Source organism: Plecotus auritus (assembly GCF_963455305.1).
Source record: "Plecotus auritus genome assembly, chromosome: 8".
In the NCBI taxonomy this organism is placed as follows: domain Eukaryota; kingdom Metazoa; phylum Chordata; class Mammalia; order Chiroptera; family Vespertilionidae; genus Plecotus; species Plecotus auritus.
In genome coordinates, this window is record NC_137782.1 from 133,712,735 (window position 1) to 133,856,913 (window position 144,179).

Genomic DNA, 144,179 nt, shown 5'->3' on the forward strand with positions numbered 1-144,179 from the left:
ACCTAATGGCAGAAAGACCAGTCAGAGGGGGGCGGGGCCGACGAGCAGGCAGTGCCAGGCCAGCCAAGGCGGGTGCCAGCAGGCAGAGGGAGGGGATGGTGATCTGGGGGCGGCAGTGACCATTGGTGGCAGAGGGGTGATGGAGGGTGGTGTCGGCCACTTGCCAGCCAGCACCATCCCCAATCACCCTGTGGGTCGCCTCCTGCAAAGAGAGGCCACCAGCAGTGGGGCAATGGGGGCGGGGCTAGCCACTAGCCGGCTGGTGCTGTCCCCCAATTGGCCTGCAGGTCGCCTCCTGTAGAGGGAGGCTAGACGTGGCTTAGGCCTGCTCCCCATGGGTAGCGGGCCTAAGCCATCAGTTGGACATTCCCTGAGGGCTCCTGGTCTGTGAGAGGGCACGGGCCAGGCTGAGGCCCCCTCACCCCGAGTACACAAATTTTTGTGCACCAGGCCTCTAGTGTCTACATAAAAAGAAAAGTATGTGTTTAGGTGTGAAGAGATCAATGCATAAGGAAATATAAGGGTATATTTAAAGATAGTATGAGTCTGTCTACTGAACTTACATGTTCCAGCAAAACTAAGGCAAATTCTGTTTTCCCATGAACTCTCATGTATGTTTCTATGGGGTATAAACATTAAATAATTTGGGTTAAAATAACGAAAGCAGGATATTTTGCATCATTGGTGCATACATGTAATGCTATCTATATATATAAAAGCCCAGTGACTGGAGTGGTGGAATGACCAGAACAACCGGAACAACTGGTGGCTATGACATGCACTGCAGCAGCCAACCTGCCTGATCCAGGCCTTTATCGGTCCCCCCCACCCCCCGGGCAGCCTGGCCCCTGATCGGCCCCCAACACCTTGATCAGGGGTGAGGCCTACCAGTCAACCACCCGCAGCCCCTTCCCCTGACTGGCCCCACCCCCGATCAGCTCCCAACACCCCGATTGGGGTCTGGGCCAGCTGACCCACTGCCCACGGCCTCTCCCCCCCACCGGCCCAGCCTGATGGGCCCCCATCAGGGCGGGCTGGCCAGACCCCACCCATGCACAAATTCATGCACTGGGCCTCTAGTAGAAGGTATAAAGACTGTTATAGCACTTTTCTGTTATAGCACTTTTTTTTGTTGGCCTTATAGGTGCTTTATACATCTCATTTAATCATCACAATAATCTTATAATATCTACATTATGATCTTCACTTAAATAAGCTTAAAAGCATGGTCTTTGATGTCAGTGTTACCTGGCTTCAACTCCAACTCCATTTGTTTACTAGCAGTGAGACGTCAAGCAAATTACTCAACTCTTCTAAACCTCAGGTTTGTTTTTTTTTTTAAGTATAAAAATGAGAAGAATAAGGTGCACCTTATGGGATTAAAAGTATTAAAATATAAAATACATGTAGACTGTTTAGCAAACCCCAAGTACATTGTAGGTGCTCAGTAACTGTTAGCAATTTAGTTTACAGATGAGAAAACTGAGTCTTAAAAAAGTTAAATAACTTGTCCAAGGCCACACAGCAAGTAAGTGGGTGAACTGAAATTTAAACGCAGATCTCTACAAGTTTCATTGTCTGGGAGAATATTGTGGGGGCTCATGAAATATGTGGAGAGTGAGCCAAGGCAGAGTAGATGAGGATGAAAAAGAATATATGTGTGTGAGACATATTATGAAGAAAAAGATGATTGACAAACTATAACATAGAGGGAGAGAGGTCATGAATGATCTCAGGTTTTAAACCTGGACTCATAGAAAATGGAGGGAGCTATTGGTCCTCTTGGACTGGAGCCCAGGAGCCTAGCCCTGCTGCTGCTGCCGCTGAAACTGCCAACGAGGAGTTTCCTTAGCTGTAACAAGAACCAAGAATTAGGGGCTCCCCATCCTGAGGCTCCAGAGGCTATAGTTCCTCTGCCACCAGAAACCCTATCAAAATTAGAAATGGAGAAAACTCACACTGCTTCTGTCTTTCTTCCACCTTCTAATTTCTAACAGTTCCTCTACCTGGCAGAACATAACAAGAAGCCAGATGATAAGGGTGTCTGGGAAATGTAGTTTGCAGGCTTCCCACCCCGGCAATACAGAGCTGAGTGAATAAGGGCAGGCTGTGTGCTGAGAAACAAAAGATAAATAACCAGCCCAGGAAGAAACATTACAAGAATTAGGAGCTTCAGGAGGAAGGAATGCTTTTAGAGAAAATAAGTTGTTTTCATTATGGATAGCTTCTATCACCAGAGAAAGGCAAATGCTTCTGCTCTTAGAAATGCATTAAAAATAGGATACATTATGTGATGGAAAAGACCTGTAAAAGTTAATTAAATTCCATTACCTATGATCATGTTTTAGCATTAAGAGAAAAGCTAGTTGAAGTAAAACATAATAAATATAGCAACTAGGTAATACGTATATATTGGCCTCTCCATATGTCTCCTGTTATCAGGTGCTATATAGCAGAATTACATTTTTATTCACCTGCAGACCTCTAATAATTGAGAAGTCACTTGAATGGGGAAGATCTGTAGGTGCATGAACTGCAAGTTTGTTCTGTTTCCTTTTTATAGCACACATATAGTGTCCCTAGGGAATGGAACACAGATGCTTTGTCAAGCTACCAGACTTTACCAAAACATGGTGGGAAAGTCCTTGACTTTTTTCTTTGTACCCTAGAAGAAAACATAGAAGAGCTATTGATCAGTTTCTAAGTATTTCTTTTTCTCTAGGTCCAGGCCTTTTCGCTTACTTTCCTACCCTTTCAGTGTTCTGTTAATACAGAAAACACCTGTATCATGAGACTCTCAGATCTGCAAGCAGAGTAGGGACTCTATTAGGCGATATTTTACATCACAACTCTCCCTTTTTCTGCAAATGTAGAGCCTGTACAATCAAGTTCAAAACTTATGGCTGAAAGAGCTAGCTTAAAAAAAATAATTTTCCTAGTGCGTTTTTAAATTGTCTTGAATAGAATATAGTCTTTTCTGTTTTTATCAATATGATTTTCACCCTATGATTGAAAATGTTAGTGACCTTTCCTTCTTTACTTTTCATTGTCTTTCTTGGTAATTATGGGGCAAATACAGCTAACAGCATATGGATTTTTTATCCTTGTGTCAATTGTCTATTTCATTGCCTATGTGAAAACATATATCAAATTCTTTACTTGCTTTGAAGACTTTTCTGACTATACCAACTTATAGTGATCTCTGCAGCCTTTGAAAAAGTGGCTTTACAAAGACCCAGGCTTCATGTCACAATTAGTTAGGATTGAACTAAGAAAAGGGTTCCCACTCTTATTTATCTAAGGAAGCAGAGGAGTGATGATGTGCAGAAGGACTGAAAAGGCTTTATTCATCGCCTTTCAGCTCCCTATCTACAAAGAAGTGTTCTCTTCATCTCCACTATAGCCCTTGGTTCTTCAGTTCATATCCTGATCTCAAGTGTTCAATATCCTTCATGCCCACTTTCGCAGATCTGCTGCCAATAGCTAGATGATCAGCCTCCACAGTGGCTAGGACAGATCATAGCAGTGCTCACAAATGTCTGTGTTCCTCCTTCTCTTCCTGAGCATATTCTCCAGCCTCATTAAATCTAGGTGGAGCTGTGGGGCTGTTTCTGTTCAATGGGGCATAAATAGATTCCTGGCCTCTGAAATATCTGCTCTCTTGTTTTTCTCCTTTCTTGGGCAGATGCAGAGGATTTAATGTGGCTCCAATCAGAACCACTTACTAGATAAAGCCTGAATTATGAGTCTTGCCTAGAGCAGAACTGGCTGACCTGTACCAAGAAGAAATGAACTGTTGTTGGGTTAAGTAGCTGATATGTTTATTCTTCTCCTTCTTATTGTTCTTCTTCCTCCTCCTCCTCCTCCTCCTCCTCCTCCTCCTCCTCCTCCTCCTCCTCCTCCTCCTCCCCTTCTTCTTCTTCTTCTTCTTCTTCTTCTTCTTCTTCTTCTTCTTCTTCTTCTTCTTCTTCTCAGCCAGTCTTACATATCTGACTAATAAAAATACATATATCTTGAAGAATATTTATTTGATAAATTAGGAAACATAGCCTTAAACAGATTAAGTAGTTTGTTTAAAGCCCTACAGCTAGCAAGTGGCAAATTCAGGTCTGCAATATTAGACTTAAGTTAATTTAACCAGCGATCTGATGGCCACCATGGCTCTGGCAGTAGGATACCTGGTGATTTTTCAGGTCCATTAGGAAGACCTACTAACTGCTTGATGAAAGACTGAGGAACAATATGTGATGAGATACACCTGGCAGGTATCAGGCAGAAGAGGAGGAAGCTTTATAAGTCTAGATTTTTTTAGCCTCCATGTAACACTTTTCAACTCTAATAACCCCCAATGAAATGTATCAACCACATCTTTATCACTTCCACCTGCACCTGCTTACTAAGACCAAGCACTGACTCTTATGCAGCCACAAAATGGGGATCCCAAGAATGTAGTCAAGGAAGCCCAGGGCCAGTTCTGAACTTGATGCACTGGATAGGTTCAGGAAGAAAGGCCAAAGGAGCCATCCTCCTACTGCAAGAATACTGAAATTGAGTCTGAATTTTTCACTTGTAAGTTTAGGAAGCCCTGTCATTCTATGAGATGAAAGAAACAAAGAGATGAGGCAATGTACATTTTCTCCTTTGTTCTGTAAATTTTATGGCTTACCTAAACATCTGTTTTAAACTGGTATATGAGAACAAGCAACAAAAAAATGGCAATTTTTTAGACTTTAGTCCACTGGTATTAGTTTGATCACTTTTGATCCAGCATGGTTTCAGCTTCTAGCTCTGGATTTCTACTTCCATTCCTGCTTCTGGCCCTCTTGACTTTAACCACTATTTCAAGGATTGCTTTGGGATCTTTAGATTTCATCTTAAAACCCACTCTGAACTTTACTCCACCTTTGCTTTTTGGAAGGAAATTTCTTCCTTCAGAATGGAGCAATGATATTCCCCACCTTCCCCATTTCATCTCCATAAACCATCCCAGAAAAGTGCAATGTTCTTGTCAGGGAGTGACAATTAAGACAACAGAGCATCACTAAACATAAGACACTGAGGCCTTAAAACAGGTTTAGATTTAAGTTCTTCCTTATCTGCCAGGACCTATACCATTTGTCACCAAGTTAGAGCAAATGACTACTCTTCAGTAATATGGAACCGGGGCTCAGCCAGAGGCTAGTGCCTTTATTCTCACACTCCAAGTTGAGCGCACTCTTTACTGATGATGATATTTGGAACTTGATGGGACACCAGATGTCCCAGCAGTCTTTCCTTAATGTGAAGCTTCTATGATCAGAAAGCTAAGTGGCTATATTTGCATATGAAACTGTTTTCTATGGCAGTGCTGGGAATATTAAGTGGTGATATTCCATGGAGCTCTGGAGGCTTGTGTCCTTAGCAATGATTTAGGAAGACCTGTTGCAAATGACAACAGTTAAATTGGCAAGCTGTGCAGCTGATGGCCTTGATGTGGTCCTTAGGAGTGTATCTCAAGCCAGCTAGAATTTATGGTCCTGAATTATTTGCAGTGCCTCAGAATGAATGAAAAGAATATAAAACCTTACCTGAAAGGAACTTCCAATCTAGTTATATAAGTAAGAGATACACACAGGAGGATTACAAGGTGACATATAAACAAGGTGAGAGTGTGGGACAGACTGATTATCTAAGCACTGAAGGCACTGAAGGTGAAGGCAAGGGCATTTTGTTTGAGTTCTATTCCACGTACTTAAAAATCTCCTAATAAAGTAAAAAAAAAAAAAAAAGAGAGAGAGAGAGAGAGAGAGAGAGAGAGAGACATCAGTATTTGACTTTATTATTTAGTTCCAATTTTCAGATGAGTTAATCATAATTTTCAAAGATAACAATAAACCAGAGGCAGTTGCTTCAAACATGCTGAGATGAAAAGTGAACTATGTCTTCTTTATTAGGGAATTTGAGTGGTACTTCAATAATATACACCCCTTAGAATGTCCTGTGTCTATTCCGCCTTAGAGTTTTGGACAGTTCCTAAATCTTTAGTGCTTGAAGGCATCAAATATCACCATTTATTTTATCTTCCTGCCTGTACTCACCTGCCCATATGTTAGCATTTACACTTGCCTTAGAAGTCTTTGTTTTTGTGGAGGAATCCAAAGTAGTTAAAAGGCTTATTCAGAATAAATTTTTATGATCAATTTGATTAGATCAACAAGCATCAGGCAACCTGGAAATATTAGCTTTAATGAAACTTTTGGCTGTATGTAATCCTTCGATAATCTTGGAAGCTGTTTCTTTCATACCCTAGCCATGCACGCTACAGAAAAAAACAAGAGGTATGCATGGGTCATAAGCCAGATGCAGACACAGAAGTGAGGGACAATGTAAAAACACTGCTCAGGTTTTAAAACAATGAGAAATTCTCTTGAGGGATTTTAGACAATGTGGAGAAACAGTTACCAAAGCCACAGGAACGCCAGGCCTAAAGCCCAGGCTACAGAATCTGAGTTTAAAAAGATGATGATGGATTACCTAATTCTTTCCTAAGTCCCTTCTCAGAATCCCATGGTGAAAGAAGCCCAGGTCAACACGTTTTCCATGAGGTTGTAGGAGTTAACTGAGAATGAGCAAAGAGAGGGAATGAAGTTGATACTACAACTAGAGAGAATGAACTATGAAGATGGGCTCAGTTCCTTAATCTTTTATAGATATTTTCCAGGCAGATCGACCGGGCTGTGCAACATTTCCAAATGTGTAGATAAATCTCCTCATCTATCATGATGTCACCAATGACCCTAAAAATCTGTGGTTCGTGGTTCATCATAAAAACATTTCATGGATGCTTTATTATTTTTCTTGAAGGTGGGTAAACTCAGGTTTTTGGAATTTGGGGCTCGCTCATTATAGAGGGCTCAGGCTGACATGCAAGTATGTTTGAATTCAACCTTCAGCAAGAGGATGTTTGAGTGTCAAACTACAAGGCCCTTTATTAAATTTAAAATCGTGGGTTACGTGTTGAATGGCCTGCATTCCATCCCATTGTTTAAATTCATCAAATAGTCACTCTGGAATTATTTCTTACAATTGGGATGACTTCATTTGTGTTTGTTTTCTCTTTCTATTAATCCGTGACAAACTGTGAAATTTGCCATTTTTACCATAACCAGGCCATGAAATTTGTCATCTCTCTCTGTAATTTACATGGAGCCTTGGCTATAGATACATTTCAGGCAGGATGATTGCTTTCCATCTGACACAGAACAAAGGAGGGATACACATAGAACAGAACACAAACAAATTCAGAGCAGATTTGAGGCAGGACTATTTTCTCTAAGGCTGTATAGTCTGCTAAAATGTTCTGACTGCCTCCTAGGGGAAAAGGTTGATGGGACAAACTATGGCACTATTGTCAAATCCAAGAAGCAATGAAGTGACACTCCAAGGAGAAAAGAGAAGTTAAAAGAGGGGATGACTTGATAAACTAGAATGAGTTGGAGGGATGTGATGGGAAATTGTATGAGTAATGTGGTCAGAAGGTATTTGGAAGTGGAGATTTAGAGGCAAGCCCCCATAACAGTACAAGAGGGTTTTTTTTGTGTGTGTGTGTGTTTGTTTGTTTTTTGTTAATCCTCATCTGAGGATATTTTTCCATTGATTTTTAGAGAGTGTGGAAGGGAAGGGGGAGAGACAGAGAGAGAGAGTAATATTGATGTGAGAGAGACACATCAATTGGTTGCCTCCCACATGCACCTCAGAGCTGGGGATCAAGCTTGCAATGGAGGTACTGCCCTTGAATTCAGAATCGAATCCAGGACCCTTCAGTCTGTGGGCTGACGCTCTATCCACTGAGCAAAACTGGCCAGGGTGATACAAGATTTTTAAAGCTTGTTCACAAGCTATTGTTCATGGATTAGTGAATTCCCTCTTCTCTTCCCACCCCCTCTTCTCCAAAATTGAACATAAATTAGTTTCTTCCATGTCAGATGGATGAAAAGTCCCCTGAACAATTTGCATTTAAAACTACTGGACATTTTGCAATAATATTCTTGTAACTGTTTCTAATGATCATCTTCTTGGTTGTGGAAAGAAGGAAATTAAAACAGTTTTCACGGTCCATTCATCTGATTTGCAAAATACAGCACCTTCCTTGAACCGTTGACTTTGGCAAGCTAGGTTATTAAAGCTGTGGCAATAGTTAACTGACTACTGCCAAGAAAGTCACTAAGCCAAGAAGATGTGCTATTTCTCCACTGTCAATATTACTTCGGTGTTGTGAACTTCTTCTGAAGGAGGAGAAATGTGGCTTTGTTTGAGGCTCAAAGTGAAGGGTTTGGGGGAAGAGGAGACATCTAAGCAATGGCTGGTTCCCCAGTGTTTCCGTCTCTTCCTGAGCAGAAGGGAAGTGGGAGAGCAGGTGGATATCACATAATCGCATGAGCCCCAGGAGACTGAAAGGGAATAATGCCTTGGTCAGGGTGCATTTAGGCATTTTTCTCTAGTGAGAGAACACTTTTGTTTTCTAGGATGCAGAATGATTTATTGAAAGTGAATTGTCCCTTCTTTCTATGGTTTAGATGTAAAGTGAGAGGCAGTTACAGAGAATGGAGTCGAGCCAGTTGCTTCAGCAAACTGTGTTTCTCTTTGCTCATGGTGAGTAAGGGTTCCATGGCGAGGAAATCTCAAAGGCACATTTAAGTATTTATCTTATTTCCTCTTTCTCTGTTACTTGGACATCACTGAGAAAATACGAGGTCTTAATTCCCCCAGGTCTGTCATTATCATATAAACCTCCTACCATGGCTCATTCTAAACTCTTTCCCACCTGTGGAAGAGGTAAAAATAAATAAATGTCTGATTTGAATGCTCCTTTTGGAAAATAGAAGAAAAAAGAAGAGTGCAAAGAATGTAAACATGAAAAATCTTCCTATATCCCAAGAATACTCACTGTTTAAATGTTGACATGCTTCCTTCCAGTTGTTTTTTATGCCCATATTGTTTATGTAGCAGAGTCCATATAGAAGTACAAATGATATTTATTAACTTAACATTTTACCATGTTTTTTCTGTAACATTACAATCTCTTCAAAAGTGTAATTTTTATAGCATTATCTTATCTCACTAAGTAAATGCATCAACATTTCCTTCAGATTTCCTTGAGATTGAACCTTTCTTTTTGGTTGCACCTATTTTTAATGATTATAAATACTATAATGATTACTTTCGTGCATACATCTTCGGATGCCTTTATAACTATTTCTGATAGATTTCTAAATAAGAAATGAGTAGATAAAAGCAAGTGGTTATTTTTAAAGACACATTTTTTACTAAATTGCATTCCAGTATGGGTGTACCAATCTATATTTATAACATCTTATCAGTAGCATTAATAATAGCTCACCAGAATTGAATATCCTCATTAAAACAAAACACCTCTTGCTTTGATAATTTTTTAAAAATGATATGCTATCCTGCATTGCACTTTTATGACTGCCAGTGAAGCCAAATTTTTTCTATCTCTTTTATTCAATCAATTATTTATTCAATTATCTATTATAGTACTGTGTCAGTCAGGAGAAGGTGCTTCCCAGACCTCCTACAACTTGGGCATCATTGACTGAGGGCCCTAGCTACAGCATTTGAAATGCATTGCTCTATTTACATTGAGGCCACGCCACTTATTGGCTGCTTCTAACCATGACTGTGGTGGGGATACTAAGGCAGACCCATTCTTGGGACACAGAATTCTTTGTCAACTGATTTTGTCTCAAGGACTCCCCTATGGATTTCCAACCCTTCCTTAGACTGTAAGGTGGTCTACAATGTCTCTCCCCACCTTTGATGGCCCTCCTAGCCTGTCCAGCTCTTTCCTTATTTCTTTTCACAGAGGCGTTTTCCTTAATGTTAAAGGTTGAATTACATGCCCCGCCCCCAGTTCATAGGTTGAAAACCAGCCTCCAGTACCTCAGAATATAATTTTATTTAGAAATAGGATTATTGCAATGTAACTATATAAGATGAGGCCATACTGGAGTAGGAGAGGCCCCTAATCCAGAATGACTGATGATATACATACAACAAGAACACCATATGCAGAGACAGATGCTTACAGAGGAAAGACGACTGAAGACACAGGGAGAATGCCATCTACAAGCCAAGGACCACCTGAGACCACCAGAAGCTAAAAGAAACATGTGGAACAGATCTTCCCTCACAGCCCTCAGAAAGGACCAGCCCAGCAGACACCTGGGTTTCTGACTTCTAGCCTCCAGATCTGTGAGACAATAAATTCCTGGTGGTTAAGCCACCTAGTTTGTGGTATTTTATTATGACAGCCCCAGGAAACTAATGCGCCTCATAAAATCCTCCAACTTTTAATTCTGTCTTATTGTCTGCTGCTTGGACACCCGGACTAAGAAAATCTTTTCATATATTGAATATTAAACCTCTGTCATATTCTTGTAAATTTTCTTCCAGCTTTGTATTTTACTTTCTGTTATATTTTTAAGTCAACAAATAATGTAAACTTTTATGTGTTTAAATGATCAACGCTCACATGGATTCTTTCCTTCTCTCTCTCTCTCTTTCCCTCCTTTCCTCCCTTCCTTCTTTCCTTTTTGCTCTCATGTGTGTGTTTTTTTGTGTGTGTTTTTTTGCTTTCAAGTCTTTAGACAATAGATAGATGTCAATTTGTTGTGGGGTGTTTTTCCCCTAGTGTTTAAAGTTTGAACTTGACATTTAGCTTTTGAATATATTGAGGATTTAGTTTGTACATGTAGTGAAATATACATTCTGTGGTATTGCAACCTTTTTTTTTCATTTCTTTTCTCTTTCAAAATATGTTTAGCTGTTTCTTACATAAATGCATTTTTTCATATGAATGTTTGAAACATTTTTTTTTCAAGCATGCTAAAAGAAAGAAAAGTGACATTGGGGATTTTATTGGATATGTTTTAAACAAACAACTCAGTTTCTCAATAATAAGATTAAAACATTTAGTTTTGCCATCTGAGAATGCTGTGTCTCCAGTGACGCAATAATTAGTTTATATTTTTCAGGAACTATTTGATGTTTTCTTTACATAGGTCTTTTGCATGTCTTGCTAACATTAGGTTTAAGTATTTTATGGATTTTTGTTTTTATAAATGGCATACTTTTCATTATATTTTCTAACTTGCATGAAGAAAACTTATTTCCACATGGTCATATTGGATTCAACCACTTTTATTTTTAAATATATTTTTATTGATTTCAGAGAGGAAGGGAGAGGGAGAGATAGAAACATCAATGATGAGAGAGAATCATTGATAGGCTGCCTCCTGCATGCCCCACACTGGGAATCAAGCTGGCAACCTGAGCATACGCCCTTAACTAGAATAGAACCCAGGACCCTTCAGTCCACAGGCTGACACTCAATCCATTGAGCCAAACCAGCTAGGGAGGATGCAACCACTTTTACAAAAATTTCTTATTAATTCCACTTTGGAGACTTAGCACATTTTTTTGGAATATTCTTCATGGCAGTAAATCTTATAGAAACTTTGGCTGTGAGAGCTGAATGGATCTAAAGGTCATCCTACTCTCTCATTTTATAGATGATCCATCAGGGAACCTCAGCACCAGGCTCTAAACATTATAAAAGGAATGCCTTGGAAAGGCCCTACCCCAACTACTTGGAGGTGAAATCAAAGATCAGACAGCTCAACATTTGTGAATAATTATAGTAATAAAATAACAGTTACCATTTATCCAAGTTCAGGTACTTGCTAGATGCTTCAGATAGATTCTCTAATTTTATTCTTACAATAATCAGTTGAAACACAATTGTTCAGACACACCAGCAGATGTGTCTAACTGGAATGTCTGTCCTGTTCTCATGCCATCTGGCTGTCTCTCTGTCCAGTCCTTTTTAAGGGCAGAAGGCTACCACCAAATGACTTCCTAGAGTTCTGTGTTGTCCTTGGTTACTCCAAGTCTTAGTCTATTATTAATAACTAGAGGTCGTGTGCACGAAATTCGTGCACGGGGGAGGGGGTGTCCCTCAGCCCACCCAGCCTGCACCCTCTCCAATCTGGGACCCCTCTCACAATCCAGGACTGCTGGCTCCCAACTGCTTGCTTGCTTGCCTTTCTGATTTCCCCTAACCGCTTCTGCCTGCCAGCCTGATCACCCTTAACCACTTCCCTGCCAGCCTGATTGCCCCTAACTGCCTTCCCCTGCAGGCCTGGCCATCCCTAACTGCCCTCCCCTGCAGGCCTGGTCCCCCACAACTGCCCTTCCCTGCAGACCCAGTCACCCCCAACTTCCCTCCTCTGCTGGCTGGGTCACCCCTAACTGCCCTCCCCAGCAGGCTTGATTGCCCCCAACTGCCCTCCCTTGCAGGCCTGGTTCCTCCCAACTGCCCTCCCCTGCTGGCCATCTTGTGGTGGCCATCTTGTGTCCACATGGGGGCAGGATCTTTGACCACATGGGGGCAGCCATCTTGTATGTTGGAGTGATGGTCAATCTGCATATTACTCTTTTATTAGATAGGATAGAGGCCTGGTGCATGGGTGGGGGCCAGCTGGTTTGCCCTGAAGGTTGTCCCAGATCAGGGTGGGGGTTCCCTTGGGGCATGGGGCAGCCTGGGTGAGGGGCCTGTGGTGGTTTGCAGGCCGGCCACACCCCCTGGCAACCCAAGTGGAGGACCTGGTGTCTGGGATTTATTTATCTTCTACAATTGAAACTTTGTAGCCTGGAGCGGAGCCAAGCCTTCTGCTCGCTCCGTGGGGGCAGCCATTTCTGTTGGGATTTATGTATCTTCTATAATTGAAACTTTGTAGCCTTACGCAGAGGCCAAAGCAGGCCAGGGCTACAGAAACTTGGCTTCCTCCATCGCCGCGGGCAACCCTAGCCTCCTGCTCTCTCCAGCTCCGTGGCTGCCGCCATTTCTGTTGGGATTTATTTATCTTCTATAATTGAAACTTTGTAGCATTGAGTGGAGGCCTGGGCCAGCAAGGGCAGGCAGAAAGCTTGGCTTCCTCCATTGCCAGGGAAACCCAAGCCTCCCTCCTGCTCTTGTGGCTATAGCCATCTTGGTTGGGTTTACTTGCATATTCCCTCCTGATTGGCTGGTGGGCGTGGCTGGTGGGTGTAGGGGAGGTATGGTCAATTTGCATATTACTCTTTTATTAGATAGGATTGAAAGAGCTGAACCAGGCTTTTTGTTGCAGAGAACAGATGTATCATCAATACCCCTATGCAAAAAACAAACAAACAAATAAAAAACACAACAACAAAAAACTATATTAAAGGTTTCATTGGTTAGATCTGAATGGCAAATCAAAAATAGTACATTTTAAAAATATATTTTGAGCCTCTTCTATGTACCCTATGCCGATTTTAAAACCCTATGATGGTTTCTAACTAGGGAGAGTTTACATCTTGGCAGTGACGTCAGAGGAATGGTGGTGTGAGAAATCGCCTTGGCTTCTTCCCCCTGAAATTTCAACAAGTTAACCAACTATAATTCAACAAAGAAGTCCTTGCTCAATACAGAGGCATGCCTGAGAGACCCGCACATTGAAACATCTAAAGGTGCCAACTGGGAATAAACAGGGAGATGAGAAGGGAGGAAGCACAGATGGCATGCAGACATAGCCCTGCAGCCAGGAGCTCTCCGATCTAGGGTCACAGAAACCTCATGATGGAAAGGACTTAGATATTACCTATTTCAGCCTACTATCTAATGTGCCCCATTGATAAATGCTTAGCCAGTCTCTTCTAGAACAGCTCTCTAATTGATAGAAAGCCCCTCCTTTCTGAAGTCTGTCTCCTTGTGTCTTCTAACCCATCTCTATTCAAGTGCCTTTTATAGTCACACAGAATAAGTTTAATTTCCTTAAATATTTGAAGACCACCACCATGTGCTGCATTCATCTTTCTCAGCAAAATCTTTTCTCTGGTCTCTAGTTTCCTCAAGCATTTGCCTTGTGAGCCCCTTCTCCTTCCTGGACTCTATCCTCTGAATGTGGGCCTCTTTGTTAATATCCCTCTTAAAAGGTAGGATCTAGTACTGAACAGAGTAGTCAATGTGTTTCAAACAGCACACATAAGAGGTGTTGCATCATTTGACCTATATTGATGCTACACTTCTATTAATGTAGTCAAAGGTCCCATTAGTTTTTTAGCAATTGCTTTACATAGTTAATAATCTCACTTCCCATGTAACTTTTTATTCTCTATCCTGCTTCCAATTCTGCTCCTTCACCAATCTTTTTCATCTTAGTAAACAACTCCAAGATTCACTCAATTTCTCCAACCAATACTTGGTTATCATCCTTGACTCCTTCCCTCAACCCACCCATTGGTAAGTCTCATCTGCAATTCCGTTAGGTGGATCAACACCTCTACCACTACCATGCCAGTCACCTTTATCTCTCTTCTGGGCTAATGGGATAGCCTGTTAATTTGTCTCAGGGCTTTCTCTCTGAGACCCTATTTAGTGTATTCTCCACACAACAAACAGAGCAATTTTCTTAAATTATAAATTATATAATGATACTTCCTACTCAAAACTCTTCAGGAGCCTCCAATTGACACTCAGACAAAATCCAGTCCTCTTTTCTGTGGCCTCCAAGATGCCCCATGATCTGCCTACCTATCCCACTTCATTCTTCATATTCCTCTGCTCTAGCCACCTGGGCCTTCTTTCTGTCTCTTGAATTCACCAAGCTGCTTCCTTACCCAAGACCCTTATACATGCTGTCTCCTATGCTGGGAATGTCCTTCAAGTCTCTAGATATTTTCTTGGCTCATTTCCTTAATTCATTTCTGCTCAAATGCCACCTACTCAGAAAGTCCATACTCCATCTGAAATAGATCTCCTCCATCCACAGTTACATTCTATTTCCTTACTCTGCTTTATTTTTCTTCCTGGCACTTATCACCAGCTGCCATTAAATGTTTATTTGCTCATTTGTTTAATTTCTGTCTCTACCACTAGCATGTCAGCTCTACCAGCACAGAAACTTTGTCTTATTTTTTTTGCATGAAGGTGCCTAGAATAATTCCAGACAGATCCATAAGATTAGTAGACTCCTGACACAAATTTGTTAATGAATGAATTATTGAACAAATGTACTGCATTGGTTTTTAGTCAGATAAGCTCTTTAGTTCTTTTTTCTAAGATATCCTCTATGCATTATAATTTTCCAAACAGTTCATTAATTTTATCTTGCATGCATAATTTTTTTCTGAGCTACCTGATTTAAATTCATTTCCTCTAGCTAGTCTATGCCTGGCTCTGGACTTAGGCTCTACTTTCTCCCACCTAATTTTGTCCATACTCTACTTTCTAATCTGAACATCTTCCTGTTTGACAGATAAAATGAAGTTGGGACATCTACTTCATTCTGATATACGTTAATGTATTACCAGCTAATCAACTCAGCAGGCTCTGTCTTCCTTCCTAATCTTGTTTGAAAATAGCAAATAAAACAAAATTACTTTTCTCCTAAGCATTTTTCCTAAGTTTTGCTTTTTTTCTGGGTTCACTTCATTTGGGAAAGCAGGCCTAATATAAAAGTGAAACAATGAGAGAATTGTATAAGATGTTATATGATTAGGTGATATGGCACATAAGAGTCTAAGATTTATAGAAAATGGAATGATCACAGAGGGTTTGCAGTTAGAAAAGGTTTTGGGTAAGATGTCTCCCAAGTTTTGAACATACTGGCATATGTTACAGAGTAAAATCATGGATTTTTAGAAACAGAGTGTTGTAGTTTTTAAAAAATTAGCAGGCCTTGGTGCTGATAATTCTGTCAGACTGCATGTCTTAGCTGTGCATGGCTTTTATCATCAGCCAAAAAGACATCAAGGACCAGGCAAGGTCAAGGGCAGAGTGGCAGAGTATTCAAACAGAGTGTTCAGGTTGGCAGACAGCCTCGGACGTACTCTTGGAGGGTGAGGTCACTAACATCACAGCAGCAAACATAAGCTAACCATCTTGAGAAATTAATCATTCACTGCTCTCCTAGTCCAGAGACACAGCAACAATTTTCTCAAAATAACTATCCTTACAAAGGACAGAAGCACTAAATGTGTGCATTTGTGCTTGTGTATGTATATGTGAGCTTGTGAATGTGTGCATACTATGAACATACATGTCTATGTGCGCCATAAGGGAAGGGGCTCAGTCTTTACTTATCACTAAATCCGTATTTGTACTTTTTTATTTTATATGTCAGTGAGGCCCTCCAGTCTTCAAAGGCCTTGCCCCTAAAGAGTAGGGAAAACATCCGCTTCTGCCAATGAAAGCATTTGTATGGAATGACCCTTTAGATCTAGTGTTAATGTTGATTTGGAGTGCAGGGAGGAATTTAAGGAGACTGTAGTGGGAAAGGGGTCTGATGGACACCCTTGAAGGATTTTCTTTTCCATAGTGACAACCTAACCTATCGGTAAAGTTGGCTGATTGGTGGTAAACATTATGGAGCATGAAAATTATACCACATGGCTAAGTTTTGCTTTTTCAGCAACTGTACAATTGGGCTGACCTAACTCTCATTTCCTGTTTCCATTATGGTTGTTAGTCTCAATTCCTCCCACATCTGCACCCAGACATATCTTATTCTACAGCCTGTCTACCCATCTGGGCTCTGGGGTGACCTCATTCTTGAGAAGAGGCCTGCAAGCTGTGTTCAAGATGGATGGCCCCTGATAAATGGGTGCGTGTGCCCTGAGCACACAGCTGCAGGGATGGTCTGGCCACCTTGGCTCGTTGTGCTGCGGTGGGCTTTGCAAAAAGGTTTTCAACATATGTTTGTCTGGATATTTTCAAGGCTCATGCACAGCTCCGTTTGAAATATTTAACCTTATATGAGATGTCTGAGGCTTCCTGAAGTTATTCCTATGATTTGTAAAAGAAAGGAAATGTGATCACACAAATCTGAATAGCATGATCAAAAGACCAAATGGCAACCCACTCATTTGCTGTCTTTTTTTGTTGTTGTTGTTCTCGGACTTTATATGTAGAGAACTTAGCTCTCAGCTTTTGCTTTCCTTGCCAATCAATCTGTCAATATGTATTACTGAACATTGTAAGGACTAAGCAGGAAAGTAGAGACAGAAAAACAAAAAAGTCTTAGAAACCTACCCTTTAGATGTATAGTCCAGTTGAGAGACTATAGACTATGAAGTGGCATTATATAACGTTAACAGCAAATAATTTTGTGAGTGCTTACTATGTGCCAAAACTTAGTGTTATCTTAAAATGTATCAACTCATTTAACTTTCATAGGGTAGGTACTATTTTTCTCCCCATTGTTAAGATAAGGATCCTGAAGTTGGTATGACTGAGGAACTTGACAAGACCACACTTCCAGGAGAGCCAAGATTCACACTAAATTCTTTCTGAGTTCACAGCTAGATGGGGCTCCAGAGCTCAACATCTTAAACACTTAACATAGATGCTGTGGCATCTCTCTAGTGCTAACATCTATAGCATGTACAGTCAACACGATTGGACTGAAGAGGACAAGAGCTGTGAGGGTCAGTGGACTTTCCCCACTTATACATGGGAGTAGAAGTTGGGCCTTCATTTAGAACATTTGGAGTGACCCCACACCAGGAGTACCTCACACTGGCCCAAGGTTAAAATCCTCAATCTGTTCCCAGTTCTTACTAAACCAACGTAATAATATTAGCACAAAGAAATATATAAAGAGATTAAGACTTTGGTCTTTTGTCCTTGTTGTTTTTAATCCTGAATCCTGCCACCAAATCTATAAATTATGTGGGCAATTTCTTTCCTTCAGTTTATGTTAAATCCAGATAAGAAATGCAAACTTTATAAGTAACTCTTCACATTCTTTGTTTCCTTTTGTACTTCTTTTATTATAGTGATTAGGAACAAGGAATTTGGAGTCACACTTCCTGTATTTAAATCCTAGCTTCTTCACTTACTGGTGGTGGGCATACCCTCTCTATTTCCTTACTTATATCTACCATATAGAATTGTTACAAGGATTACTAAGCTATATAAAATCATTGAAGAATGGCTGGGGCATAGAAAACATTAGTACTTACTGACATTAATGTTAAATCATAGTTGTCAATTATTGTTGGTAGAGATGATTGAACATATCTATTCTCTTGCAATGACTACTAACACAATAGATGTTGTCTAAATATCTGTTGAATAAGAGACACAAAGATGTTGTTTACAATGTGATTTGCCCTTTTCTGCCAAAGGCAATTATTAGAGAATGAGCCTGAATTCTGAGGATTATAGATTTACAGAATATCAGACCTACAAGAGTCCATAGAGATCTCTGGATTTACCTCTGCTGGGCTTACAGATGAGCAAACAGAGGGTAGAGATTCACACTACACCAGTGAAGCAGCCTGGGCAGAACTTTTATCCCCATTCGACAGAAGCCAATAATAGGGGTTCTCAGATTGGTGGTACTCCTGCTCCTCCAATTAGTTAATTAGATGGCATGTGAAATTCCCAAAGCTCATTTAAAGAACAATTCATCTTGCCCTAGCTGGTTTTGCTCAATGAAAAGAGCACCAGCCTATGAACTGAAAGATCCTGGGTTCAATTCCTGTCAAGGGCACATGCTCAGGTTGCGGGCTCGATCCCCAGTAGGGGGCATGCAGGAGACAGCCAATCAATGATTCTCTCTCATCATGGATGTTTCTACCTCTCTCTCCCTCTCCTTTCCTCTCTGAAGTCAATAAAAATTTTTTTGAAAAGAACAATTTATCTTGACTCTCTTTAGCTTAGAAGTAAATATCAACCATAGAGCATTTCTCAGGGGATGTTGATGTAAAACCAACCAGGACTGCCACACAAACTCTGGGGGCCATAATTCCCATCTTTGTCATCTATAAGATGGGCAACCCCTTGGAGTTGTGCCAGGTACAGTCTGACTCTGGACCTGATAAATCAACCAATCATAGATGGGGAGAATTGGGAATTGCTGGCAAAGGATGAATCCCAGATCTGCTGTTTTGGTTATAATATGATGACAGGTGTAGCCACCCTGTGAATTAGGTATAGTTTCTATTCATTAAAAACAAAACAAAACACTACAGCAACAACAATAAATAGGCATCCATTCAGCAAATGTTACTTAGGACCATGATCCAGGAATGAAACTAGAAAACTGTGGATGTCTTCCGGGAGCTTACATTATCATGGAGATACATAAACAGTTCAGAAACAATAGGTTGGTTCAATGAAAACAATTTGAATTATGTGATGCAAATAACAAGCTAATTGTCTTAATGTGTGTGCATTGCACCATGTAAGTAGAACTTACATCTAAGAATACACCATGACAGGAATCTTTTGCTCTTTGCAGTATTTACTTCATTTTTTCTGAAGATAAAGGGCATTGTTATTCTCTCTTAATGTAATGGATCAATCAATGGAATCATTTGAGACCTTAAATGAAGGATGTCACTAGCTAGGTAAAATCTGAAATTGCCAAATAATGCCATAGGTCTCAGCAGGTTTATACATATGCTCAAAATTCTTAATTTTATGCAATATTTAACATTGAGTGATTAAGCCAGAGGAAATCATATTGATGAATATAGTATTTTAAAATTCACTAGTGTTCTTCACTCAAGGCTTCCCGCTGACTCCAATCTGCCCACCTCACCCAGGAAATGTGTAGCCTTCGCTCCACAAATGCATTTTAATAAACAATTAAAATTTTCTTTTACCCTGAAGTGAATTACTAACCCTTTTATGTTTCAAAGAGGAATTTCAAAAGAGAACTTTATAAGTTTGGGCAACAAAGATGTGCTTCAGTAGGTGACTAGATAAGCAAACTATGATACATCCAGACAATAGGATATCATTCGGTGCTATAAAGAAATGAGCTATCAAACCATGAAAAGACTTAGAGAAAACCTAAATCCATATTACTATGTGAAAGAAGACAATCCAAAAAGGCTACATACTGTATGATTCCAATTGTATAACATTCTGGAAAAGAAAACAAACGGACACAGTAGAGGGATGAGTGGTTGCCAGGGTTAGAGGGGGAGGGAGGGATGAATATGCGGAGCACAGAGGACTTTTAGTCCTATAAAACTATTCTCTGTGATAGTACCATGGTAGATATAGGTCATTATATGTTTTTCCAAATCCCCAGAATGTCCAATACCAAGAGTGAACCCTAACGTAAGCTATGGACTTTGAGTGATAATGAGGTGTCAATGTAGGTTCATCAGTTATAACAAATGTACCATTCTGGTGGATGATATTGATAATGGGGGACGGTGTGCATATATGGGAGAAATCTCTGTACCTTCTGCTCAATTCTACTGTGAACCTAAAACTGCTCTTTAAAAAGAGAGAGAGAGAGAGACAGAAAAAGAGGGAGAGAGAGAGAGAGCCGTTTGGACTATACCTGTGATATCATTGGCCATAACTAAAAAAAAGGAAACATTTGAATCCATGTGAACATTTTGATTGTTAAACCTCAAATATGTCTTGCCCCGGCTGGGTCGATACACCAAGGATATAGGTTTGACACTGGTCAGGGCATATATAAGAATCAACCAATGAATGCATAAATAAGAGGAACAACAAGTTTATGTTTCTCTCCCCACCCCCCACCCCTAAAAAGAAAATCAATCAATAAAATTTAAAAAAACTCAAATATGTATAGTACAGTAAGATTTCAGGGAAAAAAGGTACACCCTAGGTGACAATGTGTAGAATAAGCTTCAGCCCAGAGCAATCTGAGCTGTCAGGGACATAACAGCTCATTAGTGGGATTCTTGTACAGAAACACTCACAGACACAGTCCTGCATTTCTCAGAAACATTTTGTTGATGTTGGGGTGTTGCACTCAGACACAGAGCCTTAGGTCTTTAATTGAAAGGCAGACATATTGGTTTTGTATCTTGTGCTTTCTGGAGGGTGTAGCTCTCCTATTTTTGAAGTGACAACAGTGAGAAAATGCAATGGGAAAAATCCACTCACCTGTGACTATATTAAACCACCCACCAGCTGTTCAGACATTAACACTTCATTCTACACTCTAAGAAGTCTTTACTGTATGAAAAGGAGGTCCTTGCTGGGGGATTAACAAGCAGAACTGGGTGAAATGCTACACTTGGCTTTTGATGGTGTGTAAGTTATCTTTTACAAGCTATTGATATTATTTTCCCACTGTTTTCTTAAAGATTCACCTTAGGGGATTTAAATAATCAGGCATAAAATCTCTGGCATGATAGTTAATCAATCACATCTTGGTTTTTAGCCCAGGCAAGGGCTGCAGTCAGCTGTGGGAAAGGCAGACGCCGTGAGGGGACGGGCCAAGCTGCCCTCTTCACCAGCTGTGTGGGCTTGTTCTCAGGATGACCTGGAGTGTCCCAGAACAAGCCGCAGACTCCAGCAATCTGGTCATGCTGCTGGCAGTTTCTGGTTTTGCTTATCGTAAAGCCTGAAGTTCTTCTTTGCAGGCAAACTGAACCCATCAAGGAGTAAGAGCAGACAAGTGAGGTTTTGAAGGTCCACTCCCCTGAGAGGAATTCTGGGATGTTATGTCTCATGGTTCCAGGAATGATTGGGGGAAATGATGACATTTGTGTGGGCTGCTAAAAATGCCTGTGGGCCAGCCTAGTTTTTGACCTTTCAGTTCATGGGTGTATTGGTCAGGGTTCTCCATAGAAACAGAACCAGCACAGGTTACTTATCAGCTAGTAAGACTAAATCCTGTACATTTGCATCATGTCGAATTCCATAGTATTTTGAGAAGATAAGCTACGGAAAGAGTGACCATATAAGTCAGAATCATTATGATAGGTCATAAAAGCCCAGTTTAAAAAAAATAGTATGCCAACAATGGGATATAAGAGTCTAAATGATTTAAAAAATAACATCTAATATTTATTTGATACTAACTATGTGTCAGGAATGTTTGAATCTTCATGAAACTCTGTGAGATAGCAAATACCCTGGAATTGAGAAAATGGTTGCAAATCCCAGTTCTGCCACTCATTAGCTATGTAATCTTGGCAAGTCCTTTAGTCTCTCTGTACTTCAGTTTCTTTAATAGGACAAATGGGAATAGTAATAGCATCCACTGCCAAAGATTATTTGGAAGATTAAATGAATGATCCCATACCAAGTATTTAGAATAGTGCCTAGTATATTAGAAGCACTCAGTAAGAGTTAGCTATTATTATTATTATTATTATTATTATTATTATTATGCATGATGATAGAATAGAGAGATGGTCACTCAAGATGGTAGGGGTGTAGCCACATCCATCTGAAACATAGACCGGATATACTTGCTGGGTATCCCTGCATATTAGTATCTAGCATTTTTATAAGTCGATAAATGAGCATACCCTTCCACTGAAGTCTTATGACTCTGAAGTTCAACTGAAAACTCCCCATTCTAATCGTCCTCTGCAAACCCATAACCAATTTTGCCGAAGGGTAATATGAGGGGAAGCCTGCCACTTGTCATGTGTGTTCCTCAATACCATCGCATTTGGTTACCTTGAATGAGTTTGAATTAAATTAAATGAGTTTGAATTTCTATGCACCAAGTTTCCCCTAGAGATGATGGCAGAAAAAAAGAGCCGGGCAGCATAAGCAAGGGACTTCACAGGCCTGATGTTCCCTGGGCTTATTTCATCGTGTCTCCGGCTGCAGGAATTACACTGCAAAAACCCTTTTTGACTAACAAGTACTGGGATCTCCGTACTGAAAATCAATGTATATTTTGTTTCATTCTAGACAGTCTCAACAACAGTAGCCCGAAACACTCTTTAGTATACTCATTAGGCCATTAAAAGTCAGCTGCTGCCGATAGACCTTAGATTTCCTGTAATTCGGTCAAGTGCATTTTGAAGCAAGTGATGGCCAAAATCACAAGGGAACCATTGGTAAGATCTTTAGGTTTAAGTGACTTCTTGATTTAACATCTCATTGTTGAGTTTCCTGCCGTTTGCTGCCCTTACTGTGAAACTGAACTAATGTCTGAGTGTATTTTGCATACCACCCTTAACTACAGTGATACCTTGTTTTATCGCACTTTGCTTAATGGTGTTCCCCAGATATTGCCTTTTTTACAAATTGAAGGTTTGTGGCAACCCTGCCTTGAGCAAGTCTACAGGCACCACAGAAATTACGACTTGCTGAAGGCTCAGGGGATGGTTGGCATTTTTTAGCAATAAAGTATTTTTAGTTAAGTGTGTTCACTGTTTTGTTAGACATGATGCTATTGTACACTTAATAGACTACAGTATAGTGTAAAAATAACTTTTATATACACTATGAAACCAAAAAAAATTGTGACTCGCTTTATTGTGATATTCACTTTATTGCAGTGGTCTGGAACTGAACCCTAACCCACAAAAATCTCCCAGTCTGAACTTTGATTTCTTTTCCTTCTCTGACTTCGCTTATTGCTGCTTCAGAGAGCAGTGCCATCACTGGTATGTTTGTTGTTGTTTTTTAATCTGGCTTATGGTTAAATAACAGATTTCAAAACCCTCACGCAATTGTTTTCTGACCAGGATAGAATCCTGACAAGAGAACTCCCCCTCACCTGAAAACCCATGGCACAGGCCCCATCGAGTTGTGTTCTGCTTGTGTGCTCAGTCTTTCAATGCTAAGTATGGAAAACCAATAAACAGCAACAAATGCTTTTATGCTAACTAGGTTGAGAGGGATTCTCTAGTTCACCTTTAAAAATAAAAAATTAGTCAGTCAATCACATAGAGGCCAGCACGTCCTTAAGTAACTAGGGTACTTCCTAATGTTCTGACACCTCCACTCAGCATAGAAGTGAACTGGAGACAGCTCTGACCACGTAGGCCCCCACATACTTTATTGACTTGGCTGATTTGTAAATCCTATCGCCATGAGATAATTGCCAACTCACTCCTTCACAGATGTGGGTTATGTAATCGGGGTGGGGAAATGATTCCCTGAAGCTGATCTGCTGGCAATCTTTACTTTTAATCTATAAAATATAATGAGGTTAAGAATAAGAAAGTGTGGCCAAATACTAGTATTTTGTAAGCAGTATACAAATGTAAGGTGATATTATCAATTCTGTCTATTATCTATCTATCTATCTATCTATCTATCTATCTATCTATCTATCATCTATGCTAAGACATCTACACCAGACGATTCTGGAATATGTTAAGATTAAGTAGTATTACAACCCCATATTTTTATTGTTTGCAAACAGCCTTCCAGGTCTTCATAGTGGTCAAACTTTAGTTTCAAAGATGGTATGTTAGGATTTTTTAAAAATAAGTAATTTCTTTTGTTTTACACATTCTTTTTTTCTATTTCTTTCTTTTTTATTGATGACAAATAATACAGATTGATGACAAGTATTACAGATGTCCCTCCTTTCCCCCTTCCCCCTGCCCCTCTCCATCCTAGGCCTTCACCACACTATCCTCTGTCTCTGAGCTATGCACATGAATTCTTCGGTTAATCGCTTCCCATCCCCCCACTCCCCTCCCTTCTGTCAGTTTGCTCCATGCATCCATGCCTCTGGACCTATTTTGGTCGTCAGTTTATTTTGTGCATTAGATTCCACAAACTGGGTCTTATCAATCAATTACTACTATTAACCAACTGAAAGAGTAAATACTTTTTTAAAAAATGAGTAATTTCTTTCGCTTACCCTTTCTTTATTTTGATAGTGAGTCTTGTAGACCAATCACTGCTATTAACCAACTGGAAGAGTAAATAAAGTTAGTACCATAGATATAGACACACCAAGGGTCAGTCTTGCAAAGTGGCATGAACTGTGAAAGTGTGTGTGTGTGTATGTGTGTGTGTGTGTGTGTGTGTGTGTTTATCTCATAAATAGCTCTGCATGATGAGATAGCCATTGTTATTTGTAGAAAACTTTATATTTTTGTTAGGTCGAGAAGCCTGTAATTCTCCAAGTGACCCCTGAACCTTATTTAATGCAGCAAACCACAATAGGAGCTGGGCTGAACTTTGGTGTCTGCAAGTTGGGAAGTAATAACTTCCCCCATCTCTTCCGTGACTTGTGCCATGTGATGAATGCAGACCCTTCCCTCACAAGGGCTTCCTGATATTATACACTTGTAGCAAATAAGGTTAGAACCTTTAAAATATAGCATTTAGTAATGTGCTGGAAATAGCTTCTTCTCGATTCCTTTAAAGGTCACTGCATTTGCTTTCCAGGCGTCATTTTAGCTCAGGTCTCTACTGAGTGGAACTGAGAACATGCTTGCCTTTGTGCCTTCAATTTTCCCAAGCTTAAGAGGAAAATGGCAGGATTTTTCACATAAAGTGAAGTGTGTGTGTGTGGGGGGGGGGGGGTTGCGTGTATGTGCAATATTGTAAGTTTAGTATAAGTGCATTTTCAAGATAATCTCAACATTGATTTTATATGTATGCACATTACTTTTTAATGGGAGGGGGAAGAAATGAGTGACATGCATTGGACCTGCAACCTGCTCTGTATAAATGGCAAAGAGTTGGGGGGGTGATATTGTCAGTGATACTGGAACCTCACGAGAAATGAAAGGATTTGCCTTTGCTCCATCCTAAGTAGGAAGGTTAGGCTTGTATTATCATCAGTCCAGAAGCCAAGCTTCTAGGAGTAAAGTTGGGGTAACAGCTACTAAAGGAAAACAATCTCAGGAGAAAGCACTCTGATATTTGTACTTTCCCTGAGCACTCCTTAGATCATGCTTTACCAAGCCAAAGTGCATTAACAAGACTCTAACTAGAAAAATTAGCATCAACCCACAAGCTTTGCTGCTGTTCCACTAGGAGTGGGGCGTGGGAGGGGGAAGAATTCATTAAACCACTACTATAAAGCAAGAAAAAATACTCAATCACAGCACTGCTATCAAAATTAGCATTGGAATGGTAAACTGAAACAAAAAACGATTTCACACTAACTAATACAAATTAAGACCAGGCTGGCTTCTATTGAAAAGCATATTTCACCCTTCATTGCCCATAGTTTCACCTTTCTCACATCACTTTCATGAGCACCATTGTTAACATCATCTTCATCATGTTTATAGTCAGCAGCAGTGGCTTTTTAAAAAATATTTGTATTGATTTCAGAGGAAGGGAGAGGGAGAGAGAGAAGAAACATCAATGATGAGAATCATCGATCGGCTGCCTCCTGCACGCCTCCTACTGGGGATCAAGCCCACAACCTGGGCATGTGCTCTGACTGGGAATAAACTGTGACCTCCAGGTTCATGGGTCGACACTAAACCATTGAGCCACGCTGGCTGGGCAGCAGCAGTGACTTTTATAAAGACATAGCTAAATATGGTTCATATCTGCTGATACCCTACGTTCATGCCCTAGCTAATTCTTTGCCATTAAAAACTCTACCTACAGCCTGGCCAGCGTGGCTCAGTGGTTGAGCATCAACCTATGAACCAGAAGGTCACGGTTTGATTCCTGGTCAGCGCAAAACATGCCCGGGTTACAGGCTCTATCCCCAGTGGGGGGCGTGTAGGAGGCAGCCAATCAATGATTCTCTCTCATCATTGATGTTTCTATCTCTCTCTCCCTCTCCCTTCCTCTCTGAAATCAACAAAAACATTTAAAAAACAAACAAAATACTCTACCTACAACTCCAAGCCCAAGGTCTAAATTCTATTTCTCCTTCCAGGACCTCCCTTCTGAGTTCCTCATAGTAGCCACTGTCTGGCTGTTAATAATTGTTCGTTTGTAATTATCTTTTGTGATTGTTAACCATCTTTTTAAATGCGCATATTTTGTTGGTTCAACTAGAATATAAGGGTCTTGAAGGCAGAAATGTGTTTTGTGCATTGATGTAAATACCATATTATTTAGGTTAGTGTTGTATATGTAGTACTATGTCGCATTTAATAAATATTCAACAAACATTTGTCAATAGATTGCAATTTTATAGGAAAGTTGCTTAAAGTCAAAATGTTTCTATAAATGATGTTAATTTAGCCAGAAAAGTCTGTATATGGAGACTAAACCATATGCACCTATGGCCGGAGATATCATGAGAGCCTGAGAGGTCAAGAATTTTGAAATTTGAATTAAGTAGAGAAGATATCTCAGAAGAAAGAGGACTGAGCTTGGTTTTTGAGATAATTTCTGCATATGACATGTAAGTTTGGCAAAGTCTGTTGAGAGAGTGGAAGAAAATGCTCTAAGGAGGATGTAAATGTGAAATCAGAGAGTTCAACCAGCAGCACAAAGCGTGAATGAGGTTAGTGTGGGAGAGGAGACCGGTGAACAGTGTGGAAAAGCAGGGTGAAGAGTTTGCATTTACACTGAACAGATGGCAACTGTCCTTAGAAGATTCTGAGTAACTTAAGTATGTCATCCATACAGTACATGTAAAGGATTGCTTCCGTGGCAATAAGTGAGCAAGGAGAAGAGATGGCCATAACTCATAGAATGAATAATCTGGATCCAAGCAAGAGCTTGAGATAAGGGGAACAAATGAGTGACATGCAGAGGGAACTACTTGGATCTGCAACCTGATTTGTGAAAGAGCCAAAGGAGTGTGTGTGTGTGTGTGTGTGTGTGTGTGTGTGTGTGTGAGGGGGGTAAGGGGGAGCCACTGTCAATAATGCTGGAGTCTCAGGGGAAAAGAAAGGATTTGCCTTTGCCCCATCACAAGTAGGAAGGGTGAGCAGTGAAACTGTATAATCATCTATATATATAAAACCCTAATATGCAAATATACTGAATGGCAGAACAACTGAACAACCAGTCACTATGACGTGCACTGACCACCAGGGGTTGCACACGGAACATGGCGGGCATCGGCCACAGCAGGATGGTGGACCAGGTGAGCGGGGGGCGCCAGACCAAGGGGAGTGCCCGTCGCAGTCATTGGGGTGAGCCTCTGGTGGTTACTGAAAATCCTTCACTCCCGCCTGCCACGGTCCCACCCAGCACTCCCACCTGCTGCGGTGCTGACCCCACTCGCACCTGTAGCCAGCACCAGAGCCACCGCTCGCACCCACTGCCTGCGCCCGGCGCCAGTCCTGCTTGCTCAGCATCGTCAGCGGGTGTAAGCGGCAGCTGCCAGCCCTGATCACCCCTGAGAACTTCTCCACTTCCCCCTGCTCCTCAGGGGCGATCGGGGCAGCAGCTGCCACTCACACCCACTGCTGTCACTGGCCCCAATCGCTCCGCACCGTCAGTGTGTGCAAGCAGGGCCAGCGCTGTCAGTGTGTGGAAGCTGCAGCGGTGGGAGCGGGGCTGCCAGCAGATGGGGACCTGGGCCTGTGGTGGGAGGGGCCTGGTGGGGACATGTAGGATGGGCTGAGACCTGCCCCTGTGCCCACCTGCAGCCTTGCAGCCCACAGTTTCTTTCAAGGTGCACAAATTTGTGCACTGGGCCCCTAGTCCTATATAATAAAGAGTTAATATGCTAATTAGATCAAACAGTAGAACAACCATCCAGATGACCTTTCAGATGAAGCCAGGTCTGTGAGGGCTGGCCGAGGCTGCAAGGGGCTGCGAGGACCGAGCCCCTTGCATGAATTTCGTGTATCGGGCCTCTAGTAGTACATAATGAGAGTAGGGTGGTGGGAGGCCATCCATGCCCTAGTTCCAGAGACATCTTTCCATGGGCCTCCAGCTGATGGGAAGGCTTAAGATTACATAGATTTGGGGCTGAAGAGTTGAGATATCTTTAGGCTTTTAGCAGAGAGATGGCACAGAAAGCCACTGATTGAAAACCAGGAGCACTGGCTTTCAAAGCCTGCAACCCAGACATGTGCCCTGACTGAGAATCAACTGTGACCTCCAGGTTCATGGGTCGATACTCAGCCATTAAGCTACACTGGCTGGGCAGCAGCAGTGACTTTTATAAAGACACTAGAGGCCCGATGCATGAAATTCATGCAAGAGTAGGCCTTCCTTTCCCCGGCTGCCAGCACCGGCTTCCTTCTGGCACCCGGGACCCCGGCTTCCCTCACAGCCCTGGCTTCATCCAGAAGGTTGTCTGGTCTAATTAGCATATTACGCTTTTATTATTATAAATAGCTAAATATGGTTCATGTCTTTTATTGCAAGTCACTAATTTCTTTGAAAAACAAGAGGAACAGACCAAACTCCTAAGCAAGCTTTCATACTCTGTGCTCTACACTGAATTCCAGCACACCATCACTCAAGATTTGAGAGCATGGTTTGGTGGAAAGTATTGCTTCTGTGGATTCAGCCCAGAGAGCTGCACAGAACTCCTAGAATCAGAGTCCATCTTATCCAATACCTGCATTTTGTAATATGTATTAATTTGCATCATATTTTGTTCTAGGGATATTTCTTTCAAGATTGTTTATAGTTGGCTTCATTGCAGGGAAGTTATGCCAAATGTGACAGTGATGAGAAAGATGCCCAGGGTACGAGAAGACAGGCAGGGAAGAAAACAGAGACCTTAGAAGGAGAGCCACCGTTTAGCTTGATTTGTTTATGTGGATTTTCAAGAGTGAGGATGAAGTAGGTTAATCAATGTAACATCCAAAAACATGTTCACATCCTTACAAATGAGAGTACAGTGTCTGTGCTTGCAGACCCACACTGATGCCATTTATCTTCCTTCACCTTAGAAACTGTGGCTGTGTGAGTTTTGAAATAACACCTTGCCATGTGAAATGCAAACTCCCTTTATTTGGGTTCTTTGTTGTGAATAAAATGGCACCTCACTGAAACTCAGAATTCCCCAGGCACTTTTGGATATATATATTGGTTGATATGTAGAATACATTTCGTTGACTGTACTTGAATCAGATGAAGCTTCTCCTTCCAGCTACCCATTTACAGGAGGAAAGTGTTAAACTCTACTGGGAGATGCAATCAGTTACATTTACACTATGGAAAAATCTTCGAAGCGTAGTACCTGATTTCTTAACAAACACATTATAAGAAAGACAAAAAAAGAAATGAGATGAAACCCAGAAATCAAAATATACTTCAAATACTTATCAATGAATTGCAATATGTGAATTTCATTTTTATCCTAATTCAAACATACACATTTGAAAATTACAAGTTACTTAAAATACCATCTAAACTAATCTTTTTGCCTTATTAACTTGGTAAATATATACTGAGTGTCTAGTACTCAGTGGGCAGCATAAAAAACCTTAGAAACAAAAAGTTGTCTAGGACACAATCTCGTATTCATCTAAACAGAAGGACAAGAGAAAACTCTAAGAAATTGGGAGGCTTTTCCAGGACACACTAGGGAAGTGACAGATGAGATTTGAACACAGACCACCTGAGTGCAGGGTTCTTTTCATTGTATCGCCTGCTCTATGGCAGTTTTTAACAGTGATTAACTGAAAAGCCAGTCCTGGGTGCTATCCTCTGAAAAAGGTTTAGCTGTTAGAAGTCCACGTAGTGAATGAAATACTAGTCAGACAGCTCCCATTTATCGGGAGCTGGTAATTTACTCTGAATAATCTTAGTGTAAAAATCTAATTTCAACCCATTTTCTCAGAGGGTAAATTTTATTCCATTTCCTTTTCTCAAGGCTCTGTCATTAGCATATTAAACTAATGAGTGAATCAATTATTTAAAACTGGCAATATTTTTTATTATGTCTAATTAAGTGTTTAATCAGGACATTCTGGTCTTTAATCCTCTGAAAGCAGCATTCACAAGGGGATGAATGAAATGGCTGGGTGGAACTTTACTAAAAACCCCTTGTACTCAGAGGACTAGAGAGGAAGCTGGAGCCCAAAGGGGCAGGTGAACGGGAACAAGTCACAGAAGAGGCAGGAAATGGCAACAAGTCTAATGGCAGTAGCCCCTGAAGATGATGAACTGGTTTAGCAGTGGAATAAGTGGGGAAAATGCCATATTTCAACTGAAAACTGACTTCTCAACAGTAACAATTAAATCACCAGATGGTAAATTAATATCTTGAAGATATATTCAGAGAAACAATATTATTTTATAATTGCATGCCTACAAAAATATTTTTCAAGAATAAGGCTTCCCGGCTGGCATGGCTCAGTGGTTGAGTGTCAACCCAGGAACCAAAAGGTCACTGGTTAGATTCCCAGTGGAGGCACATGCCCAGTTGCGGGATCGATCCCCAATGTGGGGTGTGCAGGAGGCAACCGATCAATAATTCTCTCTCATCATTGATGTTTCTATATCTCATTTCCTTACCCTTCCTCTCTGATATCAATTTAAAAAATATTTTTTAAAAAATAAGGCCAATATAAAAAGGTTTTAGAAGAATACTAAAAGCTTATTACACAAAGGCAAGACTTACAAACATACTTCAAGGAGAGAAAACGATCCCAGATGGGAGATTTGAAAATGAATGATGAGAATAAAAGTAGAAATGTGTCAATTTCAGCACTGACTGTGTGAAATGACAATTATAACGTCTTCACTGGCAAAAATAATAAAACTACAATACATTGAAACAATAGAATTAAATCAAGAGCTGGAGGTTGCAGTTAAAATCTTCAGTCCCTTGTTTTGGAGAGAAGGAGAGTAAAGGTATTGAAAAAAATTAAACTTTGATGAGATAAGCAGGCACAATAAATGTCTAGAATCAAACTATATTACTCTAAAATAAGAAAGGGATAAAGTACTGATAAAAAAAATAGTCAAATTATGCAAAAGGCAGGAAGAAAAAAATATTTTTAAATGTAGGAGAAATAGCCCATAATTAGATGCTTAAAATAATTCAAATATATTGGCAGCTACAATGAGTGTAAATAAACTAAGAGTTCCAGTTTATAAAAAATGATTGTTAGCCCAATAACTATTTAAAATATCATTATATCCTGTTTACAAGAGATACAGTAAACCTATAAGGTAACAGAATGGTTCAAAATAACCATGTTGAAAAAGATATGCCAAGGTAAATTTTAACTGAAAAATTATATACTAGTACATTAATATGTAGTAATGACAAAATACATTATCTTCATATATTAAGTAACAATTTAAAGAAATATGTTTTGGTAGGGATTAAGATCACTATATAATAGTAAAAGGTTTAGTTAACTAGGCATATATAACAATTCCACTCCTATCTACATTAATAAAAGAGAAAAATGCACATTGACACCCACCAGCCAATCAGGAGTGAGTATGCAAATTAACCCAACAAAGATGGCGGGTTAATTTGCATACTCAAGTGCCAAGCAGCCGGAGGCAGGGCAGCACCAAGTGGCCTGGGTCCTGGGGATGGGCGCCAAGCCCGCAGGCTCCCAGGACCATCACTGGCCCTGGGAGGCAAGGGTGGCGGCGCAGCTTGACAGCAGACATCAGGGCCTGCTTGGTCGTAGCCGCGGCGACCCATGAGTAGGCAAGCGTGGCCCGCAGACAGCACCTAGCAGGGCCTGCTTGCCCATCGCTGTGGTGTGGAGCAGGCAGGTCCCGCAGAGAGCAGATAACCATGGGGAGTGGGCCTAAGCCGTCAGTAGGGGACATTCCCTGAGGGCTCCCAGATTGGAGAGGGTGCAGGTTGGGCTGAGGGGGCCCCCCGCCCCATGCACGAATTTCATGCACTGGACTTCTAGTAACAAATAAAAATACAACCTCAGAATATATATATAGTGAAAATAAATAACAGCAGTAGAGGGAGAAATTTAATAATCAACATAGTGGGAGACATTTAGAGCAAGCAGATAATAATCAGTGTGGGTACAGAAAATCTGAACAATGTAATTAGCAGCTTTATCAGCTGGGCTTATATAGAACAATGTAAGCAACAAACACAGAATAAATATTCTTTTCAAGCACAAACAGAACAATTACTAAAATAAAAACACATGTAATGGATCATAAAGCTAATTAATAAAAGTTTCAGATGAAGTTCCTGCTGACCACCTAATTTGACCAAAATGCAATTCTCAGAGATCAATAGCAAAGCTGACTGGAAAAATACTTCATATATTTAGAAATTAAGAAACACACATTAGTATGAATTGTGGGTAAGTAAACAAATCATAATGAAATTAGACTTCATTAAATTTAACCACAAAATTGCCAACATTCAACAGTTTTTGACCCACAATGAAATACTATATAGCAGTGAAAATAGATGAACCATAGCTACATACCTCAATGTGAATGGATCTTGAAAATGAGGGGAAAAGGGAGTCTCAGAAGAGTAGTTGCAGTATAATTTTATATATGTATTTCAAGGAGAGTGGACTCTAAATAAACGGTTTAGGAATACTCTTAGGCGCTAAAACCCTATAGAAATATCTAGGACAGTGATTACCATAGAGGGTGAGGGAGAAGCATTTAAAAAGAGAAATGTGTAGGGGGAATTCTGATGTACTAGTAATATATTTTTCAAGCTGAGTGATAAATGCACAGATATTCATATTATTATTGCTTTACCTATGTTACATATCTATGTTATAGTCATATGTATATTTTAATATCCATGTGAATATATGAACACAAAAAGAAATTTTAACATAAAAACAATTATTTAAAAAAAGAAAAGAAACAACTTGCCAGGCCCAGTAAACAGCATATGCTAAGGTTCAGAGTCATCAGTCCCATGAAACAAGGCTCTCACTCTTCAAATGTCTTCTCTTTATCTTCTCACTTATATGCTGATAACGTCTCAATTTTATGTTTCTAATTTACTCCTCTCTCCTGAACCACAGATTCACATGCCCAACTGCCTTTTTGCCATGTCCATTTGGGTGTCTAATGGGCATCTCAATCTTAGCTTGTCCCACCCGAACTCCTGATACCTGCACTGACACCCCACTCCCAACCCCAAGTCCTACTTCCTCCACAGCCTGCCCCTTCTCCGTGAATAGCCATTTCATCTTACCAGTTGCTCAGGCAAAAGCAAACATACACCCCTTCACCCTCCCCCACCTCTCCTTTGTATGGCTTTCCACATCACTCAGAGTAAAAGCTAAATGTGTCCAGGGCTTTCCATGATCCATACAACCCCTTGCCTCCTGACCACATCTTCACCACCCTCTCCTTTCATCACCTTGACCTGCTTACTGTTGAACAAGTCAAACATGCAGCTTTCCCAGGGATTTTACACTAGCTGTCCCCTCTGCCTCGAACATTCTTTCCAATGACACCCCACTTGGCTCACTTCCTCAGTCCCTTCAGTTTTTTGCTCCAAAGACCCCTCCACTGTTTGGCTTTTCCTATCCACTCCTCCGACTCCTCCACCTTCCCTGTTGGTGTTGCAGAGTAGTTACTAGTTTTTGACTACATAGTTTACATACAGAGTGGGGCAAAAGTAAGTTTACATTTGTCTGTATGGAAAATAATACAATAAATAATAAATAATAATCCAAGAATAAATTCTGTGCTTGGCGTACTCACAACTGTAAACCTACTTTTGTCACTCTGAGTTTGTCGATTGTCTTCCCCAACTAGAACGTAGCTCCAAGAAGGCAGAGAGTTTTGTCTCCTCGATTCGCTGCTGTCTCCCCTTGAACTGAGTCTCCTGCCTATCACATAACACGTGATCAATACTAATTTAATGACTGAAAAGAAAAAAGAGTGGTGCTTTGAGGGAATTAAAAAACAAACAGTTTGAATGTAACACAAAATGGGTAAGAAACCAGCCTTGGAGAGTTTCACTGGAACCAAATTATAATGCATGTTTTTTGCCTTATTAACATGTAATAAGAATTGCATAAGCTACATTTCTCAATTTAACAAACATTCATGCTCCTAATAAAGGAAAGTCAGCTCTGTCTGCACCCACAGGGGACGCTGGCTGTCAGGCACAGGCATTTTAAGTCTGAATTTTCAATATATTCTGGTGTGGGTGTTGTGTTTAAAGTACTGTCTTGAATACATGCACACATAATTATAAATAGATACCATGCATGCACACACATATATACATACACACATGTACACTCAAATATATTTGCCACATACATATACACACGGGTTTTTAAATAAGCGAGAAGAAACAGATGCAATGCGATCAACATCTAGAACTCTCTTGTCACAGCAGAAAGGTGAACGAATGGATTGTTTGTGATCTTTGGAACTGAGAAACAAATGGATTTATGAACAGCCTTCCTGAACTAACCTACTTGTAAGTAGAAGATATTGTCTACACAGATTTTTTATTTAGTTGTAGCTTATAACCTGACTGTGGAAAATAGTATCTTATAAGCTAAGCATCGGCAGGACAGAATTTTCAGTTACCTGCGAGGCCTTTTTCCTGAATTGATTGGTTCTTCTATCACATACAGCCGTTTGGCTGGCCCATTCTAAGCAAGAGGACTATTTTAAAAGCTCACTGTGGTAATCCTTTTACAATCCTCTGATGGACCATTTGTAAAGGAATACGTTTTGTTGGAACTAATGTGTCCTAAACCTCAATGGCCTCTGCCCAATAAGTTCACACATGTGGGATGCTTGGTAATTTCACCTCCATTTTTATCATCGTGGACTGTGTGTGTGTATTGTAATAATGTAACAACTAGCTTATCCATTGTCAAAACGTCTGTTGGTCTGTCCTGACATTTTCAGGAAAACAAAAACACCAAAAACAAAACCTTCCAGTGTAAAGACGCTCTTGAGAAGCTTTCGCTGCAGCTCTTCCAGTCTTTCAGAACTGAGGCTCTGTAGAAAAGCCGAGACTTACACGCATATGCAAGTTGGCACACTAGCTCGAGATGTAATTAAAGACACATTTCTCCATGGATTGAAATGTTTTGTTTAGAAATACATTTCCCATTATACTTTTTGCACATTTTTTTTTTCAGAAACGTTTCCTTTCATGGTTTCCTTCAAAAATTTATTGAATAGTGTGAGAGGAGGTCTGTTGTGGTTTGGGTGCAGCTACATCAGTTGTGGCCCCTGAAATATTCATGGATTAGAATAATCACCCTCTTTTACTGGAAACCATTCTGTTTTACTCACGAAAAACTCTCACCCATTTGTTTCTTCCATTTTCTTTAAATCTGGGTCAACCAGGAGTGTACGTGTTGACCGGGCTCTTGGTTTATACAACGCTGGGAACAAAATGGCCACCTATTTTTTACGGGCTCCCTCCTCTGAGTCCAGCGATTCTGTGATAGGGTGCTACCAGCTCTTCTCATCATCCTCTTCTGGGACAGCCACTCACATGTTGGGGAATGGCAAGAACTGAAGGTCTCCCTGAGAAAAGAGGCCATCAGCAAGTGGAAATCTCGTTCCTGTTCAGCCCTACTCCAGTGCATAGTGCTTTGCGTTGCTGATGGAAATTCAAGCGTGAAGCCAATTTTTATGCTCTAGATGGCAAAAAATTGCAGCTAATTCCAAAGGGTTTCTCCTTCTTCCCCTGGCAGCTGGTATGTTTACATAGTGGGGATGAAAGGCCTGACATCTGTGTTTACATTTCTACGTAGAGGGTCCCCCAAACCCACAGTTAGGAATCATTTATATCCAAGCACCTCTGCCCCAGAATTACAACAGCAAAGTCTTTCAACTTTTTCTCGGCAAGGGCCTTTGATCTCCCTGTGCAAAATGCTCTCTGATGAGTTGTGATTGGAAGAGGAGGGCTGGAAAGGTTTTATACTTTGACAACTTCCTCCACTCTCTCCACTCCCAACCATATAAGAATATGACCCAGACTTTTTAAGTATCCTGATCTCTTTCAAGTAATTCCATTGAGTCATCAGAATAAAATTAAAACATACTAGAGTGACCAAAGTATATAGTACACTATAGTTTATAGTATAGTAGATCTCAAAAAAATTGGCATTTAAACCAGCACTCCAGTTGACTCTGATTTCTGATTCCAGGTAGATTAGAATCACCCGAGTTGCTTATTAGTAATGGAAATTCCAGAACTCTATTCAAGCTGATTAAATGTGAATCTCTAGGTGTGGGTCCAGGAATCTGTATTTTTCACATCTTGAGATGAATCTTATATGTAGCTTTTGTTAAGAACCCTTCGGCCAGTTGGACATTGGAGGTGGGGCTTTTAACTTGAAGGCTGGGCTATACTGGTCTCTGTTGCAGAACAGTGTCTCAACCTCTGACCCTTTCAATGAAATGGCCATGGTCTCCTCAAGTCAGAATCATTTAAGCTGATTAAAGGAAATCACTTTCTTTGTTTGAATGTCTTTCATAATTATTTCTGACCCCATTATACTATTTTCTATTCATATGTTGTTGGCTTATAAATTGATGCAAAGTAGTTTAGTAGATTAAGAAATATTTATGAACCAAGACTTCTGAAATTTGATCTGCTACCTGCTCTAAGTTTGCATTGCTTGGATGATGCTATACTCTATTATCTGAAATGATATTCTGCTTTTTTTTAATTCAAATTTTTATTGAGGTAATAATAGACTCACATGCATTTGTAAGAAATAATACAGAGAGATTCTTTGTATCCTTTATCTAGTTTCCCCCAATGGGGAACATTTTATAAATCTAGTTCTAGTATAATATTATAACCAGAATATTGACATTGACACAATGCACAGGTTTTATTCCAATTTCCACAGTTTTACTTGTACTCATTTGTGTGCGCATGTGTGTGAACTTTGTACTTTTATCACATGTGTAGGTTTGATTATCTGCCATACAGTCAAGATACTGAACACTTCCCTCATGACAGATTCTTGGGTTTCCCTTTTATAGCCACACCCATCTCTCTCCTGTCCCATCTCTAAACTTTGACAGCCACTAATCTTTTCTCTACTTTTAAGTGTTTGTCTTTTCAAAAGTGTTATATAAATGGAATTATACAGTATGTCATCTTTTGGGATTGGTTTCTTTTCACTCAGCCTAATTCCCTGGAAAGTCATCCAAGTTGTTGTATGTATCAATAGTTGTTTCACTTTTATTACTGAGTAGTATTGCATGGTATAATATACTGCAGTTCAATTAACCATTCACTTACTAAAGGACGTCTGGGATGTTTCCAGTTTTGGGTTATTATTTATAAAGCTTTTATAGACATTCACATACAAATGTTTGTGTAAATTTTATTATGCAGATATTTTCTATCAGCCTTTACAACTTTTATAATTTTGTAGGCCAATCACAAACTCTATTGGATCCATAAAAATCTTTCTGGTTTACTTAAGTTAACTTTCTCTATCTCCTTCCTCAATGCCAAAGCAATACCTGTCTGAACCAAGCATTTTATTGTTTGTCTATAATCAAAATATTTCACATTGTATCTCTTGCCTTCTCAATGAGATACAATGAGACTGAATTGCCTACTATAGCTTTAGACATAGCAAATGAATACCCAAACAGATAGACAATATTATGTTTCTTTTTATTTAATATGATTGTTGTGCCCCTGTGACCAACAGAATATATCATATTAAAAACTGTGTGGATACAAGAATGCATAAAGAACATGAAAACCTCCCCTTAGTGGATTTCCAATTTTGTTGAAAAACTAAAGCCAACACGAATGCATTGAAGTTACAGAACAATGAGCTGCTGTGATGTTTATGCCAAATACATGGACAGAGGAGAGATGGATGTGGGATGGAGAAATTGAAGAAGGTTTCATGGAAGAAGTGAACTTTAAATCAGTCCTTAAAGAAGGAGGGAGATGACATAAAATTGATGAAAGAGAAGATTCTAAGGAGAGGAGATATCTCAAGCAGTGTTACTGGAGTGCTGTGTGGTGAATTGTGGAAGGAAACAATTGGTGATTGGAGTAGGTAGGTGAGGTGTAACCTGATTGTGACAGACCTTGAGAGGTGCATATAATATATTTGTGCTGGCCCCACCTCTGGAATATAGAATTGGTAACAAAACCCACAGGGACTAAACATGTTGAAATGGGTAAATATAACTTTTGAGCTGAACTTTAACTCTTAGAATTAGGACTTGTCTCTAGATATCCTGGGAGTTTCTGAACTTTCAGGAAATGGTATGAAGCACTGAGATGTATGCCCAGTAGATCCTTGACTTATATGTGATACCTGTTAGAAATAATTTGAATTGTGTCCACAGACTTGTTCAATGTTCTAGTAGTTGCTGTAGGAGGTCTGACTAGGAGATAAAACAATGGCACATTCCCTCCACCAAAGGAAGGCACCAGGTGCTGAAAAGACCAAGGTTATGAACATAAACTAGGTTGAGGGGGAGGGAACATGGTTCCTAGGCATAGGGTGAAGTTGTGCATCATCAGCTCCTACCACTTCCTCTTCTCTTTTCCTTTCTCCACAACATCTGGAGAATTCTGCGATGAGAAAGTTCTGTGATAAAGCTGATCACAAGGAGCTAAAGGAACATTCTTGTTGGATATAGTGGAAGAAACTTCCTAGAGCTCAGAGATCTGAGGGAGGACCAATAGCTTTGTAGATAGTAGCCCTGGCTCCAGCAGTGGTCCAATAGGCCAAAGATCACAAGAGCAGTGAACATCAGTACAAACCTGTGATCATCATCACTATATCACCATCAGGACCCATAAATAAGCCACTTGTAAGGGAGGGGGATGACATACATGGGGATCAGAGGTTCAAGATATATGCAATTGTTATAAAGGCATAGTTGTACTCACTCAATAGTGAGGGCTGGAAAGGAATAGGTTCCATGTCCTCTGGCTATTCTGGTGATGACTGAATCGTGAATGTCATGCCAATCATCCCTTGGATACTGGCTGTGCTTATTTGTGGCCAGCTGCAGAGAAATTTATATATATCAACAAAAAAGAGAAGCTGATAGCATAGGGTTTGTTGATGGTTCCATCTCTTACACTTCTGTGTTTGTTTCATTTTCAATTTTGAAGGCAAGGCATTTATTAACAAATGCTTAAAGAGCTGTGTTTGTAGTTTTAGATGTTTGCAATAGGAGAACGTTCATAGCCTAAGGGTCCCACAGTAAAAAGCAAAATGTGTGCAATTCCTAAATACTTAAGGAATTTTAAGCACAAATTCATTTAGAGCATTAATGACTTTAATAAAGACAGACATCTAACTTAAAATCAACAAATCATTAGACGTGCAGTAAAAGTGTAAGCAATGCCTAATTAATATACTTGTTGATTATTTTCCTTGATAAAGACATTTGTTATTAAGTCTAATGGTGCCTCAAAGATAAACCAAATAATGAGAAAGGCAACCAGCCAATGACTTGAGGTCATTTAACCCAAAAAGTACTTTCTTGCTTCTCTCCTTCATCAAAATAACATCAATTATTGTTATTGTCATTATTTATTATTATTTGATCCAATTTTGTTTATGTGAATAAATTCAAACATTCTGGGGTATAGACATAGCCTCAAAGCACTCTGCAAAATAAAGTGAAAGGTGGTGTCATATTAAAAATATATGTTTGCTATTGTTTTTAAATAAACCACTTTGGGTTCAAATTGCACTCTCAGAGGAGCCTTTTCTTCTGGCTCTAGCCTGCGGAGAAACAGGTGGCTGCCTTGAGATCATTATGGAGAAGGTTGGCTCTCTAAACTCTGTTTTATGGATGAGAAGTTTATATAAATTAGCCAAGTTCTCATTGCTAGCAAATGGTAGAACTGAAAGGATAAACTAGGTCAATGTGACTCTGCAAACTCCCATTATTTTTCCTATGCCATGCCCAAGAAAGATGATCAGGCTATCTGAGTCACCAGCCCTAGCCCTTTCCACTAAGCATTTTCCATATTACGAGAATAACTCCCTCCTTTAAGAAATAAGAAGGAGGTAAGCAAACAGATTCCTTGAGGTACACAAAATACTTAATTGCTCTTCATCACGTCTCTTACTTGGGACAAGATTAATTACCTCTGATCTTTTCATTTGCATGGGCTTAATGGTGATGGTTTAATAATTGCTTCTTCTTTTTTTAAAAAAATATATTTTATTGATATTTTACAGAGAGGAAGGGAGAGGGACAGAGAGTTAGAAACATCGATGAGAGAGAAACATCGATCAGCTGCCTCCTGCACAACCCCCACTGGGGATTTGCCTGCAACCAAGGTACATGCCCTTGACCGGAATCGAACCTGGGACCTTTCAGTCCGCAGGCTGACACTCTATCCACTGAGCCCAACAGGTTTCAGCAATAATTGCTTCTTAAAAAGAGAGACTTCTGAGAAAATACCATGTGAATAAATCCGAACTCTCTTCCGTCCTTCCTTCTGCCTGAACTTGTTTTAGACAAAAGAAGTCTGTGATTTTTTTTTTAAAACGCCAAACATTTCACATCTGATGGTGAAAACCCTTTTCATCATACTCATAGATACCATCAAAGTTCAAGAAATGCTGCAGTGTATTAAAATGTATATTTTCGAACTTGATGTAAATGATAGGGTCTCAAGCTGCAAGTATGACTCCAGGCCAAAATTAGAGACAGTTCCCAAATTCCTTACAGTTACAACCAGGAAGAAGCATTGTACACAGGCTGTTGATTTGTCAAAAACTTAATTTTCCAGGACAACCTCCTTTGAGGATTGAGTCAAGTCAATAGCCTGGAGTTCACATCACCTTGGACAGCGGCCGCCGCTAGAAGATGGTACCATAAAGAAAGAGACCATAAACTCTGATAAGCAGTGATTTACCAATTAGATGTGAGAAAAATGAAGAATCGTTAAAATGACAAAATACCATGAGTCATTAAGGGCTGGCCTAATTAAATAATAGCCCAATGTAAGCCAGAGATTTATGATCTGCCAGTTGCACAATGTGGGTTTATCAAAATAATTGAAATTGACATACATTGTACACATAGCTTCTCTTTAGCTGCCTCTTTTAACATTTATCAGGAGGTCACCCAGGGAAATATGCCTCCAACATAAACTAGTTACTAGTCTTTCTGTTGTAACCCAGTCCTCAGTGGAGCATTTATTACCTTGTCCTGCCTGGACGGAATGATGATTTTTCTTGAGTCTTACGACTTTCCTCTACCGCAAGCTGCCTTTGCCTGTTTTATTTTGCTCATTTGTGTTTCCCAACAGTGTTAACATCTGAGTGTTTCTTTTGGCAAAATATCTAGAGCAGCAGGGCTCCTAGTGTTGCCCTTCAGGGCTCTTTGTGAGGGTGTGGATTGGGTGGGGTCCCGCCTGTCACTGGTACTGCACATTACATCTGCCAGATGGACCTGTGGCCACATGATCCTTGACCACATCAGTCAGTGACTTGAGCTGGAAGATGGCCGCTTCAAGCTGTAATATGCTTTCCTCCAAAATCAGCCTCTGTGCTCCTTTCCTCTGTACAATTAGCTTCTGAGTTCCCAAAGCCTAAGGACTCATGGGGTTCCATGCAATGTGGCCACTCTCAGTACAGCCTTAGTGTCCACCATTAGAAGGTCAATTTTTGTTTGTTCTATTGTTTACCCCAACTTATTATTTATCTGAGAAGGCTTAAAATATTTATTTTTCGTATCAGCTTCACTCTTAGTAATTGCGCTAGCTCGGGCATCAGTGACCACAGGACAAAGTGAAGGAGAATGAAGGGTGGGAGAAACCTGAACTGAGAGGCAGTCTTGGTCCAGAATGAGGTTGGTCTGAGTCAGTAACCCCGGAGACTGTGAAGTGAAGGGCGATGATCAGGGGACTCAGACATTGTAGAGGAGTCGGACAGGCTGGTCTGAATGGAGAAGGTTACAGCATGGCCCATGATCTGTAGCAGCAGCAGGAGGAGTGTGAGGTTTCCTTGGGGCATGGACCCAAAGTCTTCACATAGCAAGTTAATGAGGGTCCTTATTCTTACTCTGGTGCACTGTCATTAGCTGGAGGCTCTCTACTCCCTCCTTGTTCCTTTGCTACCTTTAGAATAAAGGTGCCCAAGAAAGAGAGGCTCTTGATTTGAACTTGGAAGAACTTGGAATAGCTCATCTCTAGTTTGCCTGTGTTGGTATTGAGTCGGGTGGCAATGGCAGGGGATGATATGTAGGAGCTGAGGTAGTGATTGGAGGAAGCTGAACACCTGGACATGAAGAAGTGTAGCAAGGTCTTGCTGAAGTATCACAAGATGCCCTCCACAGCAAATATTTCAAGTAACAGAAAGTGGAAGCTACCCTTAATAATCTGGACCTAGAAATTAGCATCATCGCTTCCACCATATTCTATTGGCCAAGCAGTCACAGAGCCAGCCCAGTTTCAAAAGGAGAGGCTATAGATCCCTTTTTTAATGGGAGGAGGGTGAATTTGCAGCCATATTTAACCTAGAACAGTGGGTTAAAATTTCAAGCTCTAAAATGTGTCCATTCTTTAAAACAACAACAAAAAAACCCAACAGCTTTTTAACTACAGCATATTTACATTTAAAAGCAATTTCTTTTTTCATTTGGCATTTTTGTGCGAGATAGATAGAACAGGTAGTGTTACTGTCACTCTACAGGGAATCGAGACAGAGGGATTTTGACTTGCTATGGTAACAATCATACTGCAGCAAGCCCAGGGAGGCTTTCTTCCTCCAAGGCCTCAGATGCTTCTCACAACTTTGTTCAGCTTGTGATTGGGCCTTGACCAGTCATACAATGGCTTGTGGCTCAAGAAGAACATAATTTTAATGGTCAGACCAATGCACCCCAGGTCCCCAAGTTTTATGATATCCAGCTGCGGAATGTATCATCATGTCTCTGAGGCCTCACTGAGATCATTGTTCAGTTTTGGTGTACCATCTGTTGTCCCGGTCTTCCTAAGTGATTTTTCTGGGCTGGCTTCCCTCTTCACTGGGAATGGAGGAGTTGTCAAAAGCCCAGAACATTCTTTTCTGCATTGTAAAGCCATCAGTATTTAATTAGGGGAAAAATTCTTCAACAACAATTGATTTGTTCAACTATCATTCAATTTGAAGTACTCTCTTTTTATTAAAAATTATTTGGAAGTTGTTGGATGCCCAGCTTTGGGTTTCTTTGAGTCTGTCTCCATCTATTTTACATCATGCCTTTAGCAAGTTTCTATAATTAGATTATATTTTGGAAACTACTTTAGGATAGAGTTTATTAGAAACTTTTATTTAACGCTGATTTTTTTTTTTTTAGATATCTGTATATTCTGATAACTAAATAAGAAAACAGAGTTGATTAAACCTGACATTTTTGAGTTTTCAGAACATGTTTTAAACCATTGCTCAGAGTCTAGGTTTTTGGAAAATCTACTTTATGTTTGTCTCTAGCTCCTTCTCCCTGAATATTAAGTCTCCTTTGTGTTTAGAGAAAAGTTGCAACCATATGTTTCTGATTCATTTATAACTAACATTTAGAGTTAGCTCATGAAGCTATTGCTTTGTAAGGACATGTACTTTCAAGTTGTATGTGATTCATTTAAGCCCTTTTTCTTCTTTGAACAAAGAGTCAATTATTTTTTCAAACTTTACCTGAAGCCTGACTGGTGTGGCTCAGTGGTTGAGCAGCAACCTATGAACCAGAAGGTCAGGGTTCAATTCCCAGTCAAGGCACGTGCCAGGGTTTGCGGGCTGGATCCCCAGTAGGGGGCATGCAGGAGGCAGCCGATCAATGATTCTCTCTCATCATTGATGTTTCTATCTCTCTCTCCCTCTCCCTTCCTCTCTGAAATCAATAAAAATATATTTTTAAAAAACTTTACCTGAAAAATTAAAAGTTAGTTTATTTTAAGATGCTGAGCCCTTAACTGTACTGAAGGCATTGCCTTGTCAATCTCTACATTTGCCTCAGAATCAGTTAGGTAAGGATTTATGAGCATATCATTGGATCCAGGGGCTGTGCTTGACCAGTTTGCAATTGATGTTTCTACAGGAGCTGGAGACCATTCATTTACCTGGCTATGCATTTTCATGGTTATTGCGAATTTTTAGAAATCATAAGAATAATACTTCCACATGGAAAGATAAACACCTTTGCAATCTCAAGATTAATTGGAGGTCAAAATATAAAGGAAAAAAGAAAATAGAAACTTTGGGAAATGAAATCACTGGAAGACAGCCAGCAGAGAAATAGTAAGGATGAGGTAAGTAATAAATATTAGCACAATGTTATTAAACCTGGTTAATAATAAGAATCACCTGAATAGGTGCCTATTTCAAAACTACAGGTTCCTGGGCCTCAAGATTGGTTAGTCTGGGTGTCTGTATTTTTAAAAGCTCCTCAAGTGATTCTGATGATCAACTTAGTTATTGAAAATAATTTGTGCCCTGGCCTATGTGGCTCAGTTGGCTGGCCATTCATCCCATGCACCAAAATGTCTTCCGTTTGGTTCCCAGTTAGGGCACATGCCTAGGTTGCAGGCTTGTTCCCCGGTAGGAGGTATGCAGGAGGGAGCCAATCAATGTTTCACTCTCACATCGATGTTTTTCTCTCTATCTATCCTTTCCCCTTCCTCTCTCTCTCTCTCTCTCTCTCAAAATAAAATAAAATAATTTGTGAACTCTTCACACACACACACAAGTACATAATTATCAAGAGCAATTTGAGGTCCAATCTGGGCCATAACATTCTATCCCGATCCCCTAAAATCTGACTCTGCCCTTCCTCCAACTTTAAGAATAGATTTCAGGTAAATCAGCAGCTTTATTTCTGCATACATCTATACAATACAGAGTATTTTTTCTACAGGTCTCATACCATGGCCTACGGTGGGAGAACAAAACACAAGGATAGCTATTAAGATCTCTAATTGTGGAGAAGCATTTCCCTGGCATTCCTTTAATCTCCCACTTTCAGCTCACAACTTTACTATGTGCTTATTAATGAAAGTCCAGTGTCATTGCTGGGGTACTGACAGATGCTTAAATCCTTCAAACCATGGTGATATTATATACATTCCATTGCCTTTTGGAACTTTGTCAATGCCATTCTCAACTCTCTAAGTGGGGTTCATTAAACTGGTTGGTGATTGTTCCAAGTCCAGTGTGCAAGGTAGAACCCTGAGAAGGGACATTTACTTTTCCTGTCAGGGCAGTGCCTTCCCAACATCTGCCTTGAGGAACACCCTGCTCCAGGATTGATTTTCAGTCTCAAGATAATGTGTGGGGATGGGTCCAACTTGATTTTAGCAATTAAATTCACCATATAAACACTCTTCTTATAATTTTACTAGACTAGCATTTTCAGCAGCCGTTAATGAGCCAAGTCCTATGCAATTTTAGAAAAGAAGGGAATCAGGCTATCAGTATGTGTAAATCCTCCTCCCAATTACCTGCTCTAGTCAGAAGGCATGATATGAAAGAGAAAACAATAATGTTTTGGAAAATGATGACATTCTGTAAATAAAATCTGGCAGCAAAAGTTCTTGGCAAAGTAATGCTCAAGTCAACATGCCTCACTTTATTGCTACATGAATCAGACATTAATTTTTTCTCATTCTTATACTTCTGAACTGTGACATCGTTGACAGAGTCTGAACAATCCACAGGTACCTAGGCTGTTAATACAGTGAGCCAAAATGAATATAAATGGGTGAAGAGGAAAGCAAATTAGTTTTGTTGAAAATTTCTAGAGAATTGAGCTTACATTAACTAGCATGCATGAGGCTGCCAAAGGGTATGGGGGCTAGGGAATGGGAGAGGTGGAATTATTATGACTTTCAGGCCCATAGGGGCTTTGTGTTCCCTGGGTGATAGCAAACACCAAACACTGAAAGCACATATTGGCAAGGAGACATGGTCCCTGGGACTGTTTTACATTCAGCTTCTTTCATGACTTTTTCCATCTCCAAGGAGTGATACATGTTTTGAATCTGTTTCCGGAATTGTTTCCAGCCCATCCCTCCCCTTGTCTGCTAACCTTCCAATCAAACATCAGAAAAGTGTAAAAATATTCAGGTTCCTGCTTAGGAAAACATATTTCCTACTGATGTTGTTTGGCAAAACACCTTGATAGGGTGCTTTGGTTGTGAAAAGCTAAGTCCCAAGTCAGGATCTAAACCAAGGAAGCAAAATAAAGGGAAACTGAATTGCTCTTACATGAAAAAAAAAAATGTGGGAACGTTTTTGTGTGAGCAGCAAGAGAGAGGGAACGAGGGACCCAGAAAAATCTGTAGCAACTAATCTTCAACAAAAGCAATAAGAATACACAATGGGAAGAGGATAGTTTCTTTAACAAATAGTGTTGGGAAACTGGATACCCAAGTGCAAAAGAATGCAATTGGACTCTTATCTTACACCGTATATAAAAATCAACTCAAAATGGACTAAAGACTTAAACATAAGGCCTGAAACTGTAAAACTCTGAAAAGAAAGCAAAGGGGAAAGCTTCTTGACATTAGTCTTGGCAACTAATAATATTTGCATTTGACACCAAAAACACAGGCAACAAAATAAAAAATAAATAAGTGGGACTGCATCGGACTAAAGAGTGCCTGCATAGAAAAGAAAACAATCAATAAAATGAAAAAGTAACTTTCAGGAAAAGGACAAAATATTTGAAAATTATCTAAGAGGGTATTAATATCCAAAATATATAAGAAATTCATGCAATAGCAAAAACAATGGATCAATTTAAAAAATAGGAAAAAGGCTTGCATAGATATTTTTCCAAAGAAGATGTACATGTATATGAAAAGGTGCTCTACATTACTAAACATCAGGGAAATGGAAATCAAACCATCAGATGTCAACCACACCTGTTAGGTTGCCTATCATAAAAAAGACAACAGGTAACACGTGTTGGCAAGGATGTGGACATGAGGGAACTGTCATGCACAGTGGGCAGAATCATAAATTGGTGCAAACACCATGGAAAACACTGTGAAATGTCCTCAAAAAATAAAAAATAGATCTGTCATATTAATCCAGCAATTTCACTTCTGGGTATTTATGTGAAGAAAACAAAAACACACATTTGAAAAGATATATGAACCCCAATGTTAATTGCAGCATTATTTATAATAGCCAAGATATAAAAACAATCTTGGTGTGTATCAATAGGTGAACAAACAAGATAGAATTTATATATACAATTGAATATTACTCAGCCATAGAAGAAATGAAATCTTGCCATTTGGGAAAATATTAATAAACAAGTATCATGTGGGCGCGCGCACACACACACACACACACACGCACACGCACACACACACACCTTGTCAATCAACCCCTTCCTTCTATTCTTTACCGTGCTTCATTTTTCTTCAGAGCACTTTCGTCACCTTCCATTTTATTTATTTATTTGTTTGTTTACTGTCTAGCTCTGACTCTGTGGTTGTCAGCCTCTAAAATGGCTCCCAAAGATCCCTGTCTTCTGGTATTTATTTACACCCTTGTGTAAATTCCAGTCATCCTGAGTGTCAGCTGGACCTAGTAATTCCTTTCTAATGAACAGAACTCAGCAAAAGTAATGGGATATGTTTACAAAAATACTGTATTTCTATCTTGCCTTCTCTCTCTCTCTCTCTCTCTCTCTCTCTCTCTCTCTCTCTCTCTCTCTCAGAGTCATTGCTCTGTAGGCAGCAGATTGTCATGTGGTGAGTAGCCTATGGAGAGGCCCATGTGGCAAGGAACTAATGTCTCGGGCCTACAGCCAACAAGACCTGAGACCTATAATCAGCTCCATGAGTGAGTCAGGTTCTCTCCTTGAGATGCCTTCAGCCCCAGATGACACTCTGTACTCTTGTGACCTTGAATCAGAGGCCTCCAGCTAACCCCCAGAAACCCTGAGATGATAAATATGTGTTGTTTGAAGTGGCTAAGTTTGGGGATCATTTGTTACAGGGCAATTGATAACTAACATCTCCACTTGAAGGTAAGCTCCATGGGGGAAGGGACGTTCTTCCCTGTCTTGTGGCATTCTCACCCAAGCAGGTGGAGTGATGCCTGGCACACAGAGGCACTCAATGAACACTGGGTTAAAAATGAGTAATGAATATGGGGGCGGGGTGAAGGGCACTGGGTTTTGCAAATTACGGAGGATGAAAGTTTGAGCCAAAGTTGATGTTTAAAGCTAAGGCTGACTCCAGACATTTGGGGAATACTCAGGGAAAAGACATTATAGTAATCCCAGACTCAGTACTAATCTCTTGACCGTGATTATTGACGCTAGTCCATGTTGCTTAGCAAACCTTCACTGAGTGCCTGGACAAGCTAGGGCTGAGGGTGAGGACAGCTTGACACAGTCACTGCGTGCTTTTGGAAGAATGACTCAAACCTCCCACACTTTCTTCATCTGTAAAGACCTCACAGGGCTGTTGGTAACACATAGAATAAAATCCACAATGGGCTATATGGTTTGTTCTCAATAAATGGTGATCTCCTTCCCCTCATGGAGCTTGTTATATAAGGAGATAAGATTCATACATGAGAAAGATAATGGACATGTTGTAATGTTTGCAATGTTAAATACCAGTTGTTTTTGAGGCAAGAGTTCCAATGGAATATTTATTTTCTGGTTCTTCCTTCTGTAGAGTGTGAATTGTTAGTTGCACATTTGTCACTTGGGAAAACCATCAGAAAACTCAATAATTTTTTCTCATTAATGCTAGAAAGAAAAAAAAAACTGCTGAAAATGGTTAATAACGCCAACTTTGCTGGTGAGAACCTGAAAATATAGCAAAAAAAATGACAAGAAGGTAACAGATTTACTCCTACTACTGATGAATGATCAGAATGATAATTTCATGTGGTTTAAGGAAAATTCATTGTTCTTAAAGTAGGATCTCTCAACCTATACCTCCATAGGAAGAGTCACACTGAAAATAATGATTTCCTTCTCATGCTTACTCTAAATTCATTTAAATAATTTTTGGAATTTGAAGAAAAACTACTACCACTAATCATAATAAATATTTTTCTTTTGCTATGTGCTGACTAATATTCAGATTATGAGCTGCACTCTTGGAAGGCAAAAGGAAAGAATGGAAGTGAAATCATTTTAGAAATTCCCAGCTTTCTGAAAAAAAAATTGCTTTTAAAGGAAAATACCAGCATAATAGGAACCACATTGGGATCAGCACATCCAATACTATGGAGAAAAAAAGTGACTAGAGCTGTCTACACATATAGGCGGGTCTTTCAAGCTGGTTCAAAAATTCCATTTTCCGTCAGTGGTCTGTGTGTCCACATGGTGACAAATGAGCCACGCAGGGCTTTCGAGGTGTTGGCGCCACCAGTGAGTGCCAGATGGAATGTGGTGAAAGTTCTGATTTGTACCTTTCAGACCAGAGGTCCTTGCCAAAATGGATGGGTCCTTCTGGCCACCTCTTGTAAGCACAGCCACAGGTATTCAGTTGAAACCTGTGGGTGAGAAAGACATAAACAGGTGCTATAAATTTGTCAGACCAGGAAGCCACAGGCCGTTTAGTAAATGGCAGATCCAATGGCCCAGAAAAACAAAGGGGTCTCTTTTCATCAGAGTGATTGGGCTTATTCAACAAATATTTATTGAGTGCCTACTCTCTGCCAGACATAATAGAGATCGACAAGGTCTCTTATTTAGAGTGAGGTGAGGGAGCAAAGCCCCAATCACCTGCGAGGGTGTGGACCTACCTATGCACTTTGGCCTGATGGAAAGGAAGAGCCAGGGTCCTGGGGACAGGCCCTGCCACCTGAATACTGTGGCATCCATTCTGCCCACGACTTGAGTGTGCTGCTTTTAAGGGTGAGTTTTATGCTTTGGCTTGCTCAGGCCAAGACCTTTCACGTTTTGGGGAAATGCAGATTTTGCTGTAACATTTCACAAACAAGTCAATAGTCTCAGTGGAAATGAAAAAGCATCACTTTAAAACTGGTATCTGAGTTTATATCTTTGAAGAGCAACTGTTGAGTCATAAAGCTAAAAAGGATGTTGAAAGTTAATTTACTCAGCACACTACTAGCTCACACTGTTCTAAAAAGCAAACCTAATTAAAGCAGACCATCTGAGAAGGAGAGTCCATTGCTCCTTGTAATAATATATTGTTATGTTTTGTTGCCTTCGTAGTTAACGGTTTTTTAAAATAATATTTAACCTACATCCCTCCAGCAGCATTTTAAATCTATTTAAAAATACATATTTTGCCCCTGGATAGTTGAATAGTAGTTGATTACAAGCCTCATGTGATAACAGTTATTTGTCACCTCAGTATTTTTCAGATCTAATTCCTCCTCATTTTTTTCTTGGTAACACTAGTGCTTATAAATGAGCATGCTGAATGGGACACCAAGAATGATGGTATTGAACTATTACTATGTGCCGGACATTGAACTAAATATTTCATCTAGATCATCTCAACCACTCCTTACAGCAAGCCTTTGAGGTAGATTCATCATTTTCCCCATTTATAAATGGGAAACTGACGCTTTCAGAGAAGTTTGTACTTTGCATGAGACCACAACTAGGAAGTGGTGGAGCTAGGATAGGAATCTGTAATAGTGCCACAGTTTTCCAATTAATGGTAGAGATAAGATTGCCTACCTTTTATGCTAATAGATCCAAATATTAAATTGAGTATGTTGATTAGTCAACATACTAGTTTTAAAAATAAATTTGGCAAGGCGTCGTAAGCGTCTTCCATCTCTGGACTGTTTCTCCTCTTGTCTTCGTGGTTGGAGCAGACCTGTCAATTCCTCTCTGTTGCAGGAATCCACATGGTCTTGGAGTTGTTTTCTGAAAATATACAAACATATTCTCGACCAAAAGTTAATAAAGGAATCTTTTCTATATAATTGATTTGGGATCCTTTTTATTTTTGCCCAAATGATTTTCCTTTGTCTTATTTAGACACCTGTGTGTTTTTCGTGGGTGTCGCCTTGCCACGCTAGCAGTCAGCAGCTGTGCGTCGCAGCAGGTTGCCTAGGACCAAACCAGAGAGGGTCGGACCTGCATTGCCACCATGTGCCCACCATCCAGATACCATTGCTGACATGTACACATAAGGAACTGTTTGACATTGAAACGGGGACTCAGAACTGTTGGACATTGAAATTGGGACTCAAACATTTTTTATTATTAAATGTTTATTTCTAGTCTGCAGAGGCAAGATTTTTTTAAAGGAAAGAAATGGGGGAAAAATAGATACAGAGGCAAAGAAGCATTGAACAGACTCTCAAACTACAGCGGGAAGGCAGGGGAGGTTGGTGGGGGGCTGTAAGAGATCAACCGAAGGACTTGTACGCATGCATATAAGCATAACCAATGGATACAAGACACTGGGGTTGGGGGGGGCAGGTAAAGGCATGTACTGGGGGGTAGGGGAGGCCAGGGGGAGGTCAATGGGGAAAAAAAGGAGACATATGTACTACTATTTGTAATACTTCAAACAAAAATAAAATAAAATAAATTTCATCATGTTCTGTCTAATGTGTCACTCAAGTGTTTGCAAAACCATGGAATTATTTTTCAAGACTCTTGCTCTTCTTCTAACTATAAGCTCTTGTATAAACCTTTGTTTAAGTTGCCATTTCAAATCCACAAAAATAATGGCTGGTGAGACAACTAATACTTTTGCTGTTTTCTTTGGGCATTCATAAAGTCTTTATACTTATCTGTTTAAGCCAGTAGCTCTTAATCTTAGCTGAGCATTGGAATTACTTATGGGCGCTTTTAAAGAACCTGATGCTGGGGCCGCACCCAAGACCAATTAAATCAGAGTTTCTGTGGGTGATATCCGAGTGATTACCATGCACATCCAAGGTTGAAACCACTCATTTAAGTAATTCTTCCTGAACTTTCTCTATACAGATGCTCCTTGACTTACAATGGGGTTACAGCCTGATAAACCCATTATAAATTGAAAATATCATAAGTCAACAATACATTTAATACACCTAACCTACTGGACATCATAGCTTAGTCTAGCCTACATTAAATGTGTTCAGAATACTTATATTAGCCTATAGCTGGGCAATTATCTTGAGTTTTTGAGAGTAATTGCCTTCTTTTTTTCACCAGAAGCAGGAAACACAGATGGGCATTTGTAGAAATGATAAGATATGAAAACAAAACAATATCATACAAACAAAAATGATGGCAACACAGCACACTATGGAGTATCAGTCATTTACCCTGGTGATCCTATGCCTGACTAGGGGTTGCAGCTCACTGCCACTGCCGAGCCTCACAAGTGACTATTGTACTGCTTGTCACTAGCTGGAAAAAAGATCAACATTCAAAATTTGAGGTACAGTTTCTTTTGAATGCATATTGTTTTTGCACCATGATAAAAAAAATTGTAAGTCAAACCATTATAAGTTGGGGACCTTCTGTATAGTATATCCATTTCAACTGTGGACTATTCTGGCTTTCATTCATACATCTAGGACTGTGAGTTGCCCAATTCAACACTCCTTCTCAAATGCCATGTCATTACCTGCCTCCAATATAGAGGCCGAAGGAGCGGAAAAGTCTCTTTCCCAGACTTCCTTGAGGATGGAGGAGCTCTATGAGACAGTTCTGGCCAATGACAAGAAAGTGACTATCTGTTGAGGGCTTCTGGGAACCCCAGACATCCAGGTGTTTCCATTAATGAGTTAGTTGTGTTTTTTTTTACTTTTAATCTGAATGTTTTATATTTATCTGAATGCTTCCATAGACATAGATTGAGCACATGACTTGAATTTGAATCAAGGGTAATTGAAAGGGGAAATAAAGGGAGAATTTGGTCTTTTCTTCTTAATGCATATCTCTGTTTCCTTGAGGAGACTTTGGTTTATGGCAAAAGTGTCCTACAGAGAAGGTAAAGACTAAGAAATTTGGAAACCCTAAGGTTTTCTTTGTAATTCCAGGTGTGGGAGGGGATTGATATGATTCTCTCTAAAATGCTTGTGGAACATAATTTCCATGTTAGACATATGGTATTTATAGGGAGAAACCAAAGGGATTATGGATAATATAAAGTTTCAAGGTAACAAGCACTGAATCTGGAGCCTGTTTATTTACAGTGTATGGGTGCATGTGTGATATGTTTGCTAATTTTTGTGTAACTTTTTATTGAAGTATGATGTACACACAGAAAAGTGTGCATATTATTTAGAAGAGCTCAGATAATTGTCACAAACTAGCATATCTTTGTTCTAAAACCCAGGTCAAGAAACAGAACATTATCAGGACTCTAAGAACTCCCTTATTCTCTCTTCTAAGGACTACTCCCCTGACCAAGGATAACCAATAGGTTGCCATTTCTTTTCTTCTTCTTTTATTTTTATTTTTATTTTTTTTAAACAAAACAATGTGTGGAAGGTCACCTCTTCTCCTGTCTGCACTTGCCTCTATTGAGATGGGAAAGTCAAACCTGTTCTGTGGCACATTTAATTATGGGGAAAATGAATAGAAAGAAATAAAATCCAGACCAACAAAGCAAAGATTTAAGTTGGCATGGCTTTCCATATAATTGTGATGCCGGCAGACACTCAATAAACATATCAGCATTGTTAAAATGATTTATCCGCCAAATAGTTGAGTGTAAAATATTATCAATACAGGTGTCATCATTGATCTTCCTTGGGCCTCACTGCTGAAGAATGGGGCTGCTAGATGATTTCAACAAACAATCCTTGACAGGAAACCAAAGGCAACAAGGCACAGGGACAGACAACTGACAAATGCAGTATGGGGCCATTAAAGCATGTGATGAATTTGCCAGGAAAGTATATATTTGTGCAAGAGGTGAGCTCATATCTCCCATAAATTTGTCAGCCGTGACACAGTGTTCTCCGGCTTGGCATGAGTAATGCCTTGCTATTTGCTGCCTTTGTCTGGCAAAAGCTCTATCAGTCACTCCAGGGTTATTTACAAAGAAACGCGTCTATCAGTTACAAGGACATGACTTTGCCACTAAAAGATAACAAAAGAGGAAATCAGGCAGTGGCCTCTCAGCGAGGGATGCGTCTTTTCCAGACGAGCTCTGGACTGGAATGAATCAGATGGACGGCAATTGGCTGGGCTGGCCCTGTGCCTAGCATGACCAGTCTTAGTACATTTATCCACGCTGATTAGATTAGAAATTATTAATAGGGGGCTACGGAGTAGAGCTAAAGGTCATTTAGAGTTTAATTCTGTTCTCAGATAACTTCATTTCGGCTGATGGGATTGTTATTGTAGGGGTTTTATATGTTTATAGGAAACAATATACTCAATAATGAAGTCATGCCTCCTTCTGCAAGGTCAGGAAAGCTATTGTGTAGCTAGATTGAAGTCTTCACAATTGTGTTAATTAAGTAACAGTGATTGGGCTTGGTCTCCTCTTGAAATGCATTTAAGGGCCTAAAAGCTGCTGAGAATGTATTCTTTCAATATAAATATATAGGAAAGCAAGTGAGACCAGAAAGCAGCCTTCGATTGAGTAAACAGAAGAGCTGACACGAAGCTTTTACTTAAGGAAGAGAGGAGCCTGGTTGGCAGATGTAACTTCTTGCCACATAAATACAAATGTCTTGTCAGTTTTTGATTAAATGTAACAGGTCCCTTTTTCTTTACTCAATTCTTGATGAATCTGAAAGACCAAGTTATAGAATTTGATGTTGATGGAACATTATGTCTCATCAGTTATTTTATCCCCTCCCAGGCCTGCCTGTTTAGAGTAGATGAACGGCATGTAGTAATAGCCACATCCTTCTCAGATAAAGGACCATTTCCTTGGTCTTGCCTAATAGACCAAGGGCCATTAGTGATAGGGAGCTCAGCTCTGTTCTCCACTGTGAGTCCCCTTTTTTGGAGGTTTTATAATTCTGACTTTAAATTTGTAATTTTGTTTATTCATAGAGACAAAAATCTCTGTTAAAAAGCAAAAAAAGAATTTAATTGATGTTAAATGAAGAGTGGGTTCAAGGAAAGCAGTTCATTGTCATAAGTTTTTTAAAGACCACAAAAGACCTTTGGTTTCTATTTGGAAGCAAATCACCTTCCATTTGTCTCCAGACTTAGTGATATCCCCTTATGGAGAACTTTGAGGTAAAACTTGGTGATTGGTGATGGAGTCTTGTCTTTCCACCTCTCCTCCAATCCCACCCCACCCCACCACACACACACCAGAACACTACCATCCTAAGACAGAACTCCATTTTCCCAATAGGAGGACTATTAAATAGAAATGATATCCTCATTAATATAAGTTTTTTTAATACCTCTAAAGCACTGGTTCTTGAAAAGGAGTGATCTTGTCCCCCAGGGGACATTTGGCAATGTCTATAGACTTTTTTTTATTGTAACAACTGGGGTGGGAGGTTCTACTGGCATCGAGTGAGTAGAGGTCAGCGATGCTGCTGAACATTTTACAATGCATAGAGCAGTATCATCAACAAGGAATTATCTGGCCTTAAATGTCAAGTGCCAAGTTTGAGAAACATTTAGAGTCAATAAAGAATGAGGACTTGGGAGAGATTATCTAGGAAATGAGGCACCACCCCCAGTTTCTGTTTAGAAAAACAAACAAAAAATATATAATCATGATATTATAAATAAATAATCATGTTTGGATTTGCAAAATAAAAGATTTCATTTAAAGCCACTCATTTCAATTAAAAATTGGGATCTAGCCCTAGCTGGTTTGGCTCAGTGGATAGAGCATCAGCCTACAGACTGAAGGGTCCCAGGTTGGATTCTGATCAAAGGCACATGCCCAGGTTGTAGGCTCGATCCCCAGTAGAGGGCATGCAGGAGGCAGCTGATTAATGATTCTCATCATTGATGTTTCTATCTCTCTTTCCCTTTCCCTTCCTCTCTGAAATCAATAAAATTATATTTAAAAAAACACACAAAACAAAACAAAAAACTTGGGATCTACAAAAAATAGCTGTTTTGTTGTTATGAGATGTGCCACATGGTTTTAGAGTCATCATGGTGTGCAATAAAGTCAAGACTCAAAAGCTTTGTATGAGACATGAGTAAGGTAACCTGATGTACTAGAAGAAAGGCTGAGCTGAGATCCCAAATATCTCAGTGCTCCCCTGCCATCGGCTAACCATGAGCCTGGTTAAGTGATTTAACCCACCTGGGTCTCTGTTGCTTTTTCTGGCCAGACATCGAAACTGAAAAGCTTGACATAATTCCTCAACTATTCCTTCTCCTTCAGCCATAGTCACAGCCAAGACAAGGATTTTTCCTTAGTCTCTGGGTTCACAGTCATCCCTTTTTTACATTTGTATTGGCCTGTCTTGAATTTGGGCCACCGTTACTTCACATCTGGGCTGTTTCAGTAGTTTTCTAACTGATGTTCTTCCATCAGACATACCCCATCAAATGCCACCATCTTGTCTGTTCATGCTATTGCTCTGGTACATCAATCCTCTGAAATTTTCCAATACCTGTACAGTAAAAGTCATCCTAGGGGTGAAATCCAAGTCCCTCTCTGATCTGCTCAACAATACTTTTCTATGCTGGTCATCTGGTTTCCCTACTTGGATTTTTACTGTCCCTATCATGTTACTGTTCTTATTGTCTTCTTCATAATGGCATATACTAGGTCAACAGTCTTTCTTCTGAGCCTTTGCTGTGTCTGACATGTTTCCTCCCCATTGTTGTCTCTCAACCTTCTTTCACATCTGAAGTTTCAAAGTCTCTTAGGGAGTTTTCTAAGATTTCAGTGATACCTCTGTCCTCTAAGTTTATATGTACTTATTGTTTACAGAGTATATATGACACCACATTTGACCTTGTACATGTATGTATATATAATTTTCTTCTCTTTTCATTGACATCTTTAACTCCCTCTCAACTATCCAAAGGGAAAGAGACACAAGCTACCACACTGAAGTAGGCTCTACATGAGGCTCCATGGGAAAGAAATGTTTTGTACTGTTCTATCGATTCAATGCACATACATGATTGGCTAAAACTAAGACCTTATGGGATATAGAGACACATTTATACATATAAATATAAAGTCTTTTACAATTAGACTGTAAGCCTCATCATGATAGTCATGGTACCCAAACCCTTTGTGTCCTCTGAGCTTTGGCATAGAACGTATCCAAAAAAATGATTATATGGCTGATTTTATTTTGCACATGCTTTTCTATATCAAAAATTGCCAGTATAGTGAAATAAAAATAATATCCAGGCTTGGGAGACATTTTTTAAAATTGAATTTATTGGGGCAAGATTGGTTAATAAAATTATATAGGTTTCAGGTGTGCAATTCTATAATACATCATCTGTATATTGTATTGTGTGCTCCCTACCTCAAGTCAGGTCTCATTTCATCACCATTTATCCCCCCTTTACCCTTTTCTACCTCCCTCTACCCCTCTTTCCCTCTAGTAATCACCATACTGTTGTCTGTATATGAGGGGGTTTTTTTGTTTGTTTTTGGTTTGCTTTATCCCTTCACCTTTTTCGCCCAGGTTTCCAATCCCCTCCCCTTTGTTAGCTGTTAGTCTGTTCTCTGTATTTATGAGTCTATTTTGTTCGTTAGTTTTCTACGTTCATTAGATTCCACTTATATGTGAAATCATTTATGGCCAATTGATATTTGACAAAGGAGGCAAGAAAATACAATGGGGTAAAGATAGTTTATTCAATAAATGGTGGTGGGGAAAATTGGACAGGTATGTGCAAAACAATGAAACTAGACCACCTTCTTACACCATACACAGGTATAAACTTAAAATGGATTAAAGACTTGAATGTTAGACTTGAAACCATAAAAATCCTAGAAGAAAACATAGCCAGTAAAATCTCAGACATTTCTCATAGCGATATTTTTTCTGATATATTTCCCTGGGCAAGGGCAACAAAGGAAAAAATAAATGGGACTACATCAAACCAAAAAGTTTTTGCATAGCAAAGGGAAATATCAACAAAATGAAAAGACAACTCATTGAATGGGAGAACATATTTGCCAATGATACATCTTATAAGGGGTTAATATCCGAAATTTAGGAAGAATTTATACAACTCAACACCAAAAAAATAAACAAACAATCCAATTAAAAATGGGCAAAGGACTTGAATAGATACTTCTCCAAAGAGGACATGCAGATAGCCTAAAAAGTAGTAACCAAAAAGTCTCCCATCTTTTCAGTTTATATATATTGCCTCTGTTTAAATATGCATCTTTTGATCCAAGAATAAAAGTTTTCTTGTGATCCAAACATAAAAGTTTTATTGAGAGTCTCAATTGACTCATATATTTCAAAGACAATGGATTCTATTGGATTCCTAAACTTAAATGAAATTCTCAGATTTTGAGATGGAGTTGGCAAAGATTGTCCATGTTCCTTAGTATATCCTATATAATAAAAGCCTAATATGCTAAGTGTCCTGTCGTCCAGTCGTCCGGTCAACCAATCAAAGCATAATATGCTAATGATATGCTAAGGCCATTCAACTGCTCGCTATGACGTGCACTGACCACCAGGGGCAGAGAGTTGACCAGTTGGCCAGTTGCTATGATGTGCATTGACCACCAGGTGGCAGACACTCCAACCAGTGTCTGGGGTTGATCGAAACTGAGCGAGACAGACCGGACATGCCCTGGAGCCCTCCCGCAGTCTTTCCCCGGCTGGCCAACCTCCCACGTCCCTCCCTGGCCTTGATCGTGCACCAGTGGGGTCCCTCTGCCTGGCTTGCACCCTCTCGCAATCAGGGACTCCTCAGGGGATGTCAGAGAGCCAGTTTTGGCCCAATCCTGCAGGCCAGGCCGAGGGACCCTACTGGTGCACTAATTCGTGTACTGGGCCTCTAGTGTTTGTGTGTGTGTGTGTGTGTGTGTGTGTGTGTGTGTGTGTGTGTGTATGCTGTGTCTGGGACATATATGTAGTGTGTGGTTTTATGGCCACACCTACAGCAAAGTATTCTTCTTGTCTTTTTCCTGTTGGCTTAAGCCTACTCAAGATAAATGTATGCCAAGAGCTTTTACTGGTGTAGCTGTATTCCTTGCTTCACCTGTAAAAATTTCTATGTTCTTGCCTCATAGTATGAAAAATCTTATTCTTCATATATAATAAGGAGAGCATCTCAGTTTATATAATGCAAATATTCACTCCAAGGTTTCCAAATCTCAGCTGTGACATTTTTAAAAGTGGTTTGCTATAGTTGGTGTGTTTATTCATTGTATACATTTGGCAATGTTATCTCCCTCAAACTAGAATGCTACCTGGTAAAAGGGCAACATAGCTTAATGCAGTGATTCTCAAAGTGTGGTACCTGGACCAGCAGCATCAGTATTATCTGAGAACTTGTTAGAAAGGCAAATTCCTAGGTCTCACCCATTAAATCAGGTAGTCTGGGGCTGGGACCAGCAGTCTGGGTTTTAACAAGCCCTCCAGGGAATTCTGATGCAAGATTAAGTTTACAAACTACTAGTTTAGTTATTAGCAGTATGAACTTTGGGCAGATTGCCTAAATTCAAATATTTAACTTTAAAGTCATGTAATCTTATGCCTCTGTTTCCTTATCAATGAATGGGATAATAGTACTACCCATATATAGTGGTGAGATTAAATTGAGATGATATATAGGAAAAGTGTAACAAGTTCTGGCACCTGGTGAGCACTTCATACATTTAAGCTATTACTTTCCAAATTCTGCCCATTCTCTAGCCTTAGATACCTCTTTCTCTTGCTGAGCTGGCCCCTTTCCCTCTCTTGAATGTTCTTGCCACCTTTCTTCACCTTTTCTGATGTTGCCGAACTAAGGGGAATACTTTTCTTTAGCCAAATACTGAGTTTCCCCTCACAAACTTATTTTTTTTCTTGAAAAATCAATGCTAATGATGAGAAAACATGGAGAGAGTACAGCACATTTTTTTAAAAATCTGGTTTCTATTTTAACTATTATTTTCTTATAGCCCACCTGATATTTTTCCAGGAGTTGGGTATGTGAACCAGTACTTATTTTCATGGTTGGTATAATTGATATGTGGATGGATAGGAGTGTATTTTTGCCCTATCTTCAGTGATGAATCATTCTTGTTTGTTCTAGATGCTTCTGGACTTGTTATCCTGTGTCATTTCTAACTGGTGCCAGTTTTTGACAAATGATAGCAGCAAGGCATGGTGTGCTATCTCAGGTTCCTATTTTCCCTGAGTGTTTGGATGTAATAATTTTAGAGACGACCACATGGCTAATGAGTCTTGCCCTCAGGAGCTCAGCACAGAGGGAGCCCTCCGTAGCCTATCAGACGCCTTCTTTGAAAATGGTGGATTGCCAGAGAGCAAGATGAATGGACATTTGTGTATCATATTCTTTGAGAATTGAATAGAGGATTTATGGTGTTCCCTGACTTGACACACTTCACACTTGTCATGTTGGCACATTGCATTATACTCTGCTGCCCATGGGGCTTTTGATGATGTTTCAGAAGCAGGTAATAGATGTCTCTGTGCTGTATCCATACATTTGCAGAGAAAGATCCAATATTAAAAACAAAGCAATAGTTGAAACCATCCCTATCTACCACACACAAAAGCCTACCTCTGCTCTCTGTTGTTCTGTTTGTCTCAATTATTTACCTGGACATAGGAAGCCCTTCTCCAGCTTGAGATGATCAACCTATAGTAATATTGTAACCCATAATCAGTACTCTTTCTATATTCACATTTTAACATTTCCTTGGGGTGTAAAAATTGGCTACTACTACTGTTATGGCAGCCACAGTGCAGTTTAATTCCCAGTCAGGGAACATGCCTGGGTTGTGGGCTCAATCCCCAGTCGGGGATGTGCAGGAGGCAGCTGATCAATGATTCTCTCTCATCATTGATGTTCCTATCTCTCTCTCCCTCTCCTTTCCTCTCTGAAGTCCATAAAAAATATATTTAAAGAACACTGGATTATTGAACCCTTCATTCTAAGCCTGACTTGGCTCAGGACCTGTTGTGTGTGAGCTTGAATGAATCTCTTATGGTAATGTCCAAATGACCTCATCTATCACATGGGCACCAGAATTCCTGACTAGCCTACCTCCCAGAAGGAATACATGAGAACTGGTTTGGAAAAGTATGGAAGTGAGAGAAAATCACCTATGGTATATGACTGTTGATGAAGCAGTTGGAATACAAATATATCTGCCCTCAGTTATGCAGAAAGAAGAACAGAGCTTTTAAAAGAATGAGTGAGTTTTTTTAAAAAATGCTGTAAGTGCTGGACACAGGTCTGGATTCCTGTTTTCGTGCCCTAAGATTACTACGTCTACCTTGAGCCCACACCCCATGTTTCAAGGGCCACTGCAGGCCTGGACAGTGGGGAATCAGCAGCAGCTACACTGCATTCGAGGTTAGAGGCCTCTGTCCATCTTTCAGGTGGAATTCTACAGCAGTCCTTGAAAAGAAGAGCCTCAATAATGGCTGTTATCAAATTTTCCACTATGTAGGTAAGACAGAGGCCAAAGCCCTAACCCGTTTGGCTCAATGGATAGAGCATCAGCCTTCAGACTGAAAGGTCCCAGGTTCAATTCCAGTCAAGGGCATGTACCTTGGTTGCAGGCACATCCCCAGTAGGAGGTGTGCAAGAGGCAGCTGATCGATGTTTCTAACTCTCTTTCTCTCTCCCTTCTTCTCTGTAAAAAAATCAATAAAATATAATTTTTAAAAAAAGACAGAGGCCACAGATGGATTTATTTTTATTTAAGAAAAATTTAAAATAAGTATTTAATAAACAGGGTATGTTTAATAAACAGGATATGTTTATTGATTTGAGAGAGAGAGACATTGACGTGAGAAACATAGATCAGTTGCCTTCCATACTTGCCAAGACCAGGGATCAAGCCCACAACCTAGGTATGTGCCATGCCTCTCTTCTATTTTTCTGCTTTAATAATCCTGATATCTAGTTTGGATGGGAGAAGCGCCATGGAGTCAAAGGGAATTACAGGGAATAAAAAGAAAATCAGCTAACATATCTAAACATTACTTCACATTATGTTAGAATTGGATGTTTAAGGCTCTCTCTCCTTAAAAAGCTGAGCCATATTCATATTTCAAACATTGGCACTTGGTACAATATCTGATCCACAATAGATTAACTGTTTGAAATGAAACAAGGGTACTTGAACACTCCATATCTTTATATCTTTTTTTTTCCTAGCAAGAAAAGATAGTATATTATGGTAGTTAAGAGCATGGACTCCAAACACAGACCACCTGGGTTAACATCCTGGTTTTGCCCATTATTCACCGTTGGATCTTGATCAAATTATTACTCTCTTCCTGCCCCACTTTCCTTGTCTGTAGAACAGGAATGTGGGTGATGTATATGGTTGTGGCTTCTCTGATAAGGTTGTACAGTTACATGAATTAATATACATAAAGTGCGTGGGCCAGTTCTTGGAACAGACTGAATATAGTAAGTATTATCTATTATACTCCCCTCTTCTTAAAATTCCCATGTCTTTGTCAATCTAGTTTACTTCTGTTTCCCCATCCACTTCAAGCATCCTTTGGAAAGGCTTATATTCCTGCCTCCCCCAGAAAGTAACCTTTTCCACCTGGTTGAGTACTGCTCCTTTATGCTCCTTTCCTTAGTCATGTATTCTTCAACCTTTTATAAGACCATCCCATTGTATTATAAAGGAGATAATTCCACATCCACGTTGGCCTGGCCTATACCTTGTTACTCATCTTTATATCCTCAGCACTTATCACAGTGCTTGACACATAACAGATACTAAACAAATGGCATCGGAGGAGTAAAAATGCATCTGCTGTGATTACTGCTCTTACAGCTAGCTTAAAGGCTCTGCTTATGCCCAATGCCTCCATTTCCTATACCTGGGATCAGTCTTGCCCACAATAAATGGGATTCTTGGTTTCCTCAATAAGCTCAGAGAATGTGGCTCACCAGGGGCAGAATGCCTTTGAAGAAGATATGTGCGCTGGTCCCCTCTTTGAACTATATTATAGAATGATTCATCTTCCATGAGCCCCCATAACCTCAAACCAGGGCTCCTATCCACCCTCATCTTTCATTCCTTCTTCAGTTGCCCATTTTTTTCTCCCCTCTTCCTGTTTCATCCATCTCACCTCCTGCCATGCCTCTGCAGACACACAGACGCACGCACACACACCTTTGATCCCGCTGACACCAATGGCACTAAGGAAAGAAGTTCAATATGTCCACTGGCGTCAAAATACAGTAATAACAATCCTTCAAAATGACAATCCCAGGCAGCCAAGGGGCGTTCGGGGGCTCTTCTGCTTTGTGCTTTCTGTCGTCTTTAGTGTTTTTCTTTGGTGTTTAAAAGCAGAGGCAGCTGTAGTTTGCTCTACCTGAGAGGTGCTAGTGAGCGGGTATACAGCAGAGATAGTTACGGCACTCCCATGGTGATGAACAGGCAGACTAGGGGGCTGTTTTGTGTCCCATCTCACAGACTCCAACAGAGCATGGCCCCCATTTGCAACCGGTTACTCAGCTGCATTTCATGTTTGTGATTGCCGTGACAAGGAAAAAGTCATTATTTCTGGCAGCATCTCTTAGCTTCCTGCACTGCCTCAGGCACTTAGAGAAGGCAGGAGGCCCATGCTGCCGTGGTTGCCACCTGACACCTCTTCTGCTCATCTGAGCCCAGAGTACCCATCAGAAGTCAACAAACAGCATCCTACCACTTCTTAACTAGGCAGCTGTTCCCTGGATCTCCGTTCACCTTCCTATAGCTCCTGCTGCTTCCCTCCTACCAGGTATAACCCAACATCCAGGGGCAGAAAAAACAGACTATGTGCCCTACTGACTCCCTGGACAAGCCAGGTCCAACACCGCTAGTGGAAAACCAAGGGGGAATCTGTGAATGTGTTATTTTTTTCTCCTGATTTTCTATTCCACTTTTTGTTGTCAGCAGGAGCAAGGAAAACCTGGAACCTCAAAATCGAATGCCACCCTGAGCCGCACTGAGCAGTTTCTAACTCTGATTCACAATTTATTGTTCTGTTTTGTTTATGGCAGGAAAAATATAGCTTTCTGTGTTGGGGTGGTGGCTGGTTAAAGGAATCATAAAACAACTTAGATGTTTCCTGGTGATCCACCAGCTATGTTAAATCAACATTTGATGGTTTATAAATCAACAAGACACATACAAATTAGATTTTTAGAATACACACAGATATGGACAACAGTGGCAAAGATAGTCATGATTGAGTGTTGTCCAGGGCATTTGAAACACAGATTGCCACATCTGAAGAAGGGGCATTTCTACATGCATTGGCATATAGCTGGTTTCATTGTGTTGAATGAAATTTTTTTTCCTATTGTTTTGACATTGGAATGATGCTAGTTTCTATGCATTTTCAAAGATGAGCATTTAACCATCTTTTGTTACAGTACCTAAACAAAGAGAAAAATCAAGAGCATGAGTCTAGAATTTATAAAACGCAGTTTCTATAGAATTTTTTAAATTTTTTACCTCAATATTTTCATAGAAAGACACCTTCTGGCTTGGTCATGGGGAGGTTATGTTAAAGTTAGTAGGAATTTTCAGTCAGAACTGCCTTATTAGTGGTTTGACTGAGATAAGATAAAATTAGCAATACATTTAGAGTTTAAAATTGTCCAAAATAGTTGGGAAAAAACTACCAAAGTATGAAATGTATTTACCATTTTTTTGACAATTATCTTTAATATATGATTTTTGGATGTGAAGGCTCCCTTTATATTATACTAACCTAACGGTTATTTGGGATAATAATTTTAATATAAGCTCCCCACTGCCAAGCTAAGAATAATGGTCTATGCTTGCCATCTAAAAATCAATTCTTAAGCTATTGTTTTCAAACAATCAGTTATCTGGACTTCAGCCATCCACTTATATGATGAAGGGCTCAAGCATTTTGGCTATTTACTATGTAGAATGTAATAATAGCTAAAACATTTTAAATGCTCATCATGGCTCAGGTATTCTCCTAAACCCTTCAAATTATTCTCCCAATTAACCATCATAAGAACCCTATGAATTAAGTTGCTATTGATATTTCCATTTTACAGATTAGAAAATAAAGGCAGAGAGAAGCTAGACTATTTGCCCTGCTGACAGAATGGAGATTTGAACTCACACTATGCTAAAGCAAATATCTGAATGATTTCTTGGAAATAATTCTCCCAGAGATGAGAAAATTGAGATTCAAGATGAATGTATCTTGCTTAAGTTTATATAACTAACAGGGAAGGACATGGAATTTGGTGAGAAGAACTCCCAGCACAGATCACAGGCAAGAGTGGAGTTTACTTCACATGGTCTTATTTCCTACTGTGTGACCTGGGAAAGTCACTTCCTTTGATTGATACTCAGTGTCTGTGCATGCAAATATGAGTTCATTTAATATACAGCCAATATGTAGCAAATAATATGCATGTGTGCATGTGCTATTTGTGGGAGTAGAATACAGCCCCACCCTCTGGAGGCACTTAGAGTCTAGTGGCAAAGCAGATGGAAACATGGAATGATGCAAGGGCTATGTTATATCAGGGAAGTACTTGCAAAGCCCAAAGGCATAGTTTAATGCTTGAAACTGGACTTGGGAAATGTAGATAATTCAGTATGTTGAAGAGCAGGTCACTCATATGTGAATAAGTGGTAAGAGGTGATTTCAGAGAGGTAGGTGGTGCAGGTCCTTCATTTTATTCTAAGTAGTTTAAACTTCATCATGAAGGTCATGGGAAGTTATTCAAGAATTTTGAGCATGGGCGTGATCTATTCAGTTTTACATTTAAGAAAGTTTACATTGCTGGCAACATGAAAGATGGCTTGAAGGTGGTGCCATTATAGATAAAAGATTATGAGTTCAATTGAGCAATGACGATGTGAACTAAGGCAGAGGTGGAACCCAGGGAGTGAATAGAAGGACTTGAGAGGTTTTTAGGAGTTAGAGTCAAAAGGACCTGGTTATTAGATATGATAAGAATCAGGGTTACAGGATGACTTCATAGTTCAAGTCCCTTCATGTGGGCTGGTAGATGATGATATCTTTCAACAAGATGGGGAACACAGACTAATGATAGGTGTGGGCATATTCTTTCTGGGGAAGATGATACATTTTATCTTTCATGTGTACAGTTTGGTGAACAAGTAAGACATCGAGATTTCCAGGAGGCTGTTTGAAATGTGGGTCAGAAACTCAGGTGAGTTATCTATGCCATAACTACAGATTTGAGTCATCCCTGCCAAAGCCATGAGCATGAATGTCATCTCTAGGGAAAGTGAATGCAATAAGAAGGAAAGGCAGTGGGATCCTGAGAGACACTGCCATTTAAGGCAGATAAAGGGCCAGTAGGGGGGCCAGAGGAAACTTGTGTAAAGCAAGGGAATAGGAAGGAGATAGTGTAAGCAGATGGATAAAAGAACTTTAAGAAAATGGTTGTTCAGAGGGATGAGAGCTCCTAAGACACTGGGATGACTGGAGCTGGCAATAAGGAGGCCATGCTGACCCTGGTGGGAGAATTCCATGGGCACTGTTGTCAGGACAAAAGCTACCATGTGGGATGATGAGGGGTAAATGAGATGTGAGACTGAGTGTAAGTAACTCTTTCAAATGAGATGGTGTGGTAGATAGAAGAGGCTATAATGTTAAAGGAGGATTTTCTAAGATGGGGAATAGGCAAGTATGTTCCTAACACTCAGAGAAGAAGCCAGCGAGAAGGATTTGATACTGTATGAGAGAAGTTCATTAATGGAGTGAGGAGGTAGAACTGGTTGAGCTCCAGAGTACAGATGCAAGAATCAACCTTAGCCCATGGATATTTTATTTGTTAATTTAATAAATTTTTTCTTATCCATTTATTATAGTTTTTAAATATGTAATCTATATAGTATCAAATGTAATAATACAGAAGTAGATGATATAAAACAGTAATCCTTTCCACCACTCCTCTATCCCAGTTCCATTAGAAAAAAAGAATTTTTTCACACTAAAAGTAGATATACTGTTTTATACAGATTATTTAAATAATATATATGCACTATAATTTTGATAGTACATACAAATATAAAGAAAAAGGTTGCTTAAAATTCCAACCTCCTGAAAAAAAATCACATTGAGGGGACCGTCCTTTTATATCTATATACTCTTCTTCTTTGCCCACATTAACTTTATACCACTTTTCTAACTAAACCATAAGCCCTATTAACAGCCTACCGGGTGGTCTTCTATATAGTTTCTCTACTTACATAAATATATAGTATAGATACACCTTTTATTGGCCATTGTTTTACCCAAAATGGGATTATATAACATGTATGTACATTCTTGCATCTTGCTTTCCTCACTCAATAACGCATTGTGGAATCATTCCAAGTCATCTGGTATTGCTTTCATTCATTCTTTTGCTGTATTTAAATATATCCAGCTATTCCTTTCTTAAATGACATTTACTTTCAGCCCACTAGGAATAATTCTGAAATAAATGGCATTGTGTATATGCTCTTCTATATTAGTACTTCTATTTCTATGGAATAGATTACCAGAGTTAAAAAGCACAGGATCAAAGGGTTACATGTATTTTAAATTTTTATAGCCGTTGCCTGGTTGCCTAGTGTGTTGGACATGGTGCTCCTTCAGTGTGCCTTCTGTACTGCAAAGATCAGAAAGCTCAAACCTATGCTTCCCAGAATCCATTGCAGCCAGAATATGACATATTGGCCAATCAAATTCATGCTAGATTTGAAATGCAAAATTGAGGTGGAGACCTCATTTCTGTGGACTATGGAATTTTTAGGTGAAATGTAAGGACAGGAAAATGTTTATTTGTTTTCCTGCAGTAGCATTAACAAAGGTCCCCTTGTCAAGAAATAAGCAAATGTCTAACAATAGACTGGAAATTGAGTTGTAAAACAGTCAGGCAATGGAGTACTATGCATCAGTGAAAGCTAAAACTACTAATATCAACCCCAAATATCTTAACAACATACTCTGGAAGGAAAGAAGAAAGTCATAAAAGAATATATACCATGTAGCCCACACTGTGGTGTCCCTCACTTCATATCCCTTTCGCTGACGTGATTTCAGCCAGATGTGTGGGCAGTTCCATGCAGTGACCAGTGTCACCACAAGGTCACAACAAAGGGCCTCTGCTTTTCTGCCTCAAGCCTTCCTTGGAACCATGGGAAGCCATTCAGCCTACATGTACCAGGGAGTTAAGTCCCTGAGAAAACTCTACCCAAATGAAGGTAAAGTCAGTGAATAATGCCTAGTCTCCTTTCCTTTGCTCTGGTGGGCCAATTATGAAATGTGTTTTACATATTTTCACAGAAGGTACATAGTAGGAGTATACTCAGTTGCCCACACAATGTGTACCAGTAACCAGCACAATGAACTTCTGTTTTCTCTTTTCTCTAGTATCTACTCCTATCCTTCCATTTCTGTTTCCTGGGATCACCTCCAAAATATACTACCTGCACCCATGTCTTCGTCTCAGGCATTGCTTTCAAGGAAACTCAAATTATGGCTATGGTATGGTTGCATTTGTATGTAGTTCAAAAACAGGCAAGATTAAATATTGTATAGGGAGATAGGCATGTCAGATAAACTATGAAGAAAAGCAAGAGAATGGTTGATATAAAATTAATGTAATATGCTCACATCTGAGAGAAGAAAAGAAGCTATATTCTAAGCAGCAAATACAGTGGCTTCAAAGATGCTAGTTATGTTTTATCCTTTAAGTTGTGAGTTGAATACATGGCATCTGTTTCATTACTTCTTTAAATTGTTGGTTCTCAACATTTTGGTCTCAGGACCCCTTTACACTCTTAAAAATTATTGCAGACTCCAAAGGAGTTTTATTTATGTGAATTTTGTATAATGATATTTACTGCATTCAAAATTAAAACTGAGCAAAATTAAGACTATTTGAAGATTACATTGATAAGCTCATTACCTGATAATGTAAATAATTTACTTTTATGAAAATTATTATTTTCCAACACAAAGCTGAGTTGGCATCATTTTTCACTTTTCCAAACATCTTTCATGTCTGGCTTAATACAAGACAGCTAGGTTCTCATATCTGGTTTTTCCTTCTATTCAGTCTATAAAATCATGGGAATTGGTTGAAGAATATGAAGAAAATCTAACCTCACATAACTATGAAGTTGGAAAATGTTGGCATATTGTAATAGCTTTTTTAAAAACCTACCTGGATATTCTTTGATACTCCATGCAAACTTGACAAGTGGCACTTTCTTAAAGGTTAGTATCTAAAACTGTATCGTTGAACTTTTAGTACTCTGTTACAATGAAATCCATTGGTCTTCTTGCACTTTGAATGGATCTTTTACCCATGTGTGATTTTATGCCACCACATACTGGTTATCTACAATATATCTGTTCACTAAATTATGCAGATATTCTAAATGTTGACACATTTCATTCTACAACATAACAACAACAACATTCATCAATATCACTAGTGGTATCATCAGAAAAGTCTTTAACTATTGGAAACTGTCAAGCTCATACAAATTTTTCAAAATTCTAATTATTTGTTTGAAAGCTCAAATTTTTCAATTGACAGCAAAAGTATTTTGTTGCCAGTTTTTGCCTTGAAGTGACAGGCTCACTTCATCCATGTTTAAGGAAATGTCTTCCAATGGCCAAGCCTGAATAATCATAGTGTGCCTGTCAGTCGTTCTTTCAAATACACATCATGGTCCTTGAACAAAGCAGCTAGTTCAGCTCACGACACCAACAATCACACAGCGCTTCACCTCAAGACCACATCCTACTTCTCTGGGTAGCAAAACTGCTTTCTGCATATGTCCCATTTTGTAATGTGAACTTGAGTAAAGATTTAATAGAACCAATCATTTGTACAGTATTACCAAAGACATTCTTAAGTGAAGCCAGCATTCTTTTATTTGCAAGTGCACACTGGAGAAGAACACAGTGACTATCAGTACAGTTTGGTGCCACTGCCCTGGTTCAGACCCCAGCATTTTTTCCCCAGCATTGTTTTTGTATCATGGGTGCAAATATGAGAACAGTAAAAAAAGCAAATGATGTTTCAGTGCTGTTATGAAAATAGTTTGACCCCCTAAAAGAGTCTCAGGAGACTCTAGACTATGCTTTGAGAACTTTAAGTTGTATTTATATTATATACACATTTAATGTCTATTTCCCAATAATTAAAAAGACAAGTCATGCCAAAACGGGTTTGGCTCAGTGGATAGAGCATCGGCCTGCGGACTGAAGGGTCCCAGGTTCGATTCCGGTCAAGGGCATGTGACTTGGTTGCGGGCACATCCCCAGTGGGAGGTGTGCAAGAGGCAGCTGATCGATGTTTCTCTCTCATCGATGTTTCTGACTCTCTATCACTCTTCCTTCCTCTCTGTAAAAAAATCAATAAAATATATTTTAAAAAAATAAAAAATAAAATAAAAAGACAAGTCATTTTCCTTTGCTGCTAATAGACATTTCATAAAACAGTTTCATCCCCTTTGCTAATCTCATAAGAAGCAGATTTCTTGTTAAATGAGCCTCCCTGCTCTCTTTTTTTTGGAAACACTATCAATAATTACCCTCCCCTTTCCCCCAGTCATGTAAGCATTTGGCTTTTTTAAATGAATAAACAGTATTTTTAGGGAAATCATAGGTTCACAGCAAAATTGACCAGAAAGTATCATGCTTCATATATCCCTCTATACCCTCCCCGACGAACAACCTCTTTCACTATTTATATTCAGTACCACTGAGGTACATATATTAACTCAATGAATCTACATTAACATCATTATAATCCAAAGACCATAGTTTACATCTTGGTGTTATACATTCTGTGAGTTTTGAAAAAAAGTATAATGACATGTATCCACCTATATAGTACCACATGGAGCAGTTTCAATGCCCTAAAAATCTTCTGTGCCCCTCCCCCCCATTCTCCCTCCTGTCCTCCAACCCCTAGCAGTCACTGATTCTTTTGCTGTATCTATAATTTTGTCTTCTCCAGAATGTCATAGAATTGGAATCATATAGTATGCAGCCTTTTCAGATAGGCTTCTTCCACTTAGTAATGTACATTTAAGTTTCCTCCATATTTTTTCATGGCTTGATAGCTCATTCCTTTTTAGCCTTAAAATTCATTGTCTGAATATAGCAGTTTTTCAATCTTTTCACCACCCAAAGGACATCTTGGTTGCTTTCAAGTCTTGACAATTATGAATAAGCTCCTATAAACATCATTGTGCAGGATTTTTGTGGACATAAGTTTCCAATTCATTTGGGTAAATACCAAGGAGTGTGATTGTTGAATCATATGGTAAGAGAATGTTTGGTTTTGTAAGAAAACTTCAAACTGTTTTCTAAAGTGGCTGTACCATCGTGTATTTCTACCAGCAGTTGGTATTGTCAGTATTTTAGATTGTGGCCATTCTAATAGGTATTTAGTAGTGCCTCGTTGTTTAATTTTAAATTCCCTTATGACATATGATGGTGAACAACTTTTCATATGCTTACTTGCCATCACTGTATCTTCTTTGGTAAGGTGTCTGTTCAGGTGTGGGTTTTTTGCCCCCTTGTTAAACTGAGAAGTTTGTTTTCTTATTGAATTTTAAGAGGTTTTGTGTGTATTGTCTAACAGTCCTTTATCAGATGTGTCTTTTGCAAATATTTTCTTCTAGTTTATGGCTTGTCTTCTCATTCTGTGGCATTGTCCTTCACGGAGCAGTTTTAAATTTTAGTGAAGTCCAGCTTATCAGTTATTTCCTTCACAGATTGTGCCTTTGATATGTACCTAAAAAGTCTGCATGTTTGTTTGTTTTGCATGTGGATGTCTAGTTGTTCCAGCACCATTTGTTGAAAAGACTATCTTTGCTTCATTATATTGTCTTCGTTCCTTTGACACAGATTAGTTGACCATATTTATTTGGTCTATTTCTGGTTTCTCCATTCTGTTTTATTAATCTATTTGTCTATTCTTTTGCCAATACCACACTGTCTTGATCACTGTAGTTTTATATTAAGTCCTGAAGGCAAGTAGTGTCAGTTTTCCAACTTTGTTCCTGTCCTTCAATAATTATTGGCTATTCTGAGTCTTTTGTGTCTCCATGTAAATTTTAAAATTAGTTTCTCAATACCCCCAAAATAACTTGCTGGGCTTTTTATTGGAATTGCATTGAATTTATAGATCAAGTTGAGAACTAACATCTTGATGATATTGAGTCTTCTTATCCATGAACTTATCCATATCTCTCCATTTATTTAGTTCTTCTTAAATATCTCTCATTAGAGTGGTAGTTTTCCTTATAATAGATCTTATACTTATTTTGTTAAGTAGCATTTGGCTTTTATATTCCTAAAAAGTTTATCACTTGTTGACCCAGATAGTTGATGTCACCATTTTGATTTGGGAACATTCTGACAATGCTTAAAAACCAAATTATTAAACTTTAGAGTTTTAGATTACCCAATGGAATTTTTAGCAGATGCTTTCACAACATGTTTACCAAGAAGGTGTCAAAAAAAGTTTGGAAAGTCATTTATAGACGGGCTGAAGAATGAAATGATGGTCAGGGATATCTGTTGAGGACATAACTATTTTAACTTAACCACTTTAAAGTGATAACTGCATGGCCCATGTAAAAAAAAAAAAACCTGCATTGAGATGTCTAGTTTGGGTTACTATTGCTATGAAAACATAAGTTAGCACCTGGAATCTAGTCTTAGGGCAAAATCCAATGTAGCTCAAGTATTTCAGTTGGTAAATCCCAGAACACATAAATATGATTCTTGGATTCCCTAACTAGGAGGACTTCTTTTTATTTTGTTCCATGAGCCAGAAGCTACTGTAATTTTTAACCTTGCTTCTTTTCTCTCTGGTGTTGCCAACTCCCAAATAATTGTGGCACTATTTATCTCTTCCAGCTCATGCATTTCATATTTCCCATTTGTTTCTGGAGTGAATATTTTATGTGGATTTTCAGTATCATTTTTAGTGATTCATAATCACATTCTACAAGCCAACATTTTCCATGCTTGGTTTCAGCTCCAGCATAGTATTTTTGGAGAGCTTGTTCAACTAGCTTTAGCTTTTCATGAGGCCAAGACATAATTCAACAACCCACAAACAAGAACAATAATAAATTGGTGGGTAGATGCTATCATTTAACCATGCATTTTGTTCTCACTGAAAAAAATCTCTTGGGTAATTCTGGAAAACAAATTAAAAAGTAATGAATTTCTAAGTGATTAAGGATTGCATTTTATATGCAACTATTCTGACTATGATCTTTCCAGTATGTTTAGGCATTTTAGCCCTAATTTTTAAAATGTAAAATCTCAGTATTATTTACAATAAGAATGTATCCCTATAAATTTCCTTCTATGACTACAGTAGTTTTACATGCATGGGGTTAGATTTTAGCCTAAGGTATTCATTGTAGGTAACTGCATGGATGGCTTTTAATATTATAGTTTTAGAGTTGTAGAGCTTCTGTGATTTAATGTACCTATTTCCTTTATTATCATTTATGTTTGTGGGTTGTGCTCATTTTTGTAGCATACCTCCCCTTTTCACAGTGATCCCTGTTTTAGAAAACACATCTTGAAACCTAAAAAAAGTCTCTGTTAATGGACATTCACTATTCATGACTGGTTTTCCATGAATTCTGCAATAATGTTGTGGTTTCATACTGACTGGCAACAGCTCTCAGAATATTCTGATTCTGCAGGAATTCAACAGTGATCGAGGCTCCATCTCTGTGATATTTTGACACCTGTCAAAGTCAGTGAAACCAGCAATACTTTTCAAATCAATATTTCACACCTAAAATTATGGTTTTGTTGAATTCAAATGTTTAAAAATAATTATTTCATCTTATTAATTTTATGTCAACAGCTATATCCTAGAGATGACTAGGTGTTGTGCCTCTCATGCCTCTTAAACACACACACACACACACACACACACACACACACACACACACACACACACGAGTTTTGCAGCATTAAAGCCTTGCAAAGTATAGTGGCAAAGACCTCTGTTTTTAATGACAACTTCAAACTCCATTTCTGTACAGACTATCTATTTGACTATGAGCAAGTCATTCAACCTACGTCTCAATTTCTGTTAAATTGGGCTCTTTAGCTTGCATGGCTATGATGAAGATCACATTTTAGTTACTGTGTAGTGGAAGTCCTGCCTGCTCTAATCTCAGCACATGAATCACAGTGCAAGGCCATCTAGTTCTAGTAGCATCATGTGTCTTTTCTTCCTAATAAGGTTCATGTCATCCTGTGAGCAAGTGTAATATCATGTGTCTCTTGACATCCCACAGAGCCCAATCTGCGTTAACATGAGTAATACCTGCAGTAAAATACTTCCTGAGTCTCACAAAAAGAAAGGACCTAAGGAGGTGGTATCATGGGTTATGGGTTCTTGTCCCTGTTATGACACTGATCTTGAAGATGTTAACGTGTCACTCAAAGCCTATGTTTTCTTGTTTGTAAAGCAAGGTTGGGTCAACTGGCTAGAGGACCCCTGAAAATGTGTCTTATACTGAACTTACATAAAGCCTGATGAGCTTTCTCTGGAAATCTCCAAGTAGGTCACTTCTTGCTGAAGGAGTAGAAATAGTTTGTTTCCAAAGAAATGTCTGTGAACCTTCTAGCCCTGTACTTCTTGCAGAGAATATTAGCATCTGGATTTGACAGTTTTTCATCCTTATTTATCAAACATGGAAATCTGCCTTTTCTTGACAGATTAAAGACAATTACCAATTCCTCCTCTTTTCCACTTTAGTTATAGCCTCGCAGAAGCCAGGGAAAGAGCTCGCCTTTGACCCTGTGTGAATTCTCATATTAGCTCTCAAGAAAGTGATTGAATACAACTCAGACATACTTTTTTTGTTAAACTTAGTATCTTACTTGATCTTGCCTATTGCAAGGTTGCAATTGGGCTGTCTTCTTATAAGTATAAATCAAATCCATGTGAACTGTGTCTTGGGAAGATGGCAAATGCTCAATACCAAATTCTCTATCTTTTTCATGGCCATTTGTATTAAAATTTGGCAAGTGCCTATTTGTCTCAGTCTGATCTGCTTCTCAGGTGTTTGTCCTTTTCTATGATTTTTTTTAACTTAAAAAGCTGTTTATATGTTCATTTCTGCCAGATTCTGGTGCCCCTGAAGGGAGAATAGATACAGGATAAATTGGATTCCTACATATTTCCTCACCCATACCTGACACTGGACATATGCTGGAGTCACTATCTTCAGCAGGAAAGCTTTCTGAGATGCTCAGATACAAGGTCATTCATTGAACCAATGTTTATAGAATGAGTACAATGTCTTTGGCCCTGTATAAAGTACTCCCCGACCCATGTTTAATCTCTTGTGCTTGCTTCAGTATCTTAGGCTCCTCTTCTTTCCCCCAAGTTCCTATTAAAGTAGTATCTTACCTTGGGGATTTTGTCCACAAAATTATGCTTTTTGACTCTAGGGTAGACATAAGAATGGGTGCCACTTTTCCAAGTTTATTAAGGCAAGAATAGTTTATGTTAGGAATGGACAAAAGGGGCTGCGCATTGGCACAAGACCAGATAGATAGGGAATGGGCATGATGAAATGGCCCAGCTGCCTAGGCTGTTGTAGAAGCTTACATTTGTCTACAGAGAATGCCCAAGGGTCATGGTGATTTCTGTTCTCAGACCAGATAAACCACAACTTGCCACTCTCTGGCTCTGAAGTTCTTAATTATAAACAACTTCATACCCACCCTCTACAGCAGAGGGAGAGGAAAGTGCCCTTACATGCCCTTGGAGGTGGTTATTTTGAAAGTATATTTAACACAAGATCTACCCACTTACCACATTTTTAATATTAAGTGTGCAATGCAGTATTATTATCTATAGACACACTGTTGTACAGAAGAGCTCTAGAACTTATTAATTTTGCATAACTGAAATTCTATACCCACTGATTTGCTTGTTCTCTTCATCTTAGATCTTGACCACTCACCCCTAGTCTATAGAATTAGCATTTTGCCATAATTTTCACTACTCTTATATTAGCAATGGTCATCATTGGGATACCAGGAGTTTCAAGAAAAAAATTAGACCCAATGGGGGAAATTAACAGACTCTCATGGTAATGAGTATACTCCTTCAGAATGCCAGCAAAGGCTATGAGAGTGCACACAAAAGCTCCCCAACATTTCTTAGGGTCAGGGAAATATGTCCTCCTACACACCAAAACCTAAAGCAGAAAACAAATCAACTGGCAAAGTGCTCCTCAACTCCATCCAGGAAGCACAGCAAGAGGGCAGCCCCTCGGCTGTCGTGGGAGTTCTGTGCTGGGCGGCACCTGCCTCTGCCTTTGTTTCTCCTCAGGCAGAAAAGCTCCTGCCATCTTGAGCAGCACCGGGCACGGGCATGGCAGTTGAGGACCTCCTGGGTAACCTGATATGGTAGCCTCACCGCAGAGCAGCTGGACTCTCTAGACTGTCACCAAATGTGTCATTGAATGCTTCTTGGGCTCAAGAATTTTGTTTTCTTTGCATAAAATAGAGTTGGAATCTGATTCTCTCATTCTTTCTCTCTCATAACTCTTTTTAAAAATCATATAGGAAATACATATATATATATAGCCAAAGTGGAAGTCTTTTGAATGAAACTGAGGGTGGGTGATGGAGCTGGGCTGGAGCAGATCTGCTTAGCTTTCCCTCATTATTCCACCCATATAAACACCTCCAATTAGTTCCCTGGAATTCAATTTGAAAAACACAAAGACTTGGGGCTAGATAATTTCAAATGCACCCCTGTTTCAAACTCAGTGAAGGCTATGTGTTGCCTTGATCATCCACAAATCCTCGGGGCCTAGAATGGTTTTGGCACATATAGTACATACACACACACACACACACACACACACAAGCACGATTAATGGATAAACACAATATTTTTAGATGTATGAGATGTCTCTGTCTATTTCAGATTATAGCTCCAAGTGACCAGTAGAGTTTGGATTTTCAGTATTAACCTCCCCTTCCTACCATCTGCCGTACACCTTCCCAACTTTTCTCTGCACACATATAAAAGCTCAGCCTCAGCTTCCCAGGGGTTGTATCTAAAACACCAAATGTAAACGTCTCCCAAGTGTGAGACAGCTTGTTTATACAGAAATAATTGCTTCAGCACAGTGTCCTCTTTTACGGCAATGCTGGAAGAAAGTGCTGATTCGTCAGATTCCTTGCCTTTGCATTAGGAAAGAATTTAAAACCTATTTCAGTCCTTTCTTTGGCCTCCTGTAAAAATAAAACGTTTCTTCCCAAGCTTGGGGCTAAGTAAAAAAATTGAACCCTGACTTATATTTCCCTGAGCTCCCAAAATAAGTTCAGGTGATTTTGAAATGTATTTTTCCCCTCATTGCCGTCAACTGGGGACAGAGATGAGTGGATATTATGTGCCAGTTTGAAACTGCTATGAAAGGTGTAAACAACCCATGTCTTCATTGTTCCCTTCTCTCCTCTCCCCTGAAGAGGAGCTCTTGCTAAGTGTGGACCCTTCCAACTAAGCAGAGGCTGTAGGGGGCTTCACTCGAATCCCGGGGCAAACCATCAGGTGGCAAGATCCACCAAGGAGCCCAGCAGCTGCTTGACTTCATTACCGTTTACCATTATGTCTGCTTCTTTAAAATGTTTTCTTTATTTCATCACCTAATATTATTTTTATTAGCCTGTCAGAATGTGTGTTGTGGAACATTATTATGGTAAAATATTAGGGCAAGTCTATACCTTCCTCCTTGGAAAAATAAGATACAAAACCAATTAACGCTAAGCGATCATTGAAATGCATCTAATTACTTATTAACTCACACATGTCAGACCATGATGGCAGCTTCCACAGCAGAAGCCCTGTGTGGTGTTGATGCAGAAGATAATTGACATCTCAGAGGTCTCTGCTGCTCAGGCAGTGGCTTCAGAAAGCACCTTCACAGCTCAGAGCCTTCTCTCTCTTTGGGTTGGGGCACATTGTGGTCCATCTGACAAGATCTGTCGCATATTATCAGGCAATTGATCATAGGCTCCTTCCAAGTCTTAATCCATCGTTTGATCACAGACAAGAAAAATGGCTTTTTATGACTCACATCTTGGCCACGAGAAAGGGGAAAAAGCAGAGACTTCAGTTTCCAGCTCCAGCTCATTACTTTTTTGCAAATGATAGATGGGTTCACTAGGCGAGTTAACTTTACAGTGATCTTTCCCCCCTTATCACACGAGCAAATACAAGGAGCTTTCAGCCCAGGCTGAGAGGAAAGGGAGTCTGCCTACTGTTCCTTTTGGGTCTCTATCATAGGTGCCCATGTGTGGATCCAGGCGGGTAAGATGGGTAAATATGTATTTACTTAGTATTACTGCATCTATTTCTAAATAATAGGATTTAGGGTGGACACACATAGAGAGTCTAATTTCCACTCTCCAGGACATACCTATAATAATTTTACACATTCCTTTTGAAGTATTTATGTGATATATAAAGTAATTTAAAATGATTTCCAGTTTACCAAATAAAAGGGGTGGGGGAACCCAGCCAGCATGGATTAGTGGTTGAGCATCAACCTATGAACCAGGAGGTCAGGGTTCGACTCCTGGTCAGGGCACATGCTTGGGTGGCCGGCTCAAACCCCAGTGTAGGGCCCAGTGCAAGAGGCAGCCAATCAATGATTCTCTCTCATCATTGATGTGTCTATCTTTCTCTCCCTCTCCATGCCTCTCTGAAATCAATAATATATTTTTTAAAGGAGGTAGATATTATATAATGACACAGTAAAACCAATTAAAAAAGATATTTACTCTACCATGAATCCATTTATATTATTGTCCAAATCCTGACCTTATATATGTAGCAATATATACATTACAACTTTATTAGAACAGGCAAAATCTAATCATGCTGAAATTAGTCCTGTTTCCAATAATTTGATTGCCACTTAATATAAAAATAAAAAGTATCTGTAATCCTATATCATAAAAGGTTAATATGCAAATCAACCAAACAGTGGAATGACTGGTTGCTATGATGCACACTGGCCACCAGGGGGCAGATGCTCAATGCAGGAGCTGCCCCCTGGTGGTCAGTGCACTCCCACAGGGGGAGCAACACTCAGCCAGAAGCCCTGAGCTGGGCTCACAGCTGGCGAGTGCAGCAGCGGTGGTGGGAACCTCTCCCACCTCCGCAGCGAACTAAGGATGTCCAACTGCCGGTGTAGGCCCACTGAGGGCTCCCAAACTGCGAGAGGGCACAGGCCGGACTGAGGGACATCCCTCTCCCCTCCCCGAGTGCATGGATTTCGTGCACCGGGCCTCTAGTTACCAATAAAAAAATAACTAAAACCTCAAAGTTTTTTGAGACATTCTATTTGAGTTGTCAACACACACAAATACCTGGTGATCTCTTAATAGTATTTCCAAAGTTCACAGCTTCAAAGATTTCAATTGCATTCTTTGAGGCCAAGAAGGGAAACTCCCCAGCTCTTGGCTTATTTTCCACTTTCTCTTCCACTAAAAACCTCCCCAGGAATTCTTCATTCTTGTACATTCTCTGTAATTTGGAGACATAGAGAACTGAGTTTCTGTCTTTCTGTGTTTATGTAGAATGAAAGATGCTCAGATATAATTAGTGCTTCCCCTGTGTCATGACAACTCAATGAAATGACAGTATTTCCAAATACTAGCCACAAAACTGTACAGCCAAGTAGCATGTGGCTGGCCTGCAAGTTTTTATTAAAAAAAATGAAAACACTCTAAAGCCAGGGATACATCCCAACCCCTAACACAATTTTTGTAAGCCACAAAAAGAGAACTCCAGAAAATATTTGTTCTGGTGAAACGCAAATATAGTGTATTTAAAAGTATCATCCAATGTAAATTTCCTGGTTTTTATCATGGTACTATTTGAAATGTTATTGCTGGGCAAAAGTTGAAGAAAGATATGGGGAATTATCTGTTTTCTTTTTGCAAGTTCTAGGTAAGTCTAAAATGTTTTCAAAAATATTTGTTGAAAAGAGACTGGATCTCCAATCCTTTAAGCCTACTAAGTGTGCTACCCATTTGAGGCACTGATGCCTCTGGACTGCTCCTGATGATCTCAGGCACCCTTTTTTCTTGCTCTTAATACATGTCTTCCCCACTTAGAGCCCATTGCCCAGACTCTGGTTCTGCCTCTGGTCCTCTGGATTATTCCTTATATTTGATCTTCCCCAAAGTTTTCTCTTAACTCTCCAGGAGGAATTTTGACTCAGGCTTACCTCCCAAATTTACCTCTCTTCTTGTTGGTCTCAACACTCAGTTTCCCCTTTGCCCAGCTATTAGATGTGTGTTTTGGGGAGGAAGGTGTGCAAAGTGGGAATAATGAGGGTTGAAACTGAGACGTAGTCTACAGTAAACTACATTTCTGAAATATATTTCTTGTTATAAGGGACAATTCTTTTTTCCTTAGGAGAGACTCTATAGATCCATCAACTTGAACTCTTATGTTTCACTATACATTTCATGAAACTACTACTACAGCCTTCAAAGTTAAACTTGGTCCATATCTGTTCCCATTACTGAGGGTCAAGAGCATGATCTTTTTTCTCATAAATGACAGGCCGATATTGAACTTACTAAGACTACATCCTGAGGCCAAACAGCATGGTCTGTGCCTTTATCTCAAACCTGATTTGCCATTGGGAAATCAAGTGGGACACTCCGTGCCTTTCTCATGATGCTACTCATATAAGACAAGTAGAGTACCAGGGTTAATAACAGTCATTGGGGCCATATTGCTTTAAATACAAATCTGTTTATGATCAGTATAACTGAACAACTTATTTAATCTCAATTTACTGTAGTTTTTCCATCTGTAAAATGGAGACAATTGTGCCTAACTCATAGGGGTCTTGTGAGTATGAGAATTAGTACTTTGAGAAGTACCAGGGATTGCCCATAGTTGGCACTCAGCTCATGTAACTCCTATTTTCTAATGCCTACCAACCTCCTTTCTTTTCCCTTGATCCCCAACAACTACTGCTTCCTAAAAGTTCAGTATGGTGACTTATGCTAGAACATTTCCCTAAACTTCTGGATATAATAGAAGTTAATCAATAGTCTTGAGAATAAGTTTGGAAATTAATTAGTACCGAAGAAGAAACCTGATACAGAGTCACTCAAATTTCTGAATCTACTGTTCAAATCATTATTTGGATGAAGCTCCAGTCAAGATGCTGGTGAGTTTTGTCATAGACCTGGAACTCTTGGGCTGGCTTTCTCCTTACAATTTCCAGTGCTCTGACCTGGGAGAGGCGAGGGTAGACTTGGATTAGGCTAGACATACATTGTTGAGAAAGATGGGCTTAGAAATATAGCTGGATGTTCCCTTTTTTAAAAAAAAAATAGCAAATACAAGCTCAACATTGACACTGGTTGACCTGGCTCCCAAGTGTTAAATGTAGTGTTTAGGGCCATAAAACACTCTGATGTAGCCACAGCCATGAAGTGGAATTGTGCTTTCAGGAATCCTTTGGTTTTCCCACTCTTTTCAGGAGTGAGTACTATCTACCAACACTTGAACTAGTGGCATTCCATTCCCAGGCAAATGGCATCCAAACACCCCATGCTTTACAATCAGCGATACAAAGCAATGCAAACTTGTGGCATGGACACTCTCTCATTAGCTCCAGAGATGCCGATTAAAAATCATCCTTTGGTGTCATTGATTACATTTGTGTGACCTGCTTTCCAGGAAGCATTTAGAACAAACAATGAGTGATAGCTAAAACCGGTGGGAGTGAGCAAATAGACTCAAATTAGAAGAGATCAAATTAAATTTTCATGTATCATACATGAAATATCCATTAGGGACTTCTTCAGTGACCTTCAGGTTCAAAAAATTCTGTATGAAAACTTTCACCCTGAAAAATATGGGTGCTGGGCCAGGTGCAAGCATTTGAGGTACTGTAGAGAAAAAAGCCCAGCCAGCCACAGTAAACAAATGTAACTAGTTTTGGAGAAATGCTATTGACAGTAAAATTCTAATTTTACTCCAGCTCCCAGAACAGATGTACCTCCGAGTCCATAGACAGCAATACTTAACTGCAGCTACTCAGCTGTGACCTTCAGCCCCAGGCTCACTGCAATAAAATTTTCATGCAACCATATGGAATAATATTTTAATAGAGATTTACTGTCAGTAACTGTCCCAAAGGAGCAAATAAGGAAGCTGTAACATATTGCGTACAGTAAATCAAGGGGACTTCAATGGAAAAACGAAACCTCCCGGAGGCAAGCATCTTTAAAATTACAGGCAACACTTTGTACAAATATGTGTACAAAGGACTAGATATGCACTCAGTTAAGTAGCTCAAAATGGTTTCGATTTGCAGATATATTTATTTAGAATTTATTTATTGGATTTTATAAGTGGCAAGCACTTATCTGTCAGGGCTGAATGCGTATGTATCTATCTCCCTTCCCCGGGGCAAAACGGAAGTGAGGGAGGGGTGACTTTAACTGAAAATCTTACCCAACCAGGGAATGTGGCAGACAGCATAAATTGCACCCTGTCTATAGCCAGGTTTACTTCAATTTAGGGTGAGGTATTAACAACAGGGACAAAATATTCCCCCAGCCAGTATATAAACTTCACTGGACCAGTTAATCCAACCATTAAAAATTCGACTTAAAGCAATCATTGGGGAGACACATTGATTAAAATTCCCAGTGGGACAGAATGCATTCAGAGTCCATCCATGAATGTTTGATTATGCTTTACCCAACATTTTTCCATGTAAATGTCTCTTTTTTGTGAAACTATAAAATGGCAATCTTTGTCTAAATGGGTCTTGGGCTGGCTGGAATCAGTGAATCAGCTCCCAGGCCAGCTTCTGACCCTGTGTTTATTTGGAGACATGAGTCTGTGGCACAAGGCCATGGGTGAGCTAAGAAGGAGGGGTGGTGGCTGAGCATGTCACCTACACAGCTCCACACTACAGCTCACTTAGTTACCATCACCGCTCCGTTTCCTTGCACTGTGTTAGCCCTTATTGTTAAGAGCATTTCAGCTTCAAATATTTGTTTCCTGAGGGCAAACAAGCAGCCATCTCTCCCCCTCAATTCATTGGATGGAAACTCTAATGTGAGGGGCAGTAATTCAGAGATAAATAGACCGAACACTGCCCATGACAGTTCATATTTTATGGTGGTGAGAGGGTCTAAAACCTAACAAACTCATGTGTAGGAGGCATTGCACGAATGCCTTATCCGTGGTACATAATGAAGGAAGACGTCTTGGCATCACACCGAAAATCAAAATATCCAAGTGACCGTGAATAGGGGAATCGGGTGATAAATCTTTATGTTTTGCTAAGTGCCTGTGGGTGGTCAGATTTGACAAAGCGTGGTAACAATAGAAGAGTTGTCACAGCTGATAAATGTGTCTTCAGCATTCCATTCTTCTGTTGAAGTGGTCCCAGTGACTGTAAGACACAGGTAACATGCACCCACATACAGATTCAAAACAGGTTAGGTTTCACACTAAAAGTGGATTATCTTGACTAATGAGAACCTGGCTAGACACTGTGATACAATAGGGAAACAAACTTGAGGCGTTAGCTCATACTATCGGATTAATGTATAAAGGATGTTATATGGCCAATGACGAGGTTTCCCAATGTTTCAATCAATGTACTTTTTTCACAGTTGTGTTATATATTCCCTGAATCCTCCCACGGCACTCTCACATTGAAAAAAATGAGGTTGACACTTGAGGTATTACTCAAAAGATGTTAGTTTGGGGACACAGATGTGTGCATGATTTGTGCAGCTTGTTCCTTTGAGGCAAGGCTGGTTGGGATGCATCTGCAGAGTCCCTGCAGCATTTGGCAATGGCCACATTGAGAATCATCCTCTTTGTCTTTATAAGGACTAGAGTGGGCATGTAAAAGACAGTGTTCGTCTGTGTTTAATTTAATAAATTTACTAAGAAGGGTGAGTCATCTCTTACTTTATTGATCCCATTTCTAAAACAAGTGAAGTCGAATGCTGACTCATGAAAGACATCTTCCCTCCATCTTTTAGAAGGCTCAGTGACCTTGGCTAGCTCTCTCCCCAAAGCTTTCATAATCCTGGGCAGTACAGCTTGTTCCTCCTCTCTTCAACCCAGTCTCCATTCTAGCAAGTTGGTTTCCTCTCTGTTTGCCACAGATTCTATATTCAATTTCTTACACCCTTGAGTCACATGACTCCAGAATAAAATTATTTTCCTCCTGTTACATCTCTCCAAACCTTAGACTCTATTAAGATGCAATTCAGAGTTCTGGGTACCCAAACAATCCTATGAAACCATTCTAGGCCCATCACTAAATGCTGAGGGCCAAGTCACCCACTGAGAAGCAAATAAATTCTGAATACATTAATATTTGTTTAATAAATACCCATTGATAATTGATGTTGACCTTTCTACCTCCTTCTCCTTCTTTTCACCACTTTGTCACATACTTTAGACTTGGACTTCCCCAGAGAACATGAAAAAATGTGTTCCAAAGAAACTTTTATTCCTATTCCTCCCACTCAGAGCATGCTAGAAAGTAGCCATTACTTAATTTAATTTTTCACCTCTAGACTTCATTTCACAAGCTACAAAAATGTGAGCAAAATGTAACAATACACCCAACCAACAAACAAAATCTCCCAAATTAAAAGCAATATGCAGCTGGAATGAATAAAATAATTTGTTAATTAGAAAAGTATTCATGAGAGATAGTAAACTCCTCACAGCTGGAAGTTATAAACAGAAACTAACTCAAGAATCTTGGAGAGAAGCATTCTATAAAGGAGAAGAGATTGGGTTCAATTATTCTGGTGTCTCTTCCAAATATGAGATTCCTTGATAAAAGTCTGAATTTAACCAATTCAAAAATTATTTTACTAGTACAATGAGGTGAGTTTTTTATATTCAAAATATTTAAAAATTACAGACAGAGTGAAGAGATTAATTTAAAAGAGACATGAAAATAACTGGTCATTAATTGATTGACTAAATTCAAAAGAATGGCTTTTCATAGTAGTCTGTGTGTGTGGATGCAGCCATGAAGCACTTTGAAAACAATCTTATTCTTAGAACATGCATCTACCATTTACATAATTAACCTGCAAACGTAAGTGAAATGACTACTGTGCACATTTTAATAAATACATATGTATGTGTCTTGTCAGTTTTTCTGTCTGTGATTTGTTAGCCTTGGGGACATAAAGAGAAGCAGTGGATTGTTTTGCCCTCTGGGGATTCCCAGGGTGGCATACCACTGCTGTGGTCCTCTGTCAAGGTCGGGAAACTAGGTCAAGTCTTTGCACAATCATACTTACAGATGCACAGAACTCATGTTTCTCAAATAGGCATCAATTTAGCTACAAGCCAGCCACCATCTATTGTCAATGTTCCCTGGACTTTAATGATTGCTAAATATCTTGAACTAGGGGCCCGGTGCATGAAATTCGTGCACTGGGGAGGGGTCCCTCAGCCCAGCCTGCCCCCTCTCGCATACTGGGAGCCCTCAGGGGATGTCCTAAGCGGGCCTAAGCCGCAGTCTGGCCTCCCTTTGCGGGAGGTGACCTGGCTGATCAGGGGAAGGCGCCAGCCCCATCACCCCGCTGCTGCAGCCACTGCCAATCACGGCAGCCACCAAGGTATTTTCATCAACACGGACTCCAGTCCCTTCACCATGGAAAAATAACAACTTTCTTTAAGCATTTTCAAGATGTGTCTTTCATAGGATATGACATTTCTTTCTTTATTTTTCTTTTTATCCTCACCTGAGGATATGTTTCCATTGATTTTTTTCCCCTTCCCTCCAGTCCCAGGCTCGGCTCCTTCCCAAGCCCAAAGCCTCCACCCCAGGCTTTAGGCTTTGGAAGGGGGACCCCCCACCCTGCCCCTCTGATGGCCGGCTGGGAGTGACCTGGGTGCTGAGGAGGTTCCCAGGACCCAGTTATATATATGCAAATTAACTTCCATCTTTGTTAGGTTAATTTGCATACTCACTCTGATTGGCTGTGGGCGTAGCAGAGGTATGGTCAATTTACATGTTTCTCTATTATTAGGTAAGATGATACCTCTGAAGACAGGGTCCACTATACAGAATTTTTGGACACCAGATTCTTGAGTTAAGTAAATCAAACATCTAAAGACCATAATTTCTTCTTCATTGCAATGTAATCTTTTGGTATGTGTTGTATTCAGCAAAACCATGAAATTTTGTCTCATCATTAATTGGGAATTCAGTGTGGTCATTGTATGAAGGAAATCTTGGAATGGAGGTTGAAAATGCACTTGGCTGAAATTAATTTGTAACAATTTAGGAACAGTTTAATTATAAAGTCCTTTAAAATAATATAGTACTGCTTATTTTAAGGGGCTAGAGTAAAATGTTTTCTGCTTTATGAATATTTTCTAAGCAAACATATTTGTTGTTTATAAGTAAAATAGGTATTTTGGAAATATTTAAAAGGAGTTTATTTATTTAGACTAAATGTTGATTTTGGAATTATTTTTACTCCTTTATTTAGAGAAGCAATATTTTTCTCATAGAGAATAAAAAGGGAAACTTTTACCTTACCTGAAAAAAACCACATGATATTTGAATTAGCATTATCTGAATCAAAGTGTTGTTATATATTTAAAAATATCCAGAGTATGTGTAATTTATAGTTGTGAACTCAGAGATATATTATGGTTAACCTGAATGTGTTTTGGTAAAAGTTATTGCGATTCTTCTAGACTAATTAACATGCATCTTCTCACTCCAAAGTTTCCTGACTCACACTTCAATAATTAGTTTTTTATGAACTTGTTGGATATTTGTAGCCATCTTCCTTTAGCTAGATCATACCTAAACTCCCAAGATGCAACTAAGTGCAGAGAACTGGATGGTAGTTGAGAGATGGAGGTGCTAAGGACACATTAGGATTTCTGTTTGGACATTCAAGAAATAGGAACATCAAGAGCTGCAACCCAGCCTACCTACCACATCGGTCTATGACAAGGTTGACCTCAACCAAATCTAGAGAAAACCTTGGTGTCTCTTAGAGTAAGATATTGGATCAACCTAGTATAATGTATTGCTATAAATATTCTTATCTGTGATGCAATTATAATTATTTAAAATAATTATATGGTCTAAAAAACTCATGCATAACTCCCTTGTGTGGGAGAAGCAGACAGTAAAAAGCATGAAATAATTTATGTGTAGTATGTTTTTAGTTTCTCTCCTTAACTTCTCCAAGTTAGGTGCCTGAATCTTGTTCAGTGTATCAGAAGATCATTCTAGAGTCTGGGAAGAAGCACTGAGATAAAATGGCTAGATCATGATGAGATATGAAATGTCTTATTAGATTTTAAAGTGAAATTCATCTTCAACAAGATCTCCCCCCTATTCCCCACCTCCACCACTTCACAACTTATATTCCCAGAACATGAGTATCAAGATTTCATTTGCCTTGGAGCCCTTCCAGAAATTAACAGCATTAAGAAGAACCATTCTATTAAGTCAGGATGGTGTCCAATAAAAGCAATGAATGATTGGAAAATGGACCGCTTTAATGCTGTCCAGTAAAACCATCGTGAATGTTCTTAATTATGCAATTCTATCCCTTCAGTGTAATTGCCTCATTTGATTTTTTTTCTTTCACGGTATAAAATAATCTGAATTATGGAGCAGAGTCTTTTAATGTTGTTTTATTTGACTAATATTTGAAGATGATAAGACTAAATATGTAAGAGTATGGAATGATTTGGACTCCCCTAGACAACCAAAGAGTGTAAAGGCTCATAGGACTGACAAGAATGGAAAAACAATTGTTTCCTCAGAGGCATCTAATCTCTGTTTGCAAGAATAGAGCATTCCATTTTTTAAACCATTATTCCTTTGGTTTTGAATACTTAGTATCATCACATGATTCAAAATTCAAGAGACGCAAATGGGTATATAGTGAAAAATGTCCCGCCTTTCTTTCACCAGAAGCAACTGAGGTTATCAGGTGTGCATGATGTTCTCGGAGATACCTTATGCATATTCAAGCAAATATGTGTAAACCTTCATCTGTTGTTCTCTTATTTGCATGCATGGCAGCGTTCTCTTCTAGGATTTATTGTTGTTATTATTATTATTTTTTAGCATTCAGTTCAGGTGGTGGGGATACTAGTACAGTGGAGAGCAAAACCAAGCCCATTTGGAAAGCTGACATTCTCATGGTGGGAAGCAGGAAAGAACAAGATAGTCAGATTATGAGTGTTAATACTGACCAGCAGGAAAGTGGTGCTGGCCAATTGAAATTAGATGGTCATAAACAATTACCAAGGAAGAAGAATAAAAAAGAAAGAAACCACTTTTTCACTTTTGCATTCATCTGGCTGACCATCTACTTAAACTCAACAATTTACCCCTATGCAGCCCCACAAAACTTACCTTCAAAACATGGGAGTTGACACAAAATTCACAAACATGCTGACTCTAATTTGTAATTAGGTGACTCAAAATTTCTCGTCTTGCTTGACAAATGCTATAGATAAGAGAGGCCCCAAGAAATTCACTCCAGATATGATATTTTGTGGAATGTCTACCAAGAGGCTGGGATCCGACATTGACAGCTGCTTCTCATCAATACTCACTGTTGTGATTACATAATATAGACATTTTACAAAACCAGCAACTGGAGAAGGAGGATTAGACTATGACCAGTAGAAATTCACAGACCGGTCATTTAAACTGGGTATCTGGATTTAAAAAATAAAAACTTCTGTGCACACTTACACATATTCAAAAATCCTAACTTTCATCATCAAATATCTTGGATACTAATTATAATTGGTTACTGGATTACCTTTTTCAAGTTTCTTGCAGATGTGTGGTACAATGTAGTAGTATCCTAAGATTGCTACTTATGATTTTCCTACTGGTATGCAAAAACATCTATTTTCATTTCTCTAAAATAACTAAGGATTTCTCTGGTTAGTTGAGATATGCTGGTTACTTCTAAAAGTGACAAAATACATCCCAATTGAAGCTTAGATTTACGCCAAGTGCTTCAACTCTCCTGAAAGTAATTCATTATTTGTTGCCACAGAAATTACTTTAGATCTTTATTGAAATTCTCTCCTCATTATGGGCATCAATTATCATCAGACTGTGAAATGGATGTAAAAGGAGAAGATTGGATCCATTTGGAAGCAGCTCCTCCCTCTTCCTCTCCATCACATATCACATGACATGTGCAGAAGGTGGCCTTCTTTACGCATCCTCACAGCAACTTACATGTTTATGTTTCTCATAATAGAGAAATGGAAGAAAGAGTCTCCTGCCCCCTCAAACCATGTCTTAGTCCCTTCAGGCTGAGATAGTACCACAAACTCAGTAGCTTATAAACCATGGAAATTTATTTCTCACAGTTCTGGAGGCTGGAAAGTCCAAGTTCATGGCGCCAACAGATTCTGTGCCTAGTGAGGACCCACTTTCTGGTTCATAGATAGCACCTTCTTGCTGTGTCCTCACGTGGTTAGAAGGAGCTAGGGATCTCTCTGGAGACTCTTTTATAAGACACTACACTCTTATGACTTAAGTACCTTCCAAGACCCCTCCCCATCTTTGGGGGACACAAACATTCAGATCATAGGATCCCACTGAGCCAGTCCATTATGTGTGCTTTCCAGTTGTGTAGATTTCAGATGCAGGGGTTTTCCCATCTTTTGTTAGCCTCCTCTGGGATAACAATGCTAAAGTTGTTTGCACTGATTCCAGGTGATATTGCTATTAGATCTTTCTCAGTTGACTCCACTTTAGATGTGGCCCTTTCAGATAAAAAAAAAAAATGGAGTAAACTTGTATTTTGTATCACTTTTACAGATATAATTAGAGGAATCGAAAGGGTGGGAAGCTGCTCAATCATATAGATGGAGCAATGGAGGTGCCAATATATTAACAGCCCAAAATTAGAGGAATGAGACCCACCCTGCAGTCCATGACATTAACTTAGAGCTTCTTCCACAGGATCAGATGGTCTCCTGGAAGCTGGGCTGGAGAAGTGAGCTCCCAGAGAACTTGAACTTCCTTGAAGGTGTGATGAGATGCCTGCAGATTCCATCTCGGATCAGAATTCCAGTTCTCTGCAAAAGAGGCAGTGAACATGGGAAACCTGGTGACTCACTTCCCTCTGTTCATGCTACTACTCCTCACAAGAAGGGGATCTTCTCCCCTTGGGCCCTCTTCCTCTGCCAAGGCCTGGGATGGTGCGGGGGAGGCCTTCAGGGGTGGCATTGGACCTGACTTTGTGCTTCTCCATGGGGAGATTTGGGGTATTGGCGTCCATGGACGCGTTCTGCTTCCTCAGTGCACACAACAGCAGGTTATTCTCCCACCCCCACTCCATGGAGCTGGCTCACGACCAATTCCAAAATGAAACATTTGTTTGCCAAACATGCACAGCTGTAACTGGCCTGCTGCTGGTTTGCTGCATAGCATGCCACCTGCTAGCTCCTTTTCCAGAGAAAAGAGGAAGGAGAGGAGCTAACTGAGGACAAAGTTCAGGCAATGATTTAGGATCTCTATACCGCCTTCTGCCAAACTCTCTGGTTCACCCTCCCCACCCCCCCCCCACCCGACCCCCACCCCTCCCCAAAAAAACACTGCAAATTTGCTTATGGTTTAGAAAGCAGTTGGGGCAGAGATACTGCTTTATGTTTTTCAAATGGCAGAAAACAACATATTGGTCTCTTCTCAAGGTTAAGTGGCTGCTGCTGCTGTTGTTGTTTTGGGTAGGGGGAGGGAGTTGTTTATAGAAGACTGGGTCCCATCCCTGTTATGACAGTTGTCTAGATGAGGGAGGAACAGACCTGCTCTCATTCAGGATGAGAAACGTTAGATAAGAAACAAACGGTCCCACAGTCTCGTTGCCTGAAGACGAGAGAAGAATGAACATGATTGAAGTTTGACAGAACACAAAAGTCCTGAGAAACTTCTGGAAAGTTTTTTAGAGCTGTACCAGTATTTTTTCACTTGCCTGAGGTCATTTCCTCTTATCTTATATCCATTGTTTTCTAGGAAAAATTTCATAAAAGAAAATCTTTTTTTTTTAATAGCTCAATGGAAGCTAGTGTGATGAAAACAATAAAAATTCGTGTTTGAAAGTGATTCTTTCTCTGCTTCTAGGATAACCAGGGGAGTAAGATGACATAATGTATAGCAGCCCAGGGCCAAGCAGAAGGTACAGAGGTTCAAAAGTATCACACCCGGTTTTAAAGCCAGAAACTTGCTTTGGTGGGATTCTTCTGCATCTTGTGTAGGGGCCACTTTTCACCATCCACCGAATGTTTCCATCTTCAGGAGGTTTACAGAACCCATCCCACTTTCTCCTGTGTCAGTGCTGCATCTTCTCACTCTTCTTCCCAGTTCTAGGTTGTCCGTGTATTGCCTTGTTCAATAGATGTGTTTTTTGTTTGTTTGTTTGTGTGTTGTTGTTGTTTTTTGTTTGTTGGTGGAGAAAACTTTAAAAAGCCAAGAGGAAGACAAGAGATAAAAATCTGGACAGAGAGATGGATTTTTTTATTTATCCCTAATATTTTATTACATGAAGGAAGAAAAAATACTATTCTGAAAATCCTAAAATGTCTTCATTTTGAAGCCACCCCTTCCAGACAGACAATAGTTCTCAATCTTTTTCAGCTCTGTGCACCTGGGGAAAGAATTCACAGTTGGAATGTGACAATCCTGTACAGTTCCCTGGCCAATCTTACTGCTCATTGAGTCCTTCACATTTTGAGGAATCTCTTCATAAATCGACAGCCACTGCTAGCTAAGTGATTCAAAGGAGAGGAGGGACTCACTAGGCTCCTTGAGCCATCTGGATATACTGTAGCAGACCAATCATGGGAAGTTGACTTCCACAATGAATGTCACGATAGTGGGGCTTTCTCTCTGCAACACAGCTCAATACTCTTCTTAATCCCTTGTTTAGCCATGCAGGTGCTCTGTTAGCTCTCACTTACCCTCCCAGATAGTCCAAGGAATGGCTTGTCATTTCCAAAATGCATCCTGAGTTCTCTTGCCCAAATGTCTCTGTCTACCACTTCCTTTCTGCTGGAATGCTATTCTCTAAACATTACCTCCCACAACCACCTTTGCTAGTCAAATTTTGATCCACTATTGAGTTAAAATGTTATATTTTTTCTTACTTGAGATGTAATTGACATGTAACATTGTATTAGTTCTAGGAAGACAACATAATGATTATATATATATATATATATATATATATATATATATGTATATATGTTGTATATAATAAAATGCTAATATGTAAATTGTCCCCTTGGGAGTTCAACTGACCAGGAGTTCAACCACTCACTATGATGTGCACTGACCACCAGGGCCTGGCGCGGAATGAAGAAAGGCCCTAACTGGTAGCCAAAAAAAAAAAAAAAAAATCTATGAACTCTGCCCCATTCTTTGAGAATTAGGTCTATATTTTTAGATTTTTCTGAGCACAGCTGGGCGTGGGACTAAGTAGTTCTACCACCAAGGCTATGTGGCTTCAAAAGTCTCCCCAGCTGATAATGGGGCCTCAGTACTTTAGTCCAGGATATTCTCTGTCCTGAGGCTGTGGGAGAAAGCCATGACTGTCCATTTTGATACTGTGATTCATACCTTCACGTAACAGAGGTCCAGCTAAGTACTTTGCATACTGTAGATGCTCAATAAATATTGGCTGTACTCACTAATAAGTGGCAGCCATTCAATTGAGAAAGTAGAAATGTGAAGTTTATAAATGTGCACAATTGTTGGGCATGATTATTGGCTATCTAGCCTTAGGGGAGAAAACCATCGGTCTTTAGCAACTAAATACTACAGGAAAGTGAAATGTCTGCTCTCATAACTTACGTTTTAAAGCCCTGTTGCTCAAACTGAGCAAGGATAAGATATCACAAGAGCATTAAATCACCATATGATAAAAAATCAGAGGGGAGTGGGGAAGACATATCGGAATGCATGTGAATATAATGTGGATAAAATGCAAAATTCATGAGAAAATAAAACATGAGACTTCAGGGAAATTTTACTTGCCTGTAAACCCCCAACTTTTGCTTTCAGAGTGCTTTTAAAGAGAGTTTACTGGAAATCCATGAGAGGTGTCTATTCTGGCACAGAATCCTTGGATCTTTTGGAAACATCTCCCTTCCCCTAGATCACCAAAATTGTCCAAGCCTTCTAAAGTTTCCATCTTCAGTTACTCTCATTTCAGCCCAACCAATAGACATAGAGAGTAAAAATTTGGAAGGTGTTATTGGGATATTTCAAACCACAACCTCACCTACCTGAATAATTCTAGCAGAACTGTTTTTGCATACATGATCATGACAAATGCTACTTCCCATGTGGCTGCTGGTACTGACTCTCTCTATATTTCCAGAAGCTTGGGGTAGGGGTAGACTAAGGCCTTATACAAAAGTAGGAAAATGCTTTTGTGAGTAGAGTGTACCATTTCAATGGAAAAACTAGGATGCAGCTAGTTGCCTTCATCCTTCAGCTTTATGGTTGAGAATAAAGAGAATAATGAGAATGCTTGTCTTCTTAGAATGTGCTCTCTGCTTTCAGTTAAGTTATGTATTTTGTAGAAAAAAATTAAAAAGAAAATACCAATTTATTTGCATTTAACAAGTATTTTATGCTTCTCAAGCCTCCTCACATCAGACCTTCCATGCTCTTCTCCCTTTCATTCCACACACCAACATGATTGAATTAGTTCAACATACATTTTTCAGTTTCAGAGGCTGTTCTAGGCATGACAAAATAAAAATGAGTAAAACAACCTCTATCCACTGGTAACTTCCAATCTACCAGGGGTGACAGCTATATTTCCAAATGATTTCAACATAGTAAGTAAGTAAAAGTATGAACCTGGGGTGGTTTCTCTAGTATGCAGTGACAAGCATCTGCCAAAAGGTAGGTGTTGTTATACACTTTCTTGAACATATTTCTCCCCATCCCTGTCTCTCCTCTGATTGTTTTCAAACTCCGTGAAGGCAGTGTCCATGTGTTTGCTACTTCCCTATTTCTCTCCTAGGTGACGCTCTCAATAAATGTTGACTGAAATGATTTTAGATCCATCATTAAAAATGCAGTCACTTTCTTAACTTGCTTTTTATACAATTAAAGTTTAGATGCTGAAGTCACTAAGAGAAAGAAAAGGAGACCCCAAATTCAGATTCATAAATAAATTCATTATCTAGCATTACTATTGTACCTCCTCTGAAAGACCAGACTTACCTTTTGAGCCCCAGGGGGCCTTAATTTAGAGGTACTATTGACAATTCATTCCTACAAGATTGCTCAAGTGGCAAAGAGCATGTGGCGTTAAATGTGATCTTAAACATTACTATCTACTGTAAATCAGAAAGAGGGCACAAGTGTTATAGTGGCTGTTTAATGATGTATGAAAAAGCTGCCTGGTAAAGTGCACCGTTAAGAAAAGCTGAAACCAGAGTCCAACAACGACCCGATGATATATTGAGAACTTTGTGGCCAAGGCCATATCTTTTGACTTGGAAAGTGATGAGCACCAAGTTCCCTTGCAGAGTCAAGAAACTAAGGTAAATCCATGGAGGCAGAGGAGTGGAGGGAATGCTGGTTTGGAAAAGGAAGTGAGTGGTGAAACAAGACTGGGGCCTATATGCATTCATTAAGCCCCTTGCTGTCCAGTGTAGTCATGGCCTATTTTTAAATCTCCTTTCTTATTAGTCCACTGAAACAAATTCAGAAACTTAGAAAACAAACAAATTAAAACCTTAGTCAACAGAAATAAGCTGTATTAATTAGAGTGGCATATGGTAAGCAAGTCTTGGATCCTTCAAAGAAATGCCCAAAGCAAAACTACCATTACTATTACGTTTCTGCTTTTACAAACACAAGCTAGTAATTGCAATCATATCTTTGCTTTAAAATTCTTAGTGCAACATGAAACAGCAACATATCTATATAGTTCCAATAAGTGGCTTACAATAAGCTGTAAGTTTACAAACTACAATGGATTTTATGTCTTTCCAGAAGGTTTTCATTGATCTAAAAAAATTGTTAAAGAATTATGAAAGTCTGTATCTGCTTGCTTAGTAGATCATTTCTATCTAATTGATTGTGCTTCCTGTCTGGTGAGTTACAGTCCTATGGGCTGCCGATTGTGAGTATTTCCTGACATAGCTACAATGTAAGTCTATGACAGAGTACTCTCCAGATCATACATGAACATATTTTGGACTCTTTCTCTGTGTAGACACTACTAGTCAATTGAGTTGATTAGTGAGGAACTTGCTTCTTCATGTTGAAATGCTTAGAGTAGCCTGGTGAGATAAGGCATAACTACACAGAGAATGATGAAGAGAGAGATATGGCAAAGAAATAAGTGGTTCCTTCTTTTTCTCCTTCCAAATGAATTATACTGATGAGAAATACAAAAACTGGGAGGGAAGGAGAGATAACTTCACATGGAATCTATCAGGGAAATTGCAGAATGTGATAGTGGCACTGGTCTGAAGGAGGTGACTTTTTTTTTTTTTTACTTTATTTTTTTTTATTATTTTTTAATTGTTTGAAGTATTACAAATAGTAGTACATATGTCTCTTTTTTTTTCCCCATTGACATTCCCCTGGCCTCCCCTACCCCCCAGTACATGCCTTTACCTGCCCCCCCCCCCAGTGTCTTGTATCCATTGGTTATGCTTATATGCATGCGTACAAGTCCTTCGGTTGATCTCTTACAGCCACTGCCCCCAACTTCCCCTGCCTTCCTGCTGTAGTTTGACAGTCTGTTCAATGCTTCTTTGCCTCTGTATCTATTTTTTCCCCCATTTCTTTCCTTTAAAAAATCTTGCCTCTGCAGACTAGAAATAAACATATAATAACAAAAAATGTTTGAGTCCCAATTTCAATGTCCAACAGTTCTGAGTCCCCGTTTCAATGTTAAACACTTCCTTATGTGTACATGTCAGCAATGATATCTGGATGGTGGGCACAGGGTGGCAATGCAGGTCCGACCCTTGAAGGTAGAGAAGGAAACAGAGGGCAAGCTAAGTGAATATGAGCCTGAGCAAGTGAACAGGAGAGGAGTGCTCAAGATGGGCTGGGCAATGGGAACCTTACCTGAACAAGATTTCCTGGAGCAGATGATATGTGCATGTTGCAGGATTGTTTACAATAGATGGAGGCATACTTTAGGGCCAGGTCATGGGTACCCTATATGTCAGGGTAAGGACTTTGAATTTTATCCAAAGTCCAAGGTGTTACCTCTTACTAAGGTATTTTAAGAATGCATTGGTTAATAACATGCAATGTTTATAATTTTTTACCCCAATTTTGGACATTGGCCCCTGTTTCAAAAACAGGGTGGGGCAAAAGTTGTTTGTATGAAAAAGAATGCGATAATTAATAAATAATAATACAGGAATAAAATCTGTGCTTTGCCTACTCACAACTGTAAACCTACTTTTGCTCCACCCTGTATTACTCCACAAGGTAGATGGAATATTTGAATCTCTACACGTATTTAAAGACAAGTAAATTTATTTGGAGACTTGGGTAGAAATCTCAAAAGGAAAGGAGTTGGATATTATTGATTTTATTTTCTATTTTAATTTTTTAGTACAACTAAATGTCCATTAAGGAGTGGGTCATGTAAAGGAAAACTCTAATTGTAAAGTATTCTATGGAAGAGTGATTTCTTATGGTTAAACAGAGCTGAAAGGACTCCAAAGTAGTGTCCTTTGTATATCAGAGTCATATAAACAATTAACCAAATACTTATCTTGCTCTAGACTTCAGTCATTTCCATGAAGATACTTACTTTAAAGGAAGGGTTATTTTATCTTTTTCCTAATAACTAAATGAAGCCAAAGTGTTGTAGCATGGTATTTTAGAAACTAGCTGATGGACATCCAAGAATATATAACCTTAGGTAATCAAAGAGTTTGAGTTATTTCATCCTTAAAATTACTTGGAAGTTTTTTATTCTTGTCCCATGCATAAGGAATTAAGGCATTCACAATTGCATGAATAATACTTGAAGAAAGTGTTATGTCTGCCTATAAATCTGGCAGATATTAAACAAATTCAGCCTGTCCATGTTTCATGCGGTATTTGCCACCCGTGTCAGCAATCTTTTATGAACATAGACCTAAATTATCTACTGTTTGCTCCTTGTGCAATAGTTATTTTAGAATTAAGACTATTTATGTATATCCCTAGGATGCCAATAGAAGCTAAAAATACTAATTAGTTTGTACACTTGAAAATCCGAAACAGTAATGCAAATGCCCCACGTTGGGTTGCCAGTTGCGGGTGTCCCCCCCATGTCCCACGTGGTTCAGGGTTCAGGTTCAGGGTTTGGGTTCTGGAGGAGGCCACACCCAAATGAAAGAGACTAGACAAGAAAATATTAATTTGGGAATTGGGGGCCAGGACTCTGCTTTGCTCTGGCCTTGCCATCCCTTTTATTCAGGTTTAGGATCCACCTCACAGGGGTCCTCAAACTTTTTAAACAGGGGGCCAGTTCACTGTCCCTCAGACCGTTGGAGGGCCGGACTATAGTTTAAAAAAAAAACTATGAACAAATTCCTATGTGCACTGTGGGCCAGGGACAAGTCTGCTGCTAAGCAGGACAGGCAGCAGCACCCAGCGGGCCAGATAAATGTCCTCCGCGGGCCGCATGAGGACCCCTGATTCCTATAGCCCTTAGGCAGGCAATTCCAATAATAGCTCCATGATAGCCCAACAGCAAGGATTTACATAAGACTAAAAGGTGGAAGTTGCCTCAGCTACCTTTGTCTCAACTAGACAGTGGGTGTATGACTCTGACCCTTACCAGAGCCTCAAGGTTGGCCAGCCTTCCGGGTTCCTTGTCCACACCTCTCTGCTAGTGAAGGCAATGGGCAGCTTCCAATGCAGTAAACCTGAACCTCTTTTCATTCTATTGTTTTCTCCACTCATCCCTACCCCACCCCTTTATGTACTCCATCTCACAATGTAATAAATATCAACTAATCAGAAGAGAGAGAATGAGCCCCATTATTTTTCTTTTAACTTGGGGGATCAATTGTTAGCATTTTGGTATAGAATCACTGAAAAGAAAGGTTGCAATTTGCTCTATACCCATAGGAATCTTCACATCAGACAATTTCACATTCCTAAATTTGCCACCTAATGTTTTCTTACCTCCTGATTCCATCTAAATCCTTGAAAATCAGATTACTTGGATGTAAAAAAAAAAAGGAATTTTTTTACTTTTACTATCTTCCATAAAATCCTTAGCCCCTAAAATGACTAAGCTACATTTGGATGCAATTAATATGACTATAAACTCTTCAAGTTTACTGAGCCTTTTTTTTTTTTTTTTTTTTTTTACCAGTGTTTTTGCATCTTCTGCCAATCTTTGGGAGGATGTATTTTATAGCCTCCAGGTCAGCATGCATATTCCAATGTTTTCTGGTTGCCAAATTGGCATAAAACTCAAGGAAAGTGAAAAAGCTAGCTGTAAAATCTCTGCTAACTATGTTTCCCCCTTGATCCAATGATTTAAAATGCTAATAAGAGTGGACTATGCCCAGCCTGTGTTGCTCAGTGGTTGTGTTGAAGAAGACCAAAGAAAACCAAGGACACGTCTGAGAAAAAAAGGAGGGACACTGTTTAATATGCCAGCGGAATCAGGGAACAGCCTTCCAAATCTGAGTGAAGGAATGCACATTAATATATAACTTATATGTGTATGTAACATAAATAATCCAAGTAAACACATTCTACTAAACGGAGTAAACACATTCTACTCCGTTGTCTTGCAACACACATGAAAAGCACTTAGCCTTAGGGATGGGTGAATGTTGGAAAGGTCGGGAGGAGGTCATGTAGTGTCCCCTGTGTTCTCACCCAAAGACACAGTAGTGGGACTCAGTGAGCAGGCTTTCCTGAAAGTGAGGCGCACTTTGGAAAAGAACACTACCCATAAACACAAGGTGATGTGAAAATTCAGTGGCACAAATGCAATCAGTCTCAACTAATCAACAAACACTGAGAGAATCAAGGGAAGGAGTGGGGTTCTGACCAGTGTTTTTGCCCTGGAAAGGATTGAACAGAAACTGGTACAGGTGCTCCAGACACTAAGCGTATAGCATCTCCTGTCCTTCAGTGCCATGCTCTGACCTTCCCTGCCTCTCTGAAGAACTGTGAGAGTGAGATAGACCCTCCTATTATCTTTGTTTCATAGATGAGAAAACTTGGCATTAGCAAGAGAGGTAATTTGTCCACACACAGTCTTAACGATCACCAAGCAGTACAGCTGGATGGGAACGGGTGACCAACAGTGAGATGTGGTGCTAAAACTGAGACAGGCCCAGCCACACTGGGACCAATGGCCACACTAGAACTGGAACTCGTTCTGCCTGACTCCAACCTTTTGATGGAACTGCCCATACCATTTTCCTTTTAACTCAAAATGGGAGAAACAATTTAATGTATGCAAAATAGCACGGGTGTCTACCAGTTCTAGAAAGGTTCTTGGCTGATATGTCTGTAAGCCCTTTTTCCCCTCATCTCAAAGCAAGACAAAGGCCTCCCTGCCACCCCCATTCTCTTCTCCAATCCCTAAGTAGCTCTTGGCCACACATGGATTTGAATCTCTTATTCATTTGGGCCCCTGTCACTGGTAGATGTTGCTGGGAGTTATAGGTGGGAAGGAGAAGCCAGGCAGCAACTAAGAATCCTTTCTATGTTATGATTCTGATAAATTACATAAGATATCTCAGAAGAAAAAAAAATAAAAACACCAAATCTCTAAATCTCCACTAATGTGTTGTGATTTCTGTTCTCATCCTAAATATACATTTTATTCATACCGAATTTTACAAGTCACAAGTTCATACTCCTTTTCTTAAAGACAGACCCCCAAAATTCTATAAGCTTCAGGCCCCACAAGCTTAAATCTGACTCTGCTGGGCCCTTCATGGCTCTACCCAGGTCTCTTTCTACCCTGGAAAGGGCCTCGGATTATTTATGTTACATACATATATAAGTTATATATTAAATATATACAAAACCAGAAATTTTTAAAAATGACATTAACACTCATAATCTCCCTTCCCAGTGGACAACCATATGAACTTTCTTTGGTGTATGCAACCAGTTAGGAGACCCTGGTCTGACTATTGGTTGTCAGTCTGAATTTTCTAGAACTGGCTATACAGTGACCCTTCAGGAACTGGACAGCCACCAAATTTAAACATTAGAACATCCTGAGACTGCAGCTGTGTTTCCAACCCCCAACTAAAAAATAATTGATTCAACCCCATTGATTTAACTGATGGACTTCATAATAGAAAGGGGTTATTATGAAAGAATAAAACATTTTTTCTTTTTCAAGCCCCGAGTAAAGAGCAGACAGAGCAAATAGTGCTCTGACAATGGGAACGAGACCCTTAAAGCTGTCCCAGGAAACAGCCCCAGACAGAGCAAATAGTGCTCTGACAGATAAGATATGAGATTACCAGATGGGACTGTTGACTGAAAACTTAAGCCCTGTAATTAAACATGTTATTAACGAGCCCTGTTGGAATTTCCTGGTGACTTTGTCCTCTCTTCCCCCCTCACATGTGTAACCCCCCGATGTATGGTTTTTGCCTATATATACTTGTAAGACTTTCTGCTCGGGGTTCGACTCCTCTGCTCCCGTGTGAGTTACGAGTTGAGCCCCAGTGCGCTGGAATAAATCCTCTTGCTGTTTGCATCAAGTGACGCCTCCTGCGGTTGATTGGGGTCGCTGTCGATCCGTGGGACAGAGTGAGGGTCTCCCTCCAGGGGTCTTTCATTTGGGGGCTCGTCCGGGATCTGACTGCCCCCCCTCATCTGCGGAGTCGACCTTGGAGGTAAGAAGGGGTACCCCGAGGTTGTCTGTCTTTGTCTTGTGTATTGTTAGTTGGTCTGGCTCTGTGTGCGCGCTTTCAGTTTTGCAGCCGTTCGGCGACTCGTGAGAGTGGCCGAACAGTGGTTGGTAGACATGCCTGGAGGGCCACAGGTTGCAGCCCTGGGGGACTCCCCAAGGGTGGAGGAGAGCCAGGGATGCCTGGTAGTCTCCTACTGTAAGGGCACTGATCGGGTTCTACTGTTGGATCAGAGATTGTCAAAATCGCGCCCATCTGATTCTGTTGCGTGTTTGTGGCGGACAAGGTGGAGTAAGTGGGTCCTCGTGTCTGTAATATTTTTGTTATTTGTGTTTCTGACGACATACGAACTGACGATGGGACAGACTGTGACAACCCCTCTTAGTCTGACCTTAGACCATTGGACTGAAGTTAAGGGAAGAGTTCGCAACCTATCAGTTGAGATCAAGAAAGGTCCATGGCGGACCTTCTGCTCCTCAGAATGGCCTGCTTTTAATATAGGATGGCCAACAGAAGGAACCTTTGACCTATCTGTTATTTTTGCTGTTAAGGAGATTGTTTTTCAGAAAGAACCTGGAGCCCATCCGGATCAGCAGCCCTACATCGTGGTCTGGCAGGACCTGGTGCAAAATCCACACCCCTGGGTTCGACCTTGGGTTGTAAAACCCAAGCCCCGGCCGGCCACTCAAGTTCTAGCCGTCCAATCTCCCAGTTCTGGGGAGAAATCCAGTCACTCGGACCCCCCCAAGAAGATTTATCCATAAATCCAGTCTGACCTCCTTCTCCTTGACTCACCTCCCCCATATCCTCCTGCCCCGGTTCCCGTAGGGGGTCGGGAAGAGCCAGAAGCACCGCCGGCTCCTGCAGCTGCCCCCTCTGCTCCCCCTAACGAGTCTCTGCCGGGGCCTGTGCAGGGCACCAGGAGCCGCCGCAGAATGACTCCCAACACCACCGTCGCCCTCCCCCTGAGGGCTTACGGGCCCCCGCCGGCGGCAACGAATGGTGGACCGGCTCCTCTTCAGCCCCTCCAGTACTGGCCTTTTTCCTCTGCAGATCTGTATAATTGGAAGACTAATCATCCTCCCTTTTCAGAGGACCCCCAGCGCTTAACCGGGCTGGTGGAGTCTTTGATGTTCTCTCATCAGCCCACCTGGGATGATTGCCAGCAGCTACTACAGACCCTTTTCACAAGAGGAGAGGGAGAGGATTTTATTGGAGGCAAGGAAGAATGTACCAGGAGCAGATGGACGACCCACCCAGCTCCCCAACATCATTGAGATTGCCTTCCCCCTCTCCAGACCTGACTGGGATTTCAACACCGCAGAAGGTAGGGAGCGACTGACAGTCTATCGCCAGACTCTAGTGGCTGGCCTCCGTGGGGCAGCGAGATTCCCCACTAATTTGGCTAAGGTAAGAGAGGTTATCCAGGGGGCCATGGAACCCCCGTCAGTATTTCTTGAATGCTTAATGGAAGCTTTCAGGCGCTACACCCCGTTTGACCCTACCTCTGAGGGGCAAAGGGCTTCCGTGGCCATGGCTTTCATAGGGCAGTCAGCAATAGATATTAAAAGAAAGTTGCAGAGAATAGAAGGGTTACAAGACTATACCCTGCAGGATTTAGTTAAGGAGGCAGAGAAAGTATATCATAAGAGGGAAACTGAGGAGGAAAAAGAACAAAGAAAAGAAAAGGAAAGAGAGGAAAGAGAAAGCAAAAGGGATCACAGGCAGGAGAAGAACCTGACACGGATTTTGGCGCAGTAGTAGGTGAGAGAGGCCAGGAACAAACCCAGGGCAGGGCTAAAAAGTCAGGTAACCTGGGCAACTGCACCCCATTAGACAAAGACCAGTGTGCCTACTGCAAAGAAAAAGGTCACTGGGCTAGAGAGTGCCCTAAGAAGAAGAAGAACGGGTCCTCCAAGAAAGTGTTAGCTCTGGAGGAAGAAGAAGACTAGCGGGGACGGGGCTCGGAACCCCTCCCAGAGCCTAGGGTAACACTAAAGGTGGAGGGGAAGCCAGTTGAGTTCCTAGTAGACACTGCGGCTCAACACTCGGTCCTACTCGAACCGTCTGGACCCGTCTCCCACAAGAAATCATGGGTCATAGGAGCCACAGGGCACCAACAGTACTCATGGACTACCCGAAGAATGGTAGACTTAGGAACGGGACGGGTAACCCACTCGTTTCTAGTCATCCCCGAGTGCCCTGTACCCCTACTTGGGAGAGATCTCCTAACCAAAATGGGAGCCCAGATTACCTTCACCCCTGATGGCCTGGAGGTGACCCAAAGCAAGAGAATGACTACCACCCTGACCATACGCCTAGATGATGAACACAGACTTTTTGAGGAACAGGGAGCAGAGAAAAGTCACATAAATGACTGGTTGAACAGGTATCCAGGAGCGTGGGCTGAGACAGCTGGAACAGGACTAGCTGCAGAAAGGCCGCCCGTAGTCATAGAGCTGAAGGCCACTTCAACTCCTGTGGCTGTACGCCAATACCCCATGCCTAAGGAGGCCTGGGAAGGAATTAGGCCCCATATCCAGCGCCTCCTTCAGCAGGGCATCCTAGTGAAGTGTCAGTCGCCATGGAACACTCCCCTGTTACCTGTTAAGAAGCCTGGCACAGGAAACTATCGCCCAGTACAGGACTTAAGGGAAGTGAACAAGCGGGTACAGGACATCCACCCCACTGTACCTAACCCTTACAGCTTGTTGAGCTCTCTCCCCCCGGATCATATTTGGTATACTGTCTTGGATTTAAAGGACGCTTTCTTCTGCCTACGACTACACCCTTCCAGCCAGAACATCTTTGCATTCGAGTGGAGGGACCCTGACTCTGGGACTACAGGACAACTGACTTGGACCCGGTTACCCCAGGGGTTCAAGAATTCTCCGACCCTCTTCGATGAAGCTCTTCACCAAGATTTAGCCCACTTCCATGACAGCCATCCCCAGGTAACACTTCTGCAGTATGTAGATGACTTACTACTGGCCGGGGCCACAGAGGAAGAGTGCCAACGAGGCACGGGACTACTGCTAGAAGAACTCGCCCGTTTAGGATATCGGGCCTCCACCAAGAAGGCCCAGATCTGCCAAAAGGAGGTAACGTACCTGGGGTACGCCCTCAAAGGGGGGCAGAGATGGCTAACGGAGGCCAGAAAACAAACTGTGACTCAGATACCCGTCCCTCGCTCACCCCGCCAGATGCGAGAATTTTTAGGGACTGCGGGGTTTTGCCGCTTGTGGATCCCCGGGTTCGCTACCCTGGCAGCTCCCCTCTATCCTCTGACTAGAGAAGGTGCCCCGTTTGAGTGGGGTAACAGCCAACAGCAGGCCTTTGATAATATAAAGAAGGCATTACTGTCAGCTCCAGCCCTGGCATTGCCAGACGTAGCAAAGCCCTTCGTCCTATTTGTGGACGAGAGAAGGGGAGTAGCCCGAGGGGTGCTGACCCAGCCTCTAGGGCCATGGAAGAGGCCGGTAGCCTACCTCTCCAAGAAGCTAGATCCCGTTGCTAGTGGTTGGCCTGCCTGTCTGAGGTCCGTGGCGGCAGTGGCAGTATTAGTGAAAGATGCTGACAAATTAACTATGGGACAGAAGCTAACGGTCATTGCCCCCCACTCCTTGGAGAGCATCATCAGACAGCCCCCTGATCGGTGGCTGTCCAACGCCCGCATGACACACTACCAGAGTCTCCTACTGAATGAAGACAGAATCCAGTTCAGGCCGCCTGCCATCCTCAACCCAGCTACCCTACTACCTGACACGTCCACCCAGGAGAGTGTGCTGCATACCTGTCAAGAGATACTGGCAGAAGAAACGGGGACCCGAAGGGACCTCCGAGACCAGCCCTTGCCAGACGCTCAGCTGACCTGGTTCACTGATGGAAGCAGCTACATAATAGAAGGTAAAAGGGTGGCCGGGACGGCGGTAGTGGATGATGAGCAAATTATCTGGGCAAGCAGCCTACCCGAAGGGACGTCGGCTCAGAAGGCCGAGTTACTAGCTCTGACTCAGGCTCTGCGATTGGCAGAAGGGAAGAAGATTAACATCTACACTGATAGCAGGTATGCCTTTGCTACTGCCCATGTCCACGGGGCCATCTACTGGAGGCGGGGGCTACTAACCTCGGCAGGGAAGGAAATCAAAAATAAAGAAGAAATTCTAAGCCTGTTAGAGGTCGTTCACCTTCCTAAAAAAGTGGCCATTATTCACTGTCCTGGACATCAGAAAAGAGGGTCCAGGGTTGCCGGAGGGAACCAAAGGGCTGACAGAGAAGCCAAGCGAGCGGCTCAGGGACTCAACATCCTATCTTTGTCTGGGGAAAAACCGGGGTCTCACCCTGAGGATGCGGTATATCCCTCTATCAGGAACTTTGAATATTCAGAATCAGACCTTGAGAGAATGGACAGATTAGGATTTCGCCTGGAGACTCCAGAGGGGATCCGGGAAACTACAGAAGGAAAAAGAATCCTCCCTGAAAAGCAGGCTATCATTTTTCTTAGACACCTTCATAAGCTAACTCACCTGGGCCCAAAACATTTAAAAACTATAGTCCAGTCTTCACTGTATTATATCATGAAACTAGGGGAGCTCACAGATACAACTGTAAAAGAATGCAAGCCTTGCCAGATGGTGAACGCCCAGCCCAGCAAGCTATCTCAGGGCAAGCGGCTCCGAGGAGACCGCCCTGGGAGTTACTGGGAGGTAGACTTCACTGAGGTAAAGCCAGCCAGGTATGGATACAGATACTTATTGGTATTCATAGATACATTTTCAGGATGGGTTGAAGCCTTCCCTACCAAGAGGGAGACTGCTCAGGTGGTGGCCAAGAAAATACTAGAAGACATCTTCCCGAGATTCGGGGTGCCCAAGGTAATCGGGTCAGACAACGGCCCTGCGTTTGTTGCCCAGGTAAGTCAGGGACTGGCCAAAATCCTGGGGCTTGATTGGAAATTACATTGTGCTTATAGGCCCCAAAGCTCAGGACAGGTAGAAAGAATGAATAGAACTTTAAAAGAGGTCATGACTAAATTATCCTTAGAGACTGGCATAACAGACTGGACAGTCCTCCTTCCCTTTGCTCTGTTTCGGGTACGCAATACCCCTGGCTCCCTCAAGTTAACTCCTTTTGAAATTCTTTATGGGACTCACCCCCCTCTCCTTACCATGCAGCACCTTCCTTCCCCAGAATCTTACTCCTCTCAATCTCTGTACACCAGATTGAAAGCCCTTGAGACTGTGCAGAGGGAAGTGTGGAATCGGTTGGCTGAGGCATACAAGCCTGGAGACCTGCAAGTACCTCATCAGTTCCAGGTCGGAGACTCGGTGTACATTCGGCGCCACCGTGCGGCCAGCCTAGAACCGAGGTGGAAGGGACCATACAAAGTGCTGCTCACAACTCTGACTGCAGTCAAGGTCGATGGCATCACAGCCTGGATCCACGCTTCGCATGTCAAGCCCGCGCCACCACCAGACCCAGAGTGGAAAGTGGAAAAAATGGACAATCCCCTCAAGCTCCGCATTCACCGTGTTCCTGCTCCTGTTGGCACACCTCCCGCCGATAAGTAGTCCTAACCCTCATATCCACCCTGATGGGTCCCCTTATTATACTACTTTTTTTTTTTTAATATATATTTTATTGATTTTCACAGAGAGAAAGGGAGAGGGATAGAGAGCTAGAAACATCGATGAGAGAGAAACATCGATCAGCTGCCTCCTGCACACCCCCACTGGGGATGTGTCCGCAACCAAGGTACATGCCCTTGACGGGAATCGAACCTGGGACCCCTCAGTCCACAGGCCGACGCTCTATCCACTGAGCCAAACCGGTCAGGGCTTATTATACTACTTTTAATTCTCACTTTTGGACCCTGCATCTTAAATCGCCTAGTCACCTTCATCAGGGAGAGAATAAGTGCTGTACAGGTACTAATGCTCAGGCAGCACTACCAGTCCCTCCGCCAGGGAGACAGCCTCGGAGAAGGGTACATAGAGACAGAAGTTCCATGATTAGAACTTACCAAAAAGCAAATGGGGGAATGAAAGAATAAAACATTTTTTCTTTTTCAAGCCCCGAGTAAAGAGCAGACAGAGCAAATAGTGCTCTGACAGATAAGATATGAGATTACCAGATGGGACTGTTGACTGAAAACTTAAGCCCTGTAATTAAACATGTTATTAACGAGCCCTGTTGGAATTTCCTGGCGACTTTGTCCTCTCTTCCCCCCTCACATGTGTAACCCCCCGATGTATGGTTTTTGCCTATATATACTTGTAAGACTTTCTGCTCGGGGTTCGACTCCTCTGCTCCCGTGTGAGTTACGAGTTGAGCCCCAGTGCGCTGGAATAAATCCTCTTGCTGTTTGCATCAAGTGACGCCTCCTGCGGTTGATTGGGGTCGCTGTCGATCCATGGGACAGAGTGAGGGTCTCCCTCCAGGGGTCTTTCAATTAAATAAAAGTTTCATAATATTTTTGAAAACAGATTCTGCTGTTAAAAATATTTCAAATCCATTTCTCTGTTTATTACATTCTCCCCAGCCAGTTATCACTACAAAAATATCTGGTAGGCTTAGCCATTCTAAGGAAGCAATAGCCAATATTACCTAATGTATTATTCTCCAAAGTTATGTGAATTTTTAACAATATTTTTGAGAGTTTTTAAGAATAAATGTAAGTATCACTATAATGGTGGGGTCAGATCAGGAAGAGAGAATTTTTTTGAGATGATATCAGGACCTCACTTCCTGATCCTTCTAGGGATTGGTCAATTGGGCCAATCCTCCTACTGATTGGTCCAATTGGGCCATGTAAGATATTTCTCTTCTAGAGCCATCTCTTCTCAGATATTGTGAGATGAGCTCAAATTCTTGTTTAGAACAGGCAGGGGGAGGTGACTGCTGAGTGGAGAGAGGGATCACTGCCCAAAACCAAGAACTCGGGTTATACTCCGTGTGTTGCCACTTATAAGCAATATGACTGTGGGCAAGTCACTTTCTCAGTCTCTATAGCAGGAAACTGTCTTTGAAGCAAAGAGGATCTGGACAATGTAGCCTTGAGCTCCTCTGTAGTGTTAGTGAAACAGGAATTTTAGTGAGACAGGATATAGGCAGGTTGAGGGAATTTTTAGAATTGGGGTCCAGGGAAAAAAACTTAGGGCTACAGATTGGGAGAAGGTACATCTCCATAACAAGGAAGCCAGGTGCAGTTACATTTCCATAAGACAAGGAAGCAGCAATAGGCACATCTCCATAACACAAGGAAGCCAGGGGCAGTTACATTTCCATAAGACAAGGAAGCAGCAATAGGCACATCTCCATAACACAAGGAAGCCAGGTGCAGGAAGCAGCAACAGTTGCATTTACATAAGATAAGGGAGCAAGGGAGCTGGAAGTAGCCAAAAAGGTCTATATTTACAAAATAAAGAAGAAGGAATAAACAGAAAGAAAAGAACAATGAGGGAGGAGCACATCACCTGTCCCATGTGGTGTTTGACCTTTGAGTTTAGGAGTCACTATAGTAACCAATTCAAAAGGGAATATTGACCAATCAGAGGGGATATCAGGACATAGGAATTATAGCCTTTATAAACCATGGAAACAGGAAGTCGGTGGGACCCTTTCCCCCTCCCCACGTGGGAGTCCATTCTATGGGACTCTTTCCCCCTCCCCATGTGGAAGCTGTACTTATTTTTCAATAAATTTCAACCCTTGCTATACCACCTTCTGTCTGCGGACTTATTCTTCGACTCCCACGGACAAAGAGTCCGGGTTTCAGTCCAAAAATTCCATTTCATTAGGGTCAGTGTTATAGTTTGATTATTACAGTATTGCTGCAAGCTAGAAAGTTCTAGGGAAAGGATTTTGCCTGAGTTATAACTCACTTTGTATATGCCCCTGTGGGGATTGTGCCAACTGGCTCCACCTTTAAATTTGAGTTTAATCTCACAGACAATTTCCTTTTTATTCAATGAATCCCTGATGCACATGTGTCTCTACATTGGAATTTTTAAAGCCTTTTCCATGGGCAAGTTCTGGTCTGCCTGCCTATCCCTGAATTAAATGAATAATTACCCATATATAATGATCTGTATATTAATCCCTGAATCATAAGATTGAAAAAAAAACCCTTGAGTGGCTTTGTATTTTCCTACATGCTCTCCTACTTTCACATATAAGATTCTCTTTATTGAGTATGTGCTCTCTTTACCTTCCACTAAATACCCTCCCCCTCTTTCAAAGGCAACACAAATGCCTCTGAGTGAGCCCTTCATAAAGCCTGCCAAAATTTTACCTGTTGATACGAGGTCTTCCTACTCACTGGATCTTTTGTCTCCAACCTCTTATGCCTTGGGGTATCATTGTTTTTGGTCATTGCTGCTCTTCCACCCAATATCACATGCCTTTATTTGCCATTCCTCTTGTTAGTGCTCTTTCTTTCTCTTACCTCCTCCTACCTCTCACACATAAACAGACACCTAGCATCCCCCCAGAGTTAGAATCTGAGCTCCTTCTTAGTATTATTGTTAATGACATAATAAATGTATTTTTCTTGAAGTGCATTGACAGGGCATATTTTTCCTTATAAATTGATAGTGCATTTTACTAAAGACCCCTTCTGTGGTTCTATCTGTAAAGAAAACCACCCATGGTGCCAAAATGTACTTCTCTGGTCCCCTATGAATCATGGAGCACCAAACTACATCCCATTGTTTACTTCAAAACCAGGAAATCCACACCTCTCTCCTATACACAGGTCATTTGACATGACATGAGGTTGGAGTTTAACTTCCATTAAGTGGGTATTTTGAACAGGAATAATAAAAGGGATTACTGAGATAATTGATGCAGTTCCAAGACACTGTCTAGAGAGGCCCTGAAAGAAATCCAAGGATCCCCAACTACTTAAGATGATAATTAACTTACAAAGTGTGGGCGATGGCTGTACTTGCCTGCGGCCTTTCCTCTTACGTACTTAAAGAAAGGGAAGTTTGAGGAACGCTTCTAGAGGCTAAGAAGACAGGCATAATTCTCCTCCTCTAGAATCTTCACAGAAGTTTAAGAAACTACAATACAGAGTTCCTTGTTCTGTTAATTTACCCACCTCAAGAACTAGGCAGTCAGCAGTAGAAGCTTGTGCCTTGTTTCAGGTACTTATTATTTTAAATGAGCTTTACAGAAAAACAATAGAAAGCTCATCGTTTAATTCAAATTATGGTTCTTTTTAATTTGCTTTGAGCAATGGAATAGATCTTGTGTAAAACTGGGGCAGAAATTACAGGATCCAAAGGCAACCAAATTTAGTATCAGCTACCATTTACTGGGTACCTACTATGTGCCACGACAGTGTAAGCCCTCCAAAATATAGTCATTTTTCAGTAAAATGGGGATTATAATATCTACCCCCAAGAGTTGTTCTAAGGATGAAGTGAGTTGTTTCACACAATATTTGTCCCCTGATCTGCTCTCATAATTGGCAGTAATTACTTTGCCATTGTTTCATCTTCACAAAAAGCCAGTGAGGCAACAGACATCCAACCTAGGATGTCATTTGTCTCCTCAGCCTGAAATCTTCAAGGTCTCATGCACAGAAAATAATAATAACGCTACTGAATTTGTAACCTGTTACAATTTACGTAATGTATTGACATACATTATCTTCTTTAATATTCAAATCCAACTTTTGAAGTGAAAACCAGTTTCTCCATTTTAGTGATGAATGTTTGAGATGGAGAGTCTCAGATGACTTGTTCAAGGTGACACGATTAAGATGGGCCTCAAATTCAACAAAAATCTCCAGTGGCTTTGGATGGAAAAGGCAGTGGTGTCTTTAAGGTTATCATTGTACTGGCACTAAATTAGCCTCCTGCTCCGAACTCTTATAGATTCCCTCCCACCTGACATGGCCCTGCAGTGCCTCCCAGAGTTAAGGCATTGTGATTCTAAAGAATCTTTGTAAAATATGCAAATATTTCCCCTGATATGGGTGGCATAACAAGCCAGTGCATCTCAAACTTTTCCATGGAGCGCATGCACCTATCACATACACTGAGTGGCCAGATTATTAGAATCGCTGAACCCATAATAATCTGGCCACTCAGTGTATATCCTATATAATAAAAGGCTAATATGCAAATTGTCCCCTCAACCAGGAGTTCGACCAGCAGGCAGGCCGGCCAACCGCCCATGTCCCCTCTCCCTGGCCAGGCTGGCCAGACCCCACCCATGCAGGAATTCATGCACTGGGCCTCTAATATATAATACACACACACACACACACACACACACATACTGAGTGGCCAGATTATTATGCGTTCAGAGATCATAATAACCTGGCCACTCAGTGTATATGTGACTGTATTATGTTCTTGTGGCTGTTGTAACAAATAACCACACACTTGGTAGCTTAAAATAATTGTATTATCTCACAGCTCTGAAGGCCAGAAATTAGAGATCAGTGTGGCTGAACTGAAATCAGCAGAGCCACATTTCCTCTGAGGCTGTAGAGGAGAATCTGGTCCTCACCTCGTCCAACTTCTGGTGGCTGCCAGTGCTCCTGGGCTTGTGTTCTGATGTCTGCCTCTAACTTCACATTGCCAAAGAATCCTGTGTGTCTGTGAGTCTGCCTCACATCTCTGCATCTCCCTTAGAAGGATACATGTGATTGCATTTAGGATCCACCCAGATAATCCAGGAAAAATTCCTCCTGTCAAGATCCTTAATCATGTATTTTGTCATATAAGGTGATATTCAAGCTTTTGCCGTGTAAGACAATAATCACGGGTTCTGGTAATTAGGGAATGAATACAGGCAAACCTTAGATACATTGCATGTTCCCTGGCAGACTTTTGAGATAAACCGAGTATCACAACAAAGTCATAATCTTTTTGCTGGTGGACAGTCTTGCCTTTAATTTGTAAAAGATGCAACATCTGTAAAGCACAATACGGGGAAGTGCAATCAAACGAGGCATGTCTGCACATCCATGGGCCACCATTCAGCCCACTCTCATGACCTAATGGAATGCCTCACTTAGAAGACAGTGACAGCAGGACCTGAAGTCTGGGGCACTAACCAGACTAGAAGTCTACTTTTTCAGAACCTAGGGCCCCAGGCTGAGGCTGGAGCTTTTCACTTCCAATGGCCTTGCTTAGTGGCCAGTACCTAAGGAGTGAGCAGTAAATATTATAGGTTATAAGAAGTGTCTCCCTCCTGAGTGCCTCTATCTACCTACCAACCCTTGCCCTTTTCCTACTTTCAGAAGTTCTTTTCTACCCATTCTTCAGGGCCCAACTGAAACAGTAATTTGTAGGGGTGAAAAAGACAGGTTTTGGGAAATTTTAGAAATTAAGGGGACCATGGAAGAAACCCAGGGCTGCAGAGCAGCAGAAGATATATTTCCACAGAATAGGGAACTGAAAAGCAGCAACAGGTACATTTCCATAGAATGAGGGAGCTGGGAACAGCAAAAGGTCTATATTTACAAAATAAAGAGAAGGAAGCCTTTCATCCAGAAGGAGAAGAAGAAAGCCCAAAGGGAATAGGAAAACAATAAGGAAGGAGTGGGGAGAACTTCACATGTCCCATGTGAGATTTGACCATTGAGCTCAGGAGTTACTATAGTAACCAGTCTAAGGGAATAGTGACCTATCAGAGGGGATATCAAGGCACCAGAATCTGCAGCCTTTATAAGCCATAGGGAAAAGGAACTCAGTGGGACCCTTTCCCCCTCCCTACTTGGGAGTCCATTCTGTGGGTCTCTTCTCCCTCCCTATGTGAGAGTCTGTACTTGTTCTTCAATAAATCTCCGCCTTTGCTATACCACCTTCTGTCCGTGGATTCATTCTTCAACTCGGGTGGACAAAGAATCTGGGTTCCAGTCCAAAAATTCCGTGTCACAACTACAATCTTTAATCACGAGGCCTTTACTGATCATTGCTGAAAATAATCCCTCCCACCTCTAAACTTCAACAGCATTTTATGTGACTCTTTTATGGGACTGTTTTATGACGTATGCCACTTTTTAGTTCCCATCATAGTAACTTACATTGACTTTATCTCTCCTCCTAAATTCTGAGCTTCCTTCAATTAAATCGATCTCTCACCAGGCCCACCACAATAGCCTCCTGACGGATCTCCCACCTTCACTCTTCCTGACCTGCAGTCAGTTCTCCATGCAGACACCAGAGTGGTCTCTACAAAATAAAAATCAGGTCGTACTATTTCCCTGCCTCAAAGATTTCAGTGGCTTTCTGTCACACTCAAAATAAAATCCAAACTTACCTAGCATGGCCTGCAAGACCGCACAACATCTGCAAACACTCCCCAAACTCTCCATCAGGTAATGCCCCCTTCAGCTACTTTCTGCTTCAGGACCAGCCTTGGTGGAACTGAAAGATGCCCTCTGGTGCTAGCTAGACCATCTGCAACACAATGCCCTCTGGATAGACCCATTGCCCAAAGGCACTCCTCCCTTGGGCTCATGCAACCTGTGCCAGAACACACAGCTTCCATGCTCCCAAGCTGGAGTCTGTCGCAGTTGGACCCTGCCCACTATGCACCTTCTGCAGGCCATGGCCTGCATTTCCTAGTAGAAATAAATCCCCTCCCCAATTCTAAAGCTGGAACATAGGCAAGTAGCAAAGCAAAGCAATGTAATAAAGTACGAAGGAGAGAATATATAAGGATGTTCATCACAGCATTATTTTCAATGGTGAAAAATTGCAAATAAACTAAGTAGTTATCAATAAAGAAATGGTTAAATTATGTCCAGTCCAACTACAGAAAACTAAGCAATCATTAAAGAATAAGACAATTGTTGCTCCGGGCTAGAGGTCTGGGGGGAAATGGAAATGACTGCTAATGGTTATGGGGTTTTCTTGAGGGTGGAGAGGATAATGAAAATGTTCCAAAATCAGTTGTGATGATGATTATATGGCTGCGGTTATACCAAAAAAAAGCATTAAATTGTACACTTTAAGTGGGTGAATTGAATGATAAGCATATTATATCTCAATAATACTGTTTAGAAAGAATATGATTGTCCTGGCAGGTGTGGCTCAGCATCATGCCATGCACTGAGGGGTTGCCAGTTCATTTCCTGGTCAGGGCACATACACAGGTGGCAGGTTTGATCCCTGGTTGGGGTGCATATGGGAGGAAGCAAAGCAATGTTTTTCTCTTACATCAACATTTCTCTCTTTCTTCCTTTCTAAAATCAATAAAAACATTTTTTAAAGTATAATTAAGTTATATGAACCAACAAAAATGTTACTCATTCTAGCACTTTTTATTTAAATAAAACAATAGAATAATTTAAATATCTAGTTCTATTTTTAGAAAGCAAGATATATGACTATACTTATATATATGCAGATATATTAATGCACAGAGATATTAAGATATTGGATTGGTGGAGGGACTGAAGGTAATTTCATTTTTCTTCCCTAAGCAATTAGGAATGATTTCAGTTGCAAATGTTTGAATAGCTGACAAAATGAAAACAAAGGTTAGCTGTACTCTCACAGCAAAAAGGCTGGAGATAGACTGCTGCTTGCCTTAATTTCAAGGCCTGATGTTACCAAGACTGGCATCTCTGGGATGATCTTGGCTTTCCCTTATGCCTGATATGTGATGGCTGCTGAGTCACTAGACAATCAAGTCAAGTTTTTGGGATTTCCCTGGCCCCAACATATTTTTACTTTTGCCTTATCACCAGAATTATGTCACATGGCCATGCCTACTTACAAAGGAAGCTGGGAAAGTATTTTCCTTTTCCAGTCTCAATAGTGGAAGGTACTAATTGAGATGGGGTTTGGGAGTAAATACTGCGTCAGCCAACCAGCAGTTTCTACCCTAATGTGCTTCGAGTGTTCCTCAACTGGTGCCCTTTGCATTTTTTCAAGAAGCTTTCATTTCTTTTATAGATAAAATAATAAGAAAAAGAAGAAGTAGAAGAAGGGAAATCTAAATACCATCACCCAAAGTTAGGCACTATTACCATTTTGGTATCTACTTTTTTTCAAATTTCTCTCAAATTTCTCTCTTCCTCTTTATGGATAGGTAGGTATATAGATAGGTTGATATACATGCATATATGTCCATACATGCATATAAGTATATATGCAGAGGTACATATGTAATTTTATATAAACAAGATCATATCCTGTTTCTTATTTTCTAAACTGTTTTTTTTTTTCACTCAAAAAATCATGGAGATGTAATGTCAATGGATATTATTAACATCATCCTTTCAATTATTGCATTGCTAGTTTGTCATTTTTATTTGACCAATTCCCTATTAACAAACATTCGTGTTCTTTTGAATTTTCTCATTAGTTTAAACAGTATTGTGACAAACATCTTTCTCTCTTTATTTTGGCACTACAGTACTAGTGTTTCTTTCCTTTGGATAAAGTGACATTGTTATTTAAACTTTAAAAAAAATCTACCTTTGATATGAGATGCTTAAATTGATCTCTTATCCCTTTTCCATTAATATTTTCCTTCTTCCTCAAAAAAATAACATTTAAATAGGGATATGTCAAAATACCAGAAAAATTTCAAAAATCTCTAAAAAAAAATCTTTACTATTTTCTTTAAGTAAGGGAAGCACTGAAACCATGAATTCAAAAGAGAAATTAAGGAAAAGCTCTCCTTCCTGGTAGATTAGTTTCTTGGATTTAAAAATAAAACTCCATTTCCTTAGTTGTTTTAAAAGGGAGAACTTCCATGTTATTTATACTGAAAAGGAAAGATTACATTAAAGTCTGACACAAATTGACAAAAGCCAGAGGATGCAAACTGAACACTATCCTTCTATCCCGAACTCAAGCTTTTTAAAGCCCAAATGGTTTTAACAGAAGAACTGTGCTCCAATCAATCAAATTATATCTTTAGCAGATACAGTGGTGACTCTGTTAGGACAGTCAAGGCCATATCTAGCATTACATGCCTCCAATTGCAGGGACTCTAAACATTTTTATGAACACACTAAAGGAGGATAATGGGAGAGACCTCGCCGATTAATGGCTGGGAGAATAAGATCCTGGCACATCTGATGCAGGGAACTATCCTGCAGCTGCAGAGGCAGATAAAAGGGAGACATAAAACAACCTTGCAAATAACCTGGCCAGACACTACTGCCTTTTCCTGTCCCTAAATACTCCGGAAGTGGGAAGATGGAGCAAGGAACAGACTGCCTAGAAGGAACCTGTGTATGTGTTTATATGCACTCCTGCTAAGAGCAACACATTTGTTCTCCAAGTGAGTTCTAAGTCATTCATACATGAATTTCCTCTTATCGTGCATTGACCAATGTTGGCCTGTTGCCTTCTAAATCTACATCATTTGTCAGAGACCTACCCAGATATATCATCGTTTTCTCCTCAAAGCGTCACCACTTGCATACTTTGGTCCTTCACCCCTAACCCCTGCCTCCTGCACCCAGAATTGAAGAGCAGGAGGTTCTCTCTGCGAACCTCCCGAGGTGGCAGATTTAAAAGTAGTGGAAGAGCCCTCTTATCAGACATGATAAGACCACTTGTTAATCAATTAACTCAATGTTTGTTCAAGTGATTTTAAGTAGTGCTATACTGAAATATCTATTTTAATGCACATTCACTTCACCTCTGTGGATGCAGGCGTGAGGCTGCTTGCTCGTGTTGGGATCCTCTTTGGAGTCCCAGGGCATCTTTCTCTTTCTTTTCTTATTTTTTAAAAATATTTTTTATTGATTTCAGAGAGGAAGGGAGAGGGAGAGAGAGAGAAACATCAATGATGAAAGAGAATCATTGATTGGCTGCCTCCTGCAAGCCCCTGACTGGGGATTGAGCCCGAAACCCAGGCATGTGCTCTGATCAGAAATCGATCCATGACCTCCTGGTTCATAGGTCGGCACTCAACCACTGACCCATGCCAGCCAGGCCCAGGGCATCTTTCTTGTATAAACCAGACTCAGAATGCATTTCTCCAATTTCCAGTTTGGGGTTTCTCTGAGAAAATGTAATGATACTTACAAAGCAATTCAACTGCCAAGAAGCTGTCCATGTTTTTTTGCAGCTTTTTCTAATCTTTTACAGTTGTCTTACCCACTTCTAGTTCAGCAGCCTATTTAATTTAAAAATTCACCTTTATCAAATATTTCCAAAGCACTTAGTTTAATTTTTCATAGATATAACCCTTTCTACGTTCCTATTTTGTCTGATGATATCATATTAAAAAGTACAATGATGCAGGCAGGTTTGGAACCAAACTCCAGAGGCCACTGGTTCTTGGTGTGCACACGATTCCACTGTGAGGGGCCATCAGTACTCATCCTGCAGCCATTTTTGTTTCTTTCCCATCACACTTATGGAGCTAACATTGGTTAATAACATTATGTGAATTTCAGGTGTATTACATCAGAATTGGATGTCTGTATATGCTATTGCGTCCTCACCACCCAAAGTGGTTTTATGCAGTGAATAGAGAGCAGTGGCTAGTGGGGTGGGTCTCATCTAGCAAAGCTGTTAAATGGAGGCTGCTGTAGCTCTGCCACGCTATACAATCCAGAGTCTGGACCATTTTGGATAACTGGCAGAGAAAACCCATGACAAAGCTCACGAACTCACTATGTGACCACCGGCATGGGTGATATTCAAAACCTCCAGGAACCATTGGTCAGCACAGACTGCGCACTATCTGATTAGAACACATGCTAGCCACAAACCACCTGTGAGAATATACTGTGTGTTTTAGCTGGATGTCAGCTCTGACCACGGATCAGTTGACATCTTAGGCCTTATTCACTTCCAAGTCAGGAAGGTTGGTCAAGTAGAGCTCTACAGCTCCTTCCAACTCTGAAATTCTTGATTGAGCTGTATCAGCTCTAATTAATTTCCTCCCATGGGATTCATCAATTCTCTGACTCACTTGTTCTTCCTTTGGATAGGTGCTGTCTCAGAATTGTCATTGAGACACAGACTCTTATGGGCAATAACAAAAAAAAGACAATAGCAAGGGAGGCACGCATGATAATGTATGTATTACATACCAATATTAGCATATCTTAGATATTTTAAATATGCTACATTACAAAACAGATTTACTCATCCACACTCACACTCTCCTGCCTGATTCTCCAGGGGCCTGAGTTCTGCTTGTTTCATTTTGTTTTGAACCTGGGGACAATGCTTATTTTTATGCCTTGCTTCGTTTACACAGATTGGAGCGTGTTTTCCACATGCAGCTTCTTGTTTGCCAGCAAGCCCAGCTGTTGTGGGGCACCAAAGATCACCCAATTATAGAAAACAATCTTGAAAACCTTTTCATATCTCCCTCTCCTACCCTCGAGGATGTTTTCCAACAATTGCAATTTTAAGGGCCTCCTTCATTTGCAGGAAACATCTACTCCTTTATAGCTTTTTCTTTTTTCCTTTCCAACTCATCCTAAAAGAGTTTACCATGGAGTGGGTAGGGGCCCCTTTTCAATTGCCTCTAACAGGCAGACCAAGGGAAAGCCAAGACCATCTGACACTTGCTTGGAAAAAGAAAGGGGGGAAGGGAGAGAGAGAGAGAGAGAGAGAGAAAGAGAGAGAGAGAGATCCTTCAAAGTACTTTACAGTGTTAGCCCAGGCTCCCGTATGCAAGTTCCAGCCCATAACAAGTTTTATTGCAATGTTATAAACTCCTGAAAAGAGGAATTTGGACTAGAAGTGCTGACACAAACTGCCAGAGCCGCAGATCTGAATTCTTGTGGGTTCTGCCCTGACATCAGCACACATTTAGGACAAAACCCAAAATACTAAAATACCAAAATCAGGTTTTGCCGCTCAGATAGATTCTTCGATTTTTCTCTCAAATCAATTTTAATGAAAAGAACTAGGGGGTCTCATCAAAGAGAAATGAGCGCTTTTGCAAACAATACATGACTTCGTGTGGTGTGGATGCTCTTGGCTGAGAACTCAAAGAGTTATTCAGTCAAAGTGAAATTCATCTTGCAAATAACGCCGGCCTTTTTTTTGGGGGGGGGGGGAGGGGATGGGTGATTATTCATGTAAATGACAGCTTTATGTACTATAATTACAGTCATTAATGAAGGCACAATTACTTTATCATACATTACCAGGATCAAAGAAAGTCTCTTAAAAATCAGTTCTCAGTATATAGAGTCAATACAGAAATTAAACCAAATGTGAACTGGAAAATTTTGCTTAAATAATGCCCTAGAGGTTAACAAAACAATGAGTTAAAGTTACAGAGTGAGAAAATTAAAAAGACACACTAGAGGTCACTGTTGCTACTTCAGCTGAAGATGTATCCAAATACATTTATACTTACATAAACTATATAGGTAGTCTGTGTGCATATCAGAAAATGTCTAAAAAGATCTCTTACCTTTATTAAATTAAAAAACAAACAAACCACAAAACACAACATCATGGTATTTCCCCCTCCCCCTGGCTATATATGGACATTTGAATATCCAAAGGTGAAATTAAAATAGAAATCTTACTTTTGAGGTTTTTCTTTTATAATCATATCAAATACTTATCTAATAAAAAAATCTTGCACCTACTTTGCGCATTTTGAAAAGGACCTTTCAACTATTCTTTCACTTAGATCTAAAAGTAAAAGTAACTGAAGACTTCTGGTTAGTATGCCTGTTTGTTAAAGGAAAATGATTCTGTCTCTTACCACTATGCAAAAATGTAAGGTCATTAAATATGGACAATACTAGAGGCCCGGTGCAGGAATTCGTGCATGGGTGGGGTCCGGCCAGCCCACCCCGATTGGGGCTGCTGCGGGAGGTTGGCTACTGGCTCCGACCCCAATTGGGGTAGGAGGGCTGATGAGGGGCGGGGCTGGCCAGGGGGAGGGGCCACAGGTGATTGTGGGGGAGTTGATCGGGGCCCTGATCCGGCCAGTTGGCCTCCCCAGTGCACGTCATAGTGACTGGTCGTTCAGTTGTTCTATCCTTCCGGTTGCTAGGCTTTTATATATATAGATAGATATGTAGTTCCATTTTTGAAACTGTACAGAGACAAAGTCTGTGAAAAGTCTTAGAACAGGCCATGGGAACTGTTGGTAAAAAGTTCCAATTCTACATAAATAAAATGAAATCATTTAGAAAAACAACCAGTATCCCAGATGGGCCATTGTAAATGCAATCAGTCTAATCAGAAGAACTCCCTTATTTGCAGCTCCTGGAGGAGATTTGGGATCTGTCTGTCTCCCAAGATTTTTTGGTGCTCAATAAGTGCATGTTGTTGATAGAGAGGAGGGCTGGTACATCCCAGAAACCCAAACCTGCCTAATTTCTGAGTGCATTAACAGGAAAGGGAAAGGCTCAATGGCCTATCCCAACAAGAGTACCTGCCTTATTGCTGCCAAGGAAGGCATTCAGTATTCTTCTTAGAGTGTCAGTCTTCCCTATGTGTACTGGTAATAGAAGCATCGACCTGGAGGCATGTGGGTATATTCAATTCTAGGCCTAGACACAAGATTTTCAGAAAGATGCCCACCCCAGCTCCCTTGCTTTCTGTTCTTTGCCTACGAAACAGACCTCTGGCCCTGTTTGATAAGGCAAGGCCTACAAACAGGGGGAAAGGAAAAAGTGGGGAGAAAGCTGCAATGTCTCTGCTGAACCTCTACGTTGCTCTCCATTGGGTTATTTGCTCTGCCCATGTGGTTCAGAGTCCTGGGAGCAATTAAAGTTCAAAGACCTTGATAATAACTTCTCACTAACTGGGCACTTTCTACAAGTTTCATGGGTGTGAATAAATAGATTTTGAATTTAATTGGAGTATTTTAATAGAGAATTCCATATGTTTAATAGTATTTTCCAAGTATCCTTTATTAAACTAGTGGTGGTAGTGAGAGAGAAGATTTGGAGCCTCACAACCTCAATGTGAATCAAAAGTAAGGGATTGAGCAAAAAATAAAAAAGAGAAAAACTCATGAACACGGACACCAGTGTGGTGGCTGCAGGATGTGTGTGTGTGTGGGGGGGGGGGAGTGGTAGAAGTGGAGGAGGGTATGAGGGGATAAATGATAATGGAAAAGAATAGCTATCAAAAAATTTTTGGGGAAAAAAAGTAGGTATCTCGCCATGTGCTGTGCAGTATGGAGGAGAAAGCCACAGGCCCTGGATGCACTGCTCCCTCCACGGCCCAGCCAGGTTGAACTTGGGCACGCTCTTGACCTTTCTAAGCCTACTTTTTCACTTGTAAAAAGGAGATCATAATTCCTGCTCTCCCAGCAAGATTACCTAAATTAATGGTTGTAAAGTGCCAGGCACAGGGCTGGGCATGGGATAAGCATTTGATAAATGTTAGTTGTCATCTTGGGGGTTCATTGAACTCCTTTGCACCTATCCAGGAGGGACAGAAGCTGTGTTTACATCAGCAAGCAGGGTTGAGTCAACAACAGCATAACAAAATAACAGTGGAATTCAACAGCTCCTTGTTTGGGTGGAAGGAAAAAAAAACAGGTTTTAATTAACAGTTGTGTTTTTGTTTTTCAAACAGTTTTGAGTATACAGACTCAAACTTGGACTTTAAGGAAAACAAAACACTTTACTATGATAACACAGAACTATTACTATATTGTGGGTTTTTTGTGTTGTTTTTTTTTTTTGGTTAAGAAAATTATGTATATTTTGTTAGCCAAAAAAAGAAAAATAGACATTCAATGTGTGTGTGTTTTGCACAGTGTAACTATTTTTTGAAAATGCCCTATAAGCCACAAGCTGGATGGAGGAGTGGGGTTCATTGAAGTCAGCTGCACTCAAGAGCAGCCCCACAGTTCTCACAAGGTTAAAAACCACTGCCCTCGCTGGTTCTGGTTGCAATTAGAATATGAAATACATTTTGTTTTAAATGGAAGCTTTTCTAATGAAATTTGGAAGCCAGCGTCATTTCCCTTCCTTTGCTCACTACAAAAAGAGGATTTGAGGGCAGACAATAAAGAAAATGGCAGGGAACTATTTTGTGACCTCGGGCCAATCTCTTCAGTGGTTCAGTCTTGTACGTATGCGCGCGGAAAGCTATGTCAAGCAAAAACTGGAATGGAGATTTGGCAACTCTATGGTTGTTTTGAATAATGAATATTTGATCAAATTGATGAATAATTCTTACCAAATTTTCTAACTAACCAAGTAATTGCTAAGTCTTCAGTGTAGTCTTACTTAAGAAGGACCTGCTGGGGTAGGGAAATGAAGAGTTTCCTCTTTATTTGGGTGTACAGTGAGAATTTATAAAGTAAAGAGCTAAGAGCATTTCAGCCGAGAAATGTTCCAGGAGTGGAAAACTTCATACTTTCATCTCTGCTCTTCCTGTAATAGAAGTCCTAGAATTGCCCTTTAGACGAGATTCAAAGCCATTTTTAAAGGCCTTGTTCTCAGCCCCACCCTGGAACATCATTTCTGAGTTGCCTTTATTTTATTAACATTCTGGGTCAGCAAAACAGGACTTGGGCAGAAATACAGCAAGATGTCTACCACCTACAGAAAAAAATCCCAGGATCCTTCCCCAAATGCTTCCAAATGGATAAAAATAAATCCCCTCACTCAGCGAATCTGCTTTGTGGTCCAGTCTGCAGTTGTCTGGTTGTGGGTTATCTATTGAGTGCTGTCGGAGAGCCAGTGTGGTTGTGTTTGCCTCACACGAAAAGTAGAAGTTGTACAACCTTAGTTGAGGAACTAGGGAGAAGTCCCGCTTGAAGTGGCAGCTGGTACTTGTTTTTTTCCTTTGTTGGTGCCATGTTGCCACATTAGGTACTCTTAACACCACAGTTTGACTTGAAGGATAAATAGAATGTCATGGCTCTCGGGCAACCCTGCTGAAGAAGACACCGAATGGTCAGAGTATGGTGAGCCAGAGGGAATTTGCAGAGAGCTCTGTAACGTGGGCCAGGGGCTGAACAACAGTGAGCAGGCAGGGAACAAGAAAGGATTGACAAGTTGACACCCACTGCCTCCTTTTGCCTTGCTCACTAATTTATTGTATGCTTCCACTCTATAATTTAGTGCGAAAAGACCTCCTGCCAAAGGGAGATATCTGTGGTTTGTCCAGAGACCCAGATCCCTCAGGTGGTTCTGCCACTCTGCTTCATCAGTTCAAACACGTCACTTCTCTCCAGACCTTCGAACTTTTCAGTGCAACAAGGACAATTGATTCAAATGTCCTCTTGGTCTTGGGAGAGGAATTGAGTTCCTGGAGCTCCAGCACAATGATGCAGGTTCAGGGCAGAGCCTTTCACCTAAGGATCCATGGCAAGACCTTCTCTGCTGCTTCTCACAGTTTTAGGGCACTGCTGCTGTCATTAGAATCACCCTGGAGCCTACCCAGGACCAACTGAGTCTCTACATCGTAGCTGGCTCCCTGATTACATTTTCTCTTTGCACATGATTGTGTAAGAAATGTCGCCAGCTCATCACTAGCTTTTAGTCTTAATAAGGGCTAAGCTCTTAGCTACATATAGACCCTTTGTCAATCAATGGCTTATGGATTGAGCAGTACCAGGTTCCACTTTTATGAAAGGAATCAAAAGAGAGCTGTTTAGTTCATGATTTACTTGACAAATATGGTGAGACAGTGGGGTAAAGAGTGTTAGGGATATTGAGAAATTTTATGCAACTGAGTGAGACACAAGAACGACATTCACCTCTTGGCCACATCTGCCATAGTGTGGATCACTCACTTCTTCTAATCACACACTTAATTAGAAACACATCGTAATAACCAATGAAGCAATGTCATTAAGGTAGGTTGTTGTCAGCTTGTTTTTCTTTAAGCTACTCTATACCTTCTGAATTATTACTTTGGAATGGATTATTTTTAAGTAGTAAGTTAACTGTTTTAGTTGCCATTGTTCTTGTGATTACTGGGAAGACACACTTTCCACTACCTTAAGATCATGAAAATCCTCACATAAGAAGCAATTGGACTCCATGATTATGTATGCCAAAGGGCACAAAGGATGATACGTCAAATTTTAAATATCTAAATTGCTTACTTTACACTTTTGTACCATGTGTAAAATAGATATATAATATAAAAGGAATAAAATTTTAAAATAAATATATATCTAGATTCAGGAAAAAGCAGACTGCACAAAATTGTCTTTGTGTAAATGCTGAATAAGATAGGGGGAGGAATATTTATAGTTCTGCACATTACTGAATACTTACTACACTAAGAATTCCTCCGTCCTTCCAACTGGTTTGAGAGGCATTTGAAACCAGTAAACCATACTTGTGTCCAAGCTGGGAAGTCCAGGCCCCACGCAGCAGTCCTGAGATGCACTGGCTCAGCGATCTTAACTGATGTCAAATGTAAACCACTTTTCAAAAGCATGTTATCAGGTTCACACCGGACTATCCATTCTGATCATCTCATTCCATTCTTCATTTTATTGTTGAAAGGAGAAATAGATTAATGAGAGTCCAAATCCCCCTAGAAAGAAAACCTTCCTTATAAGGCATGTCTGAAAAGACATTTTTTAAAAATTACTTAGTCTGCCTTTGTTTTGCCAAGTAAAGTAACATTTAGACCATTTGTATTTGAAAAATTCTTAACCCAGGTCAGCATGGCCTACTAGATTAAATCTGAAGGGAAAAAATGAAGACGAAATGAAGATGATGATGACGATAATAATGATGCATTGAGGTAAGTTATAAATCTCCCTGACCTTGGTTTGATTGTGTGTACGCTGGGGATTTGGAAGCAAACCCCTCTGACACACCTCAGATCCAACAAGGAAAAGAATTGGCCCCAAATGGCATTTGCAAATGGTGCACCACATGAAAGAAACATGTGTCTGAAGAGAATTGTAATGCTCAGCTTCTAAATAATATGATATATATTCTTTCAAATATCTCCGAACAATAAGAGAAAGCCTCACAGACAATGATAATCAAAATCATAGCATGGTCTGTGTTAGAAAAGAAGGAGCCTTAGAAGTCATCTTGTCACATTGGTGACATCGTTTCACAGAGGAGTAAAGGGGGCCTGTAAAGGTGGTTTTCATGACTTCACAAAGCCCCCACTCGTCTTTCAGTGTAATGGGGTAAATGATGCAGGGGCAGCGTGAGGAGGAAATACCAAGGTTTGGAAACTCCTTAGCTGCCCAACATTGGAACAAGAGCCTGGCTTTCAAGACTGCCAGACCAGAGGGCTACGTTTGAAAGGATGGGAGGCTTGATTTTTAAAAGTTCCATTTTGTCAACCAATTGGAGGACAATTTTGCTTGGTCACTCAGTGGAGGTGTAGTAAAATGTTGCTCCTGCCCTAACCAAAGTTTACTGCCCAATTGTCATTTTTTAACTTTACCACCCCCAAACCCCAAGGTGTTTCTCAGAGGCTGTCGCTGCCATTAATACTTCAAGCTTTCAGCAAAATAATCCCCCATCTGACTAACATCTGATAACAGGGTTGCAAGAATTTTCCTGCCGGTCGCTCTCCCCCAAGGCTATCACCATGCCAGGCTCCTTTCTGTTGAATTGGGAACCACTGATGTAGACAAATCATTGATGTCATAGTCGTTCAGAATAAGAGGGCAGAGTAGATCAGATCTAGCTTCACCGGTTACCATAATTAATTGGGGTACGGGCTTCCTGGGTGAAGAGCTGCAGCCCCCCTTGATGGGTTATGTTCTATGTATCTTATTAGCGATGTTCTTTTTAGGCTTTTGGATTGACTACATTTAGAGCCGTCAGATGTCTGTCACTTCCATTCCCACAGAAAATGGGGAAAGGGGCTGATCCTGGCAGTTAAAGAACACCTAGAGCCAACAGGCATAAAGATATGGTCTATAGCAGCCATTTTCAACCTTTTTCATCTCATGGCACACATAATTAATTACTAAAATTCTGTGGCCCACCAAATATATATATATATATATATATATATATATATATATATATATATATATATATATATTTGGCTGATCTGACAAAAAAAATAGGTATACTTTTGATTCATTCACACTGGACGGCTATTGCTGTGTTGGCTGTTGTCTTTTTTTTTTTTTTTGACAGGGAAAAGAGGTCAGTGTCCCTGACTAAATAGTCAGGTATTGGATGTTTTAAAACTTCTTGGGCCACACTGGTTAAAAATCGCTCGTCTGTAGCCTTTTAGCATCAGACCCCGTCTTGGGCTGTATCAAGGCATTCCACAAGAAGCAGTCTTGGCCAAGCACTCTGCATCAAGAAAACTGTGGTACATCTACACAATGGTATACTACGCTGTATACTATGCTGTAAAAAAGGAAGAATTCTTACCACTTGCAACAGCATGGATGGAACTAGAGAGCATTATGCTAAACGAAATACGCCAGTCAGAGAAAGATAAATATCACATGATCTCACTCATTTCTGGAATATAAGGAACAACATAAACTGATGAACAAAAACAGATCCAGAGACAGAGAATCATCGATCAGACCATCAAACCTCAGAGGGAAGGTAGGGGAGGGTGGGGGTAAGGAGGAGAGATCAACCAAAGGACTTGTATGCATGCATATAAGCCTAACCAGTGGACACAGACAACAGGAGGGTGAGGGCATGAGTGGGGGGTGGGGGGACAATCAGGGGATAAGAACACATATGTAATACCTTAATCAATAAAGAAAAAAAACAAACAAACAAAATATATATATATTAAAGAAAAAAAGAAAGGCAGGGAAGCCCCTCCTGGGCGAGAAAGGGCAGGTCAGGAGGCTGAACGCTGGCCCCAAAGGAAGGCAGGTTGCTCTGCCAGGGAGGGACGTGCACGCGTGCTCTCAGTAGAGTGACGGCTGGCTTTTCCTTGTGATTTGGTGAGTCAAGGTGCTGTACACCTAAGGCTCTCCCACTAAGCTGCCTCCGTCTCAGCAAATGCAAAACCACACTGTCACACAGACAACCCAGCAGAAGGAAATCAATTAAGACCCTGGGCTGACATTCCTTCTGAGCTCACGCCACCCTCCAGCAAGGGCCACACATCACTCTGAGAGAGAGCAGACACAGCTGTGGGGCTGTCTAGACCTGCTGTGATTAAGAAGGACTCTGCTGCCTTAATGTGGAGTGTGTTTTCTTATGTCAGGATTGTCTCCTAACTTTAACATGACTGAATTGTCAAAGGGTTTTTCAGGGGATTTTTTTTTTTTTTTTTTTTTTTTTTTTTTTTGCCTTGCCTAGGAAATGACACAAGTCCTCTCCTTTTCTGGTTTCCATTATATTCCATTGTATGGCCATGCACAGTCAACATTTTTTTTTTTTTTTTAGTTTGCGTGTTTTCCATCTAATACCATGAAATAACTAAAATGCATAAACATATGTTTAGTCACTTTGGAAAACATTTTTTAAATTAAAATGCCTTATGTCAATCACAGGCATGCCGCCCAGCACTGAAGATGCATATGCAACTGAGCATGTGGATTGTGTATTCAGAGGAAAGCACCCCTGTAGTTATTGAGCATGCTCCATAGCCACTTTTCAAAGGAAAACGTCTCTGCCATTAAAATAGCATTTTTATTTTGTCAAGACACTAAAAGCAATTAGAACCCAGTGTTGATTGATCACTTGCCAATTTTCAATTTTTAAATGAAAGCTGCTTTGGACTTAGTATGTGTGAGCTCCCCAAATGTCCATAGTCACTTTATTTGCATTCTATATGCATTCAAAGTAACTACTTTCTCCCTTTTAAAAAATGATTGAAGAAACATTGGCTCTCATGTTGAAAAATTTTATGCCCCAGAACAATCTGGTATAGCTGAATGATGGTTCTCTGGACATAATGGTTCTTAATGAAAATGGTGAGAATTGTTCTGCTCTAAAAGCCTCGAGGGGATTGGGTGCAGAGGGCATGGGGACCCCATGCAGCAATAACAACACTCATCTGAGAGGCGATGACATATGCTTGTTCTCTAGTCCTCAAAGTTTGCTCCTTAATTACTTTAGCTATTTTGTTTATATTAATTGTTTTAGATATTCCCCCTTCCCCAAAATATGAAGAAAGTCAATTTCGCATAAAATATACTAGGTTGCAAAAGGATAGCATCATAGCAATCTTCCAATCTTACGGACTGAGCCACTTAGAACTGAAAAGCTCAAAGCTTATCATTCTCTGTCATTATCGATATTATTTTTTAAGTTTGCAAGTGTGAGCATCAGTTAAATGGCCACAATTCTAGCTTTTTCATTAAGGTTTGATGAGTTGTGGAATTTGTGGGGATGGTAAGCAAATATTGCTTGGGTTGCTTTGTCAAAGGCATCAGATGAATTGTTTAAAGCTAAGGCATGCTTCTCAGTAAGTGCTTCCTTTGCCTAAGCTAGAACTGTTATTTCTGTATGATTTTATTGATGACATATAGTTGTCTAGATGAATTCTTGAGTAAGTATAAAACCACTAAGAACTCTGTTCACAATATATCGTGTATCTAAAGGCCATGATAATGATCGGAGATTCAAAGGTGAATGAAATGGCCCCGCACTCAAAGACTTACTATCTAGAAAAGGAAGCAGATATAAAACAATGAAATGCCATACAGTGCAATGCATACTAATCTCATTTGTATCTGCACAAAAATCACCCAGAGGATGGAATGACTGTTGTTGTTTTTTTCTTTTTCTGGAGAAGTCAAGGAAGAGGTAAATCTAAGCAGGATCTTAAAATATGAATAGTAGCATGCCAGGGTCACAAGAGGGAGATGATCTGTACATGGGGAATAATATGTAGAGGAGCATGGAAGAGTGAGCCATGGATGACTTTGACCCTTAGCAAAGAACCACAGTGTAACATTTAAAGAAAGCTGGTATACATGGGTGTATTAGAGGTAGTCTTAAAATTGTTTTCGATTGCTTATCACTAGAAATGACAATTTCCAACTAATAATCAGATTCTGCCTGCATGTTCTACTTCATTCCAGAGATGGGAAGAGGCATGGTTTATCATGCACCAGTGCACTTGGCAGATTCCTGGGCAAAAGTGGTAACTACCTGCAGTCTTCATGAGAACAGCCCAGAAATTACAGTCAACAAAGTTGGGCCAGAACTGGCCCAGGCCAAAACAACCAGCTGGAAAGGGGAATATTTAGTAAATCACTCTGCTTTTCAGTCTCTATGATACCATCCCCTACTATCTCCAAGCCTACAAGGAACTCATACACACACACAAACACACCAGAACAATTTCAGTATTTTCAAAGAAATGACTGGATATTTTGACTGTAGGTGCCCTGTTTATGGAAACTAAGAAGATCCCACTCATCCCAAGAGCAAGCACTTGTTTCAGATATGTTCTGAAATGTGAGCATTTGTTAACGGAGAATTTGCTTCTGGATAATTCTCACATCTCTGCCCTCACTATCTCAGCTGTTTCGCCAGAGATTTTAGCTTTTTGCAATATAACAGTTATCTAAAAATAAGACTATGTATACTTAGCTAGGTCCCTGGTATTATGGTGAGTTTTATATACTTCACCCTCATCTAATCCTCACAAAAACCTACAGGTTAATGTTGGTATTTCCTCAGTTTTCAGATAAAGAAACAGAAGTAGAGACACTAAATGACTTGCCCAAGGTCACATAGCTAGCCAATGTATAGACAAGGTTCAACCCTGAGGAGTCTGATTGCTTATCCAAATGATCTTAGCCACTTCCCATGTCTGATTCATTTGGATTTACCAATGAACCAGGTTTTCTTGTACACAAGGCTACAACTCAACCATTTCACTTATTATTGCCAGTTATTACTATCACTTCACAACTTCAAAGTTCAAATCTGTTGTCATGTGATCCCCTGCAAACACAGGGTCACGAAATCATGCTTTCCTGGTCTAGTAACTTTACATTAAGATCCAGTTAAATGGCATGCATTTGTCAAGGCTAAAACTAGGACTTACACCTTAGCTAACACCTGCCTCTCTCTCTGCTGAAATATATGATAATTAGCTGTTCTTCCTGAGAGAGACTGTAAAGCTAAATGCAATTAAACAGAAAGAGAGACAGCAAATTTTATAGCAAAAAAAAAAAGTGATTTGGAAAGCCAACTAGATGGATGCATATTCAAAGGTGGTAATTTCAGAGGCAAAGCAGACTTCCCTTATTGTGCAGTAATGTACTGAATGGCAATTGACATAGCCTTTTGCACATGCTTGGAACTCCGTCCTTGTTCACTGGTGCTCACAAAATGGTTTGGGTTAAATTAGGTCTTTCTCCAGCTGTGGTTGCACATTGGTCAAGGACCACAACAAGCAGGAGTTCTGTGCCATGCAGTGCATGATCCCTCTTAGCCAAACAGTCCAGTGGACAGGCCACCAGAGTGGCCAGTGTGAGTGCTGGCTGCTCATAGATACGACTGTGTTGGCTAAAGGTATGCCATGTGACTCCAGTTGCTCTGCTTCCCTTGATCCAGAAATGCTAGTGCTGATGCCCACCCTATTTCCTCCCGGACAACATGGTGGGGGTCACAGAGGGCTACAAACAAACTGGCTGTTTTATTGAAGTTTGGCTAATGAAACACCTAGAATACCACTATGTGTAGAACTAAGTTCATAAGTGGTTGCAGAGCATTAGCCCCTGAGCAAAATTCTAGGGGAAGATCCAATTACTTAGGGCAATGACTCATCACTTCCTTAAAACTGCAGGGAAGGGGCTATCGCTGTCCAAAAGGAAGACCCCAAAAAAAAGAAAAAGAAGAAGAAAAAAAGACCCATGGTCTAATCACTAAAAATTGAAAAGATTTATTTATAAGCACATCAGAGAAGATCAAACTTCAACTGAAGAGAAAAAAAGAGTCAAGAGAGCTATGTGCTGCAAAAGATTATATATGGGGAGAAAAAGCCTTGGGGAGAAGAAAGGGGGAAAATTAGAGCTGAGTGTTAGCCTCATGCTAGCACATCCCAGCCCGGAGATACTTGGGGTTTTATTGAACACTGCAAGGCTGCTCTCATTTAGCAGTGTTTATTTTGAAAGGTTTGTTACACCAGTGCTCTTTCCAATACACCACATTTGCTGGTGTATTTTTGGCGGTACTTGGAGGCCCACTGTGGGCTGACGGATGTCCAGGTGTGGAAAGCATGTTAGTCATCTGTTTGCACTGTCGATTTATTTCTTTGCACTTTCTTTGCCCTTTCTAATTGAAATAGTAAACATTACTGTACTCAAACTTAAATAGTCCCCAGACATCAAGGTGTTATAAATTAATAATTGGAAATACATCCTCATATCACATCTTTCACACGTACGCCAGTTTGGAATAAGAACCAGAGAAATTATAAAAGGCAACCTGATACTGAACATGAAGCCAAACAAACTCTCAGAAAACAAAGGCAACATAGCAAGCAGAAAAAAGAGAAGAGAATTTATGAAAATCATCTTCCTATGGCATACTGAATCCCCAGTGCTCTATTTTTTCAAGTTAACAAAACTCAGTCTCTTCTAGGTGTTCTGAAGTAGGTTACTGACTAGCCATCTGTAGCAGGCCGTCTCCCGGATGTCATGCCCCCGTTAATGAAGTCTGGACGTGTACTCGTAAACGGACCTGGTGAATGGTAGATGTCAGCCATTGCGTGATGGGCAATCATCAATCATCCATTGTCAGTTATTTCTGTCCCAGTGAGTAAGCCTTTATTTAAAGCATAAAGTAAGAATGTTGCCAGACCACAGGAACAAGCCCTGAGCTGTTTGCAGGTGCTGCTATTCACAGCTGCCAATTAAACCCCTGACATTTCCATACTGGCCATGAGGCATAACATATGCTTTTGACATACCAATTCTTTTTAAAAAATTCATCAATCTCAGATTATCAATACATGTGTCTTTTCCTTTTCCCATTGTGTGTGTGTGTGTGTAACATGAGGCTTTTGAAAATAGCTTATTTTAGAAAGAGAGGAAGGAAAAACAAAATTTAGTGAACTGAATTATTAAGATATGCACATAACCTTCTTTCTTGTAACTGGGAAAGTAGCTGGAATTTCAGATGTGAAAAGTCGTCCCTGATACTAACTCTACATGGCAGTCTCCTTTCGGGATTTCAAGTTTTAAGAAATCTTTTTTCTACCTTTGTTTCTTAATTCCACCCCCCCCCCCTTACTTTTTGATAACCAAATGCTACTGCTCGTCTCATGCAATCCAATACAATTAAAATTAGATATTGAGCCATAGCTGGTTTGGCTAAGCGGATAGAGCATCAGCCTATGGACTTAAGGGTCCCAGGTTCGATTTCATTCAAGGGCACATGCCAGGTTGTGGGTTCAATCCCCAATAGGGAGCATGCAGGAGGCAGCCGATCAATGATTCCCACTCATCATTGATGTTTCTATCTCTCTCTCCCTCTCCTTTCCTCTCTGAAATCAATAAAAAAAATTTAAAAAAAATTAGATATTAAAAATTTGATCATGTAACTTCATTCCATCCCTTTCTTTGGGAACCAAGCGTAAGTGTGCCTTGTGTTTGAAGAATGTCATGAAATTTGCCAGGGACATTTTATTTAGTCTCAATGCAAGTCCATGAATTCGTATGGGGGGTTTATATGATGCCTTTACTTTCCCATAGTTCCAGACAGGAGGATAAAAGCATCCAGCCACTCTTGGAAGATTATAGATATTGTGTGTGTGTGTGTGAGAGAGAGAGAGAGAGAGAGAGAGTGTGTGTGTGTGTGTGTGTGTGTGTGTGTGTGTGTGTTCATCTATAAATACTATAAACAGGCAGTGTGTGTGTGTGTGGGGGGGAGAAATATTCATACACACCCTTCAAGAATTTTTCACCATTTTAAACTGATTTTCCAATTGTTTTATAGCTATGGCCAGCTCTTTATAAGAAATGAATTATAGTGCCAATCATGGAAATTTTAACTAAATTATTTTTTTCTGATTAAGTATTTAGAAAATGAGGACATGTGATGTTTGGTTTTATATTGTTTCACCAAGAATTAGATCAAAATCTTCTGTGATTGTATTGGCCTTTGTTTTCTGAATTCAGCAACAGACTTTGATCTGAAACTTCCACTCCCCTTCTTTTCCTTCTGTTCATCTGGCTGAGCTAAACGCTTACTCCCACATTCTTTGAAATCCCTGATTCCCCATTGATTTCAGGGACATCTGTTGGGTAGAGCAAAGTTGACAAAGCCAGGCTCTCTTTCAAATAAACATAGCTGATGGCTCCAGCAGGTGACTCTCTCTCTTCCCCACCCGCTCCCCCCCCCCTTCCCCATGGTGATAATTTTACATTATTTTCTTCTGAGAAAGGAAAAAGTTGTCATCCTCTCTCAGAAAAGCTCTGACAATTTCCATTTTAAACAGGGGAGAAAATTTGTTACTGTCATCTACATAAAGAAGGGCTACCTGAAAGAGCTAACTCGTAGTTTAAAAGATGCTTCTCCTCTGTAAATTAATTTTACAATAAAAGCTGCCCTACCAACATATTGAATGAAGATCTTCACAAAGTACCTATTTTAACACTATAGCAAGAATACATGTGTGTTTGAAATGAAGAAAAGAAAATTCGATGGCCTAGAGCAGCCTTGAGCCCTTGGGATCCGCGAACACTTATCACTTAACAGAACTGAGGTCGCGCTCTGCAGCATCAGCTTTGGGCTGCTCATTTGGGACCATGTCTGTCACAGGCTTTGGGATGAAAGGGAAGGGCTGGCCTTCCTCAGTAATGCTATCCAACCAGCACCATATGGGTCATTTATCTCCACTTGATATCAGGTCTTCCATGTGCCTCTGGTTGTAGTAATAATGATAATAATAGTGATGATGGCCGTGATAATAATAATAATAATAATAATAATGCCAGCTACCATTACAGAAGGCAGCTTTGTACAGTAGTTTAGAGAGCACAGATCTATACAAAGTTGCCTGATAGGTTTTAATCTTGCCTTTGCCACTTATTAGCTGTGTGACCCTGGTCAAATTACTCAACCCTTCTGGGCTTCAGTTTGCTTCCTCTGTAAAATGGGTATGGTAAGAGCAGCTACCTATTGGTATATCGAATGCTTAGAGAGAAGGCAAGGCGTTGAAGAAAATAGAGACTATCTCAGCAACTTCTGAGAAAACGAGAATTCCAGAGTGTCAGGGCAACAGAAATCATCTAAGGACAGGGGCGATAAGCATTTTCCCAAGGTCCGAGGTCCAGTTAATCCCAGACATACTGCTCCCGAATGAATGAGTTCATTCATTTATTCAACAGATATGTATGTCCCTCATCTTCCTGCATAAGGAATAGCATCCTTACATGTAGCCTCTTAAAAAGTAAGAGAATGTGTCTTATTTAATTTTGTCAAAGAAAGAGGTCCACAATAATCCCAAGAAAAGATATCAGTGAGGAGATGTCAGTATTTCCCTGGCAGTTGAGTCCCATTTGATAAATCTGGGGGTTTGTCCTCTCCCGCCTGCCTCAATGTCTTAAGGCAGAGTGAGCTGGCTATGAAACAATTCGAGGCTGGCTGTCTCGGGACAGGATCCATCGGCACATCCATGTCTCCTGTGCTTGTCTTTATCAAGCCTAGCTGGTGTTGTTTTTGGCACTCTTAACATTGTGATGTGATGTTTCAAATGTTTTCCAAACTGAAACACACAAGGTCTTTCATTTCCTTTCTGTCTACTAAGATTATTTCAGCTCCACACACGCAAAGCGAGTATTATGCAAGAAATTAATCATATCAGAGCAAAGTAGCTACTGAAAAACTGCCAAACACCATAAACATTGGTCAAAATGGAGTCGGACCATTTGCACAGAGAATAATTGAAGCTGTGGATTCACTTGGGGTAACTAAGCAACTTTTCATTATGAATTATAAAGCTCTTCAAACATAAAATGATATCTGAGAGGAGTGCATTACCTAAAAGGTTTCGATAAGCAATGAAAGGGACTTTAAAATATGCAGCAAGGATCAATCATCCAGCTGTATGGTGTTACTTATACTTTGTGGAGTCACCTACATTCCTTGATAAACAATGTCCCATAACCTCTGAGCATTCCCATTATTTTCATCAGCACCCAGACATAAGAAGTGACAAAAATGTCAGATGATGTTTTATTTACTAATATAAAACAAGTTCTCGTGGAAGTAGACATTCTACAGCAATGGAGGTTTATGATGCGCATTTCCCAGCACCAAAGATGACTCACGTTGTCCAGGAATGATATAAAGCCTGCTGTTGGTGATGAATTTTAATTGGAAAGTTACTCATCATGAGCACGGATTTCTTTCATTGGGAGATGACATGCCCCTCTCCTATGGTTGAAGGACAGTTGAGTCCCCCTGAAAAAGAGAAGTGGGTAGTTAAAACAGGCCTTGGGGCATCCAAAGGTAGAGAGACCTTTGAGTTATCGTGGTGCTACCTGCCAAAGCAAGTAGCCGGATGGTTTTACAGTCATCACGTTGCAGGAGGCATTTTCATGGGTTACGTGAGAAATCAAACCCAGCATTCTGACTCAGATGCAGGGCAGTCTGTCTTCCTCTTTCCTGTGAATGAAAGAAAGAGAAGAAAAGAAGAAAAAAAAAAGTCATGGGAGCATCAGTTGATGGTGGGGAAGCATTCTGTTTGGTTCTACCCAAGATGCAGCAGGATGGGATATTAAGCAGCAGAGAAGAAAGATCTTTGATAATTATAGATTCTCATCCTTTTGACAGAAAAGAGCCTGGAAAGTGGTCCATCAACACTGGTTAATGCTAGGTAGAGCTGAAAGGAACTAGTGAAAAGTTAAAAAAAAAAGTGGAGTTAAAGAGAGTGAGATGCATGGAGACAGAAATGGTTTTTTAAAAAAAGGAGATGGAGGGAGGTCTAGGGAAAGGCTGGATAAACGAAACAGATTCAGGCCCTCATGCCCTTTGCAAAAAGAAAATCATTTACCAATCTTTATTGGTGATTTAGGACATCCTTTGGTTTAGCAAGGTTTAAAATAATGCAATGGACCTCAGTCACGTGCTCGTGCGGGTGAACTATCTCTCTTGACCAGGACGAAGAGGGCAGCTGCAGCCAGCCCCTTTGGAACTGGCTATGAAAACATCAATTTGCATCATGGCCAGCCTGCTTTGTGGAAGTGGTACAAAGCAGTTGATGCTCTATAGATATACAAATTGATTACTTCAATTACCAAAATCAATTTTCCAGAATAGAATGAAATATAAGAAAATGTATCTCAAAAGGTCATTTAAAATTAGCCCAAATGACCCAGGAGTTCCTGCATTCAGAAGAGCACCTTGCTGCCCAAGGAACTCCCTCTCTCTCCGGTGTCTTCACTTATATGAGGCCCGTGTCTCAAAGCAGCCAACTGGAACTTGGTAAAACAACAACCAAATTGCATTGCTCTCTCTGCTCTCATGAATCTCTTAATAAGCTCACCTGATACAATTTTTAGTACAGAACCAGGTGTATTCCTCTATGTAAAAGGGTCAGATCTGTTCCTGTTTGTTTTTTTTTTTAATTAAATGGGTGTTATTTGAATTGTGGCTTTCCTTTTTCAACTGGCCTGCCATGCCTGTGTTGCATAAACACACGGACTAGTATGCCAATGCAGATGTGATACGCATTGATACCCAACACAATTATTCACATATATAATACCTCTCACACAAATACACAAGAATCCATGGGGACATTTTGCCCTCTTCAAATCCTTTCAGATTGCTTGGATGTTTTTCTTTACATGTTTTCAACTTACCTAACGGCAAAACTCACTTCAGTCTACACTAGTCTAATTAATTTGACAGGACTGGAAACTTGTTCTTCCTGTTCACACTTATTATTCATCTCTTCAGAATGCCCTGGAGGGAGGACAAAGCACAATAAAGCAGTATTTACCAAATGCCTCAATGCTAAGTGCCCTTTTAGGCTGACTGGGTACAGTGGCAGCAGCGAGAAGATCTGACTTTAGGACAGCCTAAGAAAAATGACATTTTTTTAGAACGTTCTCTATTTAAATATATCTTTAGAAGAAGACTATGTTCATTTTCCCCTGCAGTTTTGCAGTGAGCTCTGAGGACTCCAATTAATCCCTACTTGAGTCTGAAATCTTTGCTAAAGAAATGAGAGAGGTATCATATTTTGCAAGTTAAGACCTCCATCTTCAATGGCCAATGGGGAAATAATTTCAGGTTTTTTAAAGACTATCAGTGTAACCAGAAACATATCAGATATTTTGTGGAAGTCAATGCAACCAGGGAGAAGGTCTTTTTTTTTTGGTTAACTTTGACATTTTCCCCAGACAGCAAACTTTGAGTAGGGAACAGATTCTTACAAGGTTGGTACAGGTGGATAATTAAAAAAATATGAGTGAATTTATCTGTATATATTATTTAAATACCGAAAGCATTTCTCTGCTTTAATGATAAATTATGATCAGTAAAATCTGTTGGCTGCCTTCAGGCTAACTAATGGATCGCTAATCAGCAGAAGTTGAATCATTCTGGCTAAGGGGTGATAAGTATCTCCAAGGAAGCCGGAGCAAATTTCTACAGTCTATACCTGTAAAGATGCGGACATGTACACCTGTATGTTTGTACTACATGTATGTGTAGAGATATGCAAAAACATGTGCATGTACATTGTTCAAAGCCTATTCTTCCACACCTTCTGATCTGCCTACTGTGGTGCTATTCTCCCTGGTAAGTTGTATGAGAAAGATTGTTCCCTGAACTAATTAATCCTTAAAAGAGATCACCCGATACATCTCATTGTTAGCAAAATATTTCTAATTGTTCTTTTTACTCGAGCACCATTTAAAGACAAGTCAATTTTCAATTTCATCAGAGAACAGAAAAGCCTGGGACCTAGTTCTGTTTTCTGTTTTGTTTTTGTTTTAAAGGAGAAGGATAAAAAGCCGGCAAAATTTCATTAGATGTTAATCCCCTAATTAATTCCATGTATCAAGCAAGAATGAATGTGTCCTGCTATTTGAGCTGGTATCTTCTTGTCAAGCCTGTGCATTTTGTCAGACCTTCCCCTCCAGAGAAGCTGTGTGGCCAAATACCCTGGCAACTGATGACGAGCTTTGAAGCAACATTCACAGACCATTTGCTTTGATGACACTTGGCGGCTTTCCTCCCCTCATTCCAATTCTATTGTAAGTAGGGTCCATATGCCATTCAGCCTTTGAAAACCAATCAATACAGTGAGATTTGTCAGGTTGCAGCTGACTGGTATCACATCTTTAAACTCTTTTCCTAGCTGACTTGTTGTACACATTTTTAAGTTAAACCTTATGAAGGGAGTTGGGTGGATTACCCTGACCGTATTCCCAGACACACTAGTGTGACATGGCTCTTTCTTCTGTATTTTAACATCAAACGTTCGTAATCTGTGTAAGTTAACCTTCCATAAAACTAAAATTATATGGTCATCATACATAATCTGATGATTGATTACAGCTGTCAAAAAGGTCACCAATTGTGAATGTTTACTACAGTTGCACCATGAAAATTATTACATACTTTTAAAAAATCCATCTAGAGAAAATAGACAGCTCACATTCCTAGGTTACAGAACTGAAGCATATATGTTTTCTTTGCGACTTTTAGCTCTCTTAAAATCAATGTTAAAACCCTTAGGTCTGATTTTTCATTTCAATGTCTTTGTGTAATGTGCCCCAACCATACCTCATCTAATTTAATAAGATGCAAGCTAAGGAAGTACTTAAGTTACTTATCAAGGGTTTCAGATGACACATTATTATTGTATTCAAAAGTCAATATTTGCTAATCATGTTAGTACAGGAACTGTTCCAGGCTTACAATTCTTAAATTGCAGAGATATTTAAGATTAATTAAACCCATCTCCCTGGTCCTCTCGCTCCACCGCTGTGGAAGGAGTGAATCAATGACCTCCCAAGCAAGCCCAGAGAGCCAGAGCCTCAGTCTGAAAGCCTCTCATCTCTAAGCCAGTGTTTGCATCAGAGCCTCAGAGCTGAGCTTTGCCATGTCTCCACGCTTTAAGGAATATTTTACTGTTTCGAGAGCAAAGTTAGCCAATTTGCTTGACGTAATTAGAGAGGTATGACCGTTCTCAAACACATAACATGTACTCCAAATATTTTTCTAAGTCAGGAAAATGCTGAAAGAACATATGGCCTGACTTCTTTTTTCTTTTTATAAGACAACTGGTGGGTAAATTTGTGGCAAAGTGATAGGCCACCTGCCCTTTCTCAAGCTGGGCATACTGAGAACAGGTGACTGGGTCCACATGCCTGGAGGAGTTCCCCTTCTACAGCATGGCTCCAGTGAACCCCTGACCTCTGACTTATACCCTGCAGTGTAGACAGCCAATGGTTCAAAGGTCAAGGTTCTCTTTATTTTTAGACACTGAACCCATTATGTAAGAATGTACAGAGCCCAGGATGTGGCTGATATTTAGTGATAAATAGAAGTTTGAAGTCTCATTAACATGTATTGACCAGGAGAAAACTGGAATGCATAGTACTTCAGTGATGACTTACAGTAGTTGCTAGTTCAGTTCACTGGGGGAGAAAGACCAGAGGATTAACCAGTATGCCACCCAGAAAATATTTACAGGGAGTTAGTGAAAACAGTAATGCTATGCAATCTGAATACCTGGAATATAAATCAATGGAGACCAGCTAATTGGGTTATAAATGCATCAATTTTATTTTGAATATGTCCTTAAATAGAATTTGCGAGTAAGCATTCTGAAATGGGGCTCTCAAACTGAGAGAAGCAACAATCAGATTATTCTCAGCCACTCTCCAAACAATCCAGAAGAGTTAGGTAAAATACTCTGATGCATATTCTATATAATCAGAATGACACATCCTGTTAATATTCCAATTACTGTTGAACTATTAGCAATGCCTGAGTCTCGTGTCTTAGAGCCTCATAGCAGTAATCCGGGAACCTCGTGCCATCCTATGTATTCATTCAATTTAAAGTGAGACAATTTCCCCTTTAAAGCACTTTTATTAAGCATTATTTTATGCATGGATTTAACATCCTAATTGATTTAGGTGGACTCTCAGAATGAGTTGCTAACTCCTTTTGTTCTTTTCTTCACTGAAAGAGGTCAGCAGCTGTGATCTTATTTATAAATTTAAATGCCAAGTTTTAGCACAATGAATCATTATTAAAATAATAGTTATTCCTGAAAAGTCTCTATCTACACTGTAAAAGCCAGGAATCTAATGATTTAATAAACTAGTCTAGAGTGAGAGTGGTCCAGGATTGTCAACCTCATCTTAGAACACATAAAAATGTTAAAATCAGAGACATTAAAGTGACTTTGGTAAAACCACTGAGTTGTTTCCACTTTTCTGAATATTTCTTAACCTAAAATATGCCTCTTTTTAAATTTTAAGCTGATATAGGAATACATCCAGTATCATAGATAAAATATAGTTCTGTAAGCTAAACACCAAGCTAGTAGTTATAAACGTCAAACTTGCCATCATATTTATTTATGTATAATGAGCCTTTAGGAGGTTTGCTTTATCTTAAATTAAATTCAGTTATATAGGTTTGTGTGATGATACAGTGTAGATCCACCTTTACTATTTTATATTATGTAGCTGCTATGAATATCATGAATATGGCACTTAATATTGGTGGCTTCACATAGGATGGGAGAAGTAAAGATAGAGATGGATGGATTTAAGATATGTTTTGGGCAAAAAGTCTAAAAGATTAATGAGTTGAACTTGGGATATATGTAAAGTGGAGGAATCAAGGAGGACACTAGACTTAGAGTTTGAGAAATTGAATAGATGGCTCTTTCCAAAGATAGAAAATGTTGGGAAGATGGGGTTAAGTTTGGGGGATATTGGTATAAAAAAGAATTCTCCAGACTGGCAAATGTCAGAAGGGAGGGGGTAGGGGACTGGATAAAGGAAGGTGAAGGGATTAGCTAAAGAATATGTATGCATAGCCCATGGACACAGACAATAGTGTGCTGAGGGCCAAGGAAGAGGGGCAGGTAGGGCATGGGTGGAGGTGGGCAAAGGTGGAGGAAATGGGGGACATCAGCAATAGTGTCAACAATAAAAATTTTAAATTAAAGTAATAGTTATCTTTGGATGTGGTAAGTTTGAGCTACTCAAGTGGAGATATCAAGGGTATAGTTGAATATTTGTATCTGAAACACAGAAGACCTTGATTAAACATGTCAACTTAAGCATTGTCAGCATATAGACAGTATTTAAAACTGGAAATGAAAATAAACTGATGAACAAAATAGATCCAGAGACATAGAAGCATAGAACAGACTGCAGAATCTCATATAGGGGGTGAGGGGGGGGGGGTGGTTGGGAAGTGATCAACCAAAAAATTTGTATGCATATCTATATATATAAAAGGCTAATATGCAAAGTGTCCCCTCGGGAATTTGACAGGGGACTGGGAGTTCGATCACTTACTCGCTTTGATGTGTGCTGACCACCAGGGGGTGGCGCGGAACAAAGGAAGGCCCCGGCTGGCAGCTGGAAGGGCCTGATCGTCCCTGATTGCCAGCCAGGCCTAGGGACCCTACTCGTGACCAAATTTCGTGCACCGGGCCTCTAGTGTTTATATATGCATGGGCTATGTATGCATGCATGGTTATGTATGCATGGGTTGTATAACATATATATGTGTGCATACACACATATATATGCTATATATATGTATACACACATGTATATAACAGATGGACACAGACAATAGGGCCGGGGGCAGGGGCAGGCTAGAAGGGATCAATGGGGGAAAAAGGGGACATATGTAATACTTTCAACAATAAAGATTTAAAAAATAAATAAATAAAACTGGAAATGAAAAAGTGCACCTAAGGCATGCGTGCAGAGAGAAAGGGACTGAAACCAAGCCCTGCAGAATCAACATTGAAAAGATAGGTAGTAAGTAGCCTTTGTGCAGGAGTGAGCCGCCATGCTCCAGAAGGTAAGATGTGAAAAGCATTCCTTCCCTTTTGACCTGATAAACTATGTCAAAAGGAGATGTTTGTTTTCAAAGGATTACTTCATTGTTCTTGGGTTTTTAATTAAACTTTCAATGTAAAAAGCAATAGATTTGAAAATGAACATAAAAGGATAGGAAAAACAAACAAGAGGCCAAGGGACATGCTAACCACAGTCCTGAGTCAGGACATTTGTAGGTGTTGTTCCTTTGGCCTGGAACACTCCACCCTCTGTGGCTCACTCCCTCATGTTCTTCTGGTGTCTATACAAATGTCATTCATTCAGTGAGGACCTCACTGGCCATCTTAATTAAAATAATAAGGCTAATCCCATCTCTGTCACTACCTGTCACCCTTCCTCTGCTTTATTTTTCTCCATAGAACTTATTACCTTGTGATATGTATATTTATTTGTTTACTTGCTTATTTTCTCCTTTCACTAGAACATAAGACCTACAAAGACAAGAATTTTGTTTTGTTTCATCCCCCCAAAATGCTTGAAACAAACTAGTTGCTCAATAGATTTTTAAAAATGAATGAATGAATGAACTAACCACAGAGGAGACAAGAGGAATCGTCCAAAGAAGTCAGAGGAAAGCCTGAGGTACCTCCAAAGATAAAAGAAAAAAGTGTTTGAAAATGCAGTATGGTCAAATATTGAACGTTGCTGAAGGATCCCAAAAGATGATAAAGCAAAAAGGTGCACCAGATTTGGCATCATGAGAGTAATTGTTGACTTTGAAAAAAGCAGTTTCAGTGTAGTGATGGGGACAGGAGTCAGAAAGATTAAGTTGAGAAAAGAGTAGGGGGTGAAGAAGTGGAAAAGGAGTCAGCAGATACCTAATTGAAGTCTTGCTGCAAAGAAAGGTATTGATCTAAGGCAGTTAATACAGAGGAATAGCAGATAAAAGGAGTTTGCAAAATTAATTTTTGGATTTTTAAAGTGTTGTATTGGTTATCTCCAGTGACAATAATGCTAATTAACAAACAACCAGCCCAGCTGGCATGGCTCAGTGGTTGAGCATCAACCTATGAACCAGGAAGTCAAGGTTCAATTCCCAGTCAGGGTATATGCCCAAGTTGCCGGCTCAATCCCTGGTGTGGGGTGTGCAGGAGTCAGCCAATCAGTGATTCTCTCTCATCACTGATGTTTCTATTTCTCTATCCCTCTCCCTTCCTCTCTGAAATCAATAAAAATATATTTTTAAAAACAACAACAACCATAAAACCTTAGTGGCATTTGACAACACACATTTTTTTTTGTTCCTCTCTCTAGAGTGGTTTGCTAGGTGGTTTTGCTTCATGTCTAGCTTTTGGCTGGTTGTTGGCTGATCTAGGCTGGTTTCAGCTGGGATGACTCAAGAATGCTCCAAATGCCTCTCACCCTCCAGCAGGCTAATAGGCATATTCTCATTGACGGCTGAGACAGAACACGTAAATGGAAACAGGCACGTCCTCTTGAGCCCTAGGTTCAACAGGCACACTGTCACTTTCTCTTCATTCTATTGACTAAAGCAAGTCAAGCGGCCAGCTGGATTTCAAGGGGAGGTGTTCCAGTTACTATTGTTGAGAATCAAACAACCCCAAAATTTAGTGACATAAAATCACCATGTTATTATTCTTACAATTTCTTTACAGGGCACAGTGCGGTTTGCTTGCTTCTCCTCCATGCTGTCTGCAGTATAAGGTGGTAAGATGCAAAGGTTAGAGGCTGGAATCATCTGGAGGCATCTTTACTTGTGCTTGAC